Source organism: Bidens hawaiensis, unplaced genomic scaffold (assembly GCF_021521415.1).
Source record: "Bidens hawaiensis isolate Kalapana, Puna unplaced genomic scaffold, B.hawaiensis_p1.1 tig00017238_1, whole genome shotgun sequence".
NCBI classification, from domain to species: Eukaryota; Viridiplantae; Streptophyta; class Magnoliopsida; order Asterales; family Asteraceae; genus Bidens; species Bidens hawaiensis.
Window position 1 is genome coordinate 336069 of NW_027492608.1, and position 143749 is coordinate 479817.

Below are 143749 nucleotides of genomic sequence, written 5' to 3' on the forward strand. Positions count from 1 at the left end.
GGCCTAAAGCCCCATTGATCCGGCAGAAACCTAATGCGGATCAAAGCAAATCCTGTGATTTCCACGGGACAAAGGGTCATGGTACTGAAGAGTGCACATCCTTGAAGGATATTATTGAGACATTTGTCAAGGATGGAAGGCTTGCACATCTTGTGGCATCGATCAGGAAGGGAGGAAGGAATGACAACCGGTACAGAGGTAACGGACGAAAGCCCGTCGATATCAGCATCAACATGGTTCATGGCAAGGTCAGAGGAAGAAAAAGACGGGTGGCAGAACCATGCGCGTGGAAGGAAGCTGAGGTGCGCTTCCCGCGAGTGCCAGGAGGCCCCAGCAAAGAAGGCCCCATCGTCATCAGAAGCCAGCTGGGGCACTACATCACTTCACGCACTCTTGCTGACAACGGCGCTTCGTCGACAGTGATGTACAGGCAGTTCTTTGATAAGCTGGATGATGAAGACAAAGAACGCTTGGAAACGGTCTACGCTTCAATGGAAGGGTTTGACGGAAGTACAGAAACACCCCTGGGTATCCTATCTTTCCCGTTACTCTTACTGATGGGAATCATTCACGCACAGAAGACGTGGATTTTGTCGTAATGAAAAAGCCACATCATACGTACGACATCCTATTCGGAAGAGACGGGATGGCAAGATTCAACGCCGTGGTATCTTCAGTCCATGGCATGATGGGATGGCCAACAGCTGAGGGTGTAGCAATGATCTCTGGCATTCCCCAGGTATGCATTGCATCTGTTTCATCTAAACCCAAACCGAAAAAGGCTAAACCAACCATCACTGAACCAGAAAAATGGGCCTTCAATGGCAAATACCCCGACCAGGCCGTTACCATTGGACCAACAATCGTTGATCCCACCCGCACCTTACTCAAACGCTTACTGCAGAAAAACGCTGACATCTTTGCGTGGGCACCAGCTGACATGACTGGTGTACCCCGAAGTAAGCGGAGCATAAGCTCAAGTGCGATCCAGCTGTTACGCCAGTCGTACAAAAGCGCAGAGTAATGGGGCCTGAACAAACTAACGCGTGTAGAACCCAAGTCAAGGAACTCCTTGACGCAGGCATCGTACGCGTTAGTAGATATCAAACATGGGTTGCAAATCCCGTAATGGTACCGAAGAATGACAAACAATGGCGCATGTGCATAGATTTCAAAGATTTGAACAAAGCATGCCCCAAAGATTGTTATCCGTTACCAGAAATTGATCTCAAAGTGGATTCGTTGGCACCATTTCGCCTTAAATGCTTCTTGGATGCGTATAAGGGGTACCACCAAATCCACATGGCCATTGATGACCAGGACAAAACCGCATTTCGGACGCCCGATGGTACATTTTGTTATAAAATGATGCCATTCGGACTTAAGAATGCAGGGTCCACGTACCAACGACTAATGGACAAAGAGTTTCATGCCCAAATCGGGAGAAACTTGGAAGTCTATATGGATGATTTGGTCATCAAAAGCCTCGAGCCAGAGGCGATGTTGAAAGACATTGAAGAAACTTTCAACACGCTCCGAAAGATAAACATGAAGCTCAACCCGAGCAAGTGTTCATTTGGGATGGAAGAAGGGAAGTTCTTGGGAGTCATTGTTACTAAAGATGGCTTTAGAGCGAACCCTGAAAAGGTCGAAGCCATTGTTAAAATGGAATCACCTACCACCATCAAACAGGCTCAGACACTGAATGGACGACTAGTCGCACTTAATCGCTTCTTGGCAAACCATGCGGATAAGTCGTTTCCTTTCGTGTCAACATTGAGAAACTGCTTGAAGAAAACGCACTTCCGCTGGACACCAGAAGCGGAAGCAGCTTTTCAGGAGATTCGGTCACGCTTGATCGAACTCCCAACACTTACAGCACCACAAGCGGGAGAGGAGTTAATCCTATACCTTTCCGCAACAGATAGAGCAACCGGGGCAGTCCTGCTAGTAGAACGAAAGGGCATCCAGATGCCAATCTATTATGTTAGCCGTGTACTAACAGACGTAGAAACCCGGTACTCTACCCTCGAAAAATTAGTCTTAGCACTTATACACGCTTCACGCAGGTTAAGACGATATTTCCAGGGCCACCCAATCACCATTCTCACCAACTTCAAACTCTCAAACGTTCTAGGCAAACCCGAATTATCGGGACGTCTAGCCAAATGGGCAATTGAATTGGGAGAATATGCAATTAAGTACAAGCCAAGACCAGCCATAAAAGGCCAGGTCCTGGCCGATTTTATTGCAGAAGTCCCCGCTTCGCGGGAGAAAGAGTGCCAGGAGGAGGCTCAACCCTCCCCAGCACAGGACGTCAATGATGTCTGGCGACTCTACACTGATGGAGCAGCCAGTAACGAGGGTTCAGGCGCAGGGTTAAAATTAACCAACCCAGCAGGCCAAGAATATACTTACGCTATTCGGTTGGATTTTCCAAGTACGAATAATGAAGCCGAATATGAAGCATTCTTGGCCGGTTTGAGAATTGCGCGTAAGATGGGAGTGAAAAACTTAGAAGCCCACGTGGATTCCATGCTGGTGGCCAACCAAATAAATGGGACGTACACGGCTGTGAACGACACCATGGCCCTGTACCTCGCCCAGGCAAAAACCCTTATGCGTGATTTTAGTGATTGTAAAGTCATACACGTCAAGCGCAGCGAAAACAAATCTGCGGATGCGTTAAGCAAGCTTGCATCACTAGCCTTCACCCACTTGGGAAAGGACATCCGCATTGAACTCCTCGAAGCACCATCAGTCCCGCACAAGGAAATTTGTGTCATCCAAACCAGTACAGAAACGTGGATGACACCAATAATAAATTACCTTGCAGCAGGAATACTACCAGAGTCAAAAACACAGGCAAGAAAACTACGCTGTAAAGCACTGAATTATCAACTCGTCAATGACATCCTTTACAGACGTAACTTTCTTGGCCCACTCTTGAGATGCGTGGACAACCAAGATGCCGACTACCTCTTAAGGGAAGTACACGAAGGCATCTGTGGGATACACGCAGGTCCCCGCGCTGTTGTAGCCAAGCTAAACAACGCGGGATACTTTTGGCCGGGGATGCATACGGATGCACTGGCATACATCAGAAAATGCAGGTCTTGCCAGCTTTACGCACCTAACATGCATCGCCCAAAAAACGAACTGGTTCCAGTCACTTCTTCGTGGCCATTTCAGAAGTGGGCCATCGATGTGACAGGCCCATTTCCTACAGCAGCAGGAAATGTTCAGTTCCTAGTGGTAGCCATCGACTACTTCACCAAGTGGATAGAAGCAAAACCTTTAGCCCAAACAACCGCAAAGCATATCAAAAAATTTATTTGGGAATTTATAATTTGTCGTTTTGGACTTCCACAGAATTTGGTGAGCGATAACGGTACCAACTTTGCTGACAAGAAGCTACAACAGTGGCTAAAAGAACTTCAAATCACCCACACCTTTACCTCAGTGGCACACCCGCAAGGTAATGGTGAGGTGGAAAGAGCAAACAAAAGCATCGTTGATGGCATAAAGAAAAGACTCTCGGAGCACAGATCCGGCTGGGTGGACGAGCTTCCGCACGTCCTTTGGGCAAACAGAACGCTGAAGAAGGCCAGTACGGGAGAAACCCCGTTCAGCCTCACTTATGGCACTGAAGCCATGGTCCCGGTCGAAATTGGTCTACCCTCACCAAGGGTCTTGAGTCAGCCAGAAGACAATGATGCGGAAAGACGGTTGGATCTTATGCTAACCGAGGAACGCAGAGACTTAGCCGCAGTGCGTGAAGAGAACTACAAACGACAAATGCAAAAGTACTACAACACGCGGGTAAAACTCTGCAACTTCAAGGAAGGAGACTACATACTGCGTAACAACGAGGCTTCAAACCAAGAGCGCTCAGGAAAGCTGGCCCCGATCTGGGAAGGGCCATACATTATCAAAGAAGTCCTGGGAAAAGGCGCATACCGGCTTGAAAGGCTCGATGGCACTCCTATCCCAAGAACATGGAATGGAGCTCAATTACGCAAATGTTATATGTAGATCAATTCCAAACTTGTAAAGAAAAGGCCTAGAGCCACTTCTAATGGAAATGATTCTCCTTACACAATGTGTTGATAGCCTTGCCTTTAACTTATGAACTTCCCATGTGCCGGTATTCACCGCACCAATGCGTGAAGAAGTAAGTAGTTGCGTGTGGAAGGCGGCAAAACCCGCATAAACACAACGCTAAAAATGATAAAAAGTTCTAAGGAAAACCTACACGCAGGTCAGATGTAAGTTAAGTTTAGCCATCCTTGTAAGTGCAAGTGACGGTCTTGCCCGCACAATCACGAACAAGGAAGCAAAACTTCAACCTATCATCTACCACGTTCAAAGGTTAACTTATACTAAAAAATAATAAGGAAAACCTACACGCAGGTCAGATGTAAGTCAAGTTTAGTCATCCTTGTAAGTGCAAGTGACGGTCTAACCGGCACAATCACAAACAAGGAAGCAAAACTTCAACCTATCATCTACCACGTTCAAGGGTTAACTTATTCTGAACACTTAGAAAATTTCAAGGAAAAGACAAGGAAAACTTCCACGCAGGATAAATGTAAGTTTAGCCATCCTACTAAGTGCAAGTGACGGTCTTACTCGCACAATCATGAAAGAGGAAGAAAAAATAAACTTATAATTTACCATGTCAAAAAGTTAACTTATCTAAGTACTAAAGAAATTGACAAGTGTAAACATGCGTTAAATAAAGAAAAGGACAAACACATTCTTTATTTCAACTTGAATATTACAAACATTGCTGGGTATATACCCGCATACAAAAAAAAGTAAGAGCAAATATCTACGCTAGTGGTGGAAAGGGATCTTTTGGATCATGCTTCAGGACCACTCCCACTTGGACCCGCACCATCAGCAGAGTGTGACGGTTCAAGGAAAGCTCTAAGGACAGCAAGCCCATCGTCAGCAGCAGCAATTTCATTTACCTTCTCCACCACCGGATGCGGGAAGGCAGCATAATGGTTCACTGCTTGGTCATAAATAGTTTCGGTATCCGCATTATACAAAGGGAAGTTGGAAGGCGGGACGCCTTTCTCAGCAAACCCTAGACCAAGCAGGAAGCCGGTCCGTTCCCCATCCTCATGAGAAGCGTTGAGGGCTGCGCTCATAGCATCGTCGTAAGATGTCTCTGAAAAGACCCGATGCACAACCTACAAAAAATGTACAAGTATAAACTTCTATTCTACCAAGGAAAGCGTGACGACATAAAGCTAAAATACCTGAGGCAACGCTTCTCGAAGAAGCCATTCCTTGGCTGCCAGAGCTTGGGTGCAGGCGCGTTCAGCTTCGTTCTTATTAAGATTGGCGAGAAGCACATCCTTTGCAGCGGCCTCTTCAACGCCCTTAAGCTTCTGCTCGGTCTGCGCAAGCACACCCCTCTGGTCCAGGATCTCTTGAAGCTTCTTCGCATCCTCCATAGCCAAGGCATCATGAGCCTGTTGAAGAGCCTCTAACTTAGCTTTAAGTTCTTCATTCTCCAGGCGGAGAGGCTCAACAACAGCTTCAGCCTTGGTGGCCCTCTCGGTCGCGTTCCTCGCAGTCTCCTTAGCTAGCCGAAGCTGTTCGTTAACAGCTTGGGCAGCCTTGGAGCGGGCCTCGAGTCGCGCTTGAACCTCAGCCTCGAGGGCCTTGAAGGCCTTCTCCTTCTCCGCAGATACTGCGGCCAGTTTTTGGTTCTCCTCCCGGAGAGCACGCGCCTGAGATATTTCTTTAACACGAGCTGCTTTCAACTTGTCGTTTTCACGACAAAGCAGCTCGACGCGTGGCTGCATCCGGGCCAGGAGAACCCGAAGCTCGTTGGTTAGCCTACCCTCCTGGTAGCTAACCATGGCTTCCCCCAACGCACCATGGGGAGCAGCGTGGCGAGCCCAGTCCACGCACTCCACAGGTGTACGAAGGGTTGTTCCTCGGCGTATGTTCCATCTTGGAACATACACTTCATTGGAATCCGACACTGCAAAAGAAACAAAGCAGTTAGGAAAAGATGATAAAAATTACATAAAGAACAAAGGAACCCTACGCACCTGTAGGGTCGATCACAGGCCGATAGCCACCGAACCCATCACCTGAACCTAAGGGAAATCCATCCAAAAGGTCAGGCAGATGGGAAGGTGACAAAGATCGGCGAGAAGCCCCGCGCGTACCTGAAGGTCCAGCCGTCGAGGCCGATGGCGGAGGCGGCATGGTTTCCGCCGCAGTCGATGGCGGAGGCATGGTGTCCGTCGCGGACGCCGCCGAAGAGTCAGCAGCAACAGTAACCGCCGGCTCGGTGAACGATGCTGTAAAAATTGCACTCACCGCCGGCGGTGACGTCATCTCGGCTGGAACAGTCGGCTCAGAATGAGCAACTGAACCAGCGGAAGCAGGCGCAGGCGCCTGGGTCGACGCCTCAGGTAGGCTGACCAAGCCTACCGTCATTGGCGGAGAGGTTGTACTCGGCCCCTCACCCTGGAATGCGCCAACATCCACACCTGCGTAAAGAGGGAAAGTGTTAAAAAGACTTGAAGAAAAACTATGAAGATAAAAGCTAAGAGAGTTGTACTTACAGGGTTTCTTCCGCTTGAACGTACGGACGGGCGGGGACGAACCCGATGGAGCCGGTCTCTTGATGCCGGTCACCGTGGTTGTCATTGGTTCTCCAGAGGTAACAGTTTTAGCCTCCGGAACAGTGGTCTTCTCACCACCGGGCTTCCCCCCCGCCTCTTCACTATCTGACTCAGTGTCAGATAGGAGCACTGGATCGGCTGTGGAGGCCGCCTTCTCCTTCCCTTTCCCGCCGGCAGCCCGCTTCTTCCGCACTAGTGAAGGACCATCTGCGGATTCCTCAGAAGAAGACAGGGTGTAAGGAATTCCAGCAGCGGGTACAGCACTGAGGGGTGGAGGGGAGAATAACGCCTTACCTGGCCGCCGGTGGCTCAGGATCTCGTGGCCCAGCGGATAAACCTCCACAAACCGATCCGCTGTTTGCTCCAGGATGGGCAATTCGTTCTCATCAAGAGCACGAGTACCCATCCGCACAGGATCGTCAGCTTCCCGCGGGTACAGGAGCGACTCCAAATTGTTCCCCTCTAAGAGAAAAGAAACAGTTAGAAGACAAACTCATATCAGCAAAAAAGACAAGACATACCATAAGGAGTAGAGTTCAAACCGTATTCGAGAAGGATGGGAACCTGAGACGCCTCCTTCCACACCCGGCTCATCCAAAGCATCACCATCCCGGACTCCGCAAACCGGTAAACCGGAGATTGGACCAGGGATATCTTCGAGAACCATTCCGCCTCCTGGTAATTGGGGGCGTGAAGGCTCGGAATTGCTTGGCCATTTTTAAATTTCATGGCAAGGGGGACGGCGCGGGCGGATATGTAGAAGAACTCCCGCTTCCACGATCGGAGACTGCGCTCGGTCGCACAAATCTTTAAACCCTTGATACGGGTTGTCAGGGTGTACCACCCCTGGATGCACCTCCAGGTATAGAAGGTCATCAGGCGGTCCACATGGGGCTCGATGCCCAAAATCCGGCACACCCACTCAAAATGGCGAATCTTGGCGACAGCCATAGGGTGCAGCTCGGTCAAATGAACACCGTGCCTCTCAAGGACACGGTAAACAAATTTTGTCAATGGGAATCTAAGATTCCCATAGACAAAAAATGCAGCATAAACCCCGATCTTGCCTCTGGGGGTATCGTACACGGTCTGGTGGGATTCAGGAAACTCAGGCTCGAGGGGATCGAGCATGAACTTCCTGACAACATACCGGTACTGATCGCCGGGCAGAGCACACTGGCACTCGCCAGCAGTACTCCTGTCGTCGGCCACAGCTTCAGCATCACGTGAAGACATCTTGCAGAAGAAGAAGAGAACGATTTCGAGAGAATGCTCGATTAAATAAAGGAGTATTCGCCGGAAATCGCCTTAAAGATGAAGAGAAGAGTGAAAAGTGTGAATTGCAAATAACCCTCTCCCCCTTTATATAGTAATCGCAATTAATGCGGTGAATTTAATGCGGAGGAGAGAGAAATCGAAGGTGCAATGAAACTATGACACGTGGCAAAAAGCAAGCTGGCAACAGCTGTTGACAGGACGCGTGCCAGTAATTTCGCGGCCACGCGCCCGAAAAATCGTGCCCACGCGCCTGAAAAAGCGACTGGAATGACCATGTTCTGTCACGTCACCATAACTTCCTGCACGTCCTGACACAGTCAGAAGAAACCGTCGCACGACGTTTCAGATGTCTGGACTGTTCTTATCCTTACCAACCTTTCGAATTTCAAAATTCAAAATTCAAAAAGATTCAAAAGTAAGCGGGAAAATACCCCTTACCTTGGCAACCAAGTAACCATAAGACGGATGCAGGTACAGTGTTCGGGCAAAACCCTTCACATACCTAACACCTGCAGGGAATTGAAGCCAAGAAAGTCCTGGCAACAAAGTAACTATAAGGCAGGTGCGGGTACAGTGTTAGGGCAAAACCCTTCACATACCTAGCACCCGCAGGGAATTGACGCCATGGGTACCTTGAAAGTAAAGTAACTGTAAGACGAGCGCGGGTACAGTGTTAAGGCAAAACCCTTCACATACCTAGCGCTCCGCAGGGAATTGAAACCAAGAAGGATCTTTTGGGCAATGCTTGTAGAAACGGAAATAACATCCCCGCATAGCGGGAACGTCGAGAAATACATTGTCTTGAGGCTCCAGGATGGAATTGGTGGTTTAAACATAATTGATCACTATGTTCAAAACCACTAAAACCTCAAGGAGAATCCACACAAGTGACTCAACGCTCCTGACTTGCGAGAAGGTTACATACCTACCCGCATCATACCCAAAGATCAAGCAAAAAAAATCGGGAATTTTTGCAAGTGACATTAGGAAATCCGCGGGAAGAATCCCCACGGAGAACCTTAAAACTAAAAACCTTTTCAAAACCCCTTGCTTAAAGTCCAAAAGTTCACCTCACTTTATTGAACATTCATGAGAAGAACATTGGACTGGGGGGACTTGAAGAGGTAGGTCCCAGCAGAGCCCAGTTGGTCCCGCAAGACTCACCTTGAACAGGGACGTCTGCGCAAAGACCATCTGCTCCCGCAGGACCCACCATGCTCATAGAACCTTACGCGCAGTACGCAAGCTGTACACGCAGGGAAAGCCTCCCAATGGTGAAGTACCCCGCCTGTTCCCGCAGTTGCGGATACAAGCCATCAGGGAAGGCTACCCGCAGACAGCAGGGCTACACGCACAAGACAATAGATACTTCAGTAGTCACATGAAGGAATGAGCAAGGCGGGAACAATCCCGCCTAAATGAGCCAGTCTATGATTCTGAAAGATCTTTTGTACTATGCCTACCAAGGTATGGATAGGACAGACGATCTGACCAGAACAACCCATGAGCCAATCACAGGGTGACAGCTCACCGACAACAGTGCGAGGAAGAGCACCATCTAGTACTGTTCGTCACTATTAGCCGCTGCCTACTCACCAACCCTTACTGTGGGACATGCACAGCCTACAGTTGGTGGAATAGTGTTACTATTGGCCGTAACCTTTTCACCAACCAGTATGGCCTGCGTACAATCCACAGTAGGTGGGACGTGCATAATCTACAGTTGGTGGAATAGTGCAGCCGACTTTGTCACTGTTGGCCGTAACCTACCCACCAACCAGTATGGCCTGTGCATAGTCCACTGTTGGTAGAACATGAATACTATTCAGCCGGCTGTACCTGCTTGGAAACCTACCTTCGGCTATAAATACTCCAACATCTTGGAATGGTAAGATCATCTGCTATCCAGTTATCTAGCAATCTCTTAATATACACTTATATTCAGAGCAACCTAGTCTGATTCTCACGCCGGAGGGTGGTCACAAGGAGGAACCCCCCCTTCTCAGTGACGAGCTTACGGTGTTTGTTTTGCAGGTCTCCTGGAAGAACAGCCTTCTCAGCTAGACCTCATCCGTGGGAAACATTACTTAACCCCCAGATTATCTATAATCTGTACCGGGTCACTTAGTGTTTCTTCAGCAATACAACAAGCTAATATTTTCTCTAGGTGATGCAACTTAATTTATAGACACATGAATGTTGTAAAGAAACCATCACTATAGTCACTCAAATACATAACGTTAACACAAAAAAGTTGAGGGAGTTAGAAGGTTGATGTGCAAAACATCTTTCTATTTTTACTTTTGTTTTTAGACTACTCTCATTCATGATCTTGGATTGCAATCTTAAAAAAAAAGAAAAAAAAAGAAAAATGGCATTAAAGGGGGCAATCCGATCGATTTTGTGATTGGGATTGCAATCCCTATTTTTCTCAATCATGGACACTTGTCAACATATTAGTGGATGTATTTTTATTTTATTTTTTCTTTTTAATTCTCACCAATTAATTATATATACTTTTTGGTTTTTGTTTTATAACTTATTATTTTTGACTTTTTAAAAAAATCTAAAAACACAGTCTTACTTAGTTTTTTTTTTATGAGCATTCCGATATAAATTTCGTTAAAAATAGAGTTTGTTTAAAAAATCGTATTTTTTATATAAAATTTTATCTTTTCCTATTATTGAATTATTTAAAGTTTTTTATATTTAAAACAAATATAATTACTTAATTATATTTATATAGTTAATCAAAACTAATTATAAATTGAATTTATTTAATAAAAAAAGGATGAGATTGGGTTGTTAATGGGAGTAAAAGATTGGAGTGGGTTAAATTTTATAGATTGAAGAGAGAGAAATTAATTTTATAATGTAAGATTGAGATTGTGAGATTGTTGATAGGGATAGTCTTAAACTAATCACGGTTTTTAAAGTTTATATTGAAATGAATCATTTTGTGTGGTTTGAAAGTTTATTTTACTTCTTAAAATATGTTAATGAGTGATTATAACCTATACCACTCATACTCGTGATTCTGGATGATATGGCTCTTTAGATGTTGTGTAGTTTTGATACTTTCTATATCTGTGACAATCGTTACGTGATTCAACTATACGATCAAATGTGGTAATGTTGCATCTCTTGAATTCTTAGAGGTTAAGTTCCTAAAGTGCGGCCGATTAGAACACTAGAGGTTGTTGTGTTTCATTGTTAGTCTATTGCAACAACGCTTGGTTGTAGCAAATTGGAGGCCATATTTTATAAACATACATGTAAGGCCCCGTTACCGGTAGCCCTACTTTCGTGTTGGATTTACTCATAAACGCAGTTCTAAATATCAGAGTTAATTAAAACGTTCGCGAAACATTAAAAACATTCAAACTATTACATTCCATAACCATAATTCTTGTCTTATCGAGCATTCATAGTTATTTAAAAACAGAACATGGTCTTTTAAAATAAAACATCATAGCAAAATCTTCAGATGCCAACTTCGTCCAACTCTGCCATGTGTCCTCCTCAAGCTACCTGCCTCATTCTACTCACCTGCGTGCATACTAAAAGTCAGCTACGCCGAGTGAGTTCTAGTTAATCACATACTCATACAATACCTTCTTACATTTCATACTTAACCTCTTAACTTTATTTCATACACACATCAGTGCATATACTTTCATTCCTACCTTCATACTTTCTTTACATACATAATCATACGTTTTAAAGAGCCTTTCGCCCTATAACCTCACAGATATTATAAGGATCTGGTCCCTGACATCACAGATATTATTAGGGTCTGGTCCTTAACATCACAGATATTATTAGGGTCTGGTCCCTCTTCGTTACCATACAACCATGCCTTTCCTACGTTTGTTAACCTTATCGCATTCATACACATAAGCAAATACATTATACTTACCTTATACGTAACACTACAACCTGACAGTACGTGCAATATCCGAAGATCGTTCACGTACTAACAATCAATCATTCATACATTTCACATCATTCATATAAGGCATACACTTATCACTTAGGATAAGTGTATTAACAAACATATAGAGTATGCACACAACCCCGAAAACATAACACAGAAGTGGGGCTAGAAACTCACTGAATCCTGTTACGCTCTCCGTTAATCGTTATTCCCTTCTTGAGCTGTGCACGGCTAACTGTATAATATTTACATGTATCAATTAACTACTACTACTCATGTTGTATTTCTATCTTTATATAACCCACAACGAACGGGGGTCCGGGGGCAGCGCTCCTGGCAGCGGGGTATAGGGGCGGCAGCCCCTAGCAGGGTCCAAGGGGCAGAGCCCCTGGCTGGGGTCGAGCTGCCAGGTCAGCTTGGAAAAATTTTATTTCCATTAACTGTCTTAACACATTTTTCATTAGGTTTTTAATTCATTTTCTCTTTTGCTAACTCCAGCGAACTTATCATTAAGCGAACTTAACAATAAGCGAACTTAACATTAAGCGAACTTAAGCATAGGCGAAATTAGTGTTCGGCGAAGTTAACCCTAGGCGAACATATGCCAGGCGAAGTTATCAGTTAGGCGAACTTGTCACCAGGCGAAGTTATCAGTTAGGCGAACTTGGCCTTAGGCGAAGTTACCAGTTAGGCGAACTTGGCCTTAGGCGAAGTTACCAGTTAGGCGAACTTGGCATTAGGCGAAGTTACCAGTTAGGCGAACTTGGCCTTAGGCGAAGTTACCAGTTAGGCGAACTTGGCCTTAGGCGAAGTTACCAGTTAGGCGAACTTGCTTGCAGGCGAAGTTCGCTTGCAGGCGAAGTTCGCCTGTAGGCGAAGTTGTGCAGCAGCCGCCGCTGTTCATCCTTAATCCCCAAAATCATCATCGTTTTACCGAGAAATCCATGGGTATGGCGTTAACAAGTCCCGCGATCATTCCCATGGCCTTGTTTGGGTAAAACTTAGCCCGGAATGACGTAAAGTTTAGACCTTTATGGTAAAAAGGTTCAATACTAATGTTAAGGGTTCATTAATCGAGCCGTTTTCATTTTCGGGTTCATTACACTCGTATTTATCATCAAGTTTACAACTTTATGTTTCGTTTATACCCGATCTACTCTCGTTCTAAGTTTAAAGACTAAACGTTTATAAAAACGAAATCTTTAGGATCAAAACATACCTTTTATACGTTCGGTGTGGTCGCGGTTTGCTTGGTTATCTCGTATATTGAAGATCTAATAATGGTCGGCTTGATTTTTGGACTCGAATCCGCTCTCTCTCTCTCTCTCTCGGCAGTATGAGGTGTGTGTTTTTGAGTGTGTAGAGATTTATGAAAGATAGAAATGACAGTTAGGGTTTTAGGATGGTTTAAGGGGATATTTATATCCCTTAAAGCCCATGGACCTAAGGCCCATTACCCTTAATCCATCTTAATTAATCTAAGTCCATGATCCGTTTTTTACTATGTATTACTTACTTAATAACGCGAAATCACTAAACGTAACTTTCTTTATTTATCATTATAATATTCAGAATGTTACAATACATGTATCTCACATAGCAGTTAAACTAGGGGTGAGCAAGAAACGATTCAGAACCATATATATTTTATTTTTAACATCATAAGAAGTTTATAACAGGTGTATATTGTAAAATTCAAAGACGTAACATTAATTACTTATATAATTAATAATCACTAATTTTCAGATGATCAGAAAGAAATCATGTTATAATATAGTCAAACTTCGAATTAAACAACTTAAACATAAACTTCATCGAATTCCTTGTCCTCCCTAGCTAAACATGATTTAACTGTAGTCGTTGAAAACAAGCTTTACCATATCTCCTAGCCGGCTATTTTATTCCCACTCTTGCATCTTTTACGAGGATATATACTAGCTAGCTACCTATTATATCACAATTTTTAAATAATCTTTCTAACTATTATTTTTATGATAAAATAACACAATGGTAAACGAGGATCTCAAATGCCATTGTATTATAGCTAGAAGATGAAGTAAAAAGATTTTTAAAATTAATACGGAATCTACAAACTTATACATCGACATTTTCAAATGCTTTTGTATCTTTTTATTTAATAAATAACATTTTACACAAATAAACACACGTGCGTAGCAAAATCCCTCTCATAGCAATTTTTTCCGGTTTCCTAGAAGACAACGAGTGTGCTTTCGCTAAGATCATCGGCTTTAAAGACTTTTCTTGTCACACACCGAGTTAGTATAAGTGTATAACTAAAATATATTAATATATTATGTATGTAGTATGAATAAACATTAGATGCCAATTTGCCATCCTTATTTTCTAGTATTTGTACACATTGGATTTAAGTTCGGTATTATGGTAATACATAGTGAGTCAACAGTCATATAGAAGGATAAAACGCTCACAATTCACAATATAGTAATAATAAGTCAACAGTCAATAAATAGTAAAGGATCTATTTATACATTCAAACTGATTTTGACTTTCTGAGTTTTGATTAGTAGACTTTACTAACTATGCTTTTCATTGTACGGTAAAGACCGGTTTTTTTTCTAGTAATAGATTCATACTTCGTTTTACCTGTTAAATAAAAATCTTCTAGAAAAAGAAGTAGAAACGTGTGGAAGTGGTATTTTTGCAAAGAAGATTAAAGTCATTTTTCTACTTTTGTAAGTTAAGTTGAATTAATAAACAACAACACTTTTCATATACTCACACTCCAAATTGGAAATTTCCAAAGATATATTTTAATAGTGGACGTTGAAATTCCACGAATGCGAATTCGAATAGTCTTTATGCACCAACAAATTGTGTGAGAAATGATGAAAATATATATTTTCATCCGGTTTTATATTTTTTAGACGACGAAGATAATTCAGGTTAAGTGGTTTGCCTCTTCATACCCAGGCGTGTCTATACCTCAACGGGTTTTCAACCGTCCGTCGCTAGTTTAACACTCGAGAATGGCGCCAATCCGTTCCAAGAAGAAACCGACGACACGTAAAACCCACTGACTTGCCTATGCATGTGAGCTCAACGACTTCCGTGTTAGTGGCACTAAGATTTTTGTGTTAAAAGTGGGAATGGAACATATATTTAACTATAAAATCACATAGTCTTATCCACCTCAGCTACTATTAGTCGAACATATGGCGACTGACATATTCCCAGCCGCTTGGTTGACATCACACAATTAGTTTATTATTATTATTATTAAACATTTAAAGCTTGTTGTACTCCCAGTGGCGGACCCAGGATTTTTTGACAACGGGGTCCCGTTATTTTCGGCGTTCAAATTTTTGGGTCGGTCGTTGTTTGGGTCGGGTCGGGTCGGGTCGGGTCGAGTCGAGTGGAGAAACATAATAGAAAACAATATCATTATAATAAAACACACACAATACGATGTCATTCGAAACGATAAGAGAAAACATTACAATCATGATATGAACAAGTTACATGCTTCCATCTGCAAAATCAAAGCTTTGCCATTACGAAATAGAAAGTAAATAAATACGGGCTCCAAATATTTCTGTTGCTACTAATTTAACATGACTAAACCCATTTTAGATATTTACCGCATTTCTCACAAAATTCCTCATACTCGTAAATAGCTAGACCATCTAAGTTATGCTTAATTAACTTATTATGTTACAACTCTATTCAACAAGAGTCTAGTGGTCAAAGCCAGTTTCGACCTGAACAAAATTAAAATTTTGAAAAAAGAATCGTTTTGACCCGAGCCAAATTGAAACACTCTTAAATGAACCGTTTTTGCACGATCTAAACCGTGCTACTCTCCTCAAACCCTAACTCCATAGCATGGCTCTTCTCTAAATCTATAATATATATATGTGTATATATATATATATATATATATATATATATATATAACAATACCCCATCTTCAAACCCTTTTCCCATTCTTTTCAATGATTCTTGCATAACTAACCTTAAAATTAAGTTTTTGACATAACAAAGTCGTAATCTAACAATAATATACAACATACAGTTACTAATCTAAGTAAATAATTGCATAAAATCAATCAATTGGATATCTTTATTTTATGGAGTAAGTGTTTAAAATTACCTGAAAGTTGTGGCAAAATCAGAAATCAATGAAGACAGAGGAGCGCCAAAGGGATGGATGGTGGCTGAGAAGGGCGGCGGCGGCAGGTGGTGGGTTGGTGGCGGTCTTGCGGAGGCTTGAGCAGTGTTGAGGAGTTGAGGTTGAGTAACAACGTTCAGATCTGTTCTGGTTGATGTTATAAACTTAAAAAACCCTAATTATTATATTGACTATTTGACTAAAAAAGAAAACAGCAAAAACATAGAAAAAACGGATTGTGGATGAGACTTGAACCTGGGACATTCCACACCCAAAACAAGGATCTTTCCCAGCAGAGCAGATCTGTAACATTGTTATGGGGTCCAAGTGATAATTTATATGGGGTCCTTCAAAAATTTTCTATATCACTTCTAAATAAATTTTAAAAAACATTGGTGTCCCGGGACCCCGACGGCTACTATGTAGGTCCGCCCCTGTGTACTCCACTCTATAAGTAGACGATAAATTATCCCCAAACCTAAGGAAAAAAAATATCCCATCAATTATTATTCTCATGGGAGTTGTTGACGTTGACTCACACTCACCGGCAACAGCCAACAACAAACTACCTGATGAACAAAACCAAGTGAACGGACACGAACACAAACATGAAGACGAAGAATCTCCCATCGAACAGGTCCGGTTAACCGTTCCAACCACCGATGACCCGACCCAATACGTATGGACCTTCCGAATGTGGGTCTTGGGTCTAATCTCATGTGTTCTACTCTCCTTTCTCAACCAATTCTTTTCATACCGGACGTCCCCGTTGATTATCACTCAGATAACTGTCCAGGTGGCCACGCTGCCACTTGGAAAGTTAATGGCGGGGATCCTCCCCACCACTAAGTTCGGGCTCAATCTCCCGGGATGTAGGTCCCAGAAGTTTTCCTTGAACCCAGGTCCGTTTAACATGAAGGAACATGTATTGATAACGATATTTGCTAATGCGGGTGCGGCCTTTGGTAATGGTTCGGCTTATGCCGTTGGGATTGTGAATATTATTAAGGCGTTTTATGGTCGTAATATCTCTTTTGTTGCGGCTTGGCTCCTCATTATCACTACACAGGTCAACTTGTTGCTTGTTTACCTTTTATTTTATATATGATGTAAACACTACGTACTCAGTGTTAAATTTAAACAACTTAAAACTTTTTTGTTTATATTAAAATTAAGAAATTTTATTTTTCAAGACGGAGAATTTCATGATAGGAATAAAAGGTACATCAACAACAGCAGATCTCAACATGATATATTATTATACTTTAATCCACTTTATAACAATCATATCTTTTTTCTCTACAATTTATTTATAAATCTTGTAATTTGACACAAAAATTGTATAATTAATCATGTGACACACAAAAATTGGTCATGACATATGAGGTCGTGTTTGTCAAATTATACAGCTCGTATGGTATGCGTGACCAACACAGAAATGATTGATTGATATTACATGACTCATATAGTCGTTTCCGTTATAGCATATGGCCCATGTAACCCTAATAACTATAAAACTATATAAAATAAGTTTTTGTGATAAACCATAAAAGTTAAAAGATAAGGTAGGATATGGTTTTGAATAGTGCGCTCCAATGAAACGCAAACAATGTGAATACAAGAATGTTTGGTTGCTAATAATAACATGCGCATGCGCCAATGAACAGGTTTTAGGGTACGGTTGGGCCGGTCTTTTAAGGAAATACGTTGTTGAACCCTCACACATGTGGTGGCCTAGCACCCTCGTCCAAATTTCACTCTTTCGGTACGTTTTTTATTTATTTATTATTTTTTATCATCTATATGAAATTATCTATAACTTTTAACCATTTATATAACAAACCAATTTATTTTTATCATTTTTAAAACCTTGATATTTCATTTTAGAGATATCATTCATATTGTTGTGAGGTGGACAGAAAGTGACACCCATTTAAATGACTCTATGCTATATTTGTTTTTGCTTTTGATAATTATAGCAAAATACAAAAATATTTTAACTGCATGTGCATAAAATAACACCCCTAGAATGGGAGGATATTCACAATAATAATTTTAAAACATTAATCTCAAGCTCAATTAACCAATTTTGTATGTTAGTATGCGTAAGATACATTAGTTTATAACAATATTAAAAAAAAAAAAAGACAACTTATGTTTCAACTGAAAGGTACAAACATTTATATAATAATTTTAATATAAATTAAATAAACACATATTAATTTATTAAAAAGAATAAATATTGAGCTATGATTAAGTTTAACTTAATGATGTTTGCATAGTACTTTATGCACAAAGCAATTAGTGGTTTAGAATGATCATTAATGATTATAATATGAAATGAAGGTTATTTCAAAAGTCCTTTTTAAATTTATGAAAACATTTAATTATCATGACGATTTAAACAAGCTAATATAAATAATATTTAGAGGGCCATATTGTTATCATTTCGCCAACAAGAAAAAGCAAGAAAATGAATCTATGGAATCTTTTGCTAAATAATCAAGAAAAAATAATGTAAATAATAGAGGAAATTGGTTACACTTACTTGTCATGGACCCATTGATTTTATATAAGATTCATACTTGATCTTGATAAGTTTAAAATGTCTATCTTTAACTAAATGAATATAATCGTTTTTTTTTGTAGGGCCCTTCATGATAAAGACGACGATGACAAAGATCCTAACAACACCGATAACAAGAAACGCATGTCACGTTCGAAATTTTTCGTCATTGTTCTCGTTTGTAGCTTCCTTTATTACTTACTTCCCGGGTTCTTCTTTCAAACCTTACAAAGCATCTCATGGGTATGTTGGGCATTTCCTAAGTCTGTGACGGCCCATCAGTTAGGGTCGGGTTTCTCGGGCTTAGGCATTGGGGCCTTCTCACTGGATTGGGCCACCACAGCTTCTTTCTTATTTAGCCCTCTTATTTCACCATTCTTTGCCATAGTCAATGTGTTCTTGGGCTATTTCTTAATCATTTACATAGTGATGCCAATATCATATTGGGGATTAAATGTGTATCATGCCAAAAACTTCCCAATATACTCGTCGGATTTGTTTACGGATAACGGTCAGCTTTACGATATCACACAAATTGTGAATGATAAGTTTGAGATAGATTATAACCAGTATGCAAAGCAAGGGCACGTAAATTTGAGCACGTTTTTTGCATTGACTTATGGCTTTGGATTTGCTACTATCGCGTCTACTCTCACTCATGTTGGCCTCTTCTATGGGAAGTAAGTCACTATTTCGCTTTTAAAGTTAGTCAGATTCGAAGTTAACTAACTAACTAACTATATGATATTAATACGACGTAGAGAGATATATGAGCGATATAAAGCATCGACGAAGGGTAAGACTGATGTCCACACGAGACTAATGAAGAATTACAAAGACATACCGGCATGGTGGTTCTATGTGCTTCTCGCAATCACCCTTATGGTCAGCCTTGCACTCACTATCTTCATGAAACATCAAGTACAAATGCCCTTTTGGGGGCTCATAGCTGCAGCCGTTATGGCTTTCGTTTTCACACTTCCCATTAGCATCATCACCGCAACAACAAATCAGGTGCGCACGTACTTCTTAACCCAAAAACTCAAAATTATGTACATTGAATCTGACTCTTGTAAGTTAACTGACAGACACCAGGTTTAAATATCATAACGGAATATGCGATGGGGTTAGTCTACCCAGGAAAACCAATAGCCAATGTGTGCTTCAAGACTTATGGTTACATGAGTATGCTTCAAGCCATCTCTTTTCTAAGTGATTTTAAACTCGGTCATTACATGAAGATTCCACCAAGATCAATGTTTTTGGTCCAGGTACACATACATTATTCTTTATTGCATTTAATTAGTTATATTGTTATGTTAGTTGTTAGTAACTAAGAAGATACAAGTGTTTGTTTTGATATTGCAGTTTCTTGGAACAATAATAGCTGGAACCGTGAATTTAAGTGTCGCGTGGTACATGTTAAGCAATGTGGACCAAATATGTCACCCTGACACTAACTCCAATAGCCCATGGACGTGCCCGAACGACCATGTGTTCTTTGATGCATCGGTTATTTGGGGGTTGGTTGGGCCAAGGAGGATCTTTGGCCATCTAGGACACTATGGAGCGCTAAACTGGTTCTTTCTAGGCGGATTCGTTGGGCCAATTATCGTTTGGATATGCCACAAGATGTTTCCAAGCGTATCATGGATTCCTCTCATTAATCTCCCGGTGCTCCTTGGTGCTACCGCCTACATGCCGCCAGCCACAGCCGTTAACTACAATTCATGGATATTAGTGGGGGCCATTTTCAACTTTTTCGTGTTTAGATATCGTAAAATGTGGTGGAAGAGGTACAACTATATCCTCTCGGCTGCGCTTGATGCAGGAGTTGCATTTATGGCAGTTTTGTTGTATTTTACAACGGGGATAGAAAACAAAAGCGTGCATTGGTGGGGTACTGATAACCCGCAGCATTGTGACCTTGCAAAATGTCCGACCGCTAAGGGTATAATACCACCCAACGATGCTTGTCCTGTATTTTGATTATTTTTCTTGTCATTCTTCGCATTAAAAGAACAAAAGAATGCATGTGTTCATTTAGTTAAAGTCATAAGAACCAATGTTGATTTATTGTAACATGTAATCAATGTATTCATGACATATGTTGTCACTTGTCACAAAAGTTCACTAAGGTTGAAAGTTAGTCAAAATTCGTCAAATACTCACGCACTTGTGATCTTGGTTAGGCTATATAATAAAAGTTATCAAAGGGTATTTAGCCTAGTGGTATATATCAAAGTGAGTCAAACATTGACGTAAAAAAGCGTTGTCACTTGTCCGACAAGCATATACATAACATATTAGCGTTTTTAACAATCTATAATTATCTAGAAAATCGACTAGTCATTGTATTTGTTTAATAATTTAACAGTACATCCATATAACAACCATCGTATGTCATACCAACTCTCATCTTTGATCATATATATAACTTTTTATGCCGCGTGTTAGTAGTTTAGTTGTTTGCGCTTTGTGGTTCTTTAACGAGCAACCACACACAGAAACTGGTAACCGATTTGGTATAATCCAGAATTGGTATATGTTAATAGGTATAGCATGATGTTCAAACAGATAATAACTATATACATTTCTCTCTATAAACTTTAACAAATCAAGTACACATATTACTTTTAATATCCGTCTTTTCACCGCAATACTCCAATCTTAAATGACAATATCCATGAAATAAAATGTCTCAACCAGTTATTTCACCTTCAATTTATTTCCCCCAATTACCTTTTTACTTGTACCTGTTTGTTTTTATAACCTCTCATGTCACATTTTGATTTCATCAACAATGTCAATTGATTTTGTTCTATATTAATAGATACTCGTAAACTATATGCGCTTTTTGTCGATAAGGAATTGCCATCTTCTCTTTAATGCAGCTGTAATCTGTAAAACGATGTTTTAAAAAGTGCCTGCTCATTCATGGTATCGTATATATGATTAAAAAACGACGAATGAATTAAAATATAAATTTACCCCAAGTTTGTGGATTGTAGTGATGCTTCATGTTGGTCTGGCTGGGATAACTGGAGATGTATGGTGGCATGTGGATGTGGATCATCTCTTACACTTAGAACATTTGTTAAAAACGAATTCCTAGTGTTTGTCGAATCCGCTTCTCTCATTCCATAAACCTAGGATGTAAAGGTTCAAACTTCTAAAACTTTGAAAGTACTTGTTTTCTTGTAAGGCTGCGGAGTGTGGACAAATACCTGTTTATAAAGTTCTGTATTTTCTTCGCGAATATGGTTTACCTTCTTACACAGTTCCACGTTTTCGTGGTGGATGATATTCCCCTGAACAAGAGAGCAAATGATATAATTAGTTACTTGAAGATACTTATATTTGACCAATGGTGTTAGATTTTGAGTCTAGTCGACCTTTCTCTTTAGTTCTTCGATTTCCTCGAAAAGAAGTTGGTCCTAGTGATTCAACAATTATCAAGAGGTCAGGTTTCTTTTCGTTACGAAAACATAAAGCATTTTTTTATTTAATTTGTCCCAAATAGTTGTCTACTTTAAATGATGGATATTAAATTTGGGACGAAGGACGTATAAGGCTAGCATCATATTAAGTGTAGCTTTTTCAAACCTTTTTCGTGCGGATATTTTGCAGACTCATTTTGAGTTGGTTCTCCATGGCCTGTAGATCTTGGACACTTAAACCAGAAAGCTCTTCACCCATCAATTGTCTGTAATTGCCAAAAATGAAAAAGATGCATGTCGGGTGGGTTGGTTAACGGGTTGAAACATGTCATTTATAGTACGAGTATCGGCCAGGTCAGTTGTGTTGAATCACTTACACATTTTTTCCATTTGTGTTGTTTGTTTAATAAATAATGTTTGCATAAATTATGATTACACCAAAAAAAAAAAACAGTTTTAATATTAATGATGGTAGAAAGTTTACCTATGATTCTCTTGCAGACTCTGCAGTTGTTGCTTTAACATTGCAGCCTCCCTCTGCCAGAACTGTATATATATTAAGTTGAGATTTTCAGGGCCATCTTTGCGGTTATTATAATATGCAGTTGAAAACAAGCAACAAAATATGGTGAATTCATATGATAATAGAACTTCATATCACATTACTATTAAACAACAAAATTTTCAATGTTTTGGTTATACTCAAATGTTCATTGTCTTCTCGTTACTAATATTTAACAAAATGAAATAAAAAAGTGATGCCCGTTGATCGAATAATCAAGCGGAGATAATGTCACATATCGCTATAGACTATATTTAATGTTATATAGTTCTGAAACTATTATGTGCATGATGCATGATTTATATGCTTAGCATAAGAACTTTTGACTTGCTAAATTCATTTTTGGAAACTGGATTTTTTGGACTGCTTGGATATACAAAGTAGCGAATGGGCCACGACTGAAGATGTTTGATGGGAGCAAAATCTGAACTCGATCTGCTTACCGCCTTCTAGTGAGGTTTTTATGTCAGTCTCATCTTTAGCTTCTTGTGGATACAAAAAATTTAGTTTTTGATTACCTTGTTAGAGTGTGGAGCACTTATGTTACATATTATGGATCAATTTATTATATCTTGTGTTGGGACGGCGAGGAAATCAGAACTGAAGCGAGGGAGTTAATTAATAACATGATCTTGTAGTTGTGAGCCTCTTAGAAGCCATTTAGTTGTTGATTTCTTTTGGTCAGATTATATCCCACAACATATATAACCGACTATTTCGATTGGCTAATGTCACATTTGCCTTGATGATCGTGTAAGCACTTGGACACGTTACGTATGTTGTGTTAGACATTGTATAATTTTATTTTACTTGTTTCGGCTGGCGTGGAAGCTGGTTTGGTTGCGCATAAATGAAAAATCAGAGGCTTGGTTTGGGTATTAAAATTTTAGGTAGTGCTTGGTTATGGTTTTTGTATATGTAAATAGCATGAAAAATTCACATAATGTTCTTGAAACATAAAACTATAGGCTAGGTGGATAGTTTAGATAATAACAATAAGCATAACTTACCTTGACCTCCGAAGTCGGGCTTGTCATATGTTGTTGCTGTTGTTGTTGTTGTTCCTCTTTTGCTTTGTGGTATCGGCTAATCACAGACTTCATGCTGATAACAGTAGCACAATTAGGTTTATTTAGTTTCTAACTATCCATTTATGTTGTAAAGGCAATCATATTAATAAACAAAAAATAACCCCCCCCCCACTACCAGATGATATTTAGGCCAGATGTGAGAAATATATATAGATTCTCATGGATCCTGAAAACATATAATAAAATAATAATTATATCCAACTAATTCTACAATTTAAGATACTTATGTTATGCGTTATAAGTAAATAGTTCATCTCATGAAAGAATGAGCCAGATCTTTTTGAGATAAAAACTAAGTATAGATGTATTGATGTTCTCTCCATCCTAAAGGATGATGGATTAATAAATTGTTTAAAAAAAATAAAAGATCGAACTTATTAGAAATTAACACTTTTGCTCCATCTGATCTTATCCCTTCCGACGTTCTCAGTTTCATCTAACTTCGATACTACACTTGATACTTATAATCCGTATTACACGCCTCTACATCACCTGAAAACTCATCTCATTGATAAGTGTTATTCTTTGGCTATGGTATTTATTTGATAACACTTTCACAATGGTTTCCAAAATTTTGCATATACACATTTGTATTGCATTTGTTGCCTATTAGTTGCTCCATCAACTTGATGTCAAGAACGTCTTTCCTAGTGTGGATTATTTGGGTTGCGAGTTTGCTAATAGCCAAACGTTGCGTACAAGCAAGATAATTAAAGAGGGTGGGATCCATAATGATACATGTTTAATTGGTTGGAATTTGTACTAATTGGTAGTTACTCAACGAGATATTTCATTTAATATATGTAAGTGTTTTGAGTCAGCTCATAAGCCACACCATATGTTCATCAGAAACTAGTATACAACTTTTCGTATATTGAGGTATCACAAGACCACACATGGTCCAAGGATTTTGTAATCTGATCGGGGCCTACAAACTATGGGTACTTTTACATAGGAGGGGAGTACATATGGATATCATGTTTCTCATACGTAGATTGGAAGGTTATTCTATTTCACAACGTTCTGTGACCAGGTGTCATGTGTTTGTGGAGGAAATCTTGTGTCGCGGAAGAGTAAAAAGTACAAAAGTATGTAAATTGATTGTTGAGTTAAGAGTACAAAGCCATGATAGTTCTCATGTAAAAGATTATATGGGTTCAGGTTCGTCATCTTCTCAGAGAACTTGAGGTTGATTATGACAACTTGATGCGGCTATATATGTATATAGTCAACTATAAATATAGTCCATAATCAAGTATTTCATGAGAGGATAAATCATGACTATCACTTAATCATGGATTGGATGGTAGGCGCTTAAACAGATCCTTCATTTATTCAATTGAATCACGTTAAGACAGACTACAAGGTTGCATATACTTTCATTGAACCTCTTAAAAACATAAATAGTTTAGTTTGTGACAACATTCACCTAAGGTCACATATATTTTGTAATGTGTATTAGTTTTTATGATCATGAGTCATTTTTTTCTAAAATAAAAAAAAATGGATCAATTTAATTTGTGGAAAATGGATCATGCATGTTCGCAACTCTAATATTTTAATACATAACATTTCTAAAGTATAATAGATATATCCAGGTAATAGTTTTAGTGATTCATAGTGATTTACAATGAAGAATCTACCTCATGTATACATAGAGATTGAGACTCATAAAATATCAAGTTTATAAATTATAAGGTATTTTGATTTTTGTTTAAAAATTTAATCCATTGGAAAGTACTGATATATCGAGTGTCATTTGTTGTAAACATTAATTATATATTTCTGGCATTAAGCTCCTTGAAAACCATATTAACTTTATCAACTTCAATTCAATTCATTTAAACTCTCAACCACATAAAAATAATAATGCATGGTTATATATACACACACATAAAAATAACATGACACCCTATATATATTAATTTGCATATTGTACTACTACTACTAATAATAATACATATGTAAATGTGGGCTCTTTTGGTAGCGCAGGTAATTGTGAGGTCTCACTTGTTAAAGGTAAGCCTTTTAGAATAATAATGCATGGTATATAACTATATATAGCTTTAACCAAATGACTGCAAAGTCTATGGGGTATCATGCAGATATATATATATATATATATATATATATATATGTATAAAGCTACTAACTACAAAATAAGCAACTATGGGTTTACGTTCATATATTGATCATCAACTATACCTGGCCTAGCTTAATTTATGAGAGATTAATCTTATCTTCCTAGGGAATATTAGTATGTGTATCATTAGCTTTGGTTAATTAATTTAATATCCATGCATGCAACAGTTAATTTAAAGCACTAAATTATTTTGCTAATTAGTATATATTTGTGAAGGGTCAAAGGTTGTCTGATGATCTACACATCCATTTAATTTGCCCCACAAAAATCATATACATCTCATCTGGATCATAAAGAATCTGATTTTTTTAACTTAAAACCTCATATTAATTAACAAGTACTTAACCAAATTACTTCCTTTAGTTAACATGTTATTAACTTGAATAACCAAACAAGTTCTTTAGAGTGGCAATAAATCATGAACTAATTATATTGTAGAAGATATGTATAGCTTATGTTAATTAACTATAGATCTGAATATTAACCAAAATATAACTTAATTTACCATAGTTCTTAGTTCATAGGCAAGATGACTGAAACAAAACCATATATATAGATCTAGTGAAATGTACTGACCTAGTGTTTGAGAACTCATGAAGTTTGCCGGTGCTAGAGAAGATCATCACACCAACCTCGGCATCACATAAGATCGCAAGCTCTTTAGCCTTCTTTAGCAACCCACTCCTCCTCTTTGAGAAAGTTACTTGCCTGCTTGTCGAATTGTCGATCCTTCTAATCACAATCTTACCCCTCCCCATACCTACCTACAAATCAATAATCAAATTATTAGTCTGACTCTTTATTGTAATCGTTTGAAATTGATTTATAGAACATTTACTTATGAATCAATATCTGACTAGCTATATAAATATATAGTACAAGATATTGGACATGAACACTTCGATTCATAAACAACGAAACTAGTGTGTGATTGACAAATCGAGCGTGTGAGCTATGGAAATCGGAGATGAAACCATTGCTTACTTTGACAAAAAGAGGCTAGCTTGACCAACACAATTAATCAGCCAGATCTATATATGTGTATGTGGTTTCCCAGTTGAGCTAATTAGAGTCTTCATCTACATAAGGAAAGTACTTATGAGTCTTCTCTCTCCATAAATGGTAGGTACTATGAACACTTTCTCTTTCTACAAAACCACTTTTCAGTACTAAACCGCTCGCTTGTTTTAGTAAAACCACTCTTTCTTTTTTGCTTAAAATAGAACATGAGTAACATGATGACAAGTGGACCAATAAGATATTATTATCATTTGTTTTGGCACATTTCAGGTTTTGACAATATGTACCCTATAGATCACTGACACTTGTCACCTTTCTTTATTTTTTAACATAAAAAAGCTCGACTTTTCATTTATTCAAGTCTAGTGCTACATCCTTTTTGTTTTGAGGGTTTCAAGATGACTATTTTACCCTTCAGCTTCAACTAATTTTAATTATATAACTTCATGTTTCTTCCTTTAGCATTAAGGTCCCTCAATCTTTTCATTTCATTCAAGAGCAATCAAATTAGATTATTTATACTTTCCATAAGATAACATAGTGCTTGTATCTAACACATGATTTCTAGTAAAGATAGTCATAAATAAAGTGATTAGATTAAATCTTTTCTCATCATTGTTAATTTTAGTAAAACATGATGTGCATTCGAGCCTTGTTGTTCTATCAAAGTTAAACTATTTTGTTAACATCGGTCTTAAGTTATTAATTTGTAAGATCGTGTGGACGTTCTTACCTAACATAGGAAAGTGATGCTTGACTATCATCAATGAAGAGGTAGGTCCCAGCAGAGCCCAGTTGGACCCGCAAGACTCACCTTGAACAGGGACGTCTGCGCAACGACCAACTGCTCCCGCAGGACCCACCATGCTCAGAGAAAACCTTACGCGCAGTACGCCAGCTGTACCCGCAGGGAAAGCCTCCCAATGGTGAAGTACCCCGCTTGTTCCCGCAGTTGCGGATACAAGCCATCAGGGAAGGCTACCCGCACTGACAGCAAGGCTACACGCACAAGGCACTAGCTACTTCAGTAGTCACATGAAGGAATGAGCAAGGCGGGAATACTCCCGCCTAAATGAGCCAGTCCGTATGCTTCTGGAAGATCTTTTGTACTATACCTACTAAGGTATGGGCAGAACATACGATCTGACCAGAACAGCCCATGAACCAATCACAGGGTGACAGCTCACCGACAACAGTACGAGGAGGAGCACCCTCTAGTACTGTTTGTCACTATTAGCCGCTGCCTACTCACCAACCCTTACTATGGGACGTGCGCAGCCTACAGTTGGTGGAACAGTGCATAGCCGGCAGTAAAGGAACAGTGTACAGCCGACCTTGTTACTGTCAGCCGTAGTCTATCCACCAACCAGCATGGCCTGTGCGTAGTCCACTGTTGGTAGAACAGGAATACTATTCAGCCGGCTGTACCTTCTAGGAAACCTACCTTCGGCTATAAATACTCCAACACCTTGGAATGGTAAGGACATCATCTGATATCTCGTTATCTTATCTAGCAATCTCTTAATATACACTTATATTCAGAGCAATCTAGTCTGATTCTCACGCCGGAGGGTGGTCACAAGGAGGAACCCCCCCCCTTCTCAGTGACGAGCTTACGGTGTCTGTTTTGCAGGTCATCTGAAGAACAACCTTCTCTGCTGGACCTCATCCTCGTGGGAAACATTACTTAACCCACAGATTATCCGTAATCTGCCCTGGGTCACTTAGTGTTTCTTCATTGGCGCCATCCGTGCATAAAAGCTAGAACTAATTCTTAGTTTTTTTCAAAAATTTCTGAAGAAATGGTTAACGTTACTCCGGTCCCAAGGCCAGTAAGCGACCAAGAAACCCCGGTAACCACAACCCCAGCAACTGGGGGGAACACCGGCGGTTATACAAATTTTACGAACACTACCCCGGTTACCCAAGCCGGGGCAAGTGCAGTAAACAATATTCCACTGGGGTTCACTGATGCCCAGTTGGAAAAACGAACGAGGGTCCCTCGCCAAACACTAGATCAAGTTAAGGCGTGGGCCGAAGCACGTCAGAAAGAGTTCCAAGCTGAGTTGGATGAACGCTTGCGTTCAGTTCAACAGGCTGACGAATTCGGCAGTACTCGCCAACATCTCAATATGAACAGTGAGTGCGAGTACTCAGACGATGAGCGGGAAGAATCCGATACCGACGCAAACCCTCGCCATAAGGCAAAAGGGAAGCGTAAGGAAACGGACTTCCAACCGACAAGGAATTTTGGGGAAGCCTTTAAACCAACGAATGCGGAGAGAAACCTGCGTGACTTCTCCAAAACCTTTAGACCAACTGCTGCAAATGCAGGAAAGTCAAAGTTTGCAAGGGACATTGCGGAAGCAATCGCCCCGAGAAGTGCCAAACAAATGTCCAACATTGGCACTTATGATGGTATATCCGACCCAGACGACCACTTGAACAGGTTCATTGCGGGGGCAACCGTCAGTAACTGGACAGAACCCACGTGGTGTTATATGTTCCAGATGACTCTGGTTGGAGCGGCCAAGGCATGGTTCGATCGTTTACCGGTCCACCACATATATGATTGGGCGGACTTTCAGAACAAGTTCAGCCAGCACTTCAGCCAACAAAGGAAATATACTGAAGAACAGTGGACGATCCTCAACTGCGTTAGAGAGGAGGATGAATCTTTACTAGACTTCATCACTCGCTTCAACTCCAAAAAGCTAAGTCTGGGCAACATAAGTGAAGACCTTGTTCGCGCCGCTTTCATCCAGGGCGCCGAATACCCAGAGCTTATCCGCACATTGACGGGTAAGGACGGCATGCCATCCACATGGGATGCCATCATGACGGCGGCCAAGCGCTTTGCCGAGACGGAGAAGCAACTGGGAAGGGATCTTCCCCATAGTACATACCTCTACACGCAAAGGACTAGAGAAAACAATGTTCGGATCGCCCGGCAGAACAAAAAGAGGAAGCTAGGTATTTGGCAGTCAAGGGTAAACTTTGACACCTCATCCAGCTCTCACCCTCTTGTTGGCGGAAGAAATAACACACACCCTTCAAGCCAAAAACACCGGTGGACGCCACTCACCAAAAGCGTCACGGAGATATTTGCCACTGAAAAGCTACCATGGCCAAAAGCTCCAATGATCCGGCAGAGACCTAATGCGGATCAGAGCAAATCCTGTGACTTCCACGGGACAAAAGGTCATAGTACGGAAGAGTGTACATCCTTGAAGGATATTGTTGAAGCATTCGTCAAGGATGGAAGACTTGCACACCTGGTGGCATCAATCAAGAAGGGAGGAAGGAACGATAACCGGTACAGAGGCAACGGACGAAAGCCCGTTGACATCAGCATCAACATGGTTCATGGTAAGATCAGAGGAAGAAAAAGGCGAACGACAGAACCATGCGCGTGGAAGGAAGCTGAGGTGCGCTTCCCGCGAGTGCCAGGAGGACCCAGCAAAGAAGGCCCTATCGTCATCAAAAGCCAGCTGGGGCACTACATCACTTCTCGCACTCTTGCTGACAACGGCGCCTCGTCAACGGTGATGTACAGGCAGTTCTTCGACAAGCTAGATGACGAAGACAAGGAACGCCTGGAAACGATCTGCGCCTCGATGGAAGGGTTCGATGGCAGCACAAACACCCCCCTGGGTATCCTATCTTTCCCCGTCACTCTTACGGACGGGAATCACTCACGCACAGAAGACGTGGATTTTGTCGTAATGAGGAAGCCACACCACACATACGACATTCTCTTCGGAAGAGACGGGATGGCAAGATTCAACGCCGTGGTATCCTCAGTCCACGGCATGATGGGATGGCCAACAGCTGAGGGTGTAGCGATGATCACCGGCATTCCCCAGGTATGCATCGCATCTGTCTCATCTAAACCCAAACCAAAGATGGCTAAACCAACCATCACCGAACCAGAAAGATGGGCCTTCAACGGCAAATACCCTGACCAGGCCGTTTCCATTGGCCCAACAGTTGTTGATCCCACACGCACCTTACTCAAGCGCTTATTACAGAAAAACGCTGACATCTTCGCGTGGACACCAGCTGACATGACTGGTGTACCCCGAAGTAAGGCAGAGCATAAGCTCAAATGCGATCCGGCTGTTACGCCAATCGTACAAAAGCGCAGAGTAATGGGGCCAGAACAAACTAACGCGTGTAGAACCCAAGTCAAGGAACTCCTTGACGCAGGCATCGTACGCGTTAGTAGATATCAAACATGGGTTGCAAATCCCGTTATGGTACCGAAGAATAACAAACAATGGCGCATGTGCATAGATTTCAAGGACTTGAACAAAGCATGCCCCAAAGATTGTTATCCGTTACCCGAAATTGATCTTAAGGTGGATTCGTTAGCACCGTTTCGCCTTAAATGCTTCCTGGACGCGTATAAGGGGTACCATCAAATCCACATGGCCGTTGATGATCAGGACAAAACCGCTTTTCGGACGCCCGATGGCACATTTTGTTACCAAATGATGCCATTCGGACTTAAGAATGCCGGGTCCACATACCAACGCCTGATGGACAACCAGTTTCATGCCCAAATTGGGAGGAACTTGGAAGTCTACATGGATGACTTGGTCATCAAAAGCCCTGACGCAGAAGCGATGTTGAAAGACATCGAAGAAACTTTCAACACGCTCAGGAAGATAAACATGAAGCTCAACCCGAGCAAGTGTGCCTTTGGAATGGAAGAAGGGAAGTTCTTAGGGGTCATCGTCACTAAAGATGGCTTCAGAGCGAACCCTGAAAAGGTCGAAGCCATTATCAAAATGGAATCACCTACTACCATCAAACAGGCTCAGACACTGAATGGACGACTAGTCGCACTTAATCGCTTTTTGGCAAACCACGCGGATAAGTCGTTTCCTTTCGTGTCAACGTTGAGAAACTGTTTAAAGAAAACGCACTTCCGCTGGACACCAGAAGCGGAAGCAGCTTTTCAGGAGATTCGGTCACGCTTGATCGAACTCCCAACGCTCATGGCACCAGAAGCGGGGGAGGGGTTAATCCTATACCTTTCCGCAACAGATAGAGCAACCGGGGCGGTCCTGCTAGTTGAATGGAAAGGCACCCAGATGCCAATCTATTATGTCAGCCGTATCCTAACAGACGTAGAAACCCGGTACTCTACCCTCGAAAAATTAGTCTTAGCACTTATACACGCTTCACGCAGGTTAAGACGATATTTCCAGGGTCACCCAATCACCATTCTCTCCAACTTCAAACTTGCAAACGTTCTACGCAAACCCGAGTTATCGGGACGCCTAGCCAAATGGGCAATTGAGTTGGGGGAGTACGCGATAAAGTATAAGCCAAGACCAGCCATAAAAGGACAGGTTTTGGCCGACTTTATTGCGGAAGTGCCTGCATCGCGGGAAAAAGAGTGCCAGGAAGAGGCTCAACCCTCTCCAGCACAAGACATCAATGATGTCTGGCGACTCTACACTGATGGAGCAGCCAGTAACGAGGGTTCAGGCGCAGGGTTGAAACTAACCAACCCAGCAGGCCAAGAATACACTTATGCTATTCGACTGGATTTTCCAAGTACGAATAACGAAGCCGAGTATGAGGCATTCCTGGCTGGGCTGAGAATTGCGCGTAAGATGGGAGTGAAACACTTGGAAGCCCACGTGGATTCCATGTTAGTAGCCAATCAAATCAACGGGACGTACACGGCCGTGAACGACACAATGGCCCTGTACCTCGCACAAGCAAAAACCCTTATGCGCGATTTTAACGATTGCAAAGTCATACACGTCAAGCGTAGTGAAAACAAATCTGCGGATGCGTTAAGCAAGCTTGCATCATTAGCCTTCACCCACTTGGGAAAGGACATCCGCATTGAACTCCTCGAGGCACCCTCGGTCCCGCACAAGGAAATTTGTGTCATCCAAACCGGCACAGAAACGTGGATGACACCAATAATAAAATACCTCGCGGCAGGTACACTACCAGAGTCAAAAACACAGGCAAGAAAACTACGCTGTAAAGCACTGAATTATCAACTCATCGATGACATCCTTTACAGACGTAACTTTCTTGGCCCACTCTTAAGATGCGTGGACAACCAAGATGCTGACTACCTCCTAAGGGAAGTACACGAAGGCATCTGTGGAGTACACGCAGGTCCACGCGCTGTTGTAGCTAAGCTAAACAACGCGGGATACTTTTGGCCAGGGATGCATACGGATGCGCTGGCATACATCAGAAAATGCAGGTCTTGCCAGCTCTACGCACCCAACACGCACCTCCCGAAGAGTGAACTTGTTCCAGTCACCTCTTCATGGCCATTTCAGAAGTGGGCCATCGATGTGACAGGCCCATTTCCTACAGCAGCAGGAAATGTTCAGTTCCTAGTGGTAGCCATCGACTACTTCACCAAGTGGATAGAAGCAAAACCTTTAGCCCAAACAACCGCGAAACATATCAAAAAATTTATTTGGGAATTTATTATTTGTCGTTTTGGACTTCCACGGAATTTGGTGAGCGATAACGGCACCAACTTTGCTGACAAGAAGCTACAACAGTGGCTGAAAGAACTTCAAATCACCCACACCTTTACCTCAGTGGCACACCCGCAAGGTAATGGTGAGGTGGAAAGAGCAAATAAGAGCATCGTCGAAGGCATACAGAAAAGACTCTTGGAACACAGATCCGGCTGGGTGGACGAGCTTCCGCACGTCCTTTGGGCAAACAGAACGCTGAAGAAGGCCAGTACGGGAGAAACCCCGTTCAGTCTCACTTATGGCACTGAAGCCATGGTCCCGGTCGAAATTGGTTTACCCTCACCAAGGGTCTTGATTCAGCCAGAAGACAATGATGCGGAAAGACGGTTAGACCTTATGCTAACCGAGGAACGCAGAGACTTAGCCGCAGTGCGTGAAGAGAACTACAAGCGACAAATGCAAAAGTACTACAACACGCGGGTAAAACTCTGCAACTTCAATGTAGGAGACTACATACTGCGTAACAACGAGGCTTCGAACCAAGAACGCCCAGGAAAGTTGGCCCCGGTCTGGGAAGGGCCATACATTATCAAAGAAGTTCTGGGAAAGGGCGCATACAGGCTCGAAAGGCTCGATGGCACTCCCATCCCAAGAACATGGAATGGAGCTCAATTACGCAAATGTTATATGTAGATCAATTCCAAACTTGTAAAGGCCTAGAGCCACTTCTAATGGAAATGATTCTCCTTTCACAATGTGTTGATAGCCTTACCTTTATACTTATGAACTTCCCACACTGATGTGCCGGTATTCACCGCATAAATAGGGGAAGAAGTAAGTCGTTACGTGTGGAAGGCGGCAAAACCCGCATAAACACAACGGTAAAAATTTCAAGTTTTAAGGAAAACCTCCACGCAGGTCAGATGTAAGTAAAGTCTAGCCATCCTTGTAAGTGCAAGTGACGGTCTTACCCGCACAATCACGAACAAGGAGGCGAAACTTAAACCTATTATCTGCCACGTTCAAAGGTTAACTTATTCTAAACACTTAGAAAATTTCAAAGGAAAAGATGAGGAAAACTTTCACGCATGACAGATATAAGTAAAGTTAAGCCATCCTACTAAGTGTAAGTGACGGTCATACCCGCACAATCATGAAAGAGGAAGCGAAACAAACTTATAATTGGCCACGTTAAAAAGTTAACTTATCTAAGTACTAAAGAAATTGCTAAGTTAAATCAAAACATGCGTAAAATGAACAAGGCAAGGAATTAACACAATCTTTATTCCATCAAATTCAAATATTACAAAGATTGCTGGGTGCATACCCGCATACAAAAGAAGCTATACAAAAACAAAAATCTACGCTAATGGTGGAAAGGGATCTTCAGGATCAAGCTTCAGGACCACTTCCACTTGGACCCGCTCCATCAGTAGAGCGTGGTGGTTCAAGGAAAGCTTTAAGGATAGCTAGCCCATCATCAGCAGCAGCGACTTCGTTCACCTTCTCCACCACCGGATGCGGGAAGGCGGCATACTGGTTCACTGCTTGGTCATAAACAGCTTCAGTATCCACATCATACAAAGGGAAGTTGGAAGGCGGGATGCCTTTCTCAACGAACCCTAGACCAAGCAGGAAGCCGGCCTTTTCCCCATCCTCATGAGAAGCGTTGAGGGCTGCGCTCATAGCATCGTCATAAGACGTCTCTGAGAAGACCCGATGCACAACCTACAAAAAAAAAAGAAAAAATATACAAGTATCAAAACCTTTTCTATTTACAAAGAAAAGCGTAAAGACATGAAAAGCTTACCTGAGACAACGCTTCTCGAAGAAGCCATTCCTTGGCAACCAGAGCTTCTTGGAGGGCGGCTTGAGCTTGGGTACAGGCGCGTTCGGCTTCACTTTTATTCAGGTTGGCAAGCAACACTTCCTTTGCAGCAGCCTCTTCGACGCCCTTTAGCTTCCGCTCAGTGTGGTCAAGCACGCCCCTCTGGTCCAGGATCTATTGGAGCTTCTTCGCGTCCTCCATCGCCAAGGCATCATGAGCCTGTTGGAGCTCCTCTAATTTAGCTTTAAGTTCCTCATTCTCGAGGCGTAGAGGCTCGGCAACAGCTTCAGCCTTGGTGGCCCTTTCAGTTGCGTTCCTAGCAGTTTCCTTAGCCAGCCGAAGCTGTTCGTTAACAGCTTGGGCAGCCTTGGAACGGGCCTCGAGACGGGCCTGAACCTCAACTTCAAGGGCCTTGAACGCCTTCTCCTTCTCCGCAGCCGCGGCGGAGAGCCTCCTATTCTCCTCCCGGACAGCCCGCGCCTGAGCTACTTCTTGAATGCGAGCTGCTTTTAACTTGTCGTTTTCACGACAAAGCAGCTCGACGCGCGGCTGCATCCGGGCCAGGAGAACCCAAAGCTCATTGGTTAGCCTACCCTCCTGGTAGCTAGCCATGGCTTCCCCCAACGCACCACTGGGAGCTGCGTGACGAGCCCACTCCACGCACTCCACAGGTGTGCGAAGGGTTGTTCCTCGGTGGATGTTCCATCGAGGAACATACACTTCATTGGAATCCGACACTGCAAAAAACAAAAAGCAGTTAGGAAAAGATGATAAAAAAAGAGCAGTTAGGCCAAAAGAACCCTACGCACCTGTAGGGTCAATAACAGGCCGATAGCCGCCAAACCCATCACCTGAACCCAAGGGAAATCCGTCCAAGAGGTCAGGTAGATGGGAAGGAGGCAGAGGTTGGCGAGAAGCCCCATGCATACCTGAAGGATCGGCCGTCGTTGCCAATGACGGAGGAGGCATGGTGAAGGCCGCCGCGGCCGCCGCTGCGGAATCCGCAGCAAAAGTAACCGCCGGCTCAGTGAAAGATGCGGTAAAAATGGCACTGACAGCCGGCGGTGATATCATCACAGCTGGAACAGTTGGCTCAATGGAGTGAGCAACTGAACCAGCGGAAGCAGGCGCAGCCGCCTGGGTAGTCGCCTCAGGTAGGCTGACCAAGCCTACCGTCATGGGCGGGGGGGTACTCCTCCGCGCTCCACCCTGGAATGCGTCAACATCCACGCCTGCACAAAGAAGATAAGTACTAATGATGGAAAACTATGAAGTTAAAAATAAAGTTTGTACTTACGGGTTTTCTTGAGCCTAAAAGTGCGGACAGGCGGGGATGAACCCGATGGAGTCGGCCTCTTCACGCCGCTCACTGTCATCCTGGGCTCTCCGGAGGTAACAGTCGTCGCAGCCTCCGGAGCGGTGGTCTTATCACCACCGGGGTTCCCCGCCACCTCCTCGCTCTCGGCCTCTGAGTCAGACCGAGGCACCGGATCGGCAGTGGAGGCCACCTTCTCCTTCCCCTTCCCGCCGGCAGCCTTCTTCTTCCGCACCAACGGAGGACCATCTGCGGATTCCTCATCAGAACATAAGATTAGAGGAATTCCAGCAAAGGTTTCAACATTGAGGGGTCGAGGGTTGAATAGCGCCTTACCTGGCCGCCTGGCGCTCAGGATCTCGTGGCCTAGCGGGTAGACCTCCACGAACCGATCCGCCGTTTGTTCTAGGATGGGCAACTCGTTCTCGTCTAGAGCGTGAGTACCCATCCGAGCGGGACTGTCAGCCTCCTGCGGATACAGGAGCGACTGCAAGTCGTTCCCCTCTGAAATAAACAGGAAAGAAGTTAGAAGAGATTCTAAATCAACAAAAAGAAACAGAGCATACCGTAAGGAACAGAGTTCAAACCGTATTCGAGGACGGTCGGGATCTTTCGCGCATCCGCATCCTTCCACACCCGGCTCATCCCGAGCATCACCATCCCGGACTCCGTAAACCGGTAAACCGGAGATTGGACTCGGGATATCTTCGAGAACCATTCCGCCTCCTGGTAGTTGGAGGCGTGAAGGCTTGGGAGAGCTTGCCCATTCTTAAATTTCATGGCAAGGGGGATGGCGCGAGCGGAGAGGTAGAAGAACTCCCGCTTCCACGAACGAAGACTGCGCTCGGTTGCGCAAATCTTCAAACCCTTGATTCGGGTTATCAGCGTATACCACCCCTGGATGCACCTCCAAGAGTAGAAGGTCATCAGGCGGTCGACGAAGGGCTCAATGCCCAAAATCCGGCACACCCACTCGAAGTGGCGAATCTTCGCGATCGCCATCGGGTGCACCTCGGTCAGGTGCACACCGTGCCTCTCCAGGACACGGTACACAAACTTTGTCAATGGGAACCTAAGATTCCCATAGACAAAGAATGCAGCATATACCCCGATCTTGCCTCTGGGGGCATCATACACCGTCTGATGGGGTTCAAGAAACTCAGGCTCGAGAGACTCGAGCATGAACTTCCTGACGATGTAATGATATAGATCGACAGGCAGAGCACACTGGCACTCGCCAGCAGTACTCTTGTCATCGACGTACACCCCAGCCTCCTGGGCTGTAGCCTCAAGATCGTGAGAAGACATCTTTCAGATATGAAAGAAGAAAACGATTTCAAGAGAATGCTCGACTGAAAAGATGAGTATTCGCCGGAAATCGTTTTGAAGATGAAGAGAGAAGTGAAAGTGTGGATTACAAAGAACCCTCTCCCCCTTTATATACTAATCGCAATTAATGCGATAAATTTAATGCGGAAGAGAGAGAAATCGAAGGTGCAATGAAACTATGACACGTGGCAAAAAGCAAGCTGGCAACAGCTGTTGAAAGGACGCGTACCATTAATTTCGCGGCCTCGCGCCAGAAAAATCGCGCCCACGCGCCTGAAAAAGCGTCTGGAATGACCAGGTACTGTCACGTCACCATAACTTCCTGCACGTCCTGACACAGTCAGAAGAAACCGTCGCACGACGTTTCAGCAGTTTGGACTGTTCTTATCCTTTCACCAACTCTTCGAATTTCAAAAAAATTCAAAAAGATTCAAAAGTAAGCGGGAAAATACCCCTTACCTTGGCAACCAAGTAACCATAAGACGGGTGCGGGTACAATGTCAAGGCAAAACCCTTCACATACTTAGCACCCGCAGGGAATTGACACCAGGAATACCTTGGAAGTAAAGTAACCGTAAGACGAGTGCGGGTACAGTGTCAAGGCAAAAGCCTTCACATACTTAGCACTCTGCAGGGAATTCAAACCAAGAAGGATCTTCTGGGCCATGCTTGCGGAAACGGGAATAACATCCCCGCATGACGGGAACGTCGAGAACTATATTGTTTGAAACTCCAAGATGGAATTGGTGGTTTTAGCATAATTGATCACTATGTTGAAAACTACCAAAACCCCATGGAGAATCCACACAAGTGGGACTCAACGCTCCTGACTTGCGAGAAGGTTACAAACCTACCCGCTTCATACCCAAAGATCAAGCAGAAAAGTCGGGAATTTTGCGTGACATCAGGAAAACCGCGGGAAGAATCCCCACGGAAAACCTTAAAACTAAAAACCCTTTTCAAAACCCCTTGCTAGTCCAAAAGTTCACCTCACTTATTAATAATTCATGAGAAGAACATTGGACTGGGGGGACTTGAAGAGGTAGGTCCCAGCAGAGCCCAGTTGGACCCGCAAGACTCACCTTGAACAGGGACGTCTGCGCAACGACCAACTGCTCCCGCAGGACCCACCATGCTCAGAGAAAACCTTACGCGCAGTACGCCAGCTGTACCCGCAGGGAAAGCCTCCCAATGGTGAAGTACCCCGCTTGTTCCCGCAGTTGCGGATACAAGCCATCAGGGAAGGCTACCCGCACTGACAGCAAGGCTACACGCATAAGGCACTAGCTACTTCAGTAGTCACATGAAGGAATGAGCAAGGCGGGAATACTCCCGCCTAAATGAGCCAGTCCGTATGCTTCTGGAAGATCTTTTGTACTATACCTACTAAGGTATGGGCAGAACATACGATCTGACCAGAACAGCCCATGAACCAATCACAGGGTGACAGCTCACCGACAACAGTACGAGGAGGAGCACCCTCTAGTACTGTTTGTCACTATTAGCCGCTGCCTACTCACCAACCCTTACTATGGGACGTGCGCAGCCTACAGTTGGTGGAACAGTGCATAGCCGGCAGTAAAGGAACAGTGTACAGCCGACCTTGTTACTGTCAGCCGTAGTCTATCCACCAACCAGCATGGCCTGTGCGTAGTCCACTGTTGGTAGAACAGGAATACTATTCAGCCGGCTGTACCTTCTAGGAAACCTACCTTCGGCTATAAATACTCCAACACCTTGGAATGGTAAGGACATCATCTGATATCTCGTTATCTTATCTAGCAATCTCTTAATATACACTTATATTCAGAGCAATCTAGTCTGATTCTCACGCCGGAGGGTGGTCACAAGGAGGAACCCCCCCCCCCTTCTCAGTGACGAGCTTACGGTGTCTGTTTTGCAGGTCATCTGAAGAACAACCTTCTCTGCTGGACCTCATCCTCGTGGGAAACATTACTTAACCCACAGATTATCCGTAATCTGCCCTGGGTCACTTAGTGTTTCTTCAATCAATATTTTTAACTAATTTAGTTTCAGCATGGCTGGGAATAGTTAGTATTAATAGCTTATTGTTGGAAAGAATAAGATGCTGAAATATGTAAGTGTAAAATAAAATTGTTGGTTTATGATTGAAATAAATATGTTTTTAAATGTTCGGTTATTATCTCTGGCACATTGATCTCTGAGATGCGGCAAATGACTATTTTGCTCTCTATAAGACTACACCATGTTTTCCCATAAAGGGGATGCCATGGCATAGAAAGGAAGACAGAGGTGCCACCTAAAGTGGGGATTTGTGGGGGTATTTAATACCCCGACCAATTTTAACATTTTATCTCTCTAAACTATTATTTTATTTTTCATATAAAGAAAAAGGAAAGCACAGACTAAAGTATGATCTTGATAGAGTGAGAGCATGTTTGGGATTGCTTCTTAAAAGTGCTTATGGCTTTTTGGAGAGGCAAAATATCCAAAATGCCCCTCCAAAAGCACCTAAAAGCTCTTTTGGAGAGGCAAAATATCCAAAATGCCCCTCCAAAAGCACCTAAAAGCCCTCCAAAAGCACCTAAAAGCTCCTGGAGCTTTTAGGTGCTTTTGGAGGGGCATTTTGGATATTTTGCCTCTCCAAAAAGCCATAAGCGCTTTTAAAAAACAATCCCAAACACCCCTTGAAAGGGAGTGGAGTTTAATATAACGTGTCATGATCAGTGTGATACGATATGACATTGCTTAGACCTCAGAGGGAAAGAGGGATGTATTATGTATACCTCGTAGTTTAATATATGTTTTTAGTATGACACGTGTAAGGTTATTCTAGTTAACGTGAATAATACAACTTATGAATTATTGTTGAAGCTAGATTAACTATGTTGCTTTAGTTATTAGCAAATTATATAACAACTCAATCAGTGATAAATTAATTAATTGTTAGATGCATTCTTGGAACTTGTCGACTTTAATATATATTACGTCTTAACTAAATTTGAGGCATTTTTGAAAGAGAAAACAAAATAGGAGGATGGAATATATAATAAAGATGAGGGTAATTTAGTCTTTTAACGCAATAAAACACTCTATTAAAAAATGAAATTGGCAAATAATAAAAGTGGCAGACCAGGCACTAGGTAGGTGAACGTGACATGTACTCGCCCAATAATTAAAATAAAGGTGAGGCTTTTCTTGTTCAGAGAAATTAAGGTTTCCTAATTGGGAAATATTTGAGGTGTGATTTAAATTGCTAAATCTATTGACAAATTGTCCGTTGCTTGTCTTTTATCTTTCCTTAAATAACAATTTGGTACTAAAAATATCATCTATACTATATATACCTTAGAAGTTAGATCCACACATCTTATCTTAGTACATATATAATTATCAAGTGGTTCATTTTTCAGTAATTATCTGAAAACACACATCATCACATGAGCATGTTTTATGCTTATGTGAACAATCATATATTGAACTATTCGTAGTTCTGACTTGATTGGCAACCTGTCCAACAAACAGGAGGTTATCCGAATTTAACGTTTTAAAACCTGAGAAAGAAAGAATATTGGTAGTTGCTATTTTGATAAAGATATTGGACATGTATTCTATGCAATTACAAAATTAGATGACTTCTAAAATCAACATATGTTTGTTTGTGGTTGGAAGTCTATATTTATAAATAGATGACTTGTGAAACCAATAAATGTTTAAAAAATTTAGTTGGTAATATATATATATGTGCGCGCGCGCGCACATAAATACACATATATAATACGTTCAAATATGAACAAAGAAAATGTTGAGTACTGTGAAAACCGCAACAACTATACCAAGTTGATAAATTTTCATAAATGTATGAAAATAAATTGTTGTCGTAAATGTGCCTTATGCAGTTAACTATATATATTCCAGCCATTGCCAATATGCATTGTGATTAAAGTACTTTTACATATTTATTATTTATTTATTTTAATTATAATTATATTATATAAACCATGCAATGTGCATATATATAAACAAGGATATGATTGTACGGATGTTTTAATATACATTATCTTTTCACATATAGAAGTAATAAAAAAGATCTCTGGTGCACATTGGCAGCAAAGCTATGAAGAAACCCACGAGGAGTTGTGAACCTCAGTGGACAAGAATCACCCCGAAAGCAGTGAGAATAATCCAACTATAAAAACTGTCTCCTCCATATTAATTATGTTTCATATACATACGTGATATACACACTAGCGGAGCCAGATTTATTTTCCTATCATGTCATGTCAGTATTTTTTGATGTTTGGATTTATAACTAATCAACGTCAAACTTTTCATGTCGGGTGCAGTTGAGTTACATAATAAAAAAGCAATATCGTAACAAAAGTACTGAAACTTTAGAGATAGCACTTAGAGTGATATTGGATCTAATTGGCTTGTATGGAGATGAATGTTGTAATGAAGATAAGCTATTAAGCTCCATGCAAACAAAACACTGATTAGGCTCGTAGGAGACAAGGGCGGATCTACTGTCATCACATGGGGGTCACCCGTCCCTCATGAAAAAATAAATTTTAGCTATATGTGTGTGTGTGTGTGTTAAAAACTTGACTTGTCACTATGAAATTTGGACGCTAATCTTTGTAAGATACTGGAAAAAGGAAAAACATAGCTAGAGCAATGTGAGAAAAGAGAAGTATGATTTTCTGACAAAAAAAAAGAGGAATGCTAACAAAGTCGACCTGTATGGCCATTAATTTTCGTGCTATCATGCATATGATTTGACGACATGATATGCATACCTTATTTGACATCATGCAACTCGTTTTGTTACAACAAAAAATGAATTTTCTTTAATTAAAGAATACTTAAAAAAATAAATAATAATCTATCAAACGTTTGTTATGTTTTATTTTCTAAATATTATTATTTAGAATTAAAGTGCTTCGTTAAAGGATCAAATTCAACTGAGGAAGGCTCTACCTCGAGTAATGCCGGGAGATTCCAAGGATAATGGGGCCAAAACAATATAATGAAAAGAAATGATAACAATGGGACATTATTTAACATTATAATAACCAAAAAAAAAAGTGAAAGGGAACTTTTTATTATTTATGTTGATTGTTATGAAAAGAAACAGAAGTTCCTTCTTTTTCATATCTTAAATTATTGTAGTTTACTACCTCCTTAGAAAGATTTAGAGAAAAAAATAAAAGAAAAACCCACATAATGACATAATTTGAAGTTACTAACTATTATTTAGATTCCTGAGTTTCTATTTTATTATTTATACAAGTGGGTGATCTACGTTTTGTGACGGATTTGTTATAGTTAGATATAAGGGCATCCACGACAACAAATCTTTACAAACCGTCACATTAGCGTCAAGTCAGATTTTAAACTTTTTTCAAAAACTCACTTTCTTTCACAACATCAAACCTCCACAAATTTTATTAAAAAAGTTATTATATTTGTGTGTGTGTGTATATATAATATGTATATATGTATGTGAGTGGGGGGGGATGGGACAAACCAAGTCCTTTGCAGGTCCTCTGATACAAACTTGAAGGACATACTTGGAGGAAAAACTGGAGCCACAACGCTTGGGATTGAAATGGTGAAGTTCGTGGATTGCCACATCAAACGGACCACACCCACAACCAATGCGTTGTGGGTGCTCTAAGTCATGTAGCGCAACTTGCCTTAAACATTAACCAATTGGTCAAGTGGTATGACGTCCCTCCTCATAAAATCCTTGCACGAGTTGGAGAACGATGGAAAAACTTTTGTGTTCAAATATATATATATATATATATGGTATTGTTATCACTTAAATGATAATAATTATTAAATGTGTATTTGGGGAATGTTAACGTATAGATGAAATTAACGTGTTAAACGTGAGAATCAAGTATAGTAATTATGTAATTACCCTATAGAGTAATTTATCATAGAGTAATTACATAATTACTCTACTTGCATATATAATTATCCTAATTGATTCTTACGTTTAGCACTCTAATTTTATTTGTATTTGATCCAAACCCATTATATGTAATTGCTATAGTGAATTAAATATACACTAATAAATAACGTGGTTGTATCAAATGTTGCATCATATACATCAAAATTTGTAAAACTCAAAAATTTTTAGCATACCTTTGACAGCCTTGGAGGAATATCTTTACCATTGTCGATTGCAATTTAAGGCGATTTTCTTTTAATTTGAAATCTAACAATATTATTTGAAGCTCTAAAATTTGTTTCGAACTGCCCTTAAAATTCATATTTTTTTTCTCTAGGTGGGGAAGTAAAATTAATCCTTGTTCATACATAGGCTTTTCTGGTACGAAATGAGCCACTTCAAATAGATTCATTGCTCCGGCCCAGAATACTATTAATCCGGCATGGGCTACATGAGCCCCTAGTAGTTTACCGGATAAATTGATAAGCCGGGCATTCCCGGCCCACCAAGCGAAACCGGTGGTTTCTTGGTCACGACCAGCTAAAGCTAAAGTTCCATTAAAGAGCGTTTCCACGGGGTAGAACCTCCTCGGGGAATATAAGGTTTTCATGAGGCTGATCTTGAGCCGCCATCCAAGCACGAATACCTTCGTTTAAGAGAATATTTTTGGTGTAGAAAGTCTCAAATTCAGGATCTTCCGCCGCGCTAATTTCTTGAGAAACAAAGTCATAGGCACGTAGGTTCAAGGCCAAACCGAAGAATAATGGTTTATCGGGTTCCATCCTCGAACCTAAAGCTTCATTTTACGATTAATCCTAATTGGTAGTTGACATTTAATTTGATTAATGAATTTAGTTTGGGTTGCAAAACAAAACAAAACAAAACAAATTGATTCCATTTTTCCATAATTCCATGTATAACAAACTAATCAAATGTTGTTATGATCACTATGGACATAAGCCCAATGGGTCCAAGCAGCAAAGAGCCCAGTTCAAGATTTTGTACATGCCCAAACAAGTTAAACGTTCAGCAATAGAAAAATGGTTGTGTAAGGTTGAGTGATTTAAAGAAAATCCTAACATAACATAAAGGTTTTGAATTCAAATATAAAAAAGTTTCATATTATTCTTTTTATTATCTTAAATACGCTGTTAAGTTATTGTATTCGGGCATTAACAACCTTGTTTTATTTTTTGGTTATCGAATTTTCATCGATTTGTGTAGGACTGACTACACGTCATTTTAATTATCATAATTTATACGAGTGTCGAGTGAATCCAAATTCGCGTTGATGTGGGTTTTATTAGGTAGTTATATAATAAAAGAGTGATTGATTTAATATAAAAAAGTTTGAAGAGATTATGTTAGAAATTGGAATCCTAATGCTACAAACAAAACCAAGTATCTATCTATCTATCTATAGAGGTGCACAAAACAAATATAAATAAATAAATAAAAATCCAACCCAAAGCATCTATTTGTAAATTTGTAAAAGGTAAATATAATATTAAGTGAAGAAACGTGAAGTAAATAAAAGACTAAAATGTTGGAACAAGTTTACTATAAAAAAATAAAAAAACATGAAATAAATGAATCGCCAAAGTGGAATAATAACAATAATATTATTAATATAGTTTCTTTCTTTGTTATTTTGGTGGTGGTGTTGCAGGTAGAAAAGTCTTATTTGGATCTACCAATCAATCATTCAATTCAATTCAATTCAATTCAATTAAGGCGGGCTTCTTTCGATCTATCATTATTATTATGGTTATTGTTATACGAGGCTTCGATTCATTTCAATTGAATTTAAAATAACTCAGTGAATCAATCAATCAATCGATTGTTGTTGTTGGTGGTGATTTGGAATTTGCAGAGTGTTTATTATTTGCTTGATGGCCGCAGCAGCTTCCGATCATGCCACCGACACCACCAAGCTTTGCACCCACTGGTATTATTATTATTATTATTCATAATCATAATCATATTCATTTATATTCATATTAATAGGGCTTCTTCTATGTTTTGGTTGTACATGTTTGCATCTGACTTTAATTCATTCATATCATAATCATAATCATAATCATAATCATATACATGTCACAGCAGCACAGATACAATACTAATAATAATAAAATTAGTACTTGATACTTACTTTTCTTCACTTACTATAAATTTATTCTATCATTGTTTGAAGCTAATAACTTTTGTTTGATGCATACATAATATCAATAATAATAATAATAATAATTATTATTATTATTATTATTATTATTATTATTATTATTATTATTATTATTATTATAGCTGTGTTTCATGATTAACTATTCGTTTTTACTCTACAAGTCAAATAAATTTGCATGCATATTGTGAGTGAAGCATCAACACACAGGCACTACCGCATCCTGCTGATTCTTGTTTGTTGGAAATTTCAAGTAATCCTAATTCTTAAAACAAATGTATATTATTTATTTTATTGATGTGGCTTGTTTTCAATACGAACCTAGCGTGTATTTTTATGGTCAATCTTATATCATATGGCCTATTGGCCTTTATTGGTTTCTTTTTTCGCACAATGGCGTGATCTCTTGTTTTCCAGTTTTTAGCGTGTTACTTTTAAAGCAGTATTGAAACACCTGAATGGTTGTGTTTGCAGTGAGAGAGATATTCCGTCTTCAAATATCGATCTGCACTATGCTCACTGCGTACGTAACTTAGAGAAGTGCAAAATATGTGGCGATATGGTACCTACAAAACATGCAGATGAACACTACACCAACACCCATGCTCCGGTAAACTATATATTGTTTTCTCATTAAATATTTCAACTTCAATCGTACTTGTTTTACTCGATTTGACAATAGGTGTCTTTGATATGATGACAGAGTATATTATTTCACTCATACTTTTTTTAAGAGGTTTTATGCGTGTTTGACTTATTCGACCTGTTTCATTTGTATGCGCTTGCTTATTTTAAGTTTCAAGTTAATTTTTTTTTGTAATAAGTAAACGGGTCTAAATTGGCAGCTCAAGATTATTATTTTTTGTACTAGTTTTACTCGATTCCTAGTCTTGAACTGGTCGTGACAAATATTCTTGGGACAGGTAACTTGCTCACTGTGCAGTGAGACGATGACACCTGAAATCCTAGCTGTGCACAAAGGTGAAAAGTGTCCGAAAAGAATTGTGACCTGCGAGTACTGTGAGTTTCCTTTACCCGCCACTGACCTATTTGAGCATCAGGTAACTCTCCATTCCTCTAATAAACCCGCAAAACGTTTCATGTCATGTTCTAACATATGCTGAAATGAAATCTCAGGAAGTTTGTGGAAACAGGACAGAGTTATGTCATCTCTGTAACCGATATATCAGACTTCGAGAGCGAGCCGCCCATGAAGTCACATGCAATGGTGTTCCTGCTGAAATACCCAGGTTTAAAAAACAACCCACCACACACACACACACACAATATAATTATTTTGCAATAGTGAAAATAAATAAATAAATAAATAAAAATTTGTTGCAAATGAGTATTCTGAATGTTTCCAAATGATGGTTTTTGAAGGGCAATAAGGGAAGCCGAACGAGAGCATGTCGCCAGAAGGCCACCACCACCACCACCGCAAGACTTCTCTACAAGGCGGCTCCTTTTCACCATAGCCATAACCGGCATAGCCATTCTTCTTGGATCTCTTCTTTTTCAGAGAAAACCAGAAGACATGAGTCAAGTTAACTAAAAAGTACCCCCCGGAGCGTGTTTGAATATAAGTTATATATGTATGTATTATCTGATTTGACTTTATATCATCTACCCCCAGACGTTATCGGTGATTTTTCTGTTAAGTTGTCTTTGGTATATATAAAAGATTCCATGCAAGTATTACCCTTTGATATTTACAGCCTTATAAAGTAGTGAAGAAGCTAGGATATTTTTTTCGTTGGGGTCTACTTTTTGGTCTACGGCTTTGCTTATATAGAAAGTATGTTAGACTGGGTTGACTCGTCGAAAAAACTTGTTTTAGATTATTTTTATATTGGGTTCGAAGATAATTTCAGTTGTGTTAAGGTGTTTTGGATGTGATTTTAATTGTGTTAATGTGATTTTGAAGATGATTTTGGTTTAAATACTTTCATATAGACTAAGATTAACAGTACTAAGCCAATATGTAACACTATAATTAAAATTAACCATACAACTTTTTTTCATAATTACTGCAAAAGTCAATAGGGGTTATGAGTTTTTAGGTCTTTAATCCACAAGAATTGGTAAAAGGGGTTGCAATTAGATTTCATTAAAAATGAAAAAAAGACAATAGTTCTAATCGGTTTTATTTAAAAAGGCGAAATGCATTGCAAGAGCATAATTCCTCTCTTATTTATATAAGCCATTGATTAATTCAAAAAAAGTTTCATAACAAAAAAATAAAACAAATTTTATGCCATATTTTTTTAAGTAAAGCTTTAAATAATTACTTTAAATATATGAGCAAGTTACTATACAATAATGACTTATCGTATATTTCGTATAAGACTTCATACATCACTGATTTTAATTCCAATTTGAAACTGTGTGACATAAACATAGATAACTTAAAATTAATCGCTTACGCACAATTTTTGAACCCTAATCAGATTCCGACTACCAGATATCAAAAATCAAAACCAAAATCGAACGTTGTTGAACATCAGGATACTTCAAATTTATATAAAAACTGACGATTTAATTAATCGAATTGACGTGTAGGAGGCTATAAAATCATCAATCGATTATGAAATTGTAGAATAATACGCTCAATTAAAAATAACTTTACTCTGAATAATACAATCAAACTAAAAATTGAATCATGCTCAAATGAGTTCATTCAATTTGCAGACAGCCTAATTTGTATTCCAAATCCAAATTGAGCTTCAATTGGCCGGTTAGTCTGATTATGAAGCTTCATTAGTCCAATAAATCAATTAGGTTCACAAAATCCAATCGCGAATTGATTCACGATATTCTGGTAGTAAGATTTGAAGTCGAGTTATAATTTGATTGGCTCTAAATCGTACTGATTCATTCATAGAACGAAATCGAATTTGAACAAAGTAAGAATTTTATCATGACACGTTTTATGAAAGCAAAACCCGAACCGACCCACAACTTGTTTGAAAAGAAAAGAGGGGAGTTAAGATTATAAATAATAATAATAATAATAATCTATACTATATATAATACATCAAACAAGGGCAAATTAAGACACCCATTTTTAAGTAATTTACAACACTTAAAGCATGAGGTACATGTGTTAGTAAGGGTAAACATGTCTTTTAAACACAATTCATTCAACTTACAAGTTTGATCCCTCATATTTAACAATATTATGTTTTAATTTAACTTGTAAACTAACTTCTCACCCATGATTTTTAAACGACTATAGCCTTTTCATACGTTAATATTTTTATAAACAAATTACACCATAAAAACGAGCATTTTATGCTCTTTAATTTGGATATATATGATATTGTTGTATTTTTTTTTATTTTAAATAAATTAATATGTTACGTAGGGGTGTTCAGTGTCAATTTTGATTATTTTTAAGTTAAACATGTGAGTTTAACCATTAATATAGATTTTTTGTCGTCCAAAACCAAACTCAACAATTGAAAGGTTGAAACCGAATCGTTACTAACGGCTTGGTTCCAGTTTGGTTTCACAGTTTAAACTTTAATAATAAATATAGTTTAAAATAATTAATAATTTAAATGTACTATCAATTTTAACTAAAAACCAACATAATATGATACTTGAGATGATCATAAATAAAAAATGATAATTTTAGCCACATAAATGGTAAATATTAAGGGAAAATCTAGGACGTGAAATAATAACAACAAAGATTACAAAAGGAATCATATTGCAATTGGGTTAATTTGAAGTTGTATAGCCAAGTTATTTTTAATAAAAAGATTATGTTTAATTAAAATTTAACTATATCTAATATATATTACAAAACATATCTAATAATTAATAATAAAAAAGATTAAATTGCATTCAGCATTTACAGTCTGGTCTGGTTTCATATGGCCGGTTGCCGATATAAACCACCGTGAACCAACCGTTCACTACGTTTTGAAAATTTTGAAACCGACCAACAAACCGAAAGTAAAAAAAGAAAAAGAAAAAAGTAAGTCAAACCAATGACCGATTTAAACGATTTTAAGGTTTTAATCAAACCATAAACACTTATATTTGTACGTGATTAACAGGTTTAAACACCCGCTGCATCGCGCGGACACGCTTACGGTAATAATAAAAAGCACTTGGTGGTTTCCTCTCCCCGTTGTATTCTATTCTATTATTCCAGGGTTAAACAAACACATACATACATACATACACATACGCTTACTCTTCTTCTAGGTTTAGGTGGTGGTTTTGAACTCAATTCAATCAAACCATAATAATAATAATAATAATAATAATAATAATAATAATCTATCTTCTTTCTACACAGTCAGTCAATCAGTCAGTCAGGTTAATCTCTATCTCTTCTCAATCGCTTACTCTCTCATGTTTAATTAATTACAGATATTCAATCAATCAGTTTGTTTGTTTTCAACTGCAGAAGAAGAAGACGACTGTAAATAATATACTCGTATGGTATGGCGGCTGCGGCTAGCCTAAGATCCAACTTGCCGTCGAGGCCACGGCAGCTTATATCCGGCACTGAAGCTAATAACTCCTCCTCCTCAGACACTGTAACTAACTACTTTTACTTTTACTTTCCATCCACATCTTTATATTATTATTCATCTCTTTAAATTAGGGCACCATTTCATACACTAATATTAATTGCTTCACCTTGCTTGACTACTACTCTAGTACTCTACTCTTATTATTATTATTATTATTATTATTATTATTATTATTCACTCTCTATTTTATCGCTTTTTCACTCTCTATTCTATCGCTTTCATCATACATACATATTGCATCACATTTCACTGCCTCATACTAATTATGCAACTAACATTGAAGGATAAACTACATGCTCTAGTCTTATAGTACAGGAAATCGATGTACTCGCAAACGTTGACAGTTTAAGCATATAATGCTAGCTCTTGTTGGATTAAATGTATAGCTTATTTTCATTCATATGTAAATGTCAGATTCATTTATTCCTGTAACTCATGTCTTTTGCAGCCTCTAAAAGTAAAGGCATTCATTGACAAGGTGATTCAGTGCCCGTTGCAAGACATTGAAATCCCTCTTTCAGGGTTTCGTTGGGAGTACAACAAGGTGATTACTCATACGGCGTTACTTTTACTGGATTCTTTTGCTAAAATATTACTCTTATTTATATACAGGGAAATTTTCATCATTGGAGGCCACTGTTCTTGCACTTTGATACATACTTCAAGACATACGTGTCTACTAGGAAGGATCTTTTGTTGACAGATGATATTGTAGAAGATGATACTCCTTTCCCAAAGCAATCAGTCCTCCAAATTCTGCGCGTGATGCAAATCATTTTAGATAATTGCCCAAACAGGAGTGCATTTACTGGCTTAGAGGTATGGTGGAAATGATAGAATAATAACATTGGATTCAACATAATACACGATTATAGGTTTCAATTTCTAGCCATTTGCTAATGAACAGTTTGATTTGGGCTGGGTTTTATTTCCAACGGGCCAAGTAAAAAGTACATCAAATATGTTGGAAGTTGCCTAAAGTCTATTATTACTGTATACGACTCCCAAAATTGTCTTATTCAAAGACTTAGATTGTTGTTGTAATAATACTGTTTTTTTGTCATCATAAATAATAACACTTTATCTATAAATATTGGCTGATAAGCACCAGTGCTCAGCTTGACCCAACCAGCTATGACATACTAAAAATGAAGCGTTTTATTTGACTCATTATTTAAAAGGTGTCAGTGGTTATCTCTAAAGTGGTGTTTTGTTTCTTCAGCATTTCAAGCTCTTGCTTGCATCAACTGATCCTGAGGTCCTCATTGCAACACTAGAGACTCTCTCATCATTAGTGAAAATGGTTTCACCAAAGCCTCATTCAAGTGGGAAGCTGGTTGGATGTGGTTCAATAAACAGCTCTCTTCTGTCATTGGCACAAGGATGGGGAAGCAAGGAAGAAGGTTTAGGTTTATATTCATGTGTTGTTTCAAACGAAAAGACCCCAGACGATAGTCTATCCTTATTTCCTTCTATCGATGATGATAAATCTCAAAGTCGCATGAGGTCCACTTTATATTTTGAGTTGCATGGCACATATACCCAAGACATGGGTGCCTCCGCAAGTGTAATTCACATTCCAGATCTTCATACACGGGAGGAGGATGACCTGTCTATTATGAAGCAATTGGTAGAGCAGTACAATGTAGGTCCTGAGCATTGGTTTTTGTTGCTTACTAGAATTAGATATGCTCATGCTTTCCGTTCACCCAAAATGTCTAGGTTGTACAGCAAGATATGTCTTCTTGCTTTCATTGTCCTTGTTCAATCAGGTGATTCTCATGATGAACTTGTATCTTTTTTCGCAAACGAGCCTGAATATACAAATGAGTTAGTACGGCTTGTGAAATCTGAAGAAACCATATCTCTAGCTATTCGTATGCTTGCAGTTCAAGCTCTCGGAGCTCAACTAGTTGTCTATTCGTCATCTCATGAGCGGGCTCGCATTCTGAATACAGGTTGCAACCGTGTGCAACTTATTAATGTGTTGCAAAGGGAGATTTCATCTTTAAACAAGTCTACTGATACGCCGTCTATTGCATACATTGAAGCACTCCTTCATTTTCACGTGCTTCAAGTGATAACAACTTCAAGTCCCAGGAACATTATACGGGGCCCGGGAATGGTTTCCACCTTTTTACCCCTTATAGATGACACAGAGCCCGCACACATGAATCTTGTTCTTTTGGCTGTGAAGATTCTACAAAAGCTCATGGATTACAGCAATTCAGCAGTCACTCTTTTACAAGACTTGGGAGGAGTTGACCTTTTGACCAATCGGCTGCATACAGAAGTTGTTAAAATGATTAACTCAATGAAAATCGGAGAGTCCTCAGACACAATTGATGATCAGACTTTTCCGCACATGCTTATTAGGATATTATTGAAGGCACTTAGTTCTGCTACTTACGCTTCAGCAAACACTACAAGACCTCAGAATCCTCAAAATAACTCTCTTCCCGCGACTCTTATGTTGATCTTTAAAAACATGGTCACATTTGGAGGTGACATATATTCAGCAGCTGTGCAGGTAATGTGTGAGATGATTCACAAAGATCCTACATGTTATGCGTCATTGGATGAAATCGGTCTTCCCAGTGCTTTTATATCATCAGTGGCAGCTGGAGTTCTTCCTTCTACAAGGGCTCTCACATGTGTTCCAAATGGTCTCGGTGCCATTTGTCTCAATACAAAGGGGTTAGAGGAGGTAAAAGAGAAGTCGGCATTGAGGTTTTTGGTTGACGTTTTTACTCACGAGAAATATGCCCTTCCAATGAATGATGCTATTGTGCCTTTAGCAAATGCTGTTGAAGAGCTTTTGCGTCATGTCACTTCTCTTAGAGTCACTGGTGTAGATTTGATTATTGAAATTATCAATAAAATTGCATTAATTGAGGACAGTAAAGGTGCAGAACAATCGGGAAAAGTCACTGGGAGTAATGTTACTGATATGGATACCGAGGAGAAAGAAAAGTCAACCTTGGAAGGAGTGAGTAATGAGCCATTTATCCAGTCGTGCATATTTCATGTGATGGTGTTGGTTCATAGAACAATGGAAAATGCTGAAACTTGTCGGATTTTTGTGGAGAAAAGCGGTATCGAAGCATTATTGAAGCTTTTACTGAGACCAAGTATAACTCAGTCTTCTAAAGGGATGTCTATTGCTTTGCATAGCACAATGGTTTTTAAAAGCTTCACTCAGCATCACTCTGCTCCTTTGGCGAGTGCCTTTTGCTCCTCTTTAAGGGATTATTTAAAGTCAACTTTGACCGGATTTGATCTTCTTACCGGATCTTTCCTTTTGGATCCCAAATCCACACCAGATGCAAAGGTTATCTCTTCGCTTTTTCTTGTTGAATTTCTTCTGTTTTTAGCTGCCTCAAAAGACAATCGATGGATTGCTGGATTGCTCCAAGAATTTGGAAACGGTAGCAAGGATGTTTTAGAAGATATTGGAAGAATTCATCGTGAGATTTTATGGCAGCTTGCTTTACTTGAAGATGCCAAGTTTGAAAAAAATGAGGATGTCAGTGACAGTTCTGCTGATGTGTCACGGTCTTCAGAATCTGAACAACAAAGATTTGATTCTTTTAGGCAGTTTCTTGATCCGTTAATGAGAAGAAGGATGTCGGGATTGAGTTTTGACTCACAGTTTTTTGATTTAATAAACCTGTATCATGATCTCACTCATCCCTCAAGCACACATGGTCCGCCAGAACCACATACTGGAGCTGGTCATCGATCAACCCCTTCTGGAACTTCAGACATGATGCGGTTACTATCTTTACATATCACCCATTTGTTTCAAGAGCTAGGAAAAGCTATGTTGCTTCCTTCTAGAAGACGAGATGAGTTGGTGACTGGAACTCCTTCAGGATCTGTGGCTTCTACATTTGCTTCTATCACACTCGATCATATGAATTTTGAAGGCCGTGAGGCATCGTGGTCAGCAAAATGCCGTTACCTCGGGAAGGTTGTTGATTTTATTGATGACATTCTACTAGAGAAGTCTGACTCTTGTAATCCCATGCTGTTGAACTGTTTGTATGGTCGTGGGGTTATCAAGTCAGTTTTGACCACATTTGAAGCCACCAGTGAGTTGCTTTTCACTGTCAGCAAAACTCCTGCATCTCCTATGGAGACTGATGAAGGAATTTTGAAGCAAACAGACACAGAAGAAATGAATCATTCATGGATTAATGATTCATTAGCCAATTATGGCAAGCTTATGAATCACCTTGTGACTTCATCTTTTATTTTGTCATCTTCTTCAAAACATTTGCTTACACAACCCCTTGTAAATGGAGGAAACATTCCTCTTCCACGGGATCCTGAGGTTTTTGTTAGGGTTCTACAATCTATGATCTTGAAAACGGTGCTTCCCTTATGGACTCATCCTCGGTTTGTTGATTGTAACGATGATTTCATCACTACCGTGATATCTATCATCCGTAATGTCTTTTCTGGGGTTGAAGTGAAAAATGTAAGCAATGGTGGGTCACGTCTCGCTGCTCCTTTGAGTGAAACAACTATTTCCACAATAGTTGAAATGGGGTTTACAAGACCACATGCAGAGGAGGCGTTGAGACAAATTGGGTCAAACAGTGTTGAGTTGGCCATGGAATGGTTGTTCTCACACCCTGAGCAAGTCCCAGAAGACGATGAACTTTCTCGTGCACTTGCTATGTCTCTTGGTAACAATTCATCTGATAAGTCTCTTGGTAATAATTCATCTGATGCAAAAGAAAACACTGCAAATGAAACGAGTAAGCAGATTGAAGAGGAAACTGTGCAGTTGCCACCTGTTCATGAATTGTTATCTACATGTAAGAAGCTTCTACAAGTGAAGGATTCTTTAGCATTTTCAGTTCGCGACCTTTTTCTGATATGTTTACAAGATGATGGCCAATACAGGTCAAATGTTTTAACATTTATCGTTGACCAGATTGCTGACAATGGAAAGAATACAATGATGATATCTTCTCTCTTTCATGTTCTTGCGTTGCTTCTTAATGACGATAATGACTTGAGGGAAGTTGCTTCTAAAAGTGGTCTAGTTAAAGCTGCTGCAGATCGTTTGTCAAATTGGAACCCCGAGAATGATAATTCCAAAACTGTACCTAAGTGGGTGACACCAGCGTTTCTTGCTGTCGACCGACTTGCTCAGGTGGACCAAAAGCTGAATGCTGACATTATTTCAGAGCTATTAAAGAAAGATGATGTTGGTAACCAAACTCATATAGTGATAGATGATGAAAAACAAAACAAGGTGCAACCATATTTAGGGCTTATTGATATAGAAGATCAAAAGAGATTTGTTGAAATATCATGTCACTATTTAAAGAATTCTCTTCCTGCTGAAACAGTTCATGCTGTTCTTCAACTATGCTCTACACTTACAAGAAATCATTTTGTTGCTCTTAGCTTCTTAAATGCCGGCGGTTTACCTTTGCTGCTATCTTTGCCTTCAAATAGTCTGTTTGTTGGTTTTGATAATGTTGCTGCTAATATTATTCGCCATATTCTTGAAGACCCGCAAACACTCCAACAGGCTATGGAATCTGAAATAAAACAGAGTGTTGTGGCAGCTGTTAATCGACAGTCTACTAGCCGGCTCACGCCTCGTAGCTTCCTCTTGAATTTGACTTCTGTTATTTCACGCGATCCGGTGGTTTTTATGCGAGCTGCCCAGTCGGTATGCCAAATTGAGATGGATGGTGACAGACCATGCATTGTATTGCTTAAAGGCAAGTCCAAAGAAAAAGAGAAGACAGAAACTATGGCTGATGGGAAACCTCCTGAGGCAAATGTGAAGCATGTAAAAGTTCATAGAAAACCGCCACAGAGTTTTGTGAGTGTAATTGAGCTGCTTTTGGATTCAGTCATGAATTTTGTGCCACCTGTAAAAGATGAACCTGTGGCAGTGTCTGGAGAGAAGTCATCATTAACTGATATGGACATCGATTTGATATCAAACAAGGGAAAAGGGAAGGAAAATGAAAGCGAAAATGGTGAGCAGGAACAGCATGCCTCGATAGCGAAAGTTGTATTCATTTTAAAGCTTTTAACAGAGACTCTCATGATATATGGTCCATCGGTTCATGTTCTGCTTCGAAGAGATGGTGAAATTGCCCATAAGGGTCCAAGTAGTACTTGTGCTGGTGGAGTATTTCATCATATTCTTCATCAGTTCCTTCCTTACTCAAAAAGTTCTAAAAAGGAGAAAAAGACGGATGTTGACTGGAGACATAAACTAGCAGACCGAGCTAGCAAGTTTTTGGTGGCTGCATGTGTGCGTTCTACAGAGGCAAGGAAGAGAATTTTTGGGGAGATCAATAATGTTTTTACTGATTTTGTTTCTTCTTCTGTTGTTCCTCAACCACCAGGAGATGATATCCAAGCTTTTGTTGATTTGCTGAGTGGTGTGTTGCTGGCTCGTTCACCAACCGGCTCTTCAATTTCAAGTGAAGTTTCAGTTTCGTTTATTGATGTTGGTCTGATTAGGTCACTGACACAACTCCTACAAGTGATGGACCTAGACCATCCTGACTCACTAAAGGTGGCACCTGGGCTGATGAAGGTTCTAGAGGTGGTCACTAAAGAGCATGTTCTTGCTGCCGAGGCTAATGCTGGAAAAGGTGATAATACGATAAAATCTCTAGATCATACAGAAAATGAGCAAACAGAAAATATTGGAATTGAGTCTAGAGAAATTGAGCCTGCTACAGATGACATGGAACATGATCAGGAGAATGATGGAAGTTTTGTTCCTCCAAGTGAAGATGATTACATGCATGAAACTTCTGACAACACAAGGGTTGTTGAAAATGGTTTTGATTCTGTGGGAATAACATTTGAAATCCAACCTGATAGTCAAGAGAGTCTAGACGAAGATGATGAAGATATGTCAGGGGATGAAAGAGATGAAGATGAAGAAGAGGAGGAAGAGGAAGAAGATGGAGATGAAGAAGAAAACAATGATCTTGAAGATGAAGTCCATCATTTGCCGCATCTTGACACAGATCAAGATGACAATGAAATTGATGAAGATGATTTTGATGAGGATATGAATGAGGAAGAAGATGATGATGACGAGGATGAGGATGATGGTGATGGTGGTGGTAGAGTTATATTAGGCCTGAGTGAGGAAATGAATGGGATTAATGTGCTGGACCATATTGAGGTTTTAGGCAGAGACAATGGTTTCCCTAATGACACATTTCACATGATGCCTGTTGAAGTTTTTGGTTCAAGACGCCAAGGTCGTACCACATCCATTTATAATATTCTTGGGAGATCTCCTGATACATCAGCTCCAGCTCAGCATCCACTTCTAGTTGACCCTTCAGGACAAGCCGGTATGATGGTTTTGAAGTCTCTCTTTATTATAGGGGAAAGTGTACTGGTTGGGTGGGTTGGATCACACTTATTTTCCAACTTGTTTTTAATAATAACTAGTGTATCAGTTATTATTACAACAGTTATTTTATCTCAACATCGATCTAAATTGTGGTACAAAATGATTTGGGCATGTTTTGTGTGTAAAAGTTTAACTCATATTGTTTGTTTCTTTTTTTTTCTTCTTTTAGGTCAAGTTCGTGACAGAAATTTGGAGTCAACCTCATCACGTTTGGATGCAGTATTTAGGTCTTTGAGAAATGGGCGCCGTGGTGACCGTCCAAGCATGTGGGCTAATGACGGGCAAAGCGGTGGATCAAACCCTTCCAGCATTCCGTCAGGATTTGAAGAGTTGTTGGTTTCTCATTTGAGACCCCCAACCCCCGTGAACCCACCTGATCATGAAACTGGAATAGAGGGTCAAACGCAGGACGAGACTGCTCAACTCCAAGCATCTGCTGGGATGGTACCTGAACCCACCACCGAGAATGATGGTAATAGTGAACCCACAATAAATGAACTTCAAACATCTATTAGACATCCACAATCTGTTGAAATGCAATCTGATCACAATTCGGTTGACGGTGTGAGCCAAGAAAGCAGTGAAAATGAGGCTACATTAGGAGAAAGTCTTAGAAGTTTGGATGTTGAAACTAGAAGTTTGGATGTTGAAACTGGAAGTACAAATGCTTCACTTGTGAATACAATCACAACGTCAGCGAGCGGGTCTCTTCATAGTGTACCTGAGGCATCAGAAAACCATGGTCAAGAATCAGAGCAAGGTGCTGCTGCTGCACCTGCTCATGATGCACGAATCGACCCTACCTTCCTGGATGCACTTCCTGATGAGTTGCGTGCCGAGGTCCTTTCAGGTCAACCAGGTCCAGTGACACAAGTTATTAATACTGAACCACAAAATGGCGGGGTCAATGACATTGACCCAGAATTTCTTGCCGCACTCCCGCCAGATATTCGAGCAGAAGTTTTAGCACAACAACAAGCACAAGTGGCACAACGGTCACATGAGTTGGAAGGCCAACCTGTGGAGATGGATACCGTCTCAATAATTGCTACATTTCCATCAGAAATACGAGAAGAGGTAGATTTTTTTTAGAGGTGGCAAATTTGACTCATCACCTTTTTTTTATTTAGACCGTTAGTGTAATTACTAATCTTTTGTAAACATATTTATCACATTAATTATCTATAAAAAAAATAAAAAAGGTTATTGATAAGAGTCTAGAATCTGGACTTAAACAAACGATTCAATTACTGGAACATAATAACCCGATTCAAGATGGGAAGTCTCCTATTACCCAATTCGAGATGGGAAATCTCCTATACAAGGTTAAAGAAAACATAATCTTTAAAATATTGGGAAGGTCAACCTATCACGTTCTTACTTTACCAGATTGACCCGTACCAACCCTACCATCCGTCTTGCCACTTCTAGTTTTTTCATATTATTATTAAGGGGCAATATTTTTTTAACATGTTGGTTCATATCTTTAGGTTCTCTTGACATCATCTGATGACGTGCTTTCCAATCTCACACCTGCGCTTGTTGCTGAGGCAAACATGTTGAGAGAGAGGTTCCGACGCAATAATCGAACACTTTTTGGCATGTTCCCGAGAAATAGGAGGGGTGAATCTTCTAGAAGAGGTGAAGGAATTGGATCCAGTCTGGATAGAATTAGCGGGGCCATTACTCATAGGTCAACTGGAAGTCATCCCATTGAAACTGATGGAGCTCCGTTAGTTGACACAAAAGATCTTAAAGCATTGACTCGTTTGCTTCGAGTAGTTCAGGTAGCAGTCATATATGGCTCATTTTTTCTTGGAAAAGCAATCTTATAAGTTATAATAATGGTGATTGTCTTGCATATGTGCTTATAGTTTCTCATTAGTATGTTTTTTTAATGTTTGTTTGCCAGCCAATCTATAGACCACATCTGCAGAGACTGCTCTTGAACCTATGTGCTCATGCTGAAACCAGATCTGCTTTGATAAAAATATTGATGGACCTTTTGGTCCTTGATACAAGAACGCCCAACAGTGATTTGAATGCTTCTGAGCCCTCATATCGGCTTTATGCTTCCCAGAGTCATCTAATGTATTCTCGCCCTCAAAGTTTTGATGGTAAGAATCTTTTTTATATTAGCTGATGCTTACCTTTCAATATTTCACAGCTGTTAATTAAAGGTTAATTTGTTGACACGGGTTGAATTATGTATAGAATTTTTGAACGGTTTGTGGTTAGTGTGCCAAACACGGTTAACAAAGTTTTTAGGAGTTTTTTTTTGCATTAAAAGTACACTTTGGATGAGCCTTGGCCTTTCACTAACTACTATTTTAGCTATTTTTTTACCCATTAGAAATGAAACATAATTCTCGTCGATATGTGTGACTAGCATTTTCTCTTTGAAAACTAATTTTCTTGGCTTTATTTTAGGTGTGCCACCGTTGCTGTCACGTCGTGTTCTAGAAACACTAACATACCTGGCCAGGAATCATAAATTTGTTGCAAAACTTATGCTACAATTTAGAATACAAACTTCTGATCAGGCTCGTGGGAAAGCTGTTATGAATGTTCAAGATGATGTACCAGATAAACATCAGTATCAAGACGGTTTATTAGCCATAACATTGCTGTTAAGCCTCTTAAAGCAACCACTTTATTTGAGAAGTATTGCACATCTTGAGCAGGTTGTTATCGAATAAAAAGTTCTCTTTTCTACTAATAGGTTATAGTCTTCTTAAACAATGCTGAAGATTGTTTTATTTGTGTTTCAGCTGCTAAACTTGTTAGACGTCATCATTGATAATGCTGAAAGTACGCAAGTGTTGGTTCAGAATGAGGAATCTGTTGCTGAAGAATCTGCTCAGATGTCAACTTTGGATGGCGAGACAAAATCGGATGCTAAATCTTCCAAGATTGATGATGCCCCTAAGCCCTCATCATCTGGTGTTAAAACGGAAAATGAATCTCATAATATTCTGCTAAATTTGCCACAAGCAGAACTCCGTCTTCTTTGCTCATTGTTTGCAAGTGAAAGGTAAATATTTTTATTGCCAGTTTTGCGTTAATTTTTCATATATTAACATTGCTTAGGTTTGATGGTATCATGGATTACTTAATCCTTTTGCTTTGCTAACAAATATTCATTTCAGTTTGTCGGAAAGTGCTTACGCCCTTGTTGCTGATATATTAAAGAAGTTGGTTGCTATTGCTCCCCATCACTGTCATTTATTCATAACTGAGCTAGCTGGTTCTATGAAGAACTTGACTAAGTTAGCAATTAATGAACTACGTGTGTTTGGTGAAACAGAGAAAGCATTGATTAATGCATCTGGCTCCAATGGGGCAGCAATCCTTAGGGTTATACAAGCATTAAGCTCACTAGTTACCTCACTTAATCAAGAAAAAGAACAGACGGTTCTTGAAAACGAACAAGCTGCTACCATTTCTTTAGTAAATGCTATAAATGCTGATTTGGAGCTATTATGGGTTGAGTTGAGCACATGTATAAGCAAAATTGAGAGTTTTACCGATACTACCCCTGAAGAATCTTCTTCATCAATAAACTTAACATCTAGACCTTCTGGTGCATTTCCTCCACTGCCTTCTGGCACTCAGAATATCTTGCCGCATATAGAATCATTCTTTGTGATGTGCGAGAAGTTGCATTTTGGGCATGATTCTGATGATGCCGGTGTTCCCGGGACATCTGTAAAAGCTGAGGAAAAGAATGCAGCTTTTGTGAAATTTGCAGACAAGCATAGGAAGCTTCTTAATGGTTTTATCAGACAAAACCCCGGATTGCTTGAGAAGTCTTTCTTGGTTATGTTAAAGGTCCCTCGTTTTATCGATTTCGACAATAAACGGTCATATTTCAGATCGAAAATTAAGCATCAGCATGATCATCATCATCATCATAGTGGTTTGAGAATATCTGTTAGAAGAGCATACATACTTGAAGATTCATATAATCAACTGCGAATGAGGTCCACGCAAGATTTAAAGGGTAGGCTGACTGTACATTTCCAAGGGGAAGAAGGTATTGATGGTGGTGGGCTTACCAGGGAATGGTATCAGTTGTTATCCAGGGTAATCTTTGACAAGGGAGCTTTGCTTTTTACAACTGTTGGTAACGAGTCAACCTTTCAACCAAATCCAAATTCTGTTTTTCAGACAGAACACCTCTCCTACTTCAAATTTGTTGGCAGAGTTGTAAGTCATTCCATTCTTTTCATTTATGCATTATAAATATTAATAGAGGTGGTAAAATGGAGGAGCATTTATCTTTTTACCTAGTTTCTGCCGCTCACACTTGTATTATTTTTTTTTTTAAATCAGGTTGGGAAAGCACTCTTTGATGGTCAATTGCTTGATGTTCATTTCACAAGATCTTTTTACAAGCATATGCTCGGGGCAAAAGTAACCTACCATGATATTGAAGCGATTGACCCAGGTTACTTCAAAAATTTGAAGTGGATGCTTGAGGTGTGTTTTCTTATGAATCAGTGAAAATCTACCTCTGATGTATTTAGTAACCAATTATCTATCACTAACTTTCATTTTTGAAATGCAGAATGATATTAGTGATATTTTGGATCTGACATTTAGTATTGATGCCGATGAAGAGAAGTTAATCTTATTCGAGAAAGCAGAAGTAAGAATTAAAATTTACGGTTTACCACAACGTAAAATATGCGTGACTTGTGTATTGTTTATTGATTATGATTTTAATGATACAGGTAACTGACCATGAACTGATCCCTGGTGGAAGAAATATTCGAGTTACAGAGGAAAACAAACATGAATATGTCAATCTCATTGCCGAGCATCGATTAACAACTGCTATTCGTCCTCAAATAAATGCCTTTTTGGAAGGTTTTAACGAATTGATTCCTCGTGATAACATATCCATTTTTCATGACAAGGAATTGGAATTGTTGATAAGTGGGCTTCCAGATATTGATTGTGAGTAACTTACGTTATTATCTTTGTTATCCGATTTAAATGGTTTAGTCTAGTTGTTAACTGTTAATTGCTACTTGTTAGTGGATGACATGAGGGCGAATACCGAGTATTCTGGATACAGTGCTGCATCTCCTGTTATTCATTGGTTTTGGGAGGTTGCTCAAGCTTTAAGCAAAGAAGACAAGGCTCGTTTATTGCAATTTGTAACTGGTACTTCAAAGGTATATTGTTTTATGCTATTAAGCAATGATTTTGTTTGTATAAAATTAACAAAAAAATAATATTATATTGTTGTAATAATGACGCAGGTACCTTTAGAAGGGTTCAGTGCTTTGCAAGGTATATCAGGAGCCCAGAAGTTTCAGATTCATAAGGCATATGGAAGCTCGGACCGTTTGCCTTCTGCTCATACATGGTAATTGCCAAAATAAATGAATTTTATTATTCACAATTTCACATGCTGAGTTCATAGTTGTCATTTTTGTTTATTTTTGCAAAGTGTTTAGTCGGATTGTGTTTATAATCTTTCGGTAATAAAATGTGTTTGTTTATTTTTGTGGAATGCAGTTTCAACCAGTTGGATCTACCGGAATATCCTTCTAAGCAGCACCTGGAAGAAAGACTGCTTCTTGCAATTCATGAAGCTAACGAGGGATTTGGTTTCGGTTAAGAGTTGGAATTCAATCTATCGTGAATGTAAATAAACTATAAACATATGCATCGGTTGAACAACATAGACTGTACAGTTTGTTCGAGTTATATCGACAACCTTTTTATCAAGTTCTGGTTTTAATCCGAGTTACTTATCTTGCAAATTCAGAGTGTAACATCTTTCTTTGATTTTAGTATAGTGCGATGCTATCTAGCCGGTTAAACCAAGAAGAGTAAGTAATTGTTTGTATATTGATTGTGTTGAATTACTTAGAAGATCTATATAGGGGTTGGGTTAACACTACAATTTTTTGCAAGCTAAGCTTGGATTATAAGTCTTGCAAGCTAATATCGTCTCAATGAGGCGGTTGTTAGTTGCCGTCTAGATCGATGACATTTGTGCTAGTTTGTTTGGCGACTCATTGTTTGTATCTTCTGCCTTCTCTTCTTCATCGCTGCCAGAGTCTAGGTCTTCTCTGATATACTCAATTGTTTATTAAGCAAAATAAATTCAATTTTGGTATTATACACACGTTTAGAGGTTAGTTTCCTTGTGTAATTTTGGTTGTGTTAAACCAAGTGCGATAAAAATATGGTGCTAACATATGCAAGTATCGTGTGTATTTTGGTGTAGGTACTGGCAGTCTGGCATATGCAAGTATCGTGTACATATGTATTGTATCGAGCTCTTGTATTGTGTCAGAAACAATATATATATTTTAAATTTTGAATGTACAACATTAATTTTAGAAAATTTCATGCACTACTTATTCATAATACCAACGAGAACATACATGTTGAAGTTGTCACGTTCGTCTATCATTTCGTTGATTACCGTTTAGCTTTTGTTCATCTGCGCTACAAGAAGCCGAGGGTATTGTGAGGCTGCTAGGATGAGGCCTGATCTAAGGACTTTCAACTTCTTGTTATTAGATAAATTAGTAATCATCAAACCAGTAAGATAAAAGGCCAAGAAAATTAGTACTAGATCAATCCTAACACATGAGTTCATGTATACATATGTAAATGTATGTGTATGTATACATACATACATACACGACATCCACAAACTGTTGGCGAAAAGTTGAAATTTATAAAAAAACAAAACAAAATAAAAAAAGAGTTGAACCCAGTTGACAAGGGGATCAACACACCTATGATTAAACTTATGATGGATTAGTATTAAATATGTCCGCAACCTAAACCACATAATGTACATGTATTTGTTTGTTAGAATGCGTCTATTTCCATCGCAAACCCCAACTTTCACTGATTTCCTCCAGACAACTGTATAATCTCGGTACATCTTTTGAACTCACCTGGAGTTTCAAATATGTACCAAACTTAGCAAACAATAATAATAAATGGACAAAGATGTGGTAAAACATACCTCAAAGTAGCTATTCGCCAACAATCATGCATATCATCATCATGATAGTGTCACGGAAGCTTTAGATTTCAGGCTCTGGGCCCCACTAGCCCTACGAAGATGAGGATTTTCGATAGAATACACGAGAAGACTTCCGTCTTTTGTCCCCGCCAAAATACATTCCTCTTGGGTGACAGTCAGTGAGGTTATAATCTTCCCAGCACCACTATACCTTCCTATAATCTCAAGCGACTTCATAGACCGCACAACAACCTGCCCTTGATCTCCGGCACAGACCAAAAACTCGCCACAGCTGCTCAGCTCAATACAGTTTAACCGCCCGTTTGACTCACAAGAACTCAGGTGTTTCCCGTTAATAGAATAGAGATGTAAACTAAGATCATCCTCAGCGTAAAGTACAAGTCTTCCATGTCGAGATGAAACCAGTTTTGACAGCTGGCATCCAGATGGATGCTGAAGTGATCTTAGATATCTTCCTTTCCGCAATGTATGGAAAACACAAGTCCCGTCTTTTGATCCGCTGATAACCACATCCAGTTCTACACTTGCATACAAGCATGTGATGATGTCATCGTGTCCGCATAATATGTGGAAAGGAGTGTCTGCAATCACACAGTCTTTACGGTTGAACTCTGTTGATAGTAAGTTGCGTGTTCTTTTATCTTTTGTACGCAAAATTTCCCAAATCATAACGGTTGTATCATAACTACCAGTAGCAAGGATGCTCCCGTCTGACGAAACTGTAAATTTATTTAAAAGAATGAGATAAGAATAACAAAGACTACATCATAGCTTGAGGTTGTTTCCATGAACCATGGTAAGGAAAAAAGATCACAGGGATGGGCCGACCCACAAAACACCTTTTTGTTCATCTATCTTCTTTTTTGTGAAAAAATAAATTTACAAAGTTTGAACCATCAACATGGATTTCTTTTATTATTATTATTATTATTATTATTATTATTATTATTATTATTATTTTTAATATGACCCATTAAATACAAAATAATCCACTTTCATGTAAATGGATTAAAATCTAGAAATATCATAACTGAGTTTACACGGGGAGAAGATATACCGTAAACACAGCTAACCACATCTTTATGTCGCCTTACACTCTGCACCAATCTTCCATCAGTCAAGGATATGAGCTGAAAGCTATTTTCCCAGTTTCCGCACGAAACAAGAAAATTTCCAGATGGTGTTTGCATGGTGGTAAAGCATTGTGCTCCAAGTTCAATATTTTCTGCCAAAGGACTACCAATTCTGCGAGAAGAAAGCATGTCTGCACCAATAGCAAAGTAGGCTTCCTGCCAAAGAAAATAAGAATCGATGATGAAGAAATCATAATGATTTGCAAGATGCTCAAAAAGAAGTAACCCTTGATAGTGAAGGTGGCAATTTTAATCCATTTTCTTATAAATGGGTAGATTCATATTATTGTTCCAAGAATCTACATCTGAAAGGTGAAAAGTTACTTCTAACCCCAAATAACGGTCCACTTCTATCCCCAAATAAGGTTAAAGTTGTCAAGAAAAAACATTAGTTAAAAATAACCTTTGGTGGTGCACAAATCATCTACCTTATTAAACTACTATATTTCTGCGTAATCACACTTGACAGAATAATTTATTATAGAATATTAAAATATTTGGGATGAAAAGTGTTTTAGGTCACAGCCAGAACCGGGTTGTACCCAACCCGCCCATTTTGCCACCTGTACATGATATAGAGCAATAATCAAACCTGCGAGCTAGAAAAAGTGAAGTTGCCACCAGATTGCAATTGAGTGGTCAACCACATTTTAACAGACATTGTTAGCCCCTGATTCACAAGGACAACATTTGAATCGGATATACCAACATACAGCACAGCTGAAGGTAGATTGCTTGTACTAGGAACTATTGAATTCAAAGTAATATTAGAAGGCGCAAATCGTAATGGATGAGCGATTGGAATTGGCGGGCCCCTCCGAGGGTGTTTTTTCCGAAAGATCTGAATTGGCGTTTGACCAAAATTAGCAATCTGGTCTTCAATGGCTGACCTTTGCAATTCATCTTCCATTGTCTCTAAGTCCACAGCTCCTTCATATGTTAGATAATAGAATATGTTTGCTGCCTGGGCCAAAAAGTTCCACTTAGGTCAGTAACATAATTCATGTAATGGATTGCTTAAATAATGTTATTGACTTAGTGTTGTATTGTAACCTCAACTGCTGGTTTTCCACGCTGCTTGTAACCAAACACCAAATCAATCCAGTGGTGAAGATTGGAACTAACATATTCACTCTCTAGGGCTTCTCGGTTTATACTTATGAATTCTTCAGGAGATCCCTGAGCCAAAAATAAACAAATTGAAACAGATTTATCATGGTCCTAAGTAAAGAATACATGATAACTAAAAAAACAGTTATGCAATCAATCATATAAAGAAGAGCCTCGAAAAGAGGAGTTATCTGGTTTAAAAGTAAAACTAATATACCTTTGCCCAAGGAGGGAGGCCAACATCATCCAAAGGTTCACCATCTTGTTTCACTCCAAAATGGTATGAATTTGAGTTGACAAGAAACTCAGGCATATAAAAGAATTCAGGAACTAACTCCTTCACATCACTTGTATTAGAAAGACAATTCTTATACGTGCTCTCAATACTTTGAAAAAGCCGGTCTGCATGATCAAATTTACCACCCTATAAAAGAAATAAAACGTAAGGAGGAATGATCCATGCATAGTTAACCCTACAATACAATGCCTATTAAAGAAAAGGTTAAAAAAGGTAATTTAAATACAGTTAAAATAGCTTTATATTGATCAATGTATAGGTTCGATGAAGACTAAGGAAAAAGATGGAGATCAATGCAAGTCCAAACATACCTGTAGTGTACGGTGCAGGCCCGTAAAGGGCTCTAATCTGAGGAGATAATATAGCACAATACCCATGCTTGAGTAGTGAGATCCATAATAGAAACTGCAAAGACAGTATGCATGTCAGTTTATATAATTGGAGAAATTTTATAATACCATTCCAAATTTCTTAGTATCATACTTACCCTTTACAAACACAAAACACCATATTTACCCATTACATAGCAAACAAAATAAAATCGGTTACATATGCAATAAGATGATTCACAGCACTAACAAGGTTTTCCTATTTGTTTATTCAACAAAACATGCTGTTATGAGTAACCAGTTTGCTTTTATTCACTATCAAATGGATAATTATGAAATTTTTAGCGTTGTAAATATGATAATATCCAATTTAAATTTTAAAGAAAAAAGTGTCTTAGGTGGGCCTTGCAAGATCAAGGATAACCTGGGTATATCAGGGTCAGAAAAGTTATGGTATCTATCTTCAAAAACCTGCAAAGATAAACAAAATAGCTTCCTTAGACCTTAGCATAATCAACCTTACCATAAAAAAAATTAGTTCTTAAATTCACACAGAACATTGGGATAAATAACCTCAAACCGTTTTTGATCCAATGCTCCAATGGGCTTTGAAAGATCACGAAAAGTAGAGGATTTATTGAAATCAAGTTCCTCAGACGAGTAATCTGCCAGTACCCAAGGAAATACAGGATACTGAGTCAAATCATTATATGATCTGCCCGCAAGAGTATTAAGAATCATCAAATATTCAAAGTTTGTAATGTCTCTTCTCCTCCAACTTTCTCGGGCAGTTTCTGCAAGATCCAAAGAAACACGTCTATCAACAAAGGAAATAACTCCAGATTTGTCTCTGTGTCCCTTGAGAAGAAGAGATTCATTTCTAGTGGATACTATCAAGCTTCCAACATCTTTGGCTTCTTTATTTGATGAAAAATTGAAAAACACCGGAGCAGATGAATTATTAAAGTAAATCTCTATGGCAGTGTATCGTAGCAAATACCGAGTCCAGTGGACAGCCTTTATCTGTTATTAGAAAACATATACATATTATATATTTCTTAAACAATTTAAATATTCAGGCATATTATTTAGTGGAAAGAATTCATATAAATACATACTTCTACCGACATTGGCAGTACTCATACTTCATACGAAACAAAATATTAAGAAAATGCAAATGAACTGAATTACTCAAGATTAAAAAAAAAAAAAATTACCTTGCAAATTTCCCATCTTCTATGGCGCTTGATGTTTTCAGATTGCTTCTGAAGAAGATTACCCAAAACTGCATTTATATTATCAGAGGTTTCTCCCTCATCTAAATTAACCGGCCATTTGATAAACTTTTGCTTCTGCGTCCCTATGTTATCAGTTTTGTTTGAATCAAAACTGCCAGATGCTTGAATACTTTTGAAAACAGATGAGCCCCCTGTGCCTTCAACCAAGAACTCCCCGAAAAAATGTAGAACCTTCTTCATGACAGCCAAACGCCCAGCTAGCTTTCTTTTTGGGGTCACAAGTACACACGGAAGAGACATGAGGACCTGCGAATTTTCGATAGAATACATGAGGACCATGAACTGGAATCAAATTTTGGGTTAGACATAAACAAGAACAGAACAGATATTTGCTTTTCTCGTGTTATAGATTAAAGTAGCATACCTCACTATCTTCTGACTCAATTGAGATAGAGGAATGATCTTTCCGTTCATGAAAATCCTTCTGATCATTTTCGTCTTTTGAAACCTCTGGTAGGTCCTCACTGGTAGAGGCCTTTTGCTCACTGTTTTCAACATCGAGTTCTACAGATTCTAAGAAACTTTCATCAGTTATTCTTCGAATCCCTTTAAGCAAAAACTGTTTCATTTGTTGTGGAAGGTGAGCTGCAAACACCGATTTTGTTTCAGGGATAGAAGGAACGGTCCCATTAGTTGGAAGAGTAAAAGGAGGATGACAAAGCGTTTCATCAAAATGATAATTTTGTCTTAATTTCTGCCTACGCCGCCATGTGTCCTCTGTCTTGTCAAGTTTCCAGTGTCTGACAATATTGTTAGGGAAAGGATTAGCTGACCATGGACCTCGCTCATCAATCAGTGTGCGTAGCACATGTATCCAATTTTCCTGTTACAAATCAAGTTTTGGAAAATGAAAACTGTAATCACATCCAAACAGCGCATGTCATAATTTCTTGACGCTGGTCAAAATAGGCCAAGCAGGGCAGGGTCAACTTGGCCCGCAAACAGTCTTTTGCTTTTTATAAACAAAGTAATATTCTAAATGTATGGCAAAAACTATACTATTACAATAGTAACTAGTTAAGTTTAACAAAATATTTAGGGAGTGTTAGGAATTTAATACACTTTAGGGTGAGTTTCAACAGTTTGGCCTATTCAACCCATTTGACCAGTTTCCATTTTATCAAATCAGTAAAGCTTACAGCAGTCACTTGTTGCTCCTCATCACGAGCAAGCTGGAGTGAAGCTCTTCTGCTATCATCTGAGGCAAGAATAACATTTAAGTTACTTTGCATTTCATCTTCAAAAACTGTCAACTGCTTCAAATCAAAAGACGAATTTTCATCCATCCTAATACGAAATTCATCCATTTGTTTTGTTCGGTCCAGGGTAGAATTCTTTAGATATTTAACCTCATCAGAAACCTGAAACAAAAATGATAAGATGCAGCAATATTGCATTAGAACTTCCATTACATATTGAATTTGTATACTATACATAAAGGCCACAGAAGTATTCAATTTTTTTCATTAAAACCACCTGACCAGTAAAATAATTTTGGACACCTAAGCATTACTTTGGTTTTCTTTATGCCGAGGGCAAAAGAATGAAATTAAAACTATCCCAAAAAACATGGCAAATGTCAAAACATCTTTAAATTTATAGCTTGCGTAACATCTAGAGTTGTAAATACGAGAAAATTGCCCCTGAATATACTACAAAGAATCAACTCTGGATGGGTTGTCATAATATATTTGAATAGATTCAGGGATATTTTGTCATTTACAAATCTAGAAATGAAAATTATAGTTGTGAACATGAAATGAAACGGAATAAAAAAAACATACAGCAGCAAGTACACGATCCTTTTGTATTAGATTCTGAATGGTTCCTGTTTCCTTTGAGATGCTACCCATGTCTGATGTGTCATCTCTTCCAACGATAATGGTTGCCAACATCAACTTGCCACACTCAACTGCTTCACGAATCAAGTGTGCAATGACATGAAACCGAGCACCATCATCCAGCATCCCAAACTGAGATCTAACAGCAAGCAAGGCCCTATGTAGAAAGCTTAGCATTGTCACATTCACTAATGATGATGTACATTACAAGTAGAGGTGCCAAATAGGATGGGTCAGGCAGGTTGGCAAACATATGAAATGAATTTGGCTGAAACGGGTGATTTTCATACAAGCCAGGTTGGGTTATTAAGCTTTAAAAACAACATTGTAACAACAATATCTAAATCTTGAAAGACCAATTTAGGAGCTTGTATTCTGGACTATGGAACACCTTTAAGACTCAACCCAACCAAATTTGGCCCATTAACAAGTTTACGAGTCGAAATTACCTTTAAAGATAAGGTATCATTATATCCCACAAAGAAACTAAAATATAGAAGAAAACAATACCAGATAAAGAGTTGTAAGCGGCTTTTGCTTTGCTCATCATCAGCAGTCAGAAGACAGGGCAGTATGGGAATAAACTGTTGAACACATTTTGAAGCTCTTTCAAGTGAAGATTTGCACAAATATACAACCATAAGTCGAAAAGCAATTCTTGAGCATTTTTCAGGCCTTAAAAGCATGGCTTTATCAATAACTTTGTGCGACTTTCCACCAAATGCATTACTTATTCCACCTGATACAACAACCGCAGCCATTTCTGCAGCAGGAATATTCAGCGACTCAACCAGACCACGTGCTCTTTGCCCAAAAGATGGGCCCACGGTAGAAGTTGACTTTTCTAAGAATCTGCTTGGACCTTTCCCGTGCATCTCACTAATGACAACCCATAATTTGTCATAGAGATTCCACCATGATTCATCAATGTCTTCAACTTCATCGAGGACAGGTTGAATAAGAGCCTTAGGGTCACTGGAAGAGAACATTTAAATTTTATTTTCATGTACCGAAATGGCAGCACATGTTAATACTGAGATAATCAAGCTAAACAATAAGTTTACAAGGAATAAAAACCAGAGCTGGCACTATGGAAACTTGAGGAAAACAAAAATATCATGTTATTGATTAATAACCAAAACAAGTGTATATATAGGCCTAGAAAACCTATCCTAAATGCCATCTATATACCAGTCTCAAGGAAACAATTTAATCATAAATGTATCTAGAAACAAGATGAGCATACAGAGGACATGGACGAAAAATTACCTTGAGATACGATCGTGACTTTCTCCCTGAAGGGCCTCGTACAGAGCAGAGACAAGATCCTTATCATTTTGTAACTGTATGCGTTCAGGAGAAAAATCATAGCCACATGCTGGAAACTGTAAATATAAATTAGAAAAAAAAATAGGTCCAATAATGTATTAATCTGCCAAAATAACAGTAAAGAACTAAAGAGGGAATTGCATACCGGAAGACTGTTATCAAGTTCAGAAATCAGCATCTCATCGACTAGTTTCAAAAGGTACAATGTGTTGTCACGACATGGTTGCAAAGAAAGTATATTTTCCCTAGAAGATAAGTCCACTAGCTGCTTCATCAAATCCTCATATATATCACGAAGCATATACCGATACGATTTACCGCCCTGTACATAAAAGTAAAAACCGACTGATATAGATCCAAAACTAATTTAAAAGATCATATGACACTAAAAGAGAAGAAAACTCAACTAACATACATGCATGAGAAAAAAATTGGCAGTCTCTTCCAAATGTTGCCAGCCACCTTTCACAAATTGTACATAGTGACAAAGAACCAAAGAAAACAAGGCCCTCACATAGTTCTGCTCAACTAATTCACTTTCATTGTCAACTTGTGACTTCATTTTGTAGTTTCTCAACACATTAAGCTTCATGGAAGCAAACAACCAGGCAGTCCATCCATATTCCTATCAAAAAGCTTAAGTTACTACAAAATTTGCCTTAAAAAACACAATACGAAAACAATATATTTGACCCCTTACCATAAATGCCTCAATTTTAGGGAGATTTGAATCTAGCAACACAAGTAGATCCACAATTATTTTTATTCTTGCATTTGCATCCTTACAGTCGGACAAAAACATAAAAATGAGAACCAATATCTGAGGTACGAAAAATTGAGGGCTGTTTCCTTTGCTTCTTTGCATCTCAGGTGCATTATGTCTCTGTATGACCTGCAAAATAATTATGAGTGTATTTTTCTAGGAAGCCTTCTAAGAGTAAAATGAGTAAGATAAGGCAATAAAACTTATTTTCCTGCATGATGTATTTTTCAACCCTAAATATAAATCACCTGTTTTGGGCTAGCACCACCAAGAAGAACATCGAATAAGGCTTCGCACAAGCCATCTGACTGAGGAAATTTGAACAATCTGTCTGACATGGCAGAAAAAATGGGTTGAGACCTTAACTCAAGTCTCATAGGGCCTTCTAGTTGAGGCTTTGATCTTCCAATAGCCAGAGTAAAAAACTTTGGCCCCTTCTTCTCAGATGGTATACCAGCCAAAAGTCTTCCCAGGAACTGCAAACCGAGCAATCGGACTGGTTCATAGTTCCTGCATTAAAAAGAACAAACCGATAAAAGGAATCAAAGTAGAGCAGGCTGTAATGTTAACTCATTACAATTTCTCCATTTTACACTTACCTGTATCATGGAAAAACAAAACAAAATGAACAAACCAAAGGCCACATTATTAGACTAGTTATGCATGTAACAATGCAACTATGATTATCATACTCTAGAAGATAACTACGTGTATAATCAAAAATTCTGACATTTATTTATTTCTTGTTGAGATGTTATGTTTAAAGCTTCTTATTGAGCACACACGAAAAGATGATAGTGGCATGCTCAGGAACCTATATAAAAAACGGCAAGTTATGCAAAAAGTGAAGATGGTGAAACAATTCTGCAGATACAAATTGCAATATGTCACAAAACATGTTTAGTTATATTACCACAAGACATACAAACCTTTGAAGCAGATTCACAAAAAGATGACAGCCACCAACTAAATTGACTTGATCAAGAAAAGACACAAGCAGTGATTTTTGAGAAAGAGCTCTAAGAAGCATATTTAGAATATCCTCAATACACGCCATGTCTTGACTCGTCTCAAAAAAGGATACAAGTGATTCAATATCTGACACTGCAATATGCTCCCTGCACAATCCACTCATGTTTAGACAAAAATTTCATTCCCAAAAGCTTAAAAATGGTAAGCTCATTAACTAGAGAAGGTGTTACATAAGCCCTGAACTAAATAAATAAGATACATGTTCTTGAATACTCGCTAAATAGGGATGTAATCGAGTTGAAAATGTTCAAGATGATTTGATTCAAGTCAGGTCGGCATTGAGAAAATATTCGCATTTGACGCACATGAACCTTATCAAGCCAGTGCCATTTTACGATTCTACTCTACATGTATATGTAAATTTACATGATTACCAAACCAGTTGAGTCAAGCCGAGCTCAAACGTATCGAGTAGGTCCAAAACTAACTATGATTAATAATACTGTTAAGAGTAGAATCGAATGATCTAGATGAGTAAACTATCAAGTCAAGCTCAAGTGCTAAAATACTCAGTCCACAAAGCTCACAAGCCTTATCGAGTTTGTGCCATTTTGCATCGGTGCTCTAGTTGGCTTTGCATTTCATTGTTTAATCGAGCTTAAAACTGGGTTGACTTACCTATGCTCAATTACACCCCTATAACATAAAGCTAATGTATTATGGGTGACTCATATACATACCTGAGACTCATTTCACCAACACTTAACAAAAGGAGACGAATTTTTTGTATTTCTTCCTTGTTGGGCCTCTCTCCAAAATCTTTGTTTGCTATAGGCAATTGAGGTTTGCTTCCAACACTGGAATGTGAAGTCATGTGATCCCAATAAAACTGGTGGATTATATCAAGAACACGTGGAAACCGACACAGACTCTTGAGAAGCCTTGGATCATTGTCAAATTGCTGAATGAGAAACATGTAAAGTTCCCTTTGTACTTTGTAGCCAGCATATACCCAGATGAAAGGATTAAGAAATACATGTGAGATTGCATCATTTACAAGGACTCCACCCAAGCCTGGAGAGTTATCAATATCGTATTAACTAATATGGTAAGATAACAAACAATGGTTCCATGAAAATCTTCAAAAATGGAGATAACATGCGCATAGGTCACCCAAGTATTGAAAAGTTTGTATTAAGGCCACATGCCTATTGAAACAATTTCAAAGGTCGCCAAAGTATCATTATGTATTTAAACTCTAGAAGTCAAAAGTTTCAAATTTAGGTTCATTTTGTGAAAATTTCTGAAGACTTGGGTGGCCTCTGTATACATTATCCCTTAAAAACTGTAATAGTGTTTACAATAAATTATAAATTCTCAAAGGTACCAACCGCAATTTGAAACAACACTAAGCATATGTTTCAGAGCCGATAATGTTTCCATATTAAGCTGTTGTGAAGGAACTGATTGCAACAAAAAACCAAGAATTGAGAATCCAGAAAGATTGAGCATCTGTTGTTGATTGGACAAATTCTCATCTAGAACAGAGGCAATAAGCTCAATGATTTCAGCAGTTAAACGTTCTTTTGTTATGGGTGTAAGCAAATTGTATTCAAGTTGTTGATTGTCATCCTCAAATAGGTCAATGCGAGTGAACAGAGGGAAAAAGACAGAAACACCCCCAGCACAGTAAATAATCTGTTGTAACAAACGGCGAGAACAGAGTTGGGTCCCAAGTTTTACAGTCGCCTCGAATGAACTCTTGTCAAGTGTATGATCGATCAAAGTTGAGACATTAAATAATGTCCTACGATTACTGGCCTGCAAATGAGAACATATGTAGAACTCTTTCAACTGTCTAGCTCTTTTGTAGACCATAACACAATATAAAATTTTCAAGCATGATGTTTAGAGCCTTAGAGGTGGCAATTTCAACCCACTTCAAGTAATGTTTTTATTCACAATGGGCCAACTGAGTTAAGCTAAATTATTTAACTGGAAAGGAAACGAATAGAACAGGCTGAAAGTCATCCTAAGTGCATACAAATGCATAAAGAAGGTTAGCATATCATCTATAAAAGTAAAAAAATTAAACAAAAATGTGCTTGCGGGTTCACATGTTATTTACTTTTTTGACCCATATAACCCAATCCACCCATTTTGACCCCTCTACATGTTTTTTATCAGGTAGCTTAAAAAAAGGATAAAAAAAACCTGTGCATTAAGTCCAAGAATAATTTTGGAGGCAAGACCATCTCTAGCATCAAGAACTCCACTACGTGAGGGGTTATCACCAGAAACTACAAATTCATTGTCAAGAAACGAGTACATATAACTAGGTCCTAAGGAAAAGATTCCCTGCACTTGTTCAGAAGTGATGACATCACTAAAAAGGTAGAGTGGCCCGATTTGACCAAAAAACGGAGACGACTCTTTGATGGAAGAGGAAACACCGTCTTCTTCAAAAGAATGCAAAACCGGTGCTCCTATCACGCAACTGGTCAAAGGTTCATAGACTTTGGGATAGCTGCACAAATAAACATAAAATAAAAAGATGAGCAAAACTACTTTCCTACAACAAAAGAGCACAAAAAATACTTCAACTTGATCAGTTTGTGCCGTGTCAACTCAGAAGGCGCAATGCAATGAAATGTCTGGAAAAAAAGCCAAAAAATCAACTTTTGAACACCATTGAAAAAAAATGAACTTTTGTTAAACTTCATATTTCAAAATAGTTATTAAACTTTTGGGGTCGATTCTATTTTATGCCGTTTGCCCATAAAAAAAGAAGAAATTCTTCTAAAAACCAACATAAATCATAACCAAAATGAGATAGAACCTGCACTTTTCTGAAGAAACAAGAGCTCCATCCAAATAACATTTTACATGACTCCCTCCAGAGAAAGCTCTGCCAATACTATGAGTAATGCACAAAAAATGCCATTTTTTATCAATAAGGCTGAGAGGAGATGAAACACTCTGGCGTTTCTGATAAATAGACTGCAAAAGATAAAAACAATAAATAATATATCATTAAAAAAAAGAAGATAATCATATGATATAGATGAAGAATGTAAGTCGCTATAAAAACCAAAGTGTAAACAAAAAAACGATTCTTTTATACAAACATATAGTTCTACCTCAAACAATAACCGATCCTTTGTGAGGACAGCCAGACATCCTTTTTTACTTTCTGAAAGAAAACTGAATAGCCCCATCCTTCCACTTGTGGGAAAGCTTTCTACCCGTAACCAACAAGAAAAAGAAAATCCCTTATAGTTAGGCCACTGCACTGGAGAGTTGATTATTATTCCCTGCAAAAAAAGTTTAAAAGACAAATAAAAATGATTATCACAAGTTTAGAAAAATTGACTTAGAAAAGTTGCAAGATTAAATAGAATAGAAAAATTAGTAAATCATAGATATGCACTATGCACTTATGCAGGACAATTACTTTGTGGCAGATTAAATAGCACCGTGGACAACAATTTTGCAACAGAGTATTATTTTTCACTTAAAGTCATCATTAGGTAATCAGTAGCGTGCCAAAACACATAAACAATGAAACTAATAGCCAAACTTTGGTGATAAAGCTTATTTCAAGTAAATCGATTAAATGCCATAGAAACTTACAGAGTCAGGTCCATCAAAATTGAAGAATGCAGTTGGTCCTTTTTCATTTAGCATTGATGAAATATTGGTTAGCAATAGTGAGCAGTGCTGTTGGCGGGCCCCCACTTTATCACTTCGAAGTAGAGCAAATATTTTGCGAATTTCTTTCCCAGAAACACTATGTCCACCAGTTACCTGAATTAACTGCCCAATTTTCAGGACAACACTATCATTGTCTTCACAAGGAAACCAGTCAAGAAGAAAGCTAAGCATTCCCACTCTAACACATGAAGTTCTATTTGATATTGAATCTCTAAGCAGATGAAGGAATATGTTCAGCCCCTCATTCCGCATTGAGTCACTGCTCTGCCCAGTATTAAGATGAAAATGTAATGAGTCAGATCAACTTGAGTAATCATAAATATATATAATATTTGGTAGCTCTAAAGTTGGGGTGTTCAGTATTTGGATGCAACTCAAAAGACCTGCAGTCTGAACCGAATCAAATTCGAACAAATGAAAGCAATTTATTTTTGTTTCTTGAGCTAGTTTTAGATCAGAGCTGAATTTCAGATATTCGAATTTGGTTAGAGCTAATTTTAGATTTCGAAGCCACCTCACCCAGAAACCAAATTCAGTAATATAAACTTCTGAATTAAAGGTATTATAAACATGTATAGCACTTTGGTGTGATACTTTGACCATGCGATGTGGCGGCTCTATGATTCACATATTGAAATGATTGTTATCTGTAAATTCTAATTAAATAGTTCATGAAAACACTTTTCTTTGAGCTCGAATGGTCATTCGAATTTGGTTTTGCTTCTTTATTTTAAAAAGTTAGAACTAGGTCTTGTGACTTGGTTTGGTTCGGTTTAACCCGTATTCGAGTAGATATTTCGAGTCTAAATGTGAATTTAGTTTGGTTTTCGAGAAGGGTTAATAAATCCCAAACCCAAACCACACAAGGAAACCAAATTCTGACCCACTGAACACCACTACAAGAGGCTAACATATTCAAGCAATGATATAAAGTAGAGGATGATTAACCAACCTTCTGCAACACACTAAGATAAAGCAAGATAACATCTTCATTCTGATGCCAAAGAAAAAAAAACATCAAAAAAGGCCCGAAAACAGGAAAAAAAAAGTAAACGAAAAGCAGAATATAAAACATCAAAATATTTCATTTCCAAAATAAGGTTTGGCAAACGTACCCTTATAACAGGACTCTTCTTCAGATCAAATTTCCCGTCAACAAGCATATCGAGCAGAGCAGTTAAAAGACCTGCATTTGGCCTTCTGTGACAGAAGTCTAACAGCAAACTTTGCAGTGTCTGATAACCCTTACCAACAAGTGCTCGAAAAGCCGCCTACACAAAATCTAGGTATCAATAATGTGTTTGCCGATAAACCGAAAATATGAAGAATCAAAAGCATAGTCTAGTGTAACACAAAATATGAAAAATTGTAGCTATTATTACAGTCATCAACAGTTTAAAAATAGGTTCAACAGTAACAAATAATAGTGGCATACAGCATATTAAGGGTGATATTCCTTGTTTCAATGGAAAAAAAATCAGCCTTTCAGCGCCAACAATGCGATATGCACAATACAACCAAAATATGAATAAAATCTAAATGTAACTCATACCTTTGAAACATCATTACCCATAAGCAGAGAGGTTAGAGTTTGAAGAACATTAAGAACCAGCTTTTCACCTTCTTCATCTTCAGGGTTCCCATGCAATAAAGATACAACATGCAGAAAACACTCACCGTCACGGAATAAAGTCTGGAAGTACTGAAAAAATGTACAAAAGCTAGTAAAGCTCAGTTCACAACTTCACTGTGTAATTTCCACAATGGGCATGCAGTCTACAAAACAATGAAATGTATGACCAGTAATTATACCAGTCGATCTTTTAAAAGCATGTCTCTCATCCCAACCAGCAGATCAACTGATAGTTCTGCAAAGTTTTTCTCCCTTTCTTTGACTTGTGTAAAGGTTTCCAAGTATTTAGAACATAAATATAACTTTGCCTTTCGGTCATCTTCAGAATATGGAATGAACTACGAGTCAACATATACAATCAAGTCAAATACAGTTACCTATATATACACATCCACGTATAAATATAATGATGGAATTAGAAACATAAAAAAGATTAGAAGCTAACTGAGATTGATAAGAACCAATCAAAGTTTTGAATTTAAAACATACACAGTTGTCAAACTCACAATTATATAATTCCATTACTTCTTACCATATCAGAGTTCGCATTTGATCCCTCCCTTATATGTGTTAGGTACACATATATTTGCGTGTGTATGTGTGTTTGTATACATAAAATCAGGATCAAATGAAAAACTAATTATACATGAAAAACCAACTCACTAATTTTGTAACATTGGTTCACAATTTAGTGAATCTGCTCAAATATGTAAGCTTGTGAATCAAAGTTACAAAATTAGTGAATTAGTATGCTCCTCATTCATATTTAGTTTCCCAGTGGTACCTACACCTAAAAACATGCACGTGCATACACACACACACACACAGGGAGAGAGAGACTCTCAAATTCCCAAATGTCATGGAAAAGTAATAAACAAAGTGATTACCTTCATCAGGGCAAAGATATAAGAAAGCATGGAGCTTCTCATATATTCTTCCCAAAAAAGATCGAACAAACAATCAATACAAGTAGAGCTATTCAAAACCAAACATTTTGCTTCTTCGGTAACCGAAAAGTATTCTGCAAAGAGCTGCATGCAAACTTCCATACAATCACGACAACGATGCTTTAAGGATTGTGAAGCAATCACTTCACTTGAATCAGTCACAGGTCTTTTGGAATCTTGAGCTTGTATACAAGAAACTTTGAGCACTCGAGGAATTGCATCAAATTTCTTAAAGGAGAGAAAAGTTTTCTCTGGTGCAAGCTGCAAAACATGGAGTAGACACTTTGCTAGACCAGTAGCTACCTCAGGTTTACAAGCAAACAACTCAAGAGAATCCAAAAGCACAGAACATTCAGGCTGACAAACAAAAACATTAAAAAGTTAAGCAATATTTTCTGGTGAACTTAAAACTAAAGTACAATTAATGGGGAAAACAGAATAAATAAGATTTCCATCAACGATTTAAAAAGAAAGCGAAACATGTTAGGCAAAACATTTTCGTCTTCAAAAAGGAAGAGGGAAATTTTAAAGATAAATAAGAGAACTTTTTTTCTACACCTGCTTCATTAAAGTTATATTGTGAACACATAGTCTTCGTACACTGTTTCATACTTTCATAAACCATGAAAATATCCAAATCAAGTTTACAGTCTAGGATTGCTCTCCATATAATCTAAGCAGTCATCCACGCAAAGCAATTCTGATAGAAATCGTATCTAGTTTCTACTCTAAATGTCATTTGTCTATTTTAGGAGGGGGTCAAGTGCAACTTATATTTCTATAAATAGGTATTAATAGCTAATAGGGAAATAAATTTATTTTTTATACTGCTTTATAAACCATGAAATATCCATTTTCACTCTATCTATCACAATCATCACATATATCAAACCCTATCAAATTCAAGAGAAAATAAATTTATTTTTTATACTGCTTTATAAACCATGAAATATCCAAATCAACTTAGTCTACCAAGTAATTTTGTAGAGACATTATGTACTCCTTATTAATAGACAAATAGATACCGGACACCTGATACAAGATTGTCAAAAGAGAAAAACTAGAAAGAACTCACCATATTATGTGAAGATGCATCTAGGGTTGCAGCAAACTCCACAACTGAAATTACATTAGTTTGAAGAATATCATCTTCATTACTTTGGAATTGTTTTTTGAAGGATCTTGAACGAGTATAAGGCTCATTGCTCCAAGGACGAACATCACTATAATTGATATAAGCTTCGGGAATTACTGTTGACCCGCTCCCAAAATAAAAATGCTCTGAAAAGATAAAATCCCAAATCCCTTCTGACCGGAATATATCCAGTAATGAAGATGATAAAACAAGGACTTTTCTAAATACGAAGAGTAAGTAATGTTGCAGCGAGTATAAAAATATCCTGCAAACAGATGAAAATGAAGAAAATTATACAGATGAAAAAACTGAAGGTAAATAGTCATGAAGCGTGAACAAGGGTAGAAGTAGTGAGATTATTTTTCTGCTAGAAAGTTATATTTTAACCATCTCACTGAAAAGAATATGAAAAGGAATATACCTTAAGTGGCTAGGAAGCTCATTTTGACTTGAAAAGGCCTTAATGCTTGGAAATACAGTTTGAAGAACCCTCATAATGAACTTTATTGAAAGTTCTCCATATACAGAAGAAAATGGGAAGGTACCACGACCAGATGATTGCACTTGATGTGATCTTAGATCCTCTAATGTAAGAACAAAGGAATATAAAGCTTTGCTCAAATTGACAGTATAGTTACTCCAATACTGGCAATTAGGTGTATTCACAGATGAAGAGGTCTCTGGTACTTCAATAATCTGAATATTATTTTCCACAGAAGGGTTTTCCCGAATGAATTCTTGAAACACAAATGCCGGCAAACAAAAGTTATTTGCAAACTTGTGCACTCTTCCATTTTCACAAAGAAATTGCAAATTGTTCAAATTGCCAAAGCTTTAACATGGTTAAGTGCATCAAATTATAAGAAAAAATCACAACTTTGGCTATGTTAGCAATTAACTTTAACAGTCTCACATTTACCACCCAACCTAGATGCTATGCTTGTTTTAGGGAAAAAAATATATAAAAAAACCCCATAAAATGTGGTTAGTGTATCAAGACTGGCTGTCCATCAACTGAAACTGCCACCAAGAAAAAGCAATTTCCAAGAAAGTACTTTACATAGTTAAAAGTCATAAAAAGTGCAATGATGTGGAATGTAGTTTATTTCTATTGTTCACTACTTCACTTATGGCATGAATGAAAGGATACACAGCTTCCCTGAGTACCTCCAAAGATAGAAGATGAAGCTGCAAAATCCACATTAGAGGATTTCCATCCCTGATAAAACATGACAGCCAAAAGATTAGGTCATATTAGGAAAATTATCATTTAATAAAAAATCCACACTAAAAATATAAAAGACTGGTGCAAGCATACGTAAATTACACAGGCGAACGCTACATGTAGTTTTCCAGTTCAAAAACTGAGAAGACAAGTCATCTGTACAATAGTTAAATGACAATCATGTCATCTACTAAGCATTAGAAAAGTTGACTCATAACAACCGCTAACATTTTATTCAGATATATAATGATGCGTCGATTGAGTTAATGTTTGCCAAATTAGCTTTCTACGTTTTCTCTTATATTGTGGTTTAGGATTTCTACATGAAACATGATACCAAAATAACAAGACAATCAATGAAAGTAAAGTGCCTAGCTTTTCTGCATATTTGAAACCCATGATCTTAGGTTTAGTAAATAAAAGTATGAAAACATATATACTTTCACCAAAAATGTGGTTAAATCTTAAAAATACTTTTTGATACAGTCCTCCAAGTTTGAAAATGTGGTTTAGTCCCACAAATTTATATAAAAAAAATTGTAAACTTCAGGGATGTAATCAATAATTATAAAATAAAGTTAGGACTAGACCACATTAATGGTGAAAGATTGTAGGGTTTCTTTGACGATAACACATAAATAAATTAAAGGATAATATATATATATATGTGTGTGTATGTTACCTTCCATTATCAGAAAACGAATTCCTTGATTTTAAGGAGTTAATTGAAGAAACTCCTAAATAATCCAACAACACTTCGAGTCCCCCAATGCTTCGAAAATGGTTTTGACCACGTGGGTTATCAGTTAGTGCTAACCGAAGAGTTCTTAAAGTCAGATACTGAAGAGATGAATCCGTCCATTGTTCCTTCAAGCTTAACCTTCTAATCACACGCAGTAACTCTGAAAACACATCCAAAATTTAGTTTCCCTAAACATAGAGTAAGTAAACAAGACAGTCAAAAATAGTTAATGTCTAAATTTCTTATTCGTATCTTCTAATATTCAGTTTTCAAGGTAAGCTTCCATGTGTAACTTATTCAGAAAACGACTATAATGAGTGCAGAGTTGGCAACTTCTTTTGTTATTTTTTCTCTCTTTTTCTTCCTTAAAATAAATAATGGTCTTTTCCGACTTACAAGAGCCTCAACTATCACAAAAGTGAACCTGATACTCCTTTGTGAACTTAACACTTTAGTTGATTATACCAGCAGATAATCCCAATTTTTGACAAAATTTAGTAAGCAATCACAAACCAGAATGCTAGTTAATGAACTAGACATCAAGAAAATTGAGCAATTGTGTGTGATGTAAACTGACTTGCAGTCAATAACAAATTTTGATTTACAAAGAGTAGAAGCAAGTAGCACCATACATAACTGGAAACCGAACCAATAACAAAAAATAAATACTCAGTTCCAACAGAGCCTGGATTATAATAATATAACTAAAAGAGGTAAGTCTATAAAACTTTTCTAAATAAAAACAAATTAACGAAATCATCCCCAACAAAATTAAAAGTTTATCCCAGCAATAAAAACCTTGTTTATCTCATATCTTCAGTTTTCTATCATCCTCAACATACTAGCCAGTCAAGAAAGTAAGCCTGAAAAGATGCATACCTTACCTACTAACCAATTAAAACCACCAGCTTCCATCACTGATATGACTGCCTTCTGATGCCACTGCAATCTTTTTTCAGAAAGTGGGTCACGTGAATGAATGAAAGGTTCTGGATTTAAGGCGAGTCTTTCAACAGAAGCCTTCAAGTTGTCAACGTCTATCATAACTTTTCCATGTACATCTACTCGTAAATTGATAAAGCAGCATACAATTGAAATTACATGTACAAGTATCTTTTGTAAAAAAACAGCTTTTTCTACATTAGAACTTGATAAAGTGTCATCAGCTGAAAGTGCACCAGCAATGGTTTTCAATTGAACAACGGCCGCTGAAACAAAGATTATAATATTATAACATATGTAAAAGAACACAAGTGCATATACGGTCTTAAAGCTCATTATGAATATAACAAAATTATGAACTGCATTGAAGCAACAAGCAAATGATTAAAAAAAGCACATATGCATTGACCTATGTTGTAATTTAATGAAAAATAAAAATTGACCGCTACTCTAAGATAAACAAAAAAACATAAAAATGAGATTGATATATAAGTCAACTGAAATTACCAAGCTGTCCCTACCTCTAATCTAAAGACAACATTGTTCTCCAATCTCATTGGCCAATTACATAGTACAAGAGAACCTGAGCAATATAAACTTAAACGGCTATTTACTCAAAAAGCTAAATAAAAACGAGGATATTAGCTGTTGCAGATCAAACTACAGACACTCATTTTTCAAGTTTTTGAACAAATCTAGTATACCGTGATTATTGGTTTAACCACCAAAACATGACAAACAATAAAATTGTTTAAAGAAAAACTAATACCATACCTTTCATTAGTGCTGTCAGCTTTTGAATCCCACCATAATAGCCCAAAACTTTACAATTATGCATTGACCGATTCATGATGATCAAAGAACTCAAGAGAGCAAAAGCTTCAGATGTGATGGACAGGCTACTTGAAGTCCCTGATATGTCTGTAGATGATCGCAAATCATACATGTTCATTAATGAGATATAGTGCAAGAAATATGAATCACGGACACAAAAGAGATGAGAAATCTCCATCAAACTTAATGAATGCCTAAGAGAAGGCATCTATTTAAGTGATAACGGATACATAGCTAAGCAATGGCTTCAACACATATTGATTCCGTAAATGACTAGTGATGACTGATGAGAAAGGGAAATATATAAAGTATGTAAATCATACAGCTCTATAAGAAATCAACAAAATTCAAAAGGATGGTGTTTTTCCCAAATTCATGTTAACTCTTTGCAGCCATCAAATCTGAATGTGTACAGCAGTGAATACATATGGTTTCATAATGTGTTACAAAGAAACCTTAATATAACAATGGACAGTACCTAACCAAGTAACCATAAACAAATTTATGTTGGTAGTGTTCCTATCAGTAGTCTAGTACTGCAACATGTTATATGGATGAGCTTCCATGAAGTCTGATGAGAAGCCGATGGATTTTTGGTTAAGAATTTCAAATTTAGCTATGGTTATAATTGTGTGTTAAGTACGTTTGGTTTAAGGCCTAGCATGAGTGATGAGCTGTTAATAACATTACAATCATATATATGTACCTTGCTGATTGGATGATATTTTGCATGTTACACAAGGTTCATCTGTGTGATATTTGTCCACGTAACAATGCATTCCATAAAGATAAAAGGAAAAAAAATGTTAACTTACATTCAGTGACCATAGAAGTTATGTGTGTAACTTCTTCTACTAAGACCACTATGATTTCAGCTGGATGTGCAGCCGAGCAACCGATGATAACCTCATCAGGATTTTGAGAGTCCTCCCCAGACGAGTCATCTAAATCAAATGGCTCCCAGTTCTTGTACGTTACTAGAAACTGTGTAAGAAATATATGAAAAGCCTTTTGTCTTTCTACCTGGAATTTGAGACAAGAAATTATCAGGTGTTGCAAAACAAAGTTCAATGTTGAATACTGAAGAGTTTATGAAATAATATCACGATGCGTGCTTCTGGAAGACACGTGAATGCATTTAACTATACTTTCTTCACATAAACATATTAATGAAAAACAGAAATCCGGCTGTTCTAAAAGAATAACAATGAAGTACTATCTTCAGTTATATGGTGATTTTAATTGGTAAGTGTTGCTCCTTAATAGGGGTAAGCATAATGAGCAGAAATGATGGAAAAATATTATAAATTGGTCACTTTTTCTCTAACCAACAATCATAAACACATAACAGAGTGTATCTAGCTAGGGATCCTCCCAAAAAAGCATGCAGCAATAACAAGAAAAAAAAAATTATGTGTAACCCAAAATACAAACAAAAAGAAACACACATCACTAGAAGAAATAAACAAAGCACAATAATGAAACTTTGCCAGGGGCACTTGAAAAGTGAATAACAATTGCCATAAATAACCAAAATTTTTCCAAGACAAACCTTATCTGAGATATTTTGATATCTCTGCCATAGCGCCGCTAAGATTGCCTCGTCACCAACATCACTGAAAATGATACAAAACTCAAAGCCTTAGATAACAGAAAAGTTGAAGCAAAAAAACAACTTATGCTAAGAATGATACAAAGAAGAATAAAGGCTACACAGAAGCAACCCTTGTTTATTGCATGTAAAACATTCATATTTGCATATTACCACAAAAATGTCCTACTCCGGACAGTGGATAGTATAAGTAAATGTAAGGCATAAATAAAAATGACAATATGTCAAAATAATAAGGCAAGAATATTTGCTTGAAGATACAATTGTATATATCATTTTTCCTTCATTAGCAGGTACAGGACAGAAACAAGCACAATATGACATTATCTGTACGACTTCTAGTGATATAAGAATAATCTAACAAAATGTTCTAAATGTCAATCTCATGTATTGTGACAACTGACAGCATGTTTATGTTTTTAACCGTTCACAGAAGAATGCCATGTCTCAATAAAAATCTAAGTCTGATCTAGAACTTCTGAATGCATGTCACTTAATCTAACTTAACATGGAAAGCATTTCTGCTAATACTGAACTAGAAAAGTTGGCAATTGGCTAATGATACAGTAGACTATATAACTTTGTTTCGTGAGGACTCAAGCAACTCTATTCTCCTATTGTTAACTATGTTGTGTTTCTTTCAAATTGAAATGAAAGTAAGATATCAGATTGAGCTTTGATCCGGTGTATCCCCTTAACAAGACCCTGCTGACAGTAGAAAAGAGCTCAAATGCCCATTTAAAAGCAACATATGAGATGATGACACAAGTCTTTGCATAAGTTTGGGATTACTATCATATTATATGATCCTAAGACAACATTCAACTCTAAAAACCTAACACAGAATCCTACAAACAATTCTTAACATTTAGCATTATAGTACATAAATATGTACTAAAAGAACAAAAGTTAATAAAATAAAATAAAATATACCTGAATATAATTTTTGTTGTTGGAACAGGAAACCTGTGAGACAGTGACCCTGTACCATACTCAGCTCCATAGCCAGATGTCCTCCGAATAAGACCAACAACACCTTTTACTATGTTCATTCTTGGAGCGGCAATATCATACACAATCAAGACTTATACCCATCAAACTTCAAAAGAATAAAACTAGATATTAAAAGAAAAGAAAAACGTACATATTGAAACAATAGCATGGAGCAGAACACATTAACTGAACTTATTATTATCTAACAGCACAGAGATGAATCATTACTCCTGGAATGTAAAAATTAGGATATTATTCTCAGAGTCAAAGTTACGTTGATAGCAGGAGTCTAGGAAAAAAACTTGTCACACATCTGAACTAGAGATAACACTCATTTGTGTCACATACAGACTGACACAAACTTGGCATTCACTATATACTACATATATGCAGTAAATAGTAATACAAATATGTTGTATATACTACTACCACCACTACTAGACATATGCAGTATGCATATATGTAGTATGAAGTTGTCTAGTTCTGTCACAAAAAATGAGTTATCTCATGATCCTGTCCCTATATATATAACAATAATGGTAGTTAACTGAACTTATCTAACGTATAATAAACCGCACATACACAGAGAGGTTAATCATTAGTTTTGGAGGAGATGAAAGAGACGTGTGAATTCATTCAAGCATTGCATAGAGTGAATGTATGAAGAGTTGGTTGATTACTTAATTGCAACAATAGAAGGAAGGAAGGAAGTAATTGCCTACATAGCATAGAGTAAGAGCAGTTTGAGTAATAATACTACCTTCCTAACCCTAAGTAAGTAAGTAAGTAAGTTAAATCGCATATAATAAGTCAGTTAAACAACAACATATTGATTGTGATTGTGATTGACCTAGACTAGCCTAGCAATTGTAAAGAGATGTTAATTGATATGAGATAGCAACCTAATTATTATTCTGCGAAACTTGGACGGTTTTCGATTGCGGATCATCGCTTGGAACCATCAAGAAACTGAAACTGAAACTGAAATGAAATATCGTCGTTGAATGAATAAATAGATCTCAAAACAATACACAGCACAGAGAACAGAGAGAGAGTATTCTTCTTCTTCTTCCGCTATCTGATCTGAGAAAGCAAAACGGGATCGATCGAGGTTGACGATGATCGAGAGACAGGGGCTGATTATTATTATTAATTAATTAATTAATTAGTTACTATTTCTAATTTTCTATTCACCACCCTTTACTTTTTAACTCCTCTCATTCCATATGCATTTTACCCCGCACCGGCCATCCGTAGTGGGGCGACAAATACTTATTTTTGATTGAGCACCGCCTCTTAGACAATATTGGGCGAAATGTGGGGGGAGAGGGGTGATGACTATTTGCCGCCCGGTGTGTGTTTTTATTAATATTATATATGTGTGTATTAGTATAGCTGCAATACAATTACACCATTAAAACAAAAACTCACTCTTTGCTGACTGGGCGTCACATAGCACAAATCGTCTCATTTTGTAGCCCCTTCACTACACATAACCTTGTTATTAATTATCATTTCATCATTCTTCTCTTATATTATTAGATTTAGATAGACCATGTGGAGTGGGTCATGTGAAAAAATGACCGAATAAAACCATCCCCCAGTTCCTCATCATGTTTTTTCAAGTCGGTCTCAATAAGAGTGATCTTTGGCCACATTCACGGAACCATAACTTTTCAATCGATATCGTTTCTTTTAACTTCCAAATGATTGTTTGTTTGGCTTCCATTTGAGTATTTTGGCCTCTATTTCTACATTTTAGCTTCCATTTGTGCCAGTTGCCCTCTATTTGTGTCTTTTGACTTCCATTTGTGCATTTTGGGCTTTATTTGTTCGTTTTAGCTTTCATTTGTACATTTTGATTTATGCCTTTTGGGCTCTATTTGTATCTTTTAGCTTCCATTGTGTGTTTTAACTCCAAATGAATATATTGTTTGGTCAAAGGCTTGAAGTTGATCGACCTATCTTTAGTATATTTGTCATATAGGATATAGGATGATTCCAACTGTTCTAAATACACAACTAAAGGCATTTTAGGTGGCTCGTTTTTTTATTTGAATGGATATAACTTTGAAATGCTAATATAATCAATATACATTGCACACGCTAGATCTCTTGAGGAACAAATATGACTAAAAAACCAGGTTAACGTTTCCAAGCAACAGTTGAGTGGATTCTACAATTATTTAGTTTCACGGACCATCATTTAGATGTTTAACCAGGTTCGGCTCGTTTACATGTGTAACTAGGTGTGAATCCGTGTTTTCCATTCAATTTATATAAATGTGCATTTAAACTATTAATTCAAGTGTTTGTCTTTATTTGCATATCATTACACGAGTAAATATAGATGGTGTTTCTTAAATTTGTTTCAAACTAACACTTTAATTTTCTTAACAGGCGAACACAAACAAAGAAACTTTGTCCTAGTTAAACTTAAATGAACAAAATAATCATGCGACCAAAAGTACTTTAAAAACACAAGGGAGGCTGAATACCAACTTTAAGGTTCAAGCTTTTAACAAGCGAAAGATGAAAGTGTGCAATCATGGTTTGAGGTTAAGATTCACGGTACATGTAATTTACGGCTATACCCACCCGGCTAAAACAAAAACAAAGACTCTACCTAATGCAATTCTTCACCATCAAGCCATTTCAGTCCAGGAAATAATTTAACCAAGAACAACACAAATCTTTCATCAACAACCGCATTTCCAACAATATCTAACTGCTTGACATCTAGACCTCCGAAAACAGAATAAGCTTCCCAAAAATGCACCACTTTTTCATCAGCAGTAGCAAACTCTTCAAACTTTTTATCATAATCAAGCGTGTGTGACAGTGGAGATGAACATAAATACCGCCTCGTGTCTACTGTGTGTGCCCCGATCTCATTGTAGGAAATATTTAACACCCTTAGTGACTTCAAGAATCTCAAAGGGTCCAATGCCGTAAAGCTGCCGAGTTTGTTGTGACTAAGGTTTACGCATGAGAGAAGCTGCAAAGCCTCCAATCCTGTAAGAGTCCCAAAAAGGTCATATCTTAGTTTTATTTTATTTTTCTTTAAATTTAATAATGCACTAGAGAGGAGATATAACAAAATACTTAACCAACATGGAAGGTTGTGTTGACAATGGCAGTTGACTTGTAAGCGTTTGAGTAACATGATATTGGGAGATTAATGCACCAAAAATGCATTCTGACCACCTTTCTATCTGTTTGTTTTATGTTAATTCTTTGTTATTTTACCTGTTTGACCTTTAAATATCAAACCATGACCAGAATGGATTATTTTATAAGCAAATGGGTTGAAAATAATAAGTGATTTAAGCGTTATATATGATTAAAAAATGTATATTATTTCAATGTTTAATTACTGCCTCTATCCGAATTGCTTTTCTCGAAAGAGGAAAATGTTTCAATTCAAAGACCAAGTAAATGTGAGATGTGCAAACTGTAAAGCATGCTGTGAGATTTGACAGTTATAGATGTTTTACCTTCAATAGAATGAAGTTGGTTGTGGCTGAGATCTAGACTTTGCACCCATAATAACCGCTCAAGGGATCCAACTCGTGATAAAGATAAAGAATTCAATCTTAAACACACAGGACCGGCGATATTTGAAGAAGATGCCTCTTTATACTGGCAGCAGTATTTCATCAAAGACTCCTTGCTAGAAGTCAACTGCAATATCAAAGAAGTGCTTATAATTGGGCACGTTTGGATTATGTTTTAATCTCCAACAGTTAAAATATGTGATAAAAAAATACCTGTTTTAGAAAAACCAAGCTGTACTCATCCTTGTAATATTGGTAATGTGTGGGGTCCAACTCCATCAACTCGGAATATAGTTGCAAAACTTCCTCCACGTGAGTCGTATTTGGAGTATCAGTTATCATGGCATCATTCGCCATCAATAATCTCGCGAGAGTGAGCTTCCCAATTTTACTATTAGATAATACAAATGTTAAATAAGAATAATACGAGTATTTAAAACAAAAAGTCACAGACGGCTGCATACCACTCTGCCCATGTCAATAATTCTCGATACTGATCAATTTCACTAGCTATCATCTCAGACTTCCATTTTGGAGATGTAGATTGCTCATAATCACTTGTTAACTCAAAATATGATTTAAACAAATTCACCACGTTTGCATTTATGTCAACTGTAGAGAAATTCTCATCTGTCATTAATATCCTTGCTAAACTCTGTCCTTCAGGTTGCAAATCATGGCATACAGAAACTGTAAATGCGAAAGACCAGTGTCGGCTACATGGCACACCATTTAAAGATATTATGCCTTGAGAATCTTCTGAGCTAACTTTCACTTGAAAGATCTTTGATGAGTTAATTTCTCCAAGAGGGATGGTCAGATGGGTCAACCAGGCTTGACCACAGTTAAACTTATTTTCTGAAAGCGGGCTCCACGTAATGTTTCTGAATATGTCATTCTCAACTTGAACACTAACTGTATGTAAGGTTACACCTTCAACTGGCTCATTGAAAAAGAGAACGACAGGGAAGGTCGTTTTAGTAATTTCAGAACCATGAGGAGGCCATGAAGAAACTAACTTAGGCATGTCGACTTTAACAGTTTGATCCAGAAGCCATAGATGATAGAACCACCCACTTTGATCATCTGGGTCGGTAAAAACTGCATTTCTTACAAATTCATATTCCTCTTTTAAAAATATCTCCTTTGGAAAATATCCTTCAACCTTTTTTTCCAGCAGATGAGTTAAGAGTACACTGAAAATATCAAGAAATCACATAATATAGATAAAAGAAAAGTCGAAAAGAATTTCGATTAAACATAATGCAAATGAAAATAAGAGGCCTTACCTACGATTGTGCCAAGCAGAATAATTACTGAAGTTATCATTTATCATATCTGTTGTAAACTGTAGCTCCTTCTCATCTGATATGTTCTTCAACCCTGCAATAAATCTGAATAGGACATAACAAATAAGATCCATAATTCCCTAGTTAGATACACACACACACACACACCAAATTAATGTATTCACCTTCGGTAATTCCATGCATGAAAATTACGGGTGTCTTGCTTCTGGAATAGATTTAGAAGCTTTAATTCCCGCTCTGTTGAAGCATTCCCTTTGCTTATCACCCATTTCCGGTGATGCCATGCTCCATAAGACTTAAAATTCTTCCTTAGTGCACTCTCTACCTACACGTACAGTCAAAAATTTTTATCAAGAAACCTGCTCAAAACTTGATTGCAATGGCCAAACCCTACATGTTTATAACTTATATAGCTAAGCTGTTGCACTTAAGCCTATAACGAGGATTGCTAAAAAATAGAAACTAATTTGGAACAAAATTATTCCTAACAAGTTAAACCATTTTCTTGTTCAAGAAGTAACCACCATCCATAATGTTAGGATTAAACGCACACACGAAACTGAACACGACACGAAAGCAATAAACGAACACGAGGATTTAACGTGGTTCGGTCTAAACTGACCTACGTCCACGGGTGGCAACTAGGTATTTCTTTATTGAGTGACCAATATTACAAGTACATAATGTTGTTTATATAGAGACTGAACTAGGGTTAGTAAATTATTATGCAAGAAATCTAAACCGGGCCGGGCTTGGGCCCGACCGCCCACACCCGTCTCCTCTTTTGACTTCATATAATAAACCGGGCCAACAAGGCCTACGAACCCAACAATCTCCCACTCGGAGGCCTTGAGTACTCTCGTCTGCACTCCTGATTATACTTCTGTAATCTGAACATTAAACTTCTTCTAGTTGCCACCGCCTTCTCATCAATTAACCTGAAGGCCCGTTGAAGCTCCCCGGAGCTCCAACACGTCAGTCACGGCTGAAACTGCCCCTGACCCGTTCTCTGTCCCTACCGGCTCCCACTGTAACGAACTACCGGATCCTGAGATAACCTGAGAACAAACACTCTCCATATTCAGCAAGTAATTCACTGGAGAGACTTTTACAGCTGGAATACTGGTTTTCTTAATCCACTGTCGACCTGGAACTGTAACTGAAACACGACCTGTGCTCCCACTGTCACGATGTCCCCCAACTGATTTAACCTTCCTAGCTCGTTCATCCTGAATCTTCACTTTGGCTCTGGGTTTGTTACTTGCAAAACGAACCTTCTTCTGCCCACGAGATTCTGTGAACCGGATTTTGTCTTTCACCAAAACTGGATCCACTCCTTTCGATGACATGCCGACCATATACAACAAACCCATTTTCTTGCCACGAGCAACAACGAGATTCCCTTTGACTACTTTCCACTGCCCATTCCCGAACTTAACATCGTGCCCCTGGTCATCCAACTGCCCAACTGAAATCAAACGTTTCTTCAAACTTGGAATAACCCTCACGTCTTTCAAAGTCCAAGAAGTACCGGCTGAAGTTATCAAATCAACGTCTCCCATACCCGTAACCTCTAAAATATCATCATTCGCTAGTCGAACCTTTCCAAAATCCCCAAATTTAAGATTCTTCATCGTTTCACTACAGTGAGTGGCATGAAACGATGCACCAGAATCCATCACCCAAGCATCAACGCTACTCTCAACACTACAAACCAAAGCCTCATCACTACTGACCCCGTCATCTGTGTCGTCTTCTGTAACGTTCACCTCTTTCTTACCATTCGGACACTGATTCCTGAAGTGTCCTTTCTCTTTACAACCCCAACATTCAATATCCTTACGAGTCTTAGACTGACTCCTCTTCCTGCTCCCACTGCCTCGCTGTTTTCCCCTACCTCTACCTTCTGTGACTAGCATATTGCCTGATGATTCACCTGAACTTCTACGTCTTGAATCTTCTCCCAGAATCAGATCTCGAATCCCATCGAAAGTAATATTTGTAGACGAACTACAAACTGCAGTCATTGTTTGCGACCAACTGTCGGGCAAAGAGGATAATAACAAGAGGCCTTGAACTTCATCATCAAACTTAATGTCAACTGACACTAAGCGGGACAAGATCGAATTAAGATTATTGATATGAGTTGTAACTGACCCACCCTCTTTCATTCGAGTTGTCACTAGCTCTCTGATAAGATAGACCTTATTCGCTGCCGAAGGCTTCTCATACATGTTGGATAGTGCGTCCATCATACCACGGGCTGTGGTTTCTTTCATGACGTTAAACGCCACATCTTCCGACAACGACAATGTAATACAAGCCCTAGCTTTCTTGTCTAACTTCTTCCAATCTGCTTCTGACAACTTTTCTGGTTTTTCATCCTCAAGCACTACATCCAAGTCTTTCTGACAAAGTAGTGCCTCAATCTGCATCTTCCACCAACCGAACTTCTGTCCGTCAAACTTCTGTATCGAAACCTTTCCGTCTTCTGCCATAGCAATGACTAAAACGAAAAACTGGATAAAACAGAGACAGACACAGCAACACGAGCCTGAACTTAACGATTGTTCTACTGAACTCTGTTAAAAAATCAACCTATTTATACGCAGCGGAATATCGAACTGAAAATCAGAAACTGAAACTTTAAACTGAAACGATAAAACCTGACAAACGCGGTTGGCACTGGTTCTCCGTTTCTTTAACGCTTCTTCTGACTTAAAACTGTTCTTCAACGAAAAATAGGATCTTGATTCAACTATTCTTGACTCGTACTTTGCAAAATAGAATCTCGACCCTTGCTTAAATGGATCTCGGGCCCAACAAAATAAACAAGCTAGACCCTCTCAAAAAATTAAACAATCTGGATAAAGTTGGTGGCCATTGAACTCCCTTGTCAACAAAATAATATTGTTTTTCCTTGTCTTTTCCTAGTCTGGCATGAATCTCAAGAGAAAAATAATAATACAAACCCTTCTTTTCTTCTCTGTTCAAACGCCACTAGCGGAAACAAAAGAGACAACCTGGAATCGAACAATACGATGCTTACAGCTTTCAAACGGAACCAACAAAAAAACGCAGATCGCGCGGGCTGGGTTTAGTAGCGGCGAAACGACGGCGGAAACCCTAACGGCGATCGGAAAACCGTAGGCGGCGGCGGAACCCTAGCGCAGTAGGGTGGCGGCGGCTGGATGGTTTGGCGGCGACTCGGCTGGTACAACGTGTTCTTCGCGTGATCCGAACCTAAGCTCTAGATACCACTTGTTAGGATTAAACGCACACACGAAACTGAACACGACACGAAAGCAATAAACGAACACGAGGATTTAACGTGGTTCGGTCTAAACTGACCTACGTCCACGGGTGGCAACTAGGTATTTCTTTATTGAGTGACCAATATTACAAGTACATAATGTTGTTTATATAGAGACTGAACTAGGGTTAGTAAATTATTATGCAAGAAATCTAAACCGGGCCGGGCTTGGGCCCGACCGCCCACACCCGTCTCCTCTTTTGACTTCATATAATAAACCGGGCCAACAAGGCCTACGAACCCAACACATAACACTTTGTGCCTTGCCCAGACATACTCAAAATCGCCAACAATTTGATCAGTCTTCTCCAACTACTATATCTTTGTTTCATGAGTTCATCCTAACTAGAACCATAAATCTGACTAAATAACCAAATAGACCAACATAGAGGTGCAAATACCAGCTAACCAGTTTTTGGAACATCAATTACTGGCCAAACAGTCAAAAGCCTATGTAACCTATTCGGTTCGGTTATTAACCGATAATAACCTATCAAAATTAACCTTATAAACAAACATTAACCGTACTAACATATACCGGTTCCTAAACATCCATTAGTAACATGTTTCTCTTATACCGGTTATTAACCGGTTACAGTTTGCACCTCTAGAACAGTATACATGTTTGCTGCAAAACCTAAAATGATGTTGTAATAATAATAAAATATAATAATAATAATAATAACAACAATCACGATAGGATGTGTGATAAAACAACTGAGCTAGAGGAACTTACAACTCGCAACTCTTCATCGATAATCAATCTGATGCGATCGGCTTCCGCCACGTCAGCGTCATCCGGTTTACTGAGATTATGTTGAAAGGCGAGTTTTCGATAGTTCCAGGCGGTCATGAACTCCGGATTCAGCTCAATGAGCTTCGCATTGATTTCTAGGGCTTCGTTCGTGTAACTACACATCAATCGATTATTATTATTTGGAACACAATAATAAATAACAACTAATAATAATAAAGTAGTAGAGTACATGTGATTGTGATGATTATGAAGAAACTGAGATTGAAGAGATCGAATCTTAGCTGCCTTGATCGCCGATGCATTCTCGTCAACTGGCGTTGCAGGTTTTCTAGGTCTTCCGTGCATCTTTATCGATTCAGATCGATCGATTTGATTGCGAGTCTGTTAGTCCCTGGTGCTTTGGTTTTCAATGTAAAGTTGATCAATTACACAGGATTTTCTAGTCGGTGGTTTTAACGCATTTGGTTCGTTGGACAAAAGCTCAAATAAAACCAGTTAAAAAAAAAACTTGATTTGAAACAACGTGAGTTGAGTTGATTTATTCAGGTAACCAAGTCCAACTCGTTCCTCGGCATGGCTCGTTAGCTCACTTCAAAATCAAGCTCGAGTCTAGCTGACCTGTCTCATTTAATTTCAAGCCTGAGCTCGAACACATTTCTAAATATTCCTCTTTTGAACCAATTAGGATGCGTCATGTTAGACTAGCCGGCTGAGGAGGCTAAGCCATAGCCGGCTCGTTTTGGGCTTTGAAATTGATAAATATAAAACGTTTGTGGAACCTACCTTTTGACCAACCAAGACTTCATATGTCACCTGTATGTTAAACTTGACCTACATATGTAAATGCATTTATTTGGTGGTTTGTCTTGTAAGCTAAAAAAACGCATCGGCTACGTTGCCTTGTCTTCTCTTAGCATGTGTTAAAGACATGAACCGATATATTGTTGTGTGTGTGTTTGTGGGGGTGGGGGGGGGGGGGGGGGTTGTATTAAAATGTTTGTTTTCCATACTAATAAAATAGATGGTGCTCCATATTAAACTCGTACCAGGCTCCTTTAATCTTTGACAAAAATCTTAGATTCACCGCTATGTTAGGATTACCTAAATTCGTCCCAACTCCCAACCTAACGCATTGCCATCCGTAGGCATTTAATGCTTTTTACATTTTAAGATACATATGGAAGTATTAATTATGATAACACAAACTACTGCAATGAAAAATATTATCATGATAGTGGGAATGCGTTTATGAGACGAACATTTTTAATCTCAATCTCTTACCCATTGTGTTACCTAATCCGTTACCATCCCTATTGATAATAGTGAAAAACGTTATACACGCTTTTATTTGTATGTACATGTTGGCAATGACTTTCACGTTCAATATAGATTAAAAGTGGTGTAAAAAATGTATAAAAACTTGAGTACGGTAACTCATAAAAGAAACAAATACAAAAACAGTAATGCTATGTACAAATGTTTATGTGGTTCTTGTAGCTCTCTATATAAAATCACTCATAAAATAAACAAATACAAAAAAAGTAATATTATGTACAAATGTTTATGTGGTTCTTGTAGTTCTCCATATAAAATCAGTATTAAATATTTTTATTTGACTAAGATTTAAGCATGAAAATGATAGTAGGCATAAAGACAATTATGTTTCCCAATTACATAAGAAAAGACACTAATAATTACAAAAATGCCTAATATAAAAAACTATTGAAAATTTTAAAAATTGCACCATTATATATGGCAGCTTTGGTCTACATACTATACCTTAAACTAGTAGTAATAACTTCAAGTATAAATACATCTAAGCTCAAGTGAAAAGTTTGCATTTTGGTGTTTGTTTTAAATCACATTCTTGTGTTTTGATCTTTTTTGCTAAACCCCATATATTATTATCATCGGTTTAACAGGTGCGGTGTGAAGTGAATAATTAATTCTCTGGCTTATTAGACGATCCTTGATGTTGTTGGGATGAAGTGTCGGGTGACGATTCTTCAGGTGATTCGGACTCCTTTTGACTACCACCGTCGTGTTTCTGGGATGATTGTCCTTTATTATCACTCTCCAGCTCATTCGCCATCTGGTTGCGCTTCTCTTTCAAAAAGCTCAGCCTGTTTGTTATTCTTGACAGCGCCGAGTTTGTATTAGCTGGCTGTCATACCAAATGCATCACACAAGTTAAACCATCAAACATATCAAATTGGTTGAAACTTGAAAGTGAACAAAAGTGTATTTTCATAACATGTACCTCACCCCTTGAGTTGGATCTTTTGACCAAGGTTGACGTTGATTTGCTCATACTCGGTTCACCTTTGCGTGACATAGAATGGAAGCCCTGGTAAAACAACAACAAAAAAGCACATGTACTAAAGAGCAGCCGTCACGATTATAATTTATAAACGATGCTGCTGATGTTATACCTTACTCTTACGTGTGTTTGAAGGTTCACGTTCGCGATCTTTATCTTTTCTGTACATAATAAAACAACACAAGAATACAAAATAAAATATGCAATACAAAACAGTAGACAAAAGGAGACATTTGTTATATGAAAACCACATGAGATGTTAGTGAGTACTAAAATATGTCGTTATCGGGAAAAATGGAAGCTTACCTTTTTCCTTGATTTAGCTGCAGTTCGAGATCATCAAGCTTTTGTTGTAAGCTGATGACTTCAGCCTCGGCTTGTGCAATATCCTCGAGATCTGCCTTGGTCTTTAGAACATGTACGGTCGTGTTACAGTAATATTTTAAATTAGGAGTTAGTATTTATTAAAAATAGATTAGTAGACACCTTTTCATCAATGGAGCCTGGTAACGGTAAGACCTTCTTCGACATCATGAGTCCAGCCTCGAGTACTTTCCTCATTTCTCGCTCTTTCTGAAACTGTTCCTTTAATGTTGTCACCTGCATGCACATTTTATATACATTATGTTTCATTTCAATATAATTAATTATCTAGAACATAATAATAATAATAATACCTCCTGCTCAAGAGCTAGACGACGGTCCCCTAAAGCATCCTTTTTGCTTAACAAATCTTTTTTAAGAATTGAATTTTGTCTTGCCTGTAGTCACAACGAGTTTATATTCACGATCGGTTCAGTAAAGAGATGGAAAAAGACATGACATTATTTTACCTCCTCTTCAATTTTCTTCATCAATTCAGCTTTAAGACTCTCGAGCCTGAATATTTCATCCCTAAAAACATTCCGATAAAACCAACAATTAAAGACTTGAAAAGAGTAAATCAAACTAGTATCCGATTGAGTTGTCACTTACCTTTCTTCTGCTATCGCGTCTATGTTGTCGATGTTCATTTTCTTCTTTGCCTGCACTCAAGTAATTTTGTATAATATATATATATAAGACAGAAGCAAAACATACAATGTAACATAAATAAACTACTAGAATTCATATAACCAAAAGTTAATAACCTTGCTGCCATGCTTATAGCTATCTCCGTCATCCTCGCTACTATTTGATCCACCGTCAGATGAATAATCACCATCCTCATAGTCATCATCATCGTAAGCATCATCACCGCTAAGCTCTTCACTTTCGCTTCCGCTCTCATCTGAGTCAGTGTACAGATCAGATAACATGTCTCCTTCCTGCAAAAATAATACTATTATTCATTTGATTTTAAACAAAACATTGCAGCTTTGATATATATAAAAAATTACCCCGAATATATTGTCGTATTCCTCTAGCAGGGTGATAATAATGGCTTGAGCATGGTTAGCTGCAGCAGCAGCTTGCATAAGTTGAGCAGAACCGTCACCGCCCATACTGAACTCATTGTCAAGCTCAACTTCACCAGCCAAAAGGGGTCTAAGAAGTAATGGCGACATACAAGCAGCGACAGCTGAAACACTCATGCGGTTCACATCCTTGTTCTCAGCAACAGCTTCCATTGTTATCAAAATTCTGTCCACGTCAGTCGGAGAAACATATTAAATAAACCAAATCCAAAAAACTAACTCCTAATTTAGAATCTGTTCATGTTATATCACCTTTGCAACAGACGGCGATTTGGTTCAGGAAAGGTGTCGCATATAGCTGCACGCATACAGTTGACTCTTGAGCCCCGATCGGTTCCTAAAAAAATTTGTTAATTACTTTATGATAAAAATAGTTTTAAGTACATGAGGAGACCATTGCAGGCAAGAAAACATATCAATGAATAAAACAAAGTTCTAGGCACTACAAGTCTGCAACAAACGTACGATATGCCTGTAGCAAAGCTTTGCAGCAAGAAGCTGGAACTGGAGATGACGGTAACTCTCGAAGAACATACTGAAAACAATATTGTAAAAGAAATAAAAAATCAAATACTCGAAAGCCAAACAGAGAAGAACAATTAGAAAAACATGATGAGCGTTTATGACCGTTGCTTTTATTTAAGGCATACCTTGATACAGTCTCCAATAACATGTCCGTCCTCATCTGCAGTGAACTCTGTTTTGCCTGCTCACCAAATTATACAAATTAGACAATTATATTTACTTGAACTCGACTCATCATAATGTCGCATTTAATGTGTCATTTGTATATCTCCTTTAATATTATAAATTCTGCAAGAATGTATTCACATGTGATTACAGATTACTTCTAGTTCTCAAGTTTGTGTGCACATAACTACATAAGATCCAAATTTACACACCGTGTTCATAGTCCCGAATCCGACGCTCAACAAGTTCCACATCAGCAGCCTGCCGCAGAATTCCTTCTACTTTAATTCCTGAAACATTACCATAGACAATGTATAATGATAATATTTCAAAATTGTTTCATAAATAAACAAATGTTAGAATGTTACCATGCTCTTCTACATATCTAAGGGCTTTCTCCAAGAAAGATGGAGTCCCGTCTACATCTTCCAATGCAAGCAAGACTGGCCGACCAAGGACAACAGATTTTGGAGATGAATGATCCTTTGCTGTTGGAATAGACAAGTGTTTCAGTGTCTTCGGTTAATGAAAATTAACACAAGGAGAAAGGTGAACTCACCCTTGTCGGTTTTTGAATTCCCGGATTGTTCTGTCGTCCCTGGGCTAGCAGTAGTAGGCGCATTTTCTAAAGCTTCCTCTAATGCATTCTTCCACTCATATAAATCATCTAAAGTTTCAGCCTAAAATAATAACAGCAGTAGGCACAAGCAGCCAATTGGACAAGTTAATAATAATATTGGTTGACACAATATAGTGTGCTTTCTATCTATCAACTACTCGAGTTTATAAGCTTAATAGAGACAGACACCTTAAGAGTAAATGACCTCCCATCGCGCCCGTCAGGGAATAACACGGTTAAGAGCTTCTTATCAGCTTTCACAACCACACTGAAATGCACATTAAAAAAAAAAAACTTACTACTATGCAGAGAATACTAAAATGCTAATTTAGTGAAGGGTGTGACTTAGAAAGCAAGAAAGCCAACCTGCCTGAGCTGTTGAGGTCTATGCCACCGAGTGTTAGATTTGCCTCACCGCCCTTTTCAGTACTAGCATTCTGTATCAACATATAAAATGAACCATCAACATATGAATAATTTACAAAGTATATAATGATATGTAACTTACTGGATCACTTCGGAAGAAGACGAGTGAGGTTTCTGTCAAAATAAACCATCTTTTCTTCCATGAGGTCCAGCCAATACCTACATAAGTGTAAAATAGAATATGACAATTGAATGGTTAACATACTTATTGTCATGCTATAAAGAAACTGTTGAACATTGAATAATGAAGAGAGTTCGTTCACCTTTTGACGACAGAAACAGTGGTCCACTCTTGTAATCCTGCAAATTATAAGCTTAGAATAATTTTAGAAACCAACAATGTAAAATATTTGTAAATTCCTTTAAAAAGTTTTATCAACCAGACTTAACATTTAATAAATACACAAATAAAATCAAATAGAAAAGGATGATAATCATGAAACTGGAAGTTGTTTAAAACCTTGTCGTTACGAGAGCTTTGCCTCTCCAAGGATTGAGTTGCACCCGACGTAGGCGACAAGTTACCACCACCACCATGTCCCTGCACCAACAAATTTTAACTAGTACGAGTCTTGTTCAAGTTCGGCTCATTTAACTTACACAGAGCTTGAACTCATTTCGAACTCTACTTCTAAAGCTCGAGCTTGGCTCGTGAGTAGTTTTCCAAGCTTGAACTCGGCTCGTTTACTCTTCACGAATTAATTGATATATATATATATATATCATATAGTATATTTTTTAGATATTTATCACATAATTTCATGTTTTCATATATAATAATAACAATAAAAATGATATATAGCTCATTAAAGCCCGCCAGCCTGCTCGAGCTCAATAAGTGAAACTTAATTAAGCTTGGCTTGTGAAACTTAATTAAGCTTGGCTTGGATCAAATTTTTGACGATCCTGGTTTACACCCCTACCACATACATATCCTGGTCTAAAACACAAAATGCGTTGAACTCGAATGGTAACAGATAATTTTGTGAGGTTGAAACTAAAACCTGGTGATTCGGAGAATCGTCAGCATTGGTTTTGGAATCATTACTATTGTTCTTCCCGTCGACGCCATCTTTTCTGGAAGTATTATTATTATTATTCGTCAAATTATCGGCAGCATTCTGATCGGAAGAAGCATTATGATTATGATTGTGATTATGATTATGATTATTATTATTGTTGTTTTTGGAATGATCAACACCAGCACCAGCGGATTTAGGATCAAGAGTGATGCTGTTGGGTTTGGGATTAGGCATAATATATATAACTCAAATCATATATTCAGATCGATTCCAAAACCTGCAGCATATATATGAAATCAATTCTTATTAATGATGCATTTATTCATCATCATGATTATATATACATATATGATATGATACAAAAAACAACACTTACATACATTTCATTGGCAATAATTTTATGCTATTTTGTATTTCTATTTGATTTGATTTGATTTGATTTTAGTTTTCATTGTAACTTTCTTTTCTTCTAACAGAATTCCGATGATCACGCACTAACCTTTACCATAATAAGAAATAAACAAATCATTTTTACTTTTTACTTTTTTATATTTATTATTACTACTTTTATATTTTATATTTTTCATTTATGGACATGTTATACATACGCCGTGTTTGAAATATAACGCCCATTTGAAGACCGTTAATGTAGCTTTGAGGATGTTTAAAGGGCGGACTATGAAATCATAGCCCTTTACTTTTCAAACAACTAGTCATATATCTTAAACACTTACTATTCAAGTCGATCGGTCAATACTTATTCACACGCCGTTAGAAATTTTTTACCCCACTATATATGAGAGACCAATGGTGTTTTGTGTTGTAAGATACATTCAATATGTACAAAACAACCCATCAACCATAGAATGATCTATCTATTGCTACTTTTCTCATATACAAAACACATAAATGACAAATCTTATATGGAGAGTGGAGACATTAGTCATTTTCATTGGTTGTAATATAAAATAATTATAAAAAGGTAAATGTTTACAACTCGAAAACATATCTCTTTATGATAAACAGATCCGTTATTACGGGTAGTTCCTACAAAGAAAGTGACGATGATAAGAAAAATTGCGAGATGAACATAAATGTAGGGATGTGAAGACGAAGAATATTGGTTGTCTTACGTAATTTGAGATAAATATTCACATTGCTAAATTTGTGTTGAGCATACAAACGAGCATTCACATCTCATCCCATATCCTCAAACCTATAACTTAATTAAAATCATAATTTTCTGGATTTACCTCTCACTTTAAAAAAAACGAGCATTCGCGTCCGTATACATAACTTTCACTTGTTTTATTAAATAAAATTTAAAGTTAACGGAAACAAATCAAAGGTGGTTAGTTTTTTTAATAGAAAACATTTAATTTAATTTAATTTAATTTAATTTAGTTTAAAGCTAGAATAACAGCTTTATAAAAGAAAGGAGAAAGGTTTTCATTCCGCGTATTTTGGCCCTTTTCTACTTCACTTTTATTTTTATTCATGTGAAAAAACCATTCTACTTTTTAGGTGTTTTATTAAGTTTTATAAGTTGATAATTAAAAATATTTATATAGTTTATGAGATAAAAAGATGATAGTAATCAATTTCTGAATTTGAGTAGAAAAAAAAAACTTATATGCATATGTGCAATCTGTATATATTAATATGACATATGAATAACATATATAACATGATATTTGAAGAGGTAGGTCCCAGCAGAGCCCAGTTGGACCCGCAAGACTCACTTCAAAGAGGGACGTCTGCGCGGTTGAACCCGCAAGACTCACCTTCAACAGGGACGTCTGCGCAAAGGCTAAACTCGCAAGACTCACCTTGAAGAGACGTCTGCGCAGAAACCAACTGGATCCGCAGGACCCACCATGCTCAGAGACGTGACGTCCTTACGCGCAGTACGCAAGCTGTTCCCGCAGGAAAAGCCTCCCAATGGTCGACGTACTCCGCCTGTTCCCGCAGCAACGGATACTAGCCATCAGGGAAGGCTACCCGCGCAGCAAGGCTACACGCACAAGGCACTTAACTCTTAAATAATTCAGTAATGTCACCTGAAGAAGGAGTGAGCAAGCCGGGAACACTCCCGCACAAAGCCGGGAACACTCCCGCACAAATGAGCCAGTCCGTACGATACTGGAGGATCTTTTGTACTGTACCTGACGAGGTATGGACAAAAGATCTGACCAAAGATACGACAGCTCACTGACAACAGTATGACGAGCAGCACGCTCTTGTACTGTATGTCACTATCAGCCGCTGCCTACTCACCAACCTGTCGGAGGACGTGCATAGCCTGCAGTTGGTGGAACAGGAATAGTACACAGCCGGCCTGGTCACTATCAGCCGCTGCCTACCCACCAACCACCAGCATGGCACGTGCGTAGCCCACAGTTGGCAGAACAGGAATACTATTCAGCCGGCTGTACCTGCTTGGAAACCTACCTTCGGCTATAAATACTCCAACACCTTGGAATGGTATGGACACATTACATTACCTTATCACATCTTATCTTTTCTAGCAATCTCTTAATATACACTTATATTCAAGAGCAATCTAGTCTGATTCTCACGCCGGAGGGTGGTCACAAGGAGGTACCCCCCCCCCCCCTTCTAAGTGACGAGCTCACGGTGTCTGTTTTGCAGGTCATCTGAAGAACCATCTTTGCCGGATCTAACCCCTCGTGGGAAACATCTATTTAACCCCCAGATTATCCATAATCTGCCGGGGGTCAATTAGTGTTTCTTCATTGGCTCCATCCGTGCATAAAAGCTAGAACTAATTCTCTCAGTTTTTTCAAAACCTCCGAAAAGATGGTTAACGTTACTCCGGTCCCCAGGCCAGGGAGTAACCAAGAAACCCCGGTAACCACAACCCCAGCTACTGGGGGGAACACCGGCGAATACACACATTTTACGAACACTACCCCGGTTACCCAAGCCGGGGCAAGTGCAGTAAATTTTACGAACACTACCCCGGTTACCCAAGCCGGGGCAAGTGCAGTAAACAATCCTCCCCTGGGATTCATTGATACCCAGGTGGAAAGACAACAGACGAGGCACCCCCGCCAAACACTTGAACAAGTTAAAGCGTGGGCGGAAAAACGTCAAAGGGAATTCCAAGCTGAGTTGGATGAACGCTTACGTTCACTCCAACAGGCTGACGAATTCGGAAGCACTCAACAGCTCAACATGAGCAATGAGTGCGAGTACTTGGACGATGATTCGGAGGAATCCGACACCGACGTAAACCCTCGCCATAAGGCGAAAGGGAAGCGTAAGGACACGGACTTCCAACCGAGAAGGAATTTTGGAGAAACTTTCAAACCAAAACACGCGGGTAGAAACCCACGTGACTTCTCCAAAGCTTTTAGACCAACTGTTGCAAATGCGGGAACGTCCAAGTTTGCAAGGGACATTGCGGATGCAATCGCCCCGAAGAGTGCCAAGCAGATGCCCAACATCGGCACTTATGATGGTATATCCGACCCAGACGATCATTTGAACAGATTCATAGCGGGGGCAACCGTCAGCAATTGGACGGAACCCACGTGGTGTTATATGTTCCAGATGACGCTAGTTGGAGCGGCTAGAGCGTGGTTTGACCGTCTACCGGTCCACCACATCTATGATTGGGCAGACTTCCAACAGAAGTTTAGCCAACACTTCAGCCAACAAAGAAAGTATACCGAAGACCAATGGACAATCCTCAATTGCATTCGAGAGGAAGATGAATCTTTGCTAGACTTCATCACTCGCTTCAACTCAAAGAAGCTAAGTCTGGGTAGTATTAGCGAAGATCTTGTTCGCGCTGCTTTCATCCAGGGCACAAAAGACCCAGAGCTCATCCGCACCTTAACGGGTAAAGATGGCATGCCATCCACATGGGATGCCATCATGACAGCAGCTAAACGCTTCGCGGAAACGGAAAAGCAACTGGGTAGAGATCTTCCCCAGAGCACAAACCTCTACACCCAGAAAACAAGAGAAAACAATGTCCTTACCGCCCGAATAAACAAAAAGAGGAAGCTAGGCATTTGGCAGTCAAGGGTAAACTTTGACACCTCATCCGGCTCGCACCCTCGGTTAGGCGGAAAGGATAAAATGCCGTCGTCAAACCGGAACTCCAGATGGACGCCACTCACCAAAAGCGTCACCGAGATATTCGACACCGAGAGACTCCCATGGCCAAAGGCTCCAATAATCCGAGAGCGTCACAACGCTGATCAGAGCAAATTCTGTGACTTCCACAGGACAAGAGGCCACAACACCGAGGAATGCGTAGACTTGAAGGACATCGTCGAAGCATTTGTCAGAGATGGGACGCTCACGCACCTAGTGGCGTAATGAACGCTGAGCAGGCTAATGCGTGTAGAACCCCAGTTGGGGAAAACACGAATAAAACTGCAGCTTCAATGTCGGAGACTACTTACTGTGTAAACAACAAGATTCCGAACCAAGTGCATATCGGCTCGAAAGGCTCGATGACACTCCCAAGAACATGGAAGGGAGCTCAATTACACAGTCTGCATGTAGATCAATTCCAAACTTGTAAAAGAAAAGGCCCAGAGCCACTTTTAATGGAAATGATTCTCCTTATCACATTGACGCTGATGGTCTTACATTTATACTTAATGAACTTTCCACACTGATATGCCGGTCTTCACCGCATACATAAGTGGGAAAACAAGTCGTTGCATGTGGAAGGCGGCAAAACCCGCATAAACACAAAACGACAAATTTTTAAAGAAAATATAAGGAAAGCCTTCACGAAGGTCAGTCATAGGTAAAGTTTGATCATACTACTAAATGAAAATGCCGGTCCTAACCGCACAAATCATGATAGAGGACACCGAACTAACCTATTGACAACCGCGCGTCGAACGGTCAATTTATTCAAAACACTGATGCCGGTTTTCACCGCATAAATAAGTGTAAAGAAATCGTTGCGTGTGGAAGGCGGCAAAACCCGCATAAACACAAAAAACGGCAAACCTTCACGCAGGTCAGTCATAGGTGAAGTTCGGTCATCCCACTAAATGAAAGTGCCGGGCCTAACCGCACAAATCATGATAGAGGAAACTAAACTTTAACCTATTGACAACCGCGCGTCGAACGGTTAACTTATTCTGAACACTTAGAAAATATCTTCAAGGAAAAAATGAGGAAAACCTCCACGCAGGTCAGATATAGGTAAAGTTTAGCCATCCTACTAAGTGCAAGTGACGGTCTTACCCGCACAATCACGAAAGAGGAAGCAAAACTTTAACCTATTATCTGCCACGTTGATAGGTTAACTTATTCAAAGTACTTAAGAAATTGCTAAGTTAAACTAAAGTATGCACAAGCGAATCATATATTGTTTATGCGGCAAAACAAGTGCCAAATTAAACTATAATATGCATGAGCAAGTCGTATAACGTTTATAAAGCAAGAGTGACGGTCCTACCCGCACAAAAGAGTTACATTCCATAAAAATTCAAGTATTACAAGAATGGCCGGGTATCTACCCGCCTACAAGAGTGTAAATCTATACAAAAACATAAACCTATCCTAACAGTGGGAAGGGATCTAAAGGTTCAAGCTTCAGGACCACTCCCTCCAAACCCACTTGTACCCGCACCATCAGTTGGCTGTGGCGGTTCAAGGAAGGTCTTGAGAATGGTTAACCCATCATCAGCAGCAGCAACTTCGTTCACCTTCTCCACCACTGGATGCGGGAAGGCAGCATACTGGTTCACTGCTTGGTCATAAGCAGCTTCAGTATCCACATCATATAAAGGGAAGTTGGAAGGTGGGATGCCCTTCTCAACGAACCCTAGACCAAGCAGGAAGCCAGCCTTTTCCCCATCCTCATGAGAAGCGTTGAGGGCTGCGCTCATGGCATCGTCATATGATGTGTCCGTGAAGACCCGATGCACAATCTACAAAACAAAAATACAAGTATCAAAACCTTTTCTAAGTATAAAGAAAAGCGTGAAGACATTATGAAGCTAAGCTTACCTGCGACAACGCTTCTCGTAGAAGCCATTCCTTGGTAACCAGAGCCTCCTGGAGGGCAGCTTGAGCTTGGTTACGGGCGCATTCGGCTTCACTTTTGTTAAGGTTGGCAAGCAACACTTCCTTAGCAGCAGCCTCTTCAACGCCCTTTAGCTTACGCTCAGTATGGTCAAGCATACCCCTCTGGTCCAAGATTTCTTGAAGCTTCTTGGCGTCTTCCATAGCCAACGCGTCATGAGCCTGCTGGAGCCTCTCTAATTTGGCTTTGAGCTCCTCATTCTCGGTGCGTAGAGGCTCAGCAACAGCTTCAGCTCTGGTGGCCCTCTCAGTTGCATTCCGAGCGGTTTCCTTTGCCAACCGAAGCTGTTCGTTAACAGCTTGGGCAGCCTTGGAACGGGCCTCGAGACGGGCCTGAACTTCAACCTCAAGGGCCTTGAAGGCCTTCTCCTTCTCCGCAGCAACGGCGGAGAGCCTCCTGTTCTCCTCCCGGACAGCCCGCGCCTGAGCTACTTCTTGGATACGAGCTGCTTTTAACTTGTCGTTTTCACGACAAAGCAGCTCGACGCGCGGCTGCATCCGGGCAAGGAGAATTCGAAGCTCGTTTGTCAGCCTACCCTCCTGGTAGCTTGACATAGCTTCTCCCAGTGCACCACTGGGGGCGGCGTGGCGCGCCCACTCGACGCAGTCCACAGCCGTCCGAAGGGTGGTTCCCCGGCGGATGTTCCACCGCGGAACAAACACCTCATTCGAATCCGACACTGCAAAAACAAAACGAAGTTAGGAAAAGATGATAAAAAAAAAAACATAACAGGCCAAACTAACCCTACGCACCTGTAGGGTCGACGACAGGCCTGTAGCCGCCAAACCCATCACCCGAACCTAGCGGATATCCATCCAAGAGGTCAGGCAGATGGGAAGGAGGCAGAGATTGGCTAGACGCCCCAACCCCAAACATACCTGCTGAACCAGCCGGGGGCGAGGTGGTCGCCGGTGCCGGATGCGTGGTTGAAGCCGCCGTCGTAGGAACCAACGGAGGTGAACTCACCGGAGGTGAACTCACAACCGTGGTCGCCGCTGCGGAAGAGCCCGCAGAAAAACTCACCGCCGGCTCAGTGAAGGAATCAGTGAATATGGCACTGACAGCCGGCGGAGACGACGTCACAGTTGGAACAGTTGCCTCAACCGAGTGAGCAACTGAACCAACACGTGAAGCAAGCGCAGCCGCCTGGGTCATCGCCTCGGGTAGGTTGACCAAACCTACCGTCATGGGTCCAGAAGTGCTCCTCCCCGCTCCACCCTGGAATGCGGTTGCATCCACGCCTGCATGAAGACAACATATTTAAATATAATGGCGGAAAGATATGAAATTAAAGTTAAAGTTTACACTTACGAGTCCTCTTGAGCTTGAAGGTGCGAATAGGCGGGGACGAACCCGATGGAGCCGGCCTCTTCACGCCGGTCACCGTCGTTGTACTAGGCTGCCCGGAGGTGACAGCTGTCTCAACCTCCGGAACAGTGGTCTCATCACCACCATGGTTCCCCGCCACCTCTTCACTCTCGGTCTCCGACTCTGACCGATTCCCCTGATCGGCAGTGGAGGCAACCTTCGCCTTGCGCTTCCCGCCGGCAGCCTTCTTCTTCCTCGCCAAGAAAGGACCATCTGCGGATTCCTCATCAGAAGATGACAAAATTAGAGGAATTCCCGCAGAGGTTTGAGCATTGAGAGGGCGAGGGTCAAAAAGTTCTTTACCTGGCCGCCTGGCGCTCAGGATCTCGTGGCCTGGCGGGTAGACCTCCACGAACCGATCCGCCGTTTGCTCAAGGATGGGCAACTCGTTCTCATCTAGAGCACGAGTACCCATCCGAGCGGGACCATCACTCTCCCGCGGCTGCAGGAGAGACTGCAAGTCGTTTCCCTCTGAAAACAAAAAGAAAAAACGGTTATAACAAAAACCCTAAATTAACGGATAATATAAAGCATACCGTAAGGGACAGAGTTCAAACTGTATTCGAGGACAATGGGAATCTGTAACGCCTCATTCCACACCCGGCTCATCCCGAGCATCACCATCCCGGACTCCGCAAAGCGGTAAACCGGAGACTGGATCCGGGAAACCTTGGAGAACCATTCCGCCTCCTGGTAGTTGGAGGCGTGAAGGTTCGGGAGAGCTCTCCCGTTCTTGAACGTCATCGCTATGGGGACGACGCGAGCGGAGATATAGAAGAACTCCCGCTTCCAAGATCGAAGACTGCGCTCGGTAGCGCGGATCTTCAAACCCTTGATCCGATTGACCAAGGTATACCACCCTTGGATGCACCTCCAGGAATAGAAGGTCATCAGGCGGTCAACATGGGGCTCCACACCCAGAATGAGACACACCCACTCGAAATGGCGGATCTTGGCGATCGCCATTGGGTGTACCTCAGTCAGATGCACACCGTGTCTCTCCAGAACACGGTATACAAACTTCGTCAATGGGAACCTGAGATTCCCATAGACGAAGAATGCAGCGTACACCCCTATCTTGCCCTTGGGGGCATCGTACACCGTCTGATGAGGTGTAGGAAACTCAGGCTCGAAAGGCTCGAGCATGAACTTCCTGACGACGTACTGATAGAGGTCGATCGGAAGAGCACACTGGCACTCGCCAGCAGTACTCTTGTCATCCTTGTCCGACGTAGACAACGGATTCTCGAGGTATACATCGGACTCCTCGACAGTAACCTCAGGATCATGAGAAGACATGTTTGGGATGTAAACAAGAACGATTTCAGGAGAATGCTCGACAGAAAAGTTAGAGTATTCGCCGGAAATCGTTTAGAAGAAGAAGAGAGGTGAAACTGTGAGTTGAGATGCAACCTCTCCTCCCTTTATATACTCATCGCAATGAATGCGATGAATTTAATGCGGAAGAGAGAGGAAAACGTTGGTGCAATGAAACTATGACACGTGGAAAAAGCAAGCTGGCAACAGCTGTTGACAGGACGCGTGCCGTAAACTTCGCGGCCACGCGCCCGAAAACTCGCGCCCACGCGCCTGAAAAAGCGTCTGGAATGACCATATACTGTCACGTCGTCATAACTTCCTGCACGTCCTGACACTGTCAGAAGAAATTGTCGGACGACGTTTCAACAGTTTGGACTGTTCTTATCCTTTCACCAACTCTTCGAATTTCAAAAAGATTCAAAAAGATTCAAAAGTAAGCGGGACTATACCCCTTACCTTGGCAACCAAGTAACTATAAGACAGGTGCGAGTACAGTGTTAAGGCAAAACCCTTCACATACTTAGCACCTTCAGGGAATTGAAGCCAAGAATACCTCGGCGACCAAGTAACTATAAGACGGGTGCGGGTACAGTGTCAAGGCAAAACCCTTCACATACTTAGCACCCGCAGGGAATTGAAGCCAGGAATACCTTGGAAGTAAAGTAACTATAAGACGAGTGCGGGTACAGTGTCAAGGCGAAACCCTTCACATACCTAGCACTCCGCAGGGAATTGAAACCAAGAAGGATCTTCTGGGCCATGCTTGCGGAAACGGGAATAACATCCCCGCATAGCGGGAACGTCGAGAACTAGATTGTTTGAAGCTCCAAGATGGAATTGGTTGTTTTAACATAATTGATCACTATGTTCAAAACTACCAAAACCTCATGGAGAATCTATACAAGTGGAACTCAACGCTCCTGACTTGCGAGGAGGTTACAGACCTACCCGCATCATACCCAAAGATCAAGCAGAAAAGTCGGGAATTTCTGCACGTGACATTAGGACTTCCGCGGGAAGAATCCCCATGGAAAACCTTAAAACTAAACCCTTTTCAAAACCCTTTGCTTAAGTCCAAAAGTTCACCTCACTTATTAACAATTCATGAGAAGAACATTGGACTGGGGGGACTTGAAGAGGTAGGTCCCAGCAGAGCCCAGTTGGACCCGCAAGACTCACCTCAAAGAGGGACGTCTGCGCAGTTGAACCCGCAAGACTCACCTTCAACAGGGACGTCTGCGCAAAGGCTAAACTCGCAAGACTCACCTTGAAGAGACGTCTGCGCAGAAACTAACTGGATCCGCAGGACCCACCATGCTCAGAGACGTGACGTCCTTACGCGCAGTACGCAAGCTGTTCCCGCAGGAAAAGCCTCCCAATGGTCGACGTACTCCGCCTGTTCCCGCAGCAACGGATACTAGCCATCAGGGAAGGCTACCCGCGCAGCAAGGCTACACGCACAAGGCACTTAACTCTTAAATAATTCAGTAATGTCACCTGAAGAAGGAGTGAGCAAGCCGGGAACACTCCCGCACAAAGCCGGGAACACTCCCGCACAAATGAGCCAGTCCGTACGATACTGGAGGATCTTTTGTACTGTACCTGACGAGGTATGGACAAAAGATCTGACCAAAGATACGACAGCTCACTGACAACAGTATGACGAGCAGCACGCTCTTGTACTGTATGTCACTATCAGCCGCTGCCTACTCACCAACCTGTCGGAGGACGTGCATAGCCTGCAGTTGGTGGAACAGGAATAGTACACAGCCGGCCTGGTCACTATCAGCCACTGCCTACCCACCAACCACCAGCATGGCACGTGCGTAGCCCACAGTTGGCAGAACAGGAATACTATTCAGCCGGCTGTACCTGCTTGGAAACCTACCTTCGGCTATAAATACTCCAACACCTTGTAATGGTATGGACACATTACATTACCTTATCACATCTTATCTTTTCTAGCAATCTCTTAATATACACTTATATTCAAGAGCAATCTAGTCTGATTCTCACGCCGGAGGGTGGTCACAAGGAGGTACCCCCCTTCTAAGTGACGAGCTCACGGTGTCTGTTTTGCAGGTCATCTGAAGAACCATCTTTGCCGGATCTAACCCCTCGTGGGAAATATCTATTTAACCCCCAGATTATCCGTAATCTGCCCGGGGTCAATTAGTGTTTCTTCAATATTCATAAAAAAATACGTCTATACACTTTATTTAATATTTATCATAACATCCCTTCGAAATTCATATTACTTACCTAAAGATAAAGAGAATGACGTGACCTTCGTCTCGAATGCGTGTATTTTTTTCATAAATTTGAAAGACCAGTCAAATGTTATTATGAATTCCAGCATCACAAAAATAAAGTGTGTACGCGAATACTTCATTTTATTATACTTTTCCCCATATTATACATTGTATATTGTATAATATATTATAAAATTTGTATAGATTTACAATGTCCTATTTGAATACAACCTATCTTGAGAAAAGATGCTCTTCCTTACAAGTGAGAATCCTATGACAAAATGTTTTCTTCAAGTTCTTCGCCCCTAACATGCATATTTTTTTAATCAATTACTTAGAATTTTTTTTATAAAAGATATCATGGTTTTCCATAATTCCAACACCATTTTCAATAGTTCCAAAACCATACAAATTAACACATATATTTTACAAATATTCCTATAGTACAATGCCTATATGTCCCATTACCAATTACTATATCACCCTTCATTTTAACTTCTATTTTCATGTAAATAGCATTTATAAATTAATTCTGATTTATTCATCATTGTTCTGAATAAAGAAATACCTTTACTTTTACTTCTACCTTTGTTTGCTCATGTGGGAGGTTTGCCTTGGTCTCTAGTCAAAAAGCCTAGAACATGTTCAATAATTGTGAAATTAATTAATGGGGTTGCATGTGGCATTTCCTCAAATGCATGCCTGGCTTTGAAAATTTTCCCAAAAAGTGTACTATTTTTCTTTAAAGCCCTCTAGTTTTTAAAGTAGAGTAGGTAGACATAAAACTGTGGGTATAAACGTGCCAAACCGAAGCTTTTTTCCTAAAGCTCAAGTTTAGATTCAGCTCGAGCTCAGCTTATTTATTTTATTAATTAATGTATATACGTTTAATTAATATATTTATTTATTTTGAGAAAAACCTTAAATAAACCTTAGCTTGGCTCGAACTCAACTTGTTTATTATATATTAATCAACATATATACGTTTTTTAAATATTTTTATGTATTTTGAGAAAAACCTTAATGAGCCTTTGCTCGACTCGAGTTCGTGTAGTTTATTAAACGAGCCAAAGCTTGGCTCGAGCTCCAGCTCCAACTCAGTTGTGTAGTACAAAATTGCAACATAGAAGTCCAAAAAAGAAAAAAATGAATAATAATAAATACACAAGGCTCGTTAATGTTCTACGAGTCTAAAAGAGCTTCCCATACAAATTTCAAGCTCGGGCTCGATAACTTAACTAGCTTTATTGAGGCTAGAGCTTGAAAAAGCTCGACTCGTTTCAAGCTATTTATCAGTTCGAGCTCGAGTAGCTCGCAAGCAACTCAACTTAGCTAGTTTGCGCCCTTGTATAAAACAACATATTTAAAGCATGATAGTTGTAAATGTTGTAATGAGTTTTGGTTCATACTTCTTTATGTCATAATATAACTATGAACACAAATGCAATAAGTTCATAGTTGTAGGTACATTCTTATTTCTTTAACATTGCAAAAATATTATAAGTCAGGAGAAATAAAAGATTTCACACTCCTTATAATTTTATTTACTATTATAATGTACATTATAATATTGATTAAAAAAACAAAAAAAATAAACAAAGTAAAGGAGGCTTTTCACTCATCTCACTTGCATTCTATGTTATAAATACATCTTGCACCATTCATACCTCAAGAAAACACATACATACATTCATTCATTCATTTTTTGTTTATTTCAAAAGAAAAACAAAGTTTTTTTTTATTTTTAAAACATTGCATTTCGTTCAAAAATTAATCTTGTGCATTTTACTCGTTTGTGATTACTTGAAACATGGTAAAGAAAGATCAAAAGATCCAACATAAGGCATCAAAGGCAGCACCGACATTATATTCCTCGTCAGTGTCATCACTGCCACTATCACCGTCATCTGTAATCAACAAAGAGAAATACAAAGGAGTACGAATGAGGAGTTGGGGTTCATGGGTTTCCGAGATCCGAGCACCAAATCAAAAGTCACGTATATGGTTAGGATCTTACTCGACTCCTGAAGCAGCAGCTAGAGCCTATGATGCCGCCCTTCTATGCGTTAAGGGTCCCATTGCAAATCTAAATTTCCCTCTCAGCCAATATGATCACGACTCACTTACCGGTCCCACCCCTAGTGTCATTTCTCCAAAATCTATTAAAAGGGTGGCCGCTGCTGCAGCCGTTGCCACCATCACTTCTCCACCACCATCCCCTTCGTACTCAACATCATTCTCCTCGTTTTCTCCATCTCAATCATCTTCATCTAACGAGACAAGCCAAAGATTCTCTTTAGAAACCGACCCTCTTGATGGAACCTTGATGTCGATGGTTGCACCATGGTGCAACTTCGATTCACCAAGATACAATGGCATGATGCAAAACGAGTCGCCATTTAATCCCTTTGATGAAGATGGCGACGAAATTCGTATATGGAGCTTCTGTTAGATCATATAACTTTTCTTTATTTTCATTTTTTTTTGGAACCAGTTTTACTAACATTTAACTAAATATATATATTTGTTTTTAGCCACATTTATTTATTTATTCATGTATGTGTAAAGGGGTGTAGATCTCATGAAGGGAATCCCATGTGAGTTCACCCCCAGCATTCATATTTAATTTTTTGTAATGGTCTCATATTTAAGTATTCATTTTAATTCAATTTATTTATTTGTCTCCTTAAATGTATGTCTATCTATGTCTGCATGTTGTATATGTTACTGTCTGGTTATACATATATACTCATTTTTTTATATATTTATAACTTTCTTATTATATAGACAAACTTCTCTCAGAGGAAAAGTTGTTACAACTTATTGCTTAAGAAAATAATCGCCTCTTTATAATCATACTGTGGAGTATATAAGTTATTTGGTAACAACAATTACAATAACCTTGTTATAAAATATGTTGTTTTGTCGTGCTTATATATTTTGTTGAGTTTTGAATCTTGAAAAGAGTTCTAATATGATCAAAGCAACTAAAAGATGTAATTACCAACCCAAAAACAAATATGAGAAATGCTTTGTCTCAAATTATTATTGCTTAATATATAACTAAAGTTTCTCTAATCTCTATTTCCTCTTTTACGTGAGTTTTTTTATCGTATCGACTTCATTATTCTTTTTATCATAATATGTTATGTTTCGGCTTAAAATCAGCAACAACGCACATGCGTAGGTCCTAAGTCAACCTAATTATGTTTTTCCATATTTTAACATTCATTCTAATTTTACGAGTTAACATGTCACAACACACATACATGGTTTAACGTTTTTAAATTCGGGCCCTAACTACCAATTCATAAATAATTGGTAGTCAACTGTTAGATTGAGGTTGACTCATTAGGTTTATATATATGTTTTGACTAAAGTTACTTAACTAGATGGGCACACTTGGACCTTGATCTTCAGGCTATGAAGAGTCTATAACCTATTTTATAAAACACTTAATTATAATTAGACATGTCACTATTTCAACTCTACTTACCTATTTGTATATTAAAAAAATATAGGGAACCTTTTTGTAGAAAATAAATAAATAAATACAAGAGTATTTTTAATATAAAAAGAATGAATCGTCTCCTTAGAGATTCGAACTCTCGCGGGGAAACCACATGTACTTAGCAGGCACACGCCTTAACCACTCGGCCTAAGCGACTTCTTGTTAGTCAATACCTGATAAGCCAAAAAATAAAGGACTTGTATAATATTTGCATTGAGAGAATATATATATAGGTATCAAGTTGTTTTTTTCATTAGCTTTCATTTCCTTTCACCAACTGTAACTCACATTTTTTTTATACATATATCAACTTTTTTCTTTCATAAGTTGAAAAATAATAAAAAACTAGTACTTTTTCGAAGAAAGTTTATGCTATTTTCAGAATGTTTTCTAGGCATTCAGAAAGGTCCGGTCGGGTCCTTTGGATAATAGGATACATCTATGCGAGAAGTTGAATATTATGTTTGATAGTGAGACATTCTAAACTAGTTGCTTGCATCCACTTAGATGACCATGACCATCTAAGAGATTGACTGCAAAGAGTTGCCTGGGTTTAAGTACAGGCATGATTTGGTGAGGGATGTTCTATGCGATGTTCTTAAACGAGCCGGAATTTCGGTTAAAAAGAAAGCCCCCGTAAACTTTCTTACGGATCCTCAAGAAGGAAGATCTACATTACGACCGGCCGATATTCTTGTTTTTGGGTGGGTAGGGGGGAAACACGCTTGTGTCGACCTCACAGGAGTGTCCCCTCTTATTGGGATTAGGGACACTGGATTTGTAGCAGGCCAGGCAGCATTGAAGGCGACATCAGGCAAGGTTGCTAAACACGAGAGAGCTTGTTTGGAGAATCAACACGTGTTTATCCCCTTCGCCTTTGACACTTTTGGTTTCTTAGCTCCGGATGCCATGGACCTTTTGAATAGGGTTCAGAAAGTTGTGTATAGTAACGTATCAGCCCATAAGAATCAAAACTTTGTTTTTAGTCGGATTGGGTTTGCTATCCAAAAGGGGGTTGCGGCGCAGCTTGTTGCCCGCTTACCTGTCACTTCATTGTAAATCGTTTGGATGTTTCTATGAAGTCCCTAATAAAGTGACATCTAGTACTTCGCATACACGGTAACTAGAGATTACATAGATTGCACTCGCTAACTATAAGTACATCTTGCATCAAAACAGAGCTTTTATGGTCTTCCGAATATGTTTATATTTTTGCTGTTTGCATGATGATATTTGAAGAAGGGTGGCTGCTATGAGTTATCTAATCACTTTCTCGTAGACGAGTTTGTTCGTGAAAAGATAAGTGCAATAAAGCACTCTAATTAGAAACATGGGACCAAACATCTAACCATAAATGGCTGGGACGTCTCGGGTTTGGTTAATCTTGGTTCTTTTGGGTTTCATGTTTGGACTCGGGTTTGGTTGATATACCTTTAAAGTGTTAGGCGATGACCGTTGTGTTGTGTATTAATACGATGAAAAGAATAACAACAATGCATAAAAGATTTCATCAATGTCGGGGATACATATATGTTCAACGGATAATATCACGCATCACATCTCGCAAATGTACAACCATTTTACAAACAACAATATACAACAGAAGCGTATCACAAACAACATATAAACTCACCCGGATATTGTGTACTTGTTGCAGAGTACAAACGATATACATCACGTCCCATAATCCTCCATTCAAGCTGAGACAGATCATGTAAGGTAAGCTAAAATACACTTTACAAAAATATGTTGCCTCAGCTGCTCGACCTGCTAGAAAAGAAGGTTTACGGTTTACCTCAAGGTTCTTATTAAGTAGTGCCTTTGACTATCATGACCGGGCATGACACATGGTTGGAGCAGTAGTTACTTACACTTCCCAAAAACATCCTGCATTTACAAAAATATGTTGTTATTAAGTTAAGCATCAATGAATGTATGCTACACTTCACATGCATATACATCAGATTCTGCTTATTACTCGGTATGATAAACACATAAACAGATCAAAATTTGAACACAAACAATAACTTGGGTCAACTTATACCTCTTGATAGGACCAAAAGAACGGCACCCCATTACGAGCAAATCAGCATGCAATTCCTCGACAGCTTCGCATATTTTCTCCTTAGGATCCCCAATCAATACTTGAGTTTTCACTTCAGCCTGGTACTATATTGTTGATATATATGTATTAGTATAGAGAAAGACAGGTTGCAAAACTAATATACATATATGAATTGCAGGTCATCTGAGAAACCAAAATCCTAAATTTGGTGCACATTTTAACTCACAACATGAGAGCTTCAAAGCAGAAAATAGTCAGAACAGAAATAATACTAAAGACATTTAACACGGTGTTACGCTAGGTGCTAGTCAGGCAGTGGGGTGCCAACTAACAATTAATAGGGAATAATCGGAGTGGAATTTTATATGTAAGTTTTCAAAATTATACACACACACAAATTTATATATAATATTTCAAAGTATAACTTTCGACAGATTTTTGACAAGTTTGGATTGGTACTGATTTTAGTGGTTGATTAGCTGAGATCGAATCGGTAGCCCTACGATTTCAAATTAATTGGCGCCTAATCGTGATTTTTACATAAATAAGCTACATATCATGGTTCAATTTGTCACAACTTCAACCTATAACTCTCATTTGGATTCCAAACCAAACTAGTTTATACTTGCAGTTATAAATTCTACACAACTTTATGCATCATCATCAACAATACAAATAAGCTACTTAAGTATTGTGATCCACTTTGGACTATCACAAACAGATAAGACCATCCATCTAGCTCTAGAAGTAAAGCCTGTTGGCTGTATATTTGCAGTACCAAAGCGGGTATCAGTATTGTTGCTAGCGGTACAGTACTAATCTCATCATCCTTAATAAGAAACAGAAGCTTAGAAAGCATTAGTTACATAGGAGTAAGGTAGCAGCTAACATTATTATCAGCACATATCTTCAAAGCATGAGTAATAATAGCATCCGTAATTCGACGTTGATGCGCCTCAATCGCCGCAGTAAACGCAGGCACCTCCACATCACCTGCTTTCATTTTTCATTTCAATTCATAACATAACATAACAAAACATTACTTACAACTAATTTCATTTCTATCTAATAATAATAATAATAATAATAATAATAATTAAGAATCAGTTATTATTATTTAGAGACAGACAGACAGACAGACACTTAACTTGGTCCACCGAAGGGGATAGATCCTGGATTAAGACCGGCGGCGATTGACGGTGGTGATTGGACGTGAATAATGATTAACGATCCGTCTGTACGGAGCTTCACGTTATCCAGTGCCCACTGCAGGCCTTTCATACTCTCTTCGCTGCCGTCAACGGCCACCACCACACACCTCAGGTTTTCAGGCATTATTATTGTTTCTTAATTCTTAATTGTTTTCTCTCTCTCTCAATCAACAACTATACTCGGAATGAACAAATATGTTGAGACCGGATATTATTATTATTATTATTATTATTATTATACGTGGAGCTTCCTGTGTTACCATAAGTTTTTTTAACGACAACTAAGTAATGTTAGGTATTTCGTACACAGTTTTCATTGGTTAAAGGTAGCCCGAGGCGGCCATGAGTCCGGACAGACAGAGCCCCTAACAGTCCACAAGTTGCATTCTATGTTGGTAGGTCGTTTCTCGGCCATCGTGAGACCGTAGTACTAATACGCGGGGTACTGAGTGGAATCCGTAAAACCTCGGCCCCAATCAGGTTTGAATATGGGATTATATCCCTGGCTTCACCCTTTGAACCGGTCCAAATGAGAATTAGACTCATGTCTCCAATAAGAGAGGGCAGACATCTTACCACTATACCAACTTCTCATGATTTACGTAAGGTAGTTACTTGCAATTAATTGAATTGGAATTTTATATTAAGTTTCTGAAAATTTACATATAACACCAAGGTCTGATTTCGACCGATTACTGATTAGCTAAAAAATTTCATCGGTCTAGGGGCGCGTATCGATTAATACCTGCTAGGCCCGATTTTTACAACACTAGTTACTAGTTATGATAATCACCCTTTTTTTCATACACCCATTTTAGTAATTATAGGTTTTTTTATTGTAGACCTATAGTTCATCTAAAAGTAAACAAGAGTGTATCATCCAATATTTCTATTGTTTTTTTCTTTCAACGATATATAAAAACTAGGACGTTAAAGATAATCTAGTTTAAAGACTTTTTTTTATCATATCAATTTTTTTTTCAGTCTCTAACTAGTTGTGCTTCTAAATCTCCATAAAATGATCTCTTTTTGTCATATGATGCGATTCATATGATACTAAAAAAATTAAAAAAAAATGATTTTTTTTTTGGAAAATATAGTACTTAGTAACAAAATCAACCAAGCCAAACTTAATTATCTCGTATTACAAGAATACAAGGTTTTTTAATTTGAGCTTAAATAACTTAGAAAACATAATTTATGTACTAACCTTGATTAAATACAGTGCATAAATTCTATAATTACCATTTTATGCAACTTGGCTAATGCAAATATGCAATATATTTATTCAATAGGACAACAAATTTATTTACCTTACATTAACTAAACTTTGCTCATATATGTTACGATAACTTGACAACAGTTAATATAATTAAATTATTTTTTTTTTAATTTACAAAGTTGAAGTGTATAATGAATTGGGCTTTTGAAGTGTATAATGAATTGGGCTTGAAATATATGTGGGTTGCTAAAAGCTTCAAACCCAAGGTTTTTGCAAAAATTATTCATTAAAAACCCTTAATCAAAATCTCCATTAACCTAGCTTCACCAAAAACAATATATATACTAAACAACTTTAGCAACAAGCACCAATAAATAAAAGATACTATAGCCATAAACAAAAGACCCAATAATTAAGAAAGTAATACTATTCAAATCACCACACAATCTTCAATTCCTATTAAGAACGTGTTGTGAAAATCTGAATATATCACAAAAAAAAAACAAAAAAAAAAAGGTTAGGAGATTTGGAAGCCAAAAAATAAAAGATCTTGAGTATCATAAATAATGAAAATATCATATCTTAATATGTGCACTTGAAGCAAACAATATGAATGCAAATATACAATTATTTATTTTTAATTTGAATAATGTTACATAACATTCTCTGTGAAGGCCATTATTTATGTTCAGTGTCATACACATTATGTATTCAATCTTAATCGAAAGCAATGAATAAGTTGATTTCATCATTTGTTTAACTGGATTAGACATACATAATTATTACATTAAACTGAAATTTTATGTAGTTATTAAGGAAACGGATACTGTGAATTGATTTATTAAGGTTTGAACTATGAACTATGAACAAACATACTTCTAGACCAAAACGACAACCTCATTATTTGAACTAACATATCCCGCACATGTGAAAGCCTAGCTCGTTAGCGTATTGCGCAGTCAGTAGGCTTAAAATACACCTTTTGCTTTATCAAATCAAACCCTACCATCAAATTTGTTTGAAACAAATTTCCAAGAATACCCTCAGTATTTGATGTTGATATAATTGCTAGGCAAGTCATCCCTTTTTGAAGTTCCATAAACATGTTTGTTGGTGGCACCTCAACATTCGCTCCTCCGGTGAATCGCAAAGTCAGATTCGGGACACTGTCCAAACTCAAATCCTTGTAGCAAATATCATAATCGGTAAACTGACGTGGGATGTGGATGGGCTTTGCACGTATGGCTTTTGTCATACTAGCAATAAATGGATCGTACAAATCCTTAGGAAGAAATGTCATAGCCATATCGATGTCTATAACCATGTTGCCCTTTTCATTGTCTGATTGATAGCGAGTGTGATTGTGATTTTGTGACAAGATGCTTTTGTTTCCTACCAACAAGTCAGTCAAATGTACGGAGTATAAAGTTGAATAATCATTCCTTTTAAGGGGAGTTGAAACGACATTTGGCCCTGACATATTAACATGTTCACCAAAGTAGATCTTACTTGGCTTACTTGAACCACATGGCATCAAACAATACGAAAACTTTCCCTGAATGGCTGGTTTTAATTGGCTGACTAGCGAAAGAGGGCCACGACCAAGACCAATACGCCCACTCACATTCGGCGTAAAATACTGAAGATCTTCATAATAATGAGCACACCCAAACAAAACTTGTTTGTAAGGAGTTGGTCCAATCGAAAAGGTGTCCCTAGCAAGGACACCTTCTGTGTAGTAAGAATCGGTGTCAGAATTTTGGTAACGACAATTATTATTTTCTGTGCCACACCGTGGTTGGATGGTAGGCAGAGATTTACAAGCTCTTGATCGACATGAATCTGCGTGATAAGTGGATGAAGAAGCGGGTACGAAAAAACGTGCACCCGCTTGCTTGTAACACGTCTTGCAAGGCTCACATGGGGCCCAAATAAGGCCGAACGTCGTGCCAACACTTCCATAAACTTGTACCGGAGGGGTCCCAATTCCAATTTTCATTATATATTCTCCAGAAATATCCGCATACACCTTTGATTGGCTTTTCGCCATGCGAAGAGCCCGAGATATGGACCGACGAAAAACATTTTGATTACGATCGATTTGTGAAAGGGTTGGGTTGTATAGAGGGGACAATGGAGAGTCCATATGAATAAGATCAACACTAAAACCATGATCACCATGATGGTGGCTTGGTTTAGATAGAGACACACAAATGGTTACAAATATAGTGAGAATAAAAAGTGTGTTCATGGCTAAAATAATTATGATGAAAAATGAATGTTTGATCAAAATTTATAAGGTAAAAGGTCAGAAGCAAATTAATTTTTTATATTAAGAGGATTTTTATTTATACCCATTTAAATCATATAATTAGATGAATTATATTAAATACGTAAATAAAGAGAAGATATACATTCCAAAAAATCAATTTCGTAAAATATATGGTTTAGTTTAAAAGAAAAATATATTCCAATAAATCAGTTTCTTATTTAAATAACTTTCCTTTCATATATAATGTCCAACAATTCTTAAATTAATTTATATATGCTCTACGTGTTGTAGCGGATTTCACGCATGGTTAAACACAAAAAGAGAAGCTTATGAGATTACAGAACAATTCCGTTTTAAATATTAAATTTAGTAAAGATCATGTAGACACATCATTGTAAAAATGAGCTATAGACCTATAAGCATGCGTTTGGTTCGGCTCTGTTCGTGAACTGCCCTAGCTATAGTTAACATTCCGATTCTTGTCTATTATTAATTAATATTACCTAGTATGCAATAGGCCAAATGATGCCAAAACATAATCAACTTTTACTCTTTCACTTATGTTTCTGAGATTCATATTTATTTTTGTTTAGATTTATTGTTTTATTTTTTTATTTTAGCGATGATTGCTAAACTTTATCAGCATAGTACATAGTTAAGATACTGGTTGTTGATAGGTTATAACAGGTATAACAGCCGGTAACATTTAGGCGTTAACATTATGTTTAACAGTTAGATTTAATCGTACCAGCCGGTATTTTGTGTACTTCAGGGCAAGCTTGCTCTAACATCGTGCCCTGGTCACAACGAATGGAACTTTAATAATGCATGCACAATTGGACAAGCTGTTTACCATGGCCAGTTGGCCACATACCGTCTTCCCTTAAGGCCATCGTCATGCTAGAACTCTCAAACGGTTGTCAAGGAGGATGTCATTAAAGACGCGCTTGTAACGGTTGCGTCGTGTGTCACAATTTAACACAATAACTAATCAACTATATGTATATATACCTAATACATAAACATGTTGTGTTCCATTCCATGAAAATAAGATCCTTTTCTCCAATTCATTTATTAATTCACTCATACATAACTATATACTACAAAAACATATAGTATATATTAATTATATAAACTACAATCAGTTGGCTTAAAAGACACCTTCTGTTTAACCAAATCAAAACCTACCAACAAATCTCTTTGATACAAATTTCCAAACACCCCCAATTCATCATCAGCATATAACATAGACAAGCAACTCACCCCTTGTCCAACTTCCAAAAACAAGTTACTTGGGTGCACCTTAATGTCAGCATAGTCGAATCGAAATGTCACAACCGGCACACGCGTTACATTCAAATCCTTGTAGCACAACCGGTTATACAACCCTGTCGGGTCTTGCACGCCCTCACCACCTATATCTTCGGCTATATTACGCGTAAAACGATCATACATCTCCTCAGGGATCGTAGTGATCGTCGAGGTTATGTCTATAATCATATTGCCATATTCGATGTGGTCTAGCCTTCGACTACGATTGAATACGGGTCTTGAGGTCTTGTTTCCAGCCAACACGTCGATTAAATCGACGTAGTGGAAACTTGGAGGAAATTTCTTTATCATGGGAGTTGAAACCACATTTGGCCCTGAGACATTTGCGCGGTCACCAAAATGCATTTTAATTGTTTTATTCATCGCGTCGTTGGTTTGTGGCATCAGACAGTACGAAAACTTTCCCTGAATGACGGGTTCTAATTGACTTATTAGAGATAACGAGTCACCGCCTATCCCAATATCCGCGCTAATCACACGATCACCCAAACTTCCAACGTTACTACCACACATAAACATAGTATGATTTATCGGTGTTGATCCCAACCAAAAGGTGTCCATAGCAAGTTCACCGTTTGAACAATTACTAGCTTGAGTGTCGTAAAGACATATATTTTGCGCGTTACATGGCAATTTGAAGTCTTGCAGCGTGTCACAAGCTTTTGAACGACATGGTTGTCGTTGATAAGTGGATGAAGAAGCGGGTAGAAAAACAGGCGGGGCTGTTTTGTTGTAGCATGACTTCTTAGTGGGTTTACATTGGACCCACAAAAAGTCAGAGCAAGTATCAACGTACCCAAACACTTCCACGGGTGGGGTCCCCATACGAATTTTCATTAGATACTCTCCACCACGAGTAGAAAACATATCCGCGTCTATCTTAGAAAGACGTGACATAGACCGACGAAAAGCATTTTGATTACGATCGATTGGCGAATGGGTTGGGTTATATAGAGGGGATAGTGGAGAGTCGATATGAATAAGATCAACACTAAAACCATGATCACCATGATGGTGGCTTGGTTTAGATAAGAGACACATAAATGGTTACAAATATAATGAGAATAAAAAGTGTGTTCATGGCTAAAATGTTATGTTGAAAAATGAATGTTTGATCAAAATTTATATTGTAAAATCAAAAGAATGATATGATTGCATTAGTTATTACATATCAAAGAAAATGATGGGATTTTGTATACATTTAAATCTGTAATTAGAGCAATTATATGCATAAATAAATAGAATAATATAAATCAATTTCTGATTTATATCTCTAAATTTCAACATTCCTTAAAACAATATTGTTATAAACTGGTAATTGATTTTGTGTTTTAATTACGAGAAAAAAAAAAGAATAAACTCCGTATAAGATTATGTATCGCGTTGAATTGTTGCAATAAACTAGATAATTTATGTAACATTTTTATTTTTGTTCCTTTTTATATTGTTTTAAAACTCAAGTGACATAATTTATGTATTATTTTTATTTTTCTTATTTTGATATGTTATTATTATTATTTTTTTCTTTGTATTTTTTTTAACACAAACCGAGCTACATCTGGATAATAGGTAAGCGAGCAACAAGCTGCGCCAAATAATAATAATAATAATAATAATATAGTTAAAACTTAGGGTTTAGTATAAATGGACTAACGAATACCAAGCCACAAGTCAAGCCAACCTTGGCTCGAGCTCCTTTAGAAATCTAGCCAAGCCGGCTCGTTCAAATTCAAGCTTTTTTGAAGCTGTTTACAGGCGAGCTTCAAGCAAGACATGAATCACAAACTTTTTAAACAGTCGTAACCATGTCCCACCTAAGATTCAAAGGCTATAAAATGTGTAAATTACATAATGTTGGGCTTTAGCAAAAAAGAGACTAGCTAGGAATGTTTAATCTGTATAGTGTAAAGTGTAAACTCATTATATTTTTTTCACACCGGTATTCCAGCACATCAATTTACATATTAGAGCCTATAACAAAATTAGATAACGTATTATGTAACCCACTAGATAAATGTGTGTTATATTTTTCTTTTGGGCAAATTAAATGTGTGTGTAGATAATCATGTAATAAGTATTATTTGTAAAGTCTAGTAAGCATGAATATGTTGATGGGTTTTATTTATAACACCGTTTTAGATTAATAAATGTCTAATAAACATTTCTAACGAAAAAAAAATGATCATTTGTTAACAAGTTAACTAAATACATAAATAGTTATATATATTCGATTCTAACAAATTGCAAATATAAAAATATTAAATTGCAAATATATAAAAGTAAAACTAGATGTCCCACACGATGACATAAATATACTGAAATAAGAATTTCAATTACAAATTAAAAAGATAATGAAAAACAGGAATTAACGTTAATACGTACATTGTTTAATTCATCCATGGAGATATATTCTCATACATGTTATTTATTTATATATTTGTTATCATAATAATAATAACAATATAACCTATCTAGTACTGCATTGTGGTGCAGTCAGTAGGCTCAAAAGACACCATCTGATTAACCAAATCATACCCTACCAATATATTAGCTTGTGACAAGTTACCAAATATTGCTAACTCATCCGAGGCTACTATAGTCAAACAAGTCAACCCTTGTTTCACTTCTAAAAACATGTTATCTGCCGGGATCACCACATCGGCACCCACGAACCGGAACGTCACGGTCGGGACCCGCCCTAGGTTCAACTCATTGTAACATAGCTCAAAAAAACCATCCGGGTCCTGAACCGTGTCCCCACCAATGGCATCGCTTAGACTCGTTACAAAATCATCATGTAACTCTCTAGGGAGATATGTCAATGTCGTCCCCGAGTCTATAATAATGTTACCCTCTTCGTTAACGTCTCGAGTACTTGCTAATGATTGCTTGTATGGCAAGTTTTTGGACCCGACCGACACGTTTTCCAATGTAAGGTAGAAGTAGGTTGAAGGGGCTTTTTGAACTAGGGGAGTTGAAACGACACTTGGACCTGAGACGTTAACGCTGTCTCCAAAGTGGATTTTGCTTGTTTGATTAGATGCACTTTCGTTAAACTGTGGGATCAGACAGTACGAAAACTTTCCCTGGATGAAGGAATTTAATTGGTTGATTATCGAAAGTGGGCCCCCACCAAGACCGACAGTCCCACTTATATTCTCGTTAAACATGCCCTTATTTTCATAGACTGAAACAATTACAATAAATTACTGTGGTTTTAAAGACGAAATATATTCCAAATAAAAAGTTTTAATTACGATACAATGTGAACAGAATAAACTTAAATTAGGATTCTGTATCGCATTAAATTGATGAAATAAAATGAAACTTTTAGATTGGTTTTTTATTTTACTTCACAATATGTACGTATTATTGTTATTATTATTATTATTATGATTATTTGTGGTGTCAAATACTTTAAAACAACTTATAAAACGTGTGTTATGTGTGTATCAATGTATGCATGCATGTACGTGTCACATGAGCTACAAATAACAATATGGATTATGGACTATTTTAAACAAGGCTAATTGGGGTTGAATCTACATTCTACATATTGGGCTATACTATGACCGATATCCAGTTAAGGCTAGAGGTGTACAAAACCGGTTTTAAACCCAAACTGAACCGGTTTGGTCAACGGCTGGTCAAAAGTGATTTAACTCAAACCAGTTCGGTTTATAAACTGGTTTAGAAGCAAGATAGGCCGGCCTGGTCACGTCGGTTCGGTTTATAAACCAGTTTCAAACCGGTTTTCCTCAAACCGGTTTTGTTTTAAACCGGTTTGGTATATCTTAAGGGGAAACGGTTCTGAAACTGGCGATTTGGGTTGGTTTGGGTGAAACCAGTTTTTTTGTACACCTCTAGTTAATAAGGCTACTGCAATGCAATGAATAGAATTAAGAGAGAACTCTGGTTTTCGTCGACGTGGTTTTTTCATATGTGTTATTTCAATCCAAAAGTTTAAAATTTGCTATTTTCGTCCCTAAGGATTCATTTACATTGCAATTTTCGTCAATAAGGTTTTGTTTCCATTGCGATTTTCGTCCATGTGGTTTGTTTAAATTTGTTATTTCAGTCCAAAATATGTTAGCGAAAAGGACAAAAATTGCAATGAAAATGAAACCTTATGGACAAAAATAGCAAGTTTTAAACTTTTGGACTGAAATGACAAATTTGAACAAACCACGGGGACGAAAACAGCAGTTCACTCTAGAATTAATAACCCGCTTCCAAAGGTTATTATCAGCCTGGATCTCCATCACCACTTCGTCAACAGAGCCAACCTTTAAAGCTAGAGTGAAAACGGTTAAGACGACGAGGCTCTTCAAATTGGAAAGTGTGGTGATCTAACACACAAGAAAGTCGTCGTTCTATAAAACAAAATCCCCACCACTACTTTATCAATAGAGCGAGATTCGATGCTCTGAGCCTGCTAGTGCTAACTACAAGACCATCCGACTCTATAAGACCCATCACCTTTTCCCATGCAGCCAAACAAAGTTTCAAGTCGTTTGTATAGACATTCGAGCTTGTATACTTTAAGACCGTCGTTAATTTTTTATTTAAGAGTCATATAAAGTTATTAAAATTCAAAATAAACCCGTCAAGCCTTCTAGACACGAGTCAACGTGAATATTGTATATCGGCCGATTGAAGACTACGAACCAATTAAGCTGGTTTGACTCGTACTGTTATAATTATAAGTTTGAGTACAAATCGACACAGATATATCGACTAGACTGATTCAACTGGCTCCTTATCCACATTGTTTTGGAATCTCTTGACTCTCAAGTCCTCAACCACACTTTGTAAGCTATCTTTACATGTCATGGTGTGTTATAACTTCTGGTTCCGTATATACGAATATGAATAATGCGATAAGAGTACACAACACAACAGAGGTGCATTCATGTGATGTCAAAAGGAAAGAGACAGAAAAGAACCAGTTAAGAACATGTTTGGTCTTGGTCTCTTTATACCCGCACGTGGCTCAATTCTATGTATAAATAAGACTGGTCTAGGCCCTCCCAACAAACACATGGTGGATTATTATTATTATTTTTATACTTTTATGTTTTATTTGACTAGGTACCATATAGTAAAATATTTTAGTACAGTTTTTTACATGTATATATATCTTTTATAGTTTTTTTTTACCATATGCTGTTTTATTTTAAAACTTTTATGTTTTATTTTACTAGCTAGGTACGATATTTTTTTACATTTATATATATATATTTTTCATAGTCTTTTTTTACCATGTGCTTTTTTCAACACTATAATTAAACAATATTCGTATATGATCACAAACTTAAAATAAGAAAATCTGAAAATTTAATACAAACTATGAAAATTAATACAATTACAATAAATAAACTCTAGTGACGAATGACGATGTTGTATTATACACACTTTCAACACATTTTAGTGACGGCAATAAACTCTCGAGCATGATATCTTCATAAATCTTGATGCATTTCATAGCGCGGTATTTAAAGGATTTGTCTAGAAGGAAGTCAATGGGAACATCTTGGTTTTTGGTCTTTAACCTCCTACTACTATCCGGGTACCCGCCTCAACACGGAGCAAGGCGGGTCAACCCACAAGATATAGACAACAGGCTTGAAATCAAGACATTACGAAGGCACAAAGCCAAAACCTATGCGCATGGCGCATACCACACATGCTCAGGCATCATATGCCCAGGCACCACACATGCTCAGGCACCACACATGCTCAGGCATCATATGCCCAGGCACCACATATGCTCAGGCATCATATGCCCAGGCATCACATATGCTCACGCATATCACATATGCGCGCGGCGCATCAGCGCGCGACGCATATCACATCTGCGCATGAAACATCTGCGCGTGAGAATAAAGAGAAGACCTCGCGCATCCTCATGATAGGCGCGTATCACACATGCACATAATCAACCTCATCCTTATCCAAATCAGGATTAGGGCAACCCTGATTGTGCACGTCAGACAACCTTCCAAAAGGTATCTTTTTAAGGAATAAGAATATGCTGATGTTGACAGCTGCCAAATGAAAGGTGAACAACTCAGCATGACACATGTGCTACCACGTGATTACAACCAATGAGAAAGCACCAGGTGTCCCAGAGGACACGTGGCGCAAAGCGATTGGAGGAGGCCAACAAGGCTGAGCCCAATCAGTGGAAACCCTAGCACTATAAATACAGCATCAACTACACATTCATTCACATTCAATCATATTCAATTACATTCAATCACAGACAGTTACAGCCAGTAACATACACAATCATATTCAATCACAGAGTATTCAGCTATCAAGCAATACTCTCCAGATTTCCTTACTCTCATATTATTATCTTCTCCACAAATACTTATTCTCACACCGGAGGGTTACCCCAAAGAGGACCCCTCTGTCCCTTTCTGAGGGGTAAGTTGACGGTGCTGTTCATTTTGTAGGTGGAAGAACCCAGATCCAAGAAAACCATCGGTGAAATAGTATAATTACACCCGAGGAAAGTAGATCGACTACCAGTGAGTCGATCCACGCTTCTTCAGGTACCAAAGGCATTTGACCCAATTGTTTAATAGATGTCCCTCCCTTTAGAGGCCGATGGTTCAAATATCGCAGTAGACGGGTTAAACAAGTCTGCAAACTCTAGGTGGTTAACTGGAGAGTTGAGTGTATCCGGAGTACTTGGATATAGTAAATATAAAAAAAGTAATTTTTTAATATTATATATATGTCAATTATCAAAAGTTTACTAAAATATTATAGAAAAGCATGATGTTCGTTCTCAAATATTATAGATATACGAATTATGTTTTCTTTTTTTAAGTCAAAATCGATCCAAGTTGACCGAGTAATGTGATTTGGTTGAGGTTGACCACCTTTGATCGATTCTTAGTAACTAGGCGGAGTTAAAGAAAGTCGTTTTGGTGTCATACCTTGTAACAATTACTCTGGGAATACTCGGCTTTGTACACTGCTAGGAAACAAGTTATTTTCTCACAAACATTTCCTACAAATTTTCTACGACAAGTAGTTCCAACATATTTCCAGCAAAAAAAATAAGCTCCAACTTTGCTACAATATTATCAAATAAACATTATGTTAATTCAAAATAGTTTTTGTTGGAAAGTTATAGGAAATTTAGAACCACATGTTTTTGTAGTAATTTTGTAAGAAAAATTGTTGGAAAATGGTTGAAAACGATTTTCAATCATGTGTTTTTCCAACAAGTTTTTGTTGGAAAAATGTTTGAAACTGGAGTTTTCCAACAAATTTCCTACAATTCGGTTGTAGAAAAATATCTCTTTTTCTAGTAGTGGACCTACTTTTACAACATTGATTTATAGCCAATTATATCCTTTTATTGAACTAGTCTAGCTTCCTTTCTAGCTCTTTGGTCTAGGACTAAATGTTGAGATCTTAGTGAATAAACATGAGCAAATGTTAGAAAAACTTAAAATTAAGACTTGTCTTTCCTCTGGTGTTGTGAAAGAGGACCCTGACCCAACTGAAAACATATGGAGATAATTATTTTGTTTTTTGAAAACGTATGGAGTTCATGACAGTTATATATTTTATTTTTATTCTTTTGTTTTGTAAGTTATACGAGTAAATATATGTATAGTGACGAACCAGACAAATTCGGACCGGATGATTCAGTTTTAAGTTTTAACGTGACAATGGATCAAAATATAGTTCAATATGAAGAAAGTTTACAAAAAACTATTCACACGTCACAAAGTAGGGTTGAGAATAAAATTTTTTTTTGGCACAAGAGATGTTGTTTAGTGCCACTTGTTGTACGGAACATATTTTGGCCACACACCACAGCATATACTTTTTACTTTCATTTATTTTATACTTTCAAATATTCTAGTACACCTAACTATATAATAAATGAATATTAATTTTCTAAAAGTAATAAATATCCATCAAATGTACTACTTCAATCCAACCACTCGCCAAAAGATACAATATTACCTTTTTTCCCTTACAATAATAATAATAATATTTTTATAATCACATGAGGAGTAAAAGAATCACCACGTATCGTTAGTTTTGAAAACATGTTTACAAATTATATCGTTAGATTATAACTAGACAGATATTTTTTTGTTTGTACTATTATTTAAGGGAGCGAATTTATATATTATAAAAATTATTTGACACACCACATATGCAATAGTAACAACACATATACAAGATTAATGCTAATTTGGTGTTTGATGTTTATTTAAGATAATTTGAAAAACACTTTAGATTAAATTAGCAACATGTTAAAAACATAATGGGTCTTAAGAAACGACTCTTTAATTTAAAAAAAAAACACATGAATATTATCAACCATTCCGTCAAACCATCACACCACCCACGTAGTCTTAAGAGAATTGATCACAATATATCGGGCTTCAACGTTTTTAAGAAACTAATGGATAATGTGAAGAAGAGGGGGATAACGTGGAAGGTGAGGGAGTATGAAAGTTATGTTATGGAAGGAGTGACAAGACGTGTTTTTAAAGCTGATACTGACTATAAAAAGAACACAACCCAGCCAAGATCAAGATAAACAAATGTTTACATTACCATGTTAATTTCTAAACCACTATTAAGAGTGTTCTAAGTTCCTAAAAACCAAGTTATGTTTAATATTTTAACTTAAAGTGCATATAATTATTATGATTTTTTATCCGATATTGTTTTGGCAAATGTGGTAAGTGGTTGAAGTTAAAAGTTGATTAGTTTTGCCATTTAGAGATAGGCTATAGTTACCCTTTCTTGGAACCCCACACATCTCCAAACACACACACACACGCATTGCTTTTTTAATTTCTTTCTCTCTCTCTCTTATCACATCTTCACTATTTTCTTCAATAACTCATCTTCTCCCAATCCAAAAAAAGGTATAAAAAACCACCAAAATCTCCATCTTTTACCCTAAAAACATCCACTTTCTTGCATTTTACATGAAGATCAAACCAAAACTGATATGGGTTTTTTATCTTCTGGATCTAAAACATCAAATCTTGGATAAAAACACAATCTTTTTCATGCGGGTGTGATTTCTTGACAAAGTTGTAACTTTTGGTTGTTGATTGGTGCAGAATTAGGGTTAGCAATGGCTAGAGAGAAGATAAAAATAAGAAAAATAGATAATATTACTGCTAGACAGGTGACTTTTTCCAAAAGAAGAAGAGGGCTTCTGAAGAAAGCTGAAGAACTCGCCGTACTTTGTGATGCTGATGTGGCTCTGGTCATCTTCTCAGCCACCGGAAAACTGTTTGAGTATGCAAGTTTTAGGTAAGTATAATATATATATAGTAAGTACTTGCTTTGTGCACCTTTATACTGCATGCGTGTGAGTGTATGTGTGTACATGTGTGTTATTAATCATATCAAACCCTATATTATTATTATTATTTCTTCTTTTGTTTGTTCAAACTTTCCACTTATGGAAATGTTATATTGTACAAAGATTTGTGTTTAAATCTTTCCTTTTTGGGTTTGTATAATTTAGGGTTTTTAAAATCTTGGAATTGAAGTAAATTAAACACTTATAATTTATAAACTTTGTGATTATAAAATTCAAGAAAACATTGATCTTGATGTAACAAGATTAAATTTTTATGCATTGATATTAAATAATTTCTTTGAACTTACAGGAACTAAGAACACTGGTCAGGTTTAGTCAAACTGTCTTGCAGAATCTTATAAATAGTAAATGAATTTTCTGAATATTGTACTATTAATTTAATTAATTTGTAAATAAATATATTTTTTTATGAATATATGTGTGTCAGTGTATGTGTGTGTATTTACAATCTGAAAAGTGAAATAAAATATAACCCATTATCAGAATCAAGAAACTATATGTTTGATGATATTTAGACATATTAATCTTCTGATTGGAGGATATACATGTATGTGTAGCAAAGTCCCATGAGTTTTGAATTGGTTTCTTTTGTTTGTATCTCTCTAGCTGGAATTAATATTACACACAAGTTAAAAATAATTATATGACATCAATAAAACAAATTAAGGGGATATATATGGTCAGTTCATAAATGTGTACACCATTCTTTTAGTTTTGAATAAATATGTATATATCATATAAAATGTGATTCACATATATATGTAGTATTTATACACATGTTTCTTTGTCTTGTCATAGAGTAATCATTCAGTCTTAGTTGTTTGCATTAAAACTATGAAGATTGTATACATTGTAATTGGCAAACATATTATGATAGTATGTATATATTCATTTGATTAATTGATCTTTTTGTTCAAAATGCTTAAGTTCATGAACTCACTAGCTTGTTCACTCGCACACGGGCTCTCCCTCAATGTGTCGTCTTCTGCCTCTCCCACGGGTCGTCTCCATCTAAGCAAATTAACGGGTAACTCTACTAGGGCATCTCGTTGGGCTGTACGTTGGGGACGTTCTTATATATATATATATATGCTAGAGATAGTAGTATAGGATTATGTTTGATTAGCCTTATGAGGGCTATTTGATATGTGATCAATATATCATATTGGAACTTATAATCATATATTTTTAACCCTATAATGACAAAATATTTGATGATGCAAGATGCATAAAAGCTCAAGTATGTCATGTACAATATTCTATAATAACTATGATCACTCCTTGTGGCAATATACTGAACTTTATTTGTAACATTATTATTTTTTTGTGTTGTGAAGCATGCAAGAGTTACTCGAAAAATATAAGCTTCATTCAAATAATAATGTTGATAAAGTTGACAATTCACTGAATTTGCAGGTTTCATCCCTTAATCTTTAACCATCTTATTTGAATTATATGTTTTGTTAATTACTTTATAACAATAAAATACTATTTTATATCATTATTAATTTAGATTTGTCACAATGAACATGACGTTTGTGACTGTAGCTCCAAGAGAGTGATGAGACAAGGATGGGAAAAGAGTTGCTAGACAAGAATCGTGAACTAAGGTTTAATCAGTAAACTTCTAACTTCTATTAACTTGTAAATGATTTGTAACATTATTGGATCACTAAATGTGTAATTTTGGTAACAGTCAATTGCGCGGCGAGGATCTTCATGGACTAACTCTAGAGGAACTTCAACGGTTGGAGACATTGCTTGAAGGAGGGCTCACTCGTGTGCTTCGAACAAAGCGTTTATGTTCTTTAATTCGTCTTCAATTCTTGTTCTAGATATTAGCTTCATGGTTATATATATACCACACACATATAAAAATGACCTCACTGATATGAATGAGTAAAATTATTTTGTTAACATGACTGAAAATTAGCTAGCTAGACACAATGATCAATGTTGTATACAACCAAATGTATAAATAATAAAGATATTTAAATACCACAAGGAACTAGCTAGTTGAAAAGACTAATCAATGTCAGACTGCACAATCAATAATGACTGAAGTAAGAGTTAATGCCTTGTGCGTGTAGCCTTGCTATCAGTGCGGGTAGCCTTCCCTGATAGCTTGTATCCGCAGCTGCGGGGACAGGCGGAGTACTTCACCATTGGGAGGCTTTTCCTGCGGGAACAGCTTGAGTACTGCGCGTAAGGACGTCACGTCTCTGAGCATGGTGGGTCCTGCGGATCCAGTTGGTTTCTGCGCAGATGTCTCTCTTCAAGGTGAGTCCTGCGGGTCCAACTGGGCTCTGCTGGGACCTACCTCTTCAAGTCCCCCTAGTCCAATATTCTTCTCATGAATGTTTAATAAAGTGTGGTGAACTTTTGGACTTAAGCAAAGGGTTTAGTTTTAAGGTTTTCCATGGGGATTCTTCCCGCGGAAGTCCTAATGTCACTTGCAGAAATTCCCGACTTTGATGCTTGATCTTTGGGCATGATGCGGGTAGGTCTGTAACCTCCTCGCAAGTCAGGAGCGTTGAGTCCCACTTGTGTGGATTCTCCATGAGGTTTTGGTAGTTTTGAACATAGTGATCAATTATGTTAAAACCACCAATTCCATATTGGAGCTTCAAACAATGTAATTCTCGACGTTCCCGCTATGCGGGGATGTTATTCCCGTTTCCGCAACCGTGGCCCAGAAGATCCTTCCGGGTTTGAATTCCCTGCGGAGTGCTAAGTATGTGAAGGGTTTTGCCTTGACACTGTACCCGCACTCGTCTTACGGTTATTTCCAAGGTATTCCTGGCGTTAATTCCCTGCGGGTGCTAAGTATGTGAAGGGTTTTGCCTTAGACACTGTACCCGCACCTGTCTTACAGTTACTTGGTTGCCAAGGTAAGGGGTATTTTCCCGCCTACTTTTGAATCTTTTTTTTTTTTTTTTTTTGAAATTCGAAGAGTTGGTGAAAGGATAAGAACAGTCCAAACTGCTGAAACGTCGTGCGACGGTTTCTTTTGACTGTGTCAGGAAGTGCAGGAAGTTATGGTGACGTGACAGTACCTGGTCATTCCAGACGCTTTTTCAGGCGCGTGGGTGCGATTTTTCGGGCGCGTGGCCGCGAAATTAATGGTACGCGTCCTTTTAACAGCTGTTGCCAGCTTGCTTTTTGCCACGTGTCATAGTTTCATTGCACCTTCGATTTCTCTCTCTTCCGCATTAAATTCATCGCATTAATTGCGATTAGTATATAAAGGGGGAGAGGGTTCTTTGTAATCCACACTTTCACTTCTCTTCATCTTCAAAACAATTTCCGGCGAATACTCACCTTTTCAGTCGAGCATTCTCTTGAAATCGTTTTCTTCTTTCATATCTGCAAGATGTCGTCTCACGATCTTGAGGCTACAGCCCAGGAGGCTGGGGTGTACGTCGATGACAAGAGTACTGCTGGCGAGTGCCAGTGTGCTCTGCCTGTCGATCTATATCAGTACATCGTCAGGAAGTTCATGCTCGAGTCTCACGAGCCTGAGTTTCCTGAACCCCATCAGACGGTGTATGATGCCCCCAGAGGCAAGATCGGGGTATATGCTGCATTCTTTGTCTATGGGAATCTTAGGTTCCCGTTGACAAAGTTTGTGTACCGTGTCCTAGAGAGGCACGGTGTACACCTGACCGAGGTGCACCCGATGGCGATCGCGAAGATTCGCCACTTCGAGTGGGTGTGCCGGATTCTGGGCATTGAGCCCTTCGTCGACCGCCTGATGACCTTCTACTCTTGGAGGTGCATCCAGGGGTGGTATACCCTGATAACCCGGATCAAGGGTTTGAAGATTTGCGCAACCGAGCGCAGTCTTCGTTCATGGAAGCGGGAGTTCTTTTTCATCTCCGCTCGCGCCATCCCCCTTGCCATGAAGTTCAAGAATGGGCAAGCACTTCCCAGCCTTCACGCCTCCAACTACCAGGAGGCGGAATGGTTCTCGAAGATATCCCGAGTCCAATCTCCGGTTTACCGCTTTGCGGAGTCCGGGATGGTGATGCTCGGGATGAGCCGGGTATGGAAGGATGCGGATGCGCAAAAGATCCCGATCGTCCTCGAATACGGTTTGAACTCTGTTCCTTACGGTATGCTCTGTTTACTTTGTTTATATAGGTTTGTCTTTTAACTGCTTTTCTTTTATTTCAGAGGGGAACGACTTGCAGTCGCTCCTGTATCCGCGGGAGGCTGACAGTCCCGCTCGGATGGGTACTCGTGCTCTAGATGAGAACGAGTTGCCCATCCATGAACAAACGGCGGATCGGTTCGTGGAGGTCTACCTGCTAGGCCACGAGATCCTGAGCGCCAGGCGGCCAGGTAAGGCGTTATTCAACCCTCGACCCCTCAATGCTGAAACCTCTGCTGAAATTCCTCTAATCTTATGTTCTGATGAGGAATCCGCAGATGGTCCTCCGTTGGTGCGGAAGAAGAAGGCTGCCGGCGGGAAGGGGAAGGAGAAGGTGGCCTCCACTGCCGATCCGGTGCCTCGGTCTGACTCAGAGGCCGAGAGCGAGGAGGTGGCGGGGAACCCCGGTGGTGATAAGACCACTGCTCCGGAGGCTGCGACGACTGTCACCTCCGGAGAGCCCAGGATGACAACGGTGAGCGGCGTGAAGAAGCCGGCTCCATCGGGTTCATCCCCGCCTGTCCGCACTTTTTGGCTCAAGAAAACCCATAAGTACAAACTTTATTTTTAACTTCATAGCTTTCCATCATTAATACTTATCTTCTTTGTGCAGGCGTGGATGTTGACGCATTCCAGAGTGGAGCGGGGAGGAGTACCTCCCCGCCCATGACGGTAGGCTTGGTCAGCCTACCTGAGGCGACGACCCAGGCGGCTGCGCCTACGCCTGCTTCCGCTGGTTCAGTTGCTCACTCCGTTGAGCCAACTGTTCCAGCTGTGATGACATCACCGCCGGCCGTCAGTGCCATATTTACCGCATCTTTCACTGAGCCGGCGGTTACTTTTGCTGCGGACTCCGCAGCGGCGACCGCGGCGGCCTTCACCATGCCTCCTCCGCCATCGGCAACGACGGCCGATCCTTCAGGTATGCATGGGGCTTCTCGCCGACCTCTGCCTCCTTCCCATCTACCTGACCTCTTGGACGGATTTCCCTTGGGTTCAGGTGATGGGTTTGGCGGCTATCGGCCTGTTATTGACCCTACAGGTGCGTAGGGTTCTTTTGGCCTGTTTTTTTTTTTTTTTTATATATCATCTTTTCCTAACTGCTTTTTGTTTCTTGCAGTGTCGGATTCCAATGAAGTGTATGTTCCACGATGGAACATCCGCCGAGGAACAACCCTTCGCACACCTGTGGAGTGCGTGGAGTGGGCTCGTCACGCAGCTCCCAGTGGTGCGTTGGGGAAGCCATGGCTAGCTACCAGGAGGGTAGGCTAACCAATGAGCTTCGGGTTCTCCTGGCCCGGATGCAGCCGCGCGTCGAGCTGCTTTGTCGTGAAAACGACAAGTTAAAAACAGCTCGCATTCAAGAAGTAGCTCAGGCGCGGGCTGTCCGGGAGGAGAATAGGAGGCTCTCCGCCGCGGCTGCGGAGAAGGAGAAGGCGTTCAAGGCCCTTGAAGTTGAGGTTCAGGCCCGTCTCGAGGCTCGTTCCAAGGCTGCCCAAGCTGTTAACGAACAGCTTCGGCTGGCTAAGGAAACTGCTAAGAACGCAACTGAAAGGGCCACCAAGGCTGAAGCTGTTGCTGAGCCTCTACGCCTCGAGAATGAGGAACTTAAAGCTAAATTAGAGGCGCTCCAACAGGCTCATGATGCCTTGGCGATGGAGGACGCGAAGAAGCTCCAAGAGATCCTGGACGAGAGGGGCGTGCTTGACCACACTGAGCGGAAGCTAAAGGGCGTCGAAGAGGCTGCTGCAAAGGAAGTGTTGCTTGCCAACCTCAATAAAAGTGAAGCCGAACGCGCCTGTAACCAAGCTCAAGCCGCCCTCCAAGAAGCTCTGGTTGCCAAGGAATGGCTTCTTCGATAAGCGTTGTCTCAGGTAAGCTTTTCATGTCTTTACGCTTTTCTTTGTAAATAGAAAATGTTTTGATACTTGTATTTTTTTTCTTTTTGTAGGTTGTGCATCGGGTCTTTACGGAGACGTCTTATGACGATGCTATGAGCACAGCCCTCAACGCTTCTCATGAGGATGGGGAAAAGGCCTGCTTCCTGCTTGGTCTAGGGTTTGTTGAGAAAGGCATCCCGCCTTCCAACTTCCCTTTGTATGATGTGGATACTGAAGCTGTTTATGACCAAGCAGTGAATCAGTATGCTGCCTTCCCGCATCCGGTGGTGGAGAAGGTAAACGAAGTCGCTGCTGCTGATGATGGGCTAGCTATTCTTAAAGCTTTACTTGAACCGCCACGCTCTACTGATGGTGCGGGTCCAAGTGGAAGTGGTCCTGAAGCGTGATCCTGAAGATCCCTTTCCACCATTAGCGTAGATTTTTGTTTTTGTATAGCTTCTTTTGTATGCGGGTATGCACCCAGCAATCTTTGTAATATTTGAATTTGATGGAATAAAGATTGTGTTAATTCCTTGCCTTGTTTATTTTACGCATGTTTTGATCTAACTTAGCAATTTCTTTAGTACTTAGATAAGTTAACTTTTTAACGTGGCAAATTATAAGTTTGTTTCGCTTCCTCTTTCATGATTGTGCGGGTATGACCGTCACTTACACTTAGTAGGATGGCTTAACTTTACTTATATCTGACCTGCGTGGAAGTTTTCCTCATCTTTTCCTTTGAAATTTTCTAAGTGTTCAGAATAAGTTAACCTTTGGACGTGGTAGATTATAGGTTAAAGTTTTGCCTCCTTGTTCGTGATTGTGCGGGTAAGACCGTCACTTGCACTTACAAGGATAGCTAAACTTTACTTACATCTGACCTGCGTGGAGGTTTTCCTTAAAGCTTGAAATTTTTACCGTTGTGTTTATGCGGGTTTTGCCGCCTTCCACACGTAACGACATACTTCTTCCCCTATTTATGCGGTGAATACCGGCACATCAGTGTGGGAAGTTCATAAGTATAAAGGTAAGGCTATCAACACATTGTGAAAGGAGAATCATTTCCATTAGAATTGGCTCTAGGCCTTTTCTTTACAAGTTTGGAATTGATCTACATATAACATTTGCGTAATTGAGCTTCATTCCATGTTCTTGGGATGGGAGTGCCATCGAGCCTTTCGAGCCGGTATGCGCCCTTTCCCAGAACTTCTTTGATAATGTACGGCCCTTCCCAGACCGGGGCCAGCTTTCCTGGGCGTTCTTGGTTCGAAGCCTCGTTGTTACGCAGTATGTAGTCTCCTACATTGAAGTTGCAGAGTTTTACCCGCGTGTTGTAGTACTTTTGCATTTGTCGCTTGTAATTCTCTTCACGCACTGCGGCCAAGTCTCTGCGTTCCTCGGTTAGCATAAGGTCTAACCGTCTTTCCGCATCATTGTCTTCAGGCTGAATCAAGACCCTTGGTGAGGGTAAACCAATTTCGACCGGGTTCATGGCTTCAGTGCCATAAGTGAGACTGAACGGGGTTTCTCCCGTACTGGCCTTCTTCAGCGTTCTGTTTGCCCAAAGGACGTGCGGAAGCTCGTCCACCCATCCGGATCTGTGTTCCAAGAGTCTTTTCTTTATGCCTTCGACGATGCTCTTATTTGCTCTTTCCACCTCACCATTACCTTGCGGGTGTGCCACTGAGGTAAAGGTGTGGGTGATTTGAAGTTCTTTCAGCCACGGTTGTAGCTTCTTGTCAGCAAAGTTGGTGCCGTTATCGCTCACCAAATTCTGTGGAAGTCCAAAACGACAAATAATAAATTTCCAAATAAATTTTTTGATATGTTTCGCGGTTGTTTGGGCTAAGGGTTTTGCTTCTATCCACTTGGTGAAGTAGTCGATGGCTACCACTAGGAACTGAACATTTCCTGCTGCTGTAGGAAATGGGCATGTCACATCGATGGCCCACTTCTGAAATGGCCATGAAGAGGTGACTGGAACAAGTTCATTCTTTGGGCGGTGCGTGTTGGGTGTGTAGAGCTGACAAGACCTGCATTTTCTAATGTATGCCAGCGCATCCGTATGCATCCCCGGCCAAAAGTATCCCGCGTTGTTTAGCTTAGCTACAACAGCGCGTGGACCTGCGTGTACTCCACAGATGCCTTCGTTTACTTCCCTTAGGAGGTAGTCAGCATCTTGGTTGTCCACGCATCTTAAGAGTGGGCCAAGAAAGTTACGTCTGTAAAGGATGTCATCGATGAGTTGATAATTCAATGCTTTACAGCGTAGTTTTCTTGCCTGAGCTTTTGACTCTGGTAGTGTACCAGCCGCGAGGTATTTTATTATTGGTGTCATCCACGTTTCTGTGCCGGTTTGGATGACACAAATTTCCTTGTGCGGGACCGAATGTGCCTCGAGGAGTTCAATGCGGATGTCCTTTCCCAAGTGGGTGAAGGCTAATGATGCAAGCTTGCTTAACGCATC

General features: G+C 38.8%; 12 protein-coding genes and 1 pseudogene across 16 annotated transcripts; 5 read left to right on the forward strand and 8 right to left on the reverse strand.

Moving 5' to 3' along the window:
• Positions 1 to 16479: 16479 nt before the first annotated feature.
• LOC143553444 (oligopeptide transporter 4-like) lies at positions 16480 to 20576 on the forward strand. Its single transcript, XM_077043442.1, has 6 exons — positions 16480 to 17090; positions 17689 to 17786; positions 18671 to 19267; positions 19349 to 19601; positions 19676 to 19858; positions 19956 to 20576. The coding sequence occupies exons 1-6, from the start codon at positions 16536 to 16538 to the stop codon at positions 20574 to 20576; spliced, it is 2307 nt and encodes a 768-aa protein (XP_076899557.1). The 5' UTR covers positions 16480 to 16535.
• A 975-nt stretch (positions 20577 to 21551) lies between these two features.
• LOC143553445 (agamous-like MADS-box protein AGL16) lies at positions 21552 to 27437 on the reverse strand. The gene is made up of 7 exons (XM_077043443.1): positions 26400 to 27437; positions 23600 to 23693; positions 22512 to 22573; positions 22194 to 22293; positions 21983 to 22024; positions 21815 to 21898; positions 21552 to 21736 (listed from the first exon to the last, which is right to left on the reverse strand). The coding sequence occupies exons 1-7, from the start codon at positions 26579 to 26581 to the stop codon at positions 21575 to 21577; spliced, it is 726 nt and encodes a 241-aa protein (XP_076899558.1). The 5' UTR covers positions 26582 to 27437; the 3' UTR covers positions 21552 to 21574.
• Positions 27438 to 45300: 17863 nt separating this feature from the next.
• LOC143553431 (uncharacterized) lies at positions 45301 to 47606 on the forward strand. Its single transcript, XM_077043429.1, has 6 exons — positions 45301 to 45463; positions 45603 to 45677; positions 46383 to 46518; positions 46832 to 46969; positions 47046 to 47158; positions 47292 to 47606. The coding sequence occupies exons 2-6, from the start codon at positions 45622 to 45624 to the stop codon at positions 47461 to 47463; spliced, it is 615 nt and encodes a 204-aa protein (XP_076899544.1). The 5' UTR covers positions 45301 to 45463; positions 45603 to 45621; the 3' UTR covers positions 47464 to 47606.
• A 2723-nt stretch (positions 47607 to 50329) lies between these two features.
• On the forward strand, positions 50330 to 63623 carry LOC143553446 (E3 ubiquitin-protein ligase UPL2-like). Its single transcript, XM_077043444.1, has 16 exons — positions 50330 to 50464; positions 50910 to 51005; positions 51074 to 51280; positions 51684 to 57819; positions 58051 to 58958; positions 59372 to 59668; positions 59794 to 59998; positions 60312 to 60565; positions 60653 to 60915; positions 61031 to 62090; positions 62217 to 62363; positions 62452 to 62532; positions 62618 to 62843; positions 62925 to 63064; positions 63152 to 63258; positions 63411 to 63623. The coding sequence occupies exons 1-16, from the start codon at positions 50369 to 50371 to the stop codon at positions 63511 to 63513; spliced, it is 10326 nt and encodes a 3441-aa protein (XP_076899559.1). The 5' UTR covers positions 50330 to 50368; the 3' UTR covers positions 63514 to 63623.
• An 847-nt stretch (positions 63624 to 64470) lies between these two features.
• LOC143553447 (BEACH domain-containing protein B) lies at positions 64471 to 88782 on the reverse strand. Of its 3 annotated transcripts, none has more exons than XM_077043446.1 (41): positions 88658 to 88782; positions 87696 to 87815; positions 86703 to 86766; positions 85966 to 86173; positions 85091 to 85237; positions 84259 to 84582; positions 83315 to 83534; positions 82558 to 82626; positions 81829 to 82239; positions 81348 to 81672; positions 80213 to 80629; positions 79505 to 79663; positions 79245 to 79394; positions 78808 to 78963; positions 78645 to 78686; positions 77612 to 77956; positions 77119 to 77292; positions 76818 to 76978; positions 76193 to 76505; positions 75370 to 75799; positions 74719 to 75052; positions 73936 to 74124; positions 73255 to 73516; positions 72944 to 73135; positions 72659 to 72868; positions 72389 to 72565; positions 72184 to 72299; positions 71425 to 71889; positions 70858 to 71071; positions 70213 to 70434; positions 69438 to 69896; positions 68993 to 69319; positions 68349 to 68798; positions 68200 to 68246; positions 67758 to 67851; positions 67366 to 67572; positions 67092 to 67217; positions 66631 to 67002; positions 65963 to 66194; positions 64885 to 65624; positions 64471 to 64813 (listed from the first exon to the last, which is right to left on the reverse strand). In XM_077043446.1, exons 1-40 carry the CDS (start codon positions 88702 to 88704, stop codon positions 64924 to 64926), a joined length of 9678 nt encoding a protein of 3225 aa, XP_076899561.1. In that variant the 5' UTR covers positions 88705 to 88782; the 3' UTR covers positions 64471 to 64813; positions 64885 to 64923. The 3 variants fall into 3 exon arrangements, with proteins under 3 accessions (XP_076899561.1, XP_076899563.1, XP_076899562.1); XM_077043448.1 differs by having other exon boundaries at positions 87696 to 87861; positions 88658 to 88780; XM_077043447.1 differs by lacking the exon at positions 88658 to 88782 and having other exon boundaries at positions 87696 to 88057.
• Positions 88783 to 90189: 1407 nt separating this feature from the next.
• Positions 90190 to 97061, reverse strand: LOC143553448 (geranylgeranyl transferase type-2 subunit alpha 1-like). Its single transcript, XM_077043449.1, has 8 exons — positions 96922 to 97061; positions 96672 to 96846; positions 92787 to 92947; positions 92602 to 92706; positions 91777 to 92508; positions 91526 to 91703; positions 91253 to 91439; positions 90190 to 90770 (listed from the first exon to the last, which is right to left on the reverse strand). The coding sequence occupies exons 1-8, from the start codon at positions 97035 to 97037 to the stop codon at positions 90382 to 90384; spliced, it is 2043 nt and encodes a 680-aa protein (XP_076899564.1). The 5' UTR covers positions 97038 to 97061; the 3' UTR covers positions 90190 to 90381.
• A 1540-nt stretch (positions 97062 to 98601) lies between these two features.
• On the reverse strand, positions 98602 to 103460 carry LOC143553425 (rho GTPase-activating protein REN1-like). The gene is made up of 22 exons (XM_077043423.1): positions 103209 to 103460; positions 102665 to 102745; positions 102468 to 102504; positions 102287 to 102363; positions 102145 to 102215; positions 101968 to 102046; positions 101709 to 101839; positions 101528 to 101667; positions 101372 to 101449; positions 101120 to 101175; positions 100935 to 101004; positions 100722 to 100806; positions 100392 to 100635; positions 100143 to 100319; positions 99988 to 100037; positions 99846 to 99906; positions 99690 to 99773; positions 99499 to 99612; positions 99319 to 99419; positions 99125 to 99173; positions 98953 to 99039; positions 98602 to 98856 (listed from the first exon to the last, which is right to left on the reverse strand). The coding sequence occupies exons 1-22, from the start codon at positions 103458 to 103460 to the stop codon at positions 98635 to 98637; spliced, it is 2346 nt and encodes a 781-aa protein (XP_076899538.1). The 3' UTR covers positions 98602 to 98634.
• Positions 103461 to 115746: 12286 nt separating this feature from the next.
• LOC143553432 (uncharacterized) lies at positions 115747 to 116731 on the forward strand. The gene has a single exon (XM_077043430.1). The coding sequence runs from the start codon at positions 116062 to 116064 to the stop codon at positions 116701 to 116703; it is 642 nt and encodes a 213-aa protein (XP_076899545.1). The 5' UTR covers positions 115747 to 116061; the 3' UTR covers positions 116704 to 116731.
• Positions 116732 to 119243: 2512 nt separating this feature from the next.
• On the reverse strand, positions 119244 to 121196 carry LOC143553434 (universal stress protein PHOS34-like). 3 transcript variants are annotated; one of them, XM_077043433.1, is made up of 5 exons: positions 120976 to 121196; positions 120717 to 120820; positions 119807 to 119925; positions 119558 to 119649; positions 119244 to 119462 (listed from the first exon to the last, which is right to left on the reverse strand). In XM_077043433.1, the coding sequence occupies exons 1-4, from the start codon at positions 121160 to 121162 to the stop codon at positions 119571 to 119573; spliced, it is 489 nt and encodes a 162-aa protein (XP_076899548.1). In that variant the 5' UTR covers positions 121163 to 121196; the 3' UTR covers positions 119244 to 119462; positions 119558 to 119570. The 3 variants fall into 3 exon arrangements, with proteins under 3 accessions (XP_076899548.1, XP_076899546.1, XP_076899547.1); XM_077043431.1 differs by having other exon boundaries at positions 119807 to 119931; positions 120976 to 121191; XM_077043432.1 differs by having other exon boundaries at positions 119551 to 119649; positions 119807 to 119931; positions 120976 to 121191.
• A 2007-nt stretch (positions 121197 to 123203) lies between these two features.
• Positions 123204 to 124511, reverse strand: LOC143553426 (aspartic proteinase CDR1-like). Its single transcript, XM_077043425.1, has one exon. It carries the CDS (start codon positions 124509 to 124511, stop codon positions 123204 to 123206), a length of 1308 nt encoding a protein of 435 aa, XP_076899540.1.
• A 1143-nt stretch (positions 124512 to 125654) lies between these two features.
• LOC143553427 (aspartic proteinase CDR1-like) lies at positions 125655 to 126761 on the reverse strand. Its single transcript, XM_077043426.1, has one exon. It carries the CDS (start codon positions 126759 to 126761, stop codon positions 125655 to 125657), a length of 1107 nt encoding a protein of 368 aa, XP_076899541.1.
• A 1574-nt stretch (positions 126762 to 128335) lies between these two features.
• LOC143553428 (aspartic proteinase CDR1 pseudogene) lies at positions 128336 to 129042 on the reverse strand (annotated as a pseudogene).
• A 5719-nt stretch (positions 129043 to 134761) lies between these two features.
• On the forward strand, positions 134762 to 137100 carry LOC143553435 (MADS-box protein SVP-like). Its single transcript, XM_077043435.1, has 4 exons — positions 134762 to 135176; positions 136587 to 136665; positions 136798 to 136859; positions 136946 to 137100. The coding sequence occupies exons 1-4, from the start codon at positions 134995 to 134997 to the stop codon at positions 137082 to 137084; spliced, it is 462 nt and encodes a 153-aa protein (XP_076899550.1). The 5' UTR covers positions 134762 to 134994; the 3' UTR covers positions 137085 to 137100.
• Positions 137101 to 143749: the final 6649 nt, after the last annotated feature.

Coding starts and splice junctions, on each gene's coding strand:
- LOC143553444 (XM_077043442.1), top strand. CDS start 16,536: ATGGGAGTTGTTGACGTTGACTCACACTCACCGGCAACAGCCAACAAC. Junction 17,787..18,670: donor GTCCAAATTTCACTCTTTCG/GTACGTTTTTTA, acceptor TTTTTTTTGTAG/GGCCCTTCATGATAAAGACG. Junction 19,268..19,348: donor GTTGGCCTCTTCTATGGGAA/GTAAGTCACTAT, acceptor AATACGACGTAG/AGAGATATATGAGCGATATA.
- LOC143553445 (XM_077043443.1), bottom strand. CDS start 26,581: ATGGGGAGGGGTAAGATTGTGATTAGAAGGATCGACAATTCGACAAGC. Junction 22,294..22,511: donor AGTCTGCAAGAGAATCATAG/GTAAACTTTCTA, acceptor TGGCAATTACAG/ACAATTGATGGGTGAAGAGC. Junction 21,899..21,982: donor TCGAAGAACTAAAGAGAAAG/GTCGACTAGACT, acceptor TCTCTTGTTCAG/GGGAATATCATCCACCACGA.
- LOC143553431 (XM_077043429.1), top strand. CDS start 45,622: ATGGCCGCAGCAGCTTCCGATCATGCCACCGACACCACCAAGCTTTGC. Junction 45,678..46,382: donor ACCAAGCTTTGCACCCACTG/GTATTATTATTA, acceptor TTGTGTTTGCAG/TGAGAGAGATATTCCGTCTT. Junction 47,159..47,291: donor GTTCCTGCTGAAATACCCAG/GTTTAAAAAACA, acceptor TGGTTTTTGAAG/GGCAATAAGGGAAGCCGAAC.
- LOC143553446 (XM_077043444.1), top strand. CDS start 50,369: ATGGCGGCTGCGGCTAGCCTAAGATCCAACTTGCCGTCGAGGCCACGG. Junction 51,281..51,683: donor GTGCATTTACTGGCTTAGAG/GTATGGTGGAAA, acceptor TTGTTTCTTCAG/CATTTCAAGCTCTTGCTTGC. Junction 60,566..60,652: donor GTATTGCACATCTTGAGCAG/GTTGTTATCGAA, acceptor TTTGTGTTTCAG/CTGCTAAACTTGTTAGACGT.
- LOC143553447 (XM_077043446.1), bottom strand. CDS start 88,704: ATGATCCGCAATCGAAAACCGTCCAAGTTTCGCAGAATAATAATTAG. Junction 78,964..79,244: donor TGGGTAATGATGTTTCAAAG/GTATGAGTTACA, acceptor GATTTTGTGTAG/GCGGCTTTTCGAGCACTTGT. Junction 72,566..72,658: donor CCAATTTTTTTCTCATGCAT/GTATGTTAGTTG, acceptor TTTTATGTACAG/GGCGGTAAATCGTATCGGTA.
- LOC143553448 (XM_077043449.1), bottom strand. CDS start 97,037: ATGCACGGAAGACCTAGAAAACCTGCAACGCCAGTTGACGAGAATGCA. Junction 91,440..91,525: donor GCTTGGTTTTTCTAAAACAG/GTATTTTTTTAT, acceptor TTGATATTGCAG/TTGACTTCTAGCAAGGAGTC. Junction 90,771..91,252: donor CCAACTTCATTCTATTGAAG/GTAAAACATCTA, acceptor GGACTCTTACAG/GATTGGAGGCTTTGCAGCTT.
- LOC143553425 (XM_077043423.1), bottom strand. CDS start 103,460: ATGCCTAATCCCAAACCCAACAGCATCACTCTTGATCCTAAATCCGCT. Junction 100,038..100,142: donor GCTATAAGCATGGCAGCAAG/GTTATTAACTTT, acceptor ACTTGAGTGCAG/GCAAAGAAGAAAATGAACAT. Junction 99,040..99,124: donor CAAACACACGTAAGAGTAAG/GTATAACATCAG, acceptor TTGTTTTACCAG/GGCTTCCATTCTATGTCACG.
- LOC143553432 (XM_077043430.1), top strand. CDS start 116,062: ATGGTAAAGAAAGATCAAAAGATCCAACATAAGGCATCAAAGGCAGCA.
- LOC143553434 (XM_077043431.1), bottom strand. CDS start 121,162: ATGCCTGAAAACCTGAGGTGTGTGGTGGTGGCCGTTGACGGCAGCGAA. Junction 119,932..120,716: donor AGATATGTGCTGATAATAAT/GTTAGCTGCTAC, acceptor TCAACAATATAG/TACCAGGCTGAAGTGAAAAC. Junction 119,650..119,806: donor TCTTTTGGTCCTATCAAGAG/GTATAAGTTGAC, acceptor TTGTAAATGCAG/GATGTTTTTGGGAAGTGTAA.
- LOC143553426 (XM_077043425.1), bottom strand. CDS start 124,511: ATGAACACACTTTTTATTCTCACTATATTTGTAACCATTTGTGTGTCT.
- LOC143553427 (XM_077043426.1), bottom strand. CDS start 126,761: ATGTCACGTCTTTCTAAGATAGACGCGGATATGTTTTCTACTCGTGGT.
- LOC143553435 (XM_077043435.1), top strand. CDS start 134,995: ATGGCTAGAGAGAAGATAAAAATAAGAAAAATAGATAATATTACTGCT. Junction 135,177..136,586: donor TTTGAGTATGCAAGTTTTAG/GTAAGTATAATA, acceptor TGTGTTGTGAAG/CATGCAAGAGTTACTCGAAA. Junction 136,666..136,797: donor ACAATTCACTGAATTTGCAG/GTTTCATCCCTT, acceptor TTGTGACTGTAG/CTCCAAGAGAGTGATGAGAC.